Genomic DNA, 144,179 nt, shown 5'->3' with positions numbered 1-144,179 from the left:
GACCAATCTGCTGAGGTGTAAGGCAGGGCTGCATGTTCTCACCTGACATATTTACTGTATATAGTGAAATAATTCTATGAAATATTGACCATGACAACATCACTAACTTGAGATATGCAGATGATACAGTCCTTATTGCCGACTCTGAAGAAAAACAGCAAAAAATTTTAACAACAGTAACAGATGAAAGCGAAACGAAAAGATTACAGCTCAATGCAAAGAAGAAGGAAGGAATGCATGGTGATCTCGAAGAAAGCTGTTATAACACAATGCAACATTAAACATGTAAGGGAGGCAGAATCGGACAAGTAAACACTTTTAAATATCTTGGTTGTATTATCACCCCGAATGACAAATGTGACACAGAAATCAAAAAGAAAATTGTACAATCTAAGACAACTTTTAAGAACATGAAATGCATTTTTATCAAAAGGAAGATAAGCCTCAAGAAAAAGATACATGTTATGAGAGCCTACGTATGGTCCATTCTTTTATACGGATGCAAATGCTGGACCCTAACCAAGGACTAAAAGCAGTGGAGATGTGGTTCATCCGGAAAATCATGAAAGTCTTATGGACAAAAAAGTAAATAAATGCAGAAGTAATGGACATGGCTGGATACCAGAGATCCCTTCTCAATACCATCAGAGAAACACAGCTAAAATTTTCCGGCTATATAATCAGGGGCTGACGGACTAGAGAAACTGTCATGGCGTGGCAACATATGTAGAAACAAGAGTAGAGGAAGATAATGTACAAATATGATTATATTTCTTTTTAATTTCAGTGTTATGTGACCAGTCAGGTTAAGAGTTTATATTTACATACATCTGCCGTTTTATTTATATAGATATTATTTATATCTATATTCGCTTTGACCATTATCACCCTCATTTATTTCACAATGTTCCAAATCGCTCCGACCATCAAAATACTGAATTTCTTAAGAATGAAAATGGAATATTCCAAAATGCCCAATAAATAATTATTTAAGGTGGACAGGCTGATTTTCATGACAACAATGTTTTTTGATATACAAGATTCAAGCTAGCAAGGACGCACATGCGGTCCACATAGTTTTATAATTATCTAGATAAACAGTTTGGCGAAATACAAACGTAAAAGAACCGATACAAGACATCTAAGGCAATACACAATATAATATATAAAATGAGAAGTGCTTACATTAATACTAAGTAAATAATACATTAAGTTCCCAAATATAAAAAGGGACACATGCTGTCTGGGCTGAAGATAGAGAAATATGCATGAGAAATGAATAAATTTAGTTCACTTATTTTGTGTTATTATTTCTGCGAGTCTATGCAGTTGCGATTAGACATTTGACAAACACAACGTCAGAGTATTTTAAGATCATACAAAGATGGGGAGTTATGGTCGAGGACTTTTCAATATTTGCATGAAAAATAATAAGATTTCATTTTTAAGTCCACAGATCGGTGGGACAAGATAACAGAATCTTATGTTGGAGTTATCTTTCTTTAACGTTACTAAGAAATAAATGGAAGTTAACTCAGATAATTCGGAACCAACACTTAATTTGCCTTCCATGTAAATCAGGTGAAAGTTATGGCAGGAGACCTACTTAAAATTTGGCTACGAATCGCTTTGGCAGCGGCACAGGAAGATAATTACTTTATGCAAGGCAAATTCTTTTACATTTTATATAGAGTGCTCCCTTCAATCTGGACTTCAGTGTATAGTCATTTGAATGTAATCTTGAAATCGAAATGCATGCAAATAAGGTTGACGAAACAGAGACAGGAAAAGATTACAGCGATAGAACGGATTTGAAAATTTAGGGTTAATTATTTTACCAGACGTTTGACATTTCTAGATTCTTTAGCTGAGGATTGGTTATTCGTATTATTTGGATTCATCGGACTACTGTTCTAATATTGAGTGTGATTTTCACAATGTTTCGGTCGATATCAAACTCGGGAATATTTCTGTCAAACTCGAAAATTTGGATGGAATTTCAAAGGGAACCCTTTTATTTACTTCACAGGGTAGCATGCTCTTGTTCCATCAGCCATGGTAGACAGAGATAGAGATCCTAAGTAATTCGCAATTGTATTTTTCGGTCGCCCACACTGAGGATTGAATCTTCAACTTTCAGAAGAATATCATTTTTAAAATTGATTTTTCCAAGTATTCTAACCACACTAACGAAAAGATGAAGGGATGAAAGCCTCTGTTTAGAAGTTTCATTGACTCTCTTCTTGATGGGACTGATTATGGCTAATTTTTAAGGATCATATGTCTGGCCGGGTCGTTGTTATTTACCCGTTATTGTTTTAGTTCTGCCGTTGCGAAAATAACATCCAACGTGAGAATAGTAATTAGAGTAATACAATAGAATAGTAATTAGAGTAATACAGTACAATAACCTGCTTATGTTGTTTGAAGAATTAAGGTATCGAGAAACTTTACCAGTTTATAAATAGATATAAAGCAAGTTGACAAATTAAATGTGCATGGATACTAAACTTTGTTAAGCTATTAAGAGAAGTAATTAAATTGTTACCATGGAGGTGATCTAGTTTAGGTAATAAACATGCGATAGAAATCGGCAATCGAAACTTAAGATACAGGCACAAATAGAGAGTTGTGAGGGCTGTCACATCATGAGAAGTGCTACACAGAGCAATTTATACTGTTTTTACAGAATACAAAAAGGACATCGAAATCTAGTTGAAGAGGGATCTCCTCTCTTCTTTATAGTTGATAGTCTTTCTAGATTCTTGGTGTTTCTGTCGAAGCTGTTCGACTGAGCTCTAATTGTTGGTTATTCTTTTTAAGACATTTAGAGCAGAATTTTGTCTCTGTTTCTCCCTAACATAAAGCAGAATTTCCATTGAAAAATGCTCCTTTGCAAGGAATTCCCCTGTAGAATACATTACTGCAAGATTACTTATCTACTGATTACAACTTGATTGTCTTTACATGTTACGTTTTCATCCATGAATAATCAATAAACTAAACCAAATAAAAATCATACATGCATGCAATTTTTAATACGTGCTGATCTTTTTATTCTCTTCAACAGGGAAATCACCACTAATCAAGCCCGAAAGTCACTCGAGAATAAGAGTTAATGAATGCAAGATGGTAGTGTAGTAATCGTTAATGGTGTAAGTTGGGTATAATTTGATTATTTAAAGGGACGACTCAACCAGAACTGTTTTACATTAGACTTGACGTCGACTGAGAAGCAGGCAAATAGAACAGTGTTCCACAGACAAACAGTTCTAGGAAAGAAACTGTGTTTGTGGAATCTGTGTTTAGATTTAGGCACAGATAGAGAATGGGGGAGACTGAGGATAGTGGTTGTAGATAATCGAGTGTTTTTTGTAAACGTTTGGACAGGGATGTAACTCAGACAAGCACTTGGAATGAAAATAACGATAGAGCTTGAACAGGTTTGCAACGTCTTCTTTGGGAAAGAGGCTGCAGGGAAGAAAAAAGTGCATCACCGACTAAGTTTTGAAGCCACATCCCATATGGCTGTAATCTGCTGGTGGTTCTCGATTATCTCGTCGATTAAAATAAGCTGAATAAATTTCTCCTGCATGAAAGACACAAGGAGACTTTTGCTGAGTTATTTTCAAGGTTTTATTGGAGAGAATGGGCTTAGTAGAGAGAGCCTATATAACCAAAACTATTAACTTATATAAGAAATGAGAGATTGAATGGGTCGTAACTCGAGGAAACATTAAGCTTAGCTTATTTATACACTATTTGGACACGTCCTACTCACCTGTTCCCATCAGAGAAACTCTGAAAACCTTAGTTTTCACTTGTATGAAAACGTGATTCATTAGTCATATTCTCACATCGTTTGACTATACTTGTTCTACAGTGGTTGACCTCCTACCCCTGCTTTGTTATCCATCTATCATTCAACCTTAAAAAAAAGTTCTATCTTACAGATCTGGGTTATCCTAAAAGGAACTTACAGTGACCTTCGTCACGACACTAGCTAACTTAATTACTACATAGTGGCGTAGGGTAACTACCAATGTCAACAAATCCTGATCATAAAGCACCCATCAAGTAATCAAACGTAGTTCATACAATGGTTCAATGTTAATACTCACATTGTGCTCCTCATCTTTTGGCTGACAATTATTCCATCTCATTAACCAGTATCCTCGAGTGAAAGTTGGCCTCGCTAGATTGTGTGCTAATAATAAAACAAATGTCCATTTTGTATTCCAGGTTCTTTGATATTTTTAACATGACCTCTTATTTGGAAAACATAAATAGACGACAATTTCAATCATTAAATACACATTTTTTTTAGGTATGAAGCCACTTGCTGTAAGGAGCCAAAACAAATGCCACTAGCAAATAATAAGTGTTAGATGGATAGATTCCGACTCATAAAACATCACTTCTTCTCCCTTTGTAAGAAACATCGTTCATGGAATGGGAAGACTAAAAGGCAAAATAAGGGAAACAAGAATTACAGAGTTAGGATTCATCGTGGTGCACTATTCATCGTGGTGCACTATTCATCGTGGTGCAATAGAAGCAAGCTTCACATGCCTTCCAACAATGATATAATTCACAGTACATTGTAGTCTACACTGCACTCTAGAGAACCTACTGCTGATTTTATAAAATTATTTTAATATAATGGCTTGAATTAACATTTTAAAATGCAAAAGTCAAGTATCATGGTTCAGTTGTGCTCTAAACAGAAACATTCATTTCGCATGCACCCCTGTCTTATCAAAGAATCTACTGTTGATTTTTATATGCTGGGGCATTCTGTTTGTGCACTGATAAAACTTCTCAGTTGTGATGTTAGGCTGTATACGGGTGTCAACTTTGGTCAAAATCGGCTTGTTCCTTTTTAATCGAATTTTTTCGATTATTGATTTCCGATACTTATCTATGGCATTCCAATACAAAACATCTAAGAAAACTCCAAGGCACATTAAGTATATTTGTGTTAAATTTTAAAAAAATCAGCCCAGCCATTCCGGAGTCCATAGGCAATGAACTCACGCATACAAAGCGTCTTATATATATATATATATATATATATATATATATATATATATATATATATATATATATATATATATATACTAGCGAGGGGTACGCGGCGTTGCCCAGGTGTTTGGAGGTGTGTGTGAAAACTCCGGGGGGAGAGTAAAATAAAAAAAAAATATTTTGGTAGGTAAGTATGAGGATCGAACCCAAACCGTTGAGGCAAAGTTGTAAATTAAAGTGTAAAAAAAAAAAGAGTGTGATGGTTTTAACCATTGGGCCACCGCGAGGTGCTAATGGAAACACGTTTGAATTTATTTAATTACTTGGATTTGGCAGGTACACGTTTTAATGACTTAATGAGGTCAAGTTTGACTGCGGGATAGTATTTCATTTACTGCGGGAACGCTTTTTTTTAATTTTTATTTTCCCAAGATGTTATAGGAAAAAGACTAACTCACATGCGGCGAGTGACAAATGTTGAATATTTATCTTCCCGAAGTCAAGCAAATTAAATAGACGTTGTTAAATCTGAGATATTACGATTTACATGCACTATAAAAAGTTTTAAAAAGTTGTTAGGCGACCGACCGCTTCTCTGAAAAAAGCCTTTCTTGGACATACACAAAAAGCGAGCATACATTTTTGCTTTTATATATATAGATTAGTGGGGGTAGCCGGCGTTGCCCGGATGTTTGTAGGTGTGTGTGGTATTAAATAAAAAAGAACCCGGGGGTAGGATCGAACCCGAAGCCCTGAGGCGAAGTTTGAAAATAAAATCGGACAGCCAGAATGAGTTAGTGAAAGATGTTTGAATTTATTTAAGTAAGAACCAGATTGACAGATGCGCGCCTGGAAGTCGTTGAGCGTTACGACGACGACGACGTCAATGACCAGGTTTATTTGTTATAAGTGAAGTAAAAAAAGAAAACAACGTTAACACTTAAGCGGGAAAAAAACACAAAAAAACTAACATAAGGCAAACGAACGATGAAAACAGAAACACGAACACGTGAAAAATAGCTTAAATAAGCCTGTTTCGATATTAAAATTTAAAAACTCGGTGGGTACTCGGGTGCTTTTGGGTGTGTGGTCGAGGATGAATAAGCGAAGTAACAAAAAAAACAGAAAAACGATCGTTACGTGAAAAATGGCTTAAATAACACTGGTTCAATATTTAAATTTAAAAAATCGAAAAAAAAAAAAAGACATCTCACACTACGATTCGAACCCAAAACGTTTAGATAATGAACCAGCGCGCTAATCAACTGACCTAATGCGACGTACATTAAATTGGTTCAGTTTTTCAACTATTTAAAGTAAATCAGATCATGACGTCATCTGACGCATGCGTAGAACCGGTCGAGAGGGCCGTTTTTGTTGAACCCCCCTGTCGAAAATTGTCGATTTCGGGGTGAACAAATTAATGTTTTTGGCCAATTTTTCGATATTTTTTGAGCAAAGGATGGAGCTTTAATATGATACCGAGTTTGTGAATTTTTGTTGTGTCTGTCGAAAGTTTTTAGCAGACACACAAACATACACATATACATACATACATACATACATACATTTTCACTTGTATATATATATATATATATATATATATATATATATATATATATATATATATATATATAATAGCTGGGTGACCTGATGTTGTCCAGGATTGAATGATAATCAACAAATGTTTCACACTCACATATGTTTATTGTCATCAAAATAAATTTTCCAATCAAATCGATTGCTTGCTCTCATTGGAGACCTATCGTGATACACCTGTTAGAAACTTCACGTGCCTCTCCCACTAACTAGGTTTACAATATGTTGTAGTCTACATTGCCCTGTAGAGAAACTACTGTTGATTTCATAAAAATATTTTATATATAAGGGCTTGCATGAAAGTATAAAATGCAAAAGTCAAGTATCATGCTTCAATTGTGCTCTAAACAGAAAAATTCATTTCGCACATGCCTTTGTCATATCAAAGACCCTACTATTGAATTTATATGCCTGGCATTACTGATTGTGTGGTGATAATAGCTTGAATTTAAGTTGAAGATGAAAAAAATTAAGTATCATTTTGAAATTGTGCTTTAAGCAAAAATATTCATTTCGAACGCATTCTTACCATACTAAAGAATTTACTGCTGATTATAAATGTTAGGCCTTTCAGCTTGTAGGGTAATATAACCTCTCAAATGCTCTTGTGATGTTAGGCTGTATAAGAAGGTAACTTTGGTCAAATCGCATGTTCCTTCTTTCATTGGATTATTTTGATTATCTATTATCGATATTTATTAATGACATTCCTACACAAAACCTATAAAAATCGACCCAGCCGTTTCCGAGTCCATACGGAGCGAACTCACAAACACACAGACAGTCTTCCTTTTATATAATAGTACATTATATATATATATATATATTTATTTATTTCTGTGGAAATATATTTTTTTATAATATATAATAATATAAATATATATATATATATATATATATGATATATATAATATATATAGATAGAGAGAGAGAGAGAGAGCGCGAGAGAATAGTTTTGTTGATAAAATATGTGTTATAATTTGAACTGACATTCATTGACGATATATTCTTAGGGATTTACTTCTACTTGTCGGAGGGGGGGGATATCATTCAAAGATTAAGAGTTTTCTTTTCCTATGGAACTGACACCGAAATCAGTAAGGGTCATCGATTCTAAACATTATCGATCAAATCCATCAAATTGTTGTATTGAATGTCACATCAATTGACAAAAAAATTCTATTTACTATTTTAAACAACTGAAGAGTTAATCCAACATGAAATGTTAGCAGCCGCATCATCGATCATCTCAAATCGGATGAAACTTAATTCCTTATGACATTTCCACAAGAAATTATATAAGTTATGAGACTGCATATCTCTGCTTGACAACGTAACGATGAATAAAAATCTTATTTGAATATAATATATTCTATAAAGTAGTCCTATTCCACGTAATAACTGAAACACCATTTATATGAAACCTTGCATTGTTTTTACTGCTATCATAGGCATCATACATTGTCTGAATTTCAACCTTGGAAAAACTTTTCAAGGTACTATAAAATGCCAGACTTCATTGGTTAGAGTATGGGCCAAGTAGTTAGTCTCAATGAAAAACTGAACCGTAGTTATTAACAAAAGTATAATTTTTCACCTTTTCAGTAACCTTATACTCAAATTTAATCATTTTTAAGTTAGAATATATTAAGATATTTAGATAGAATGAATGTTTTTGCTTATAGCACAATTTAACCATGATACTTGACTTTTGCATTTTAAACTTTAATTCTAGACATTATATATAAATATAATTTGATAAAATCAACAGTAGGTTGTCGACAGTACAATGTAGACTACAATATATTTTGGATTACATCGCTATGAGGGGCATGTGAAATTTCCTTCTGGTGTACCACGATGGGTCCCCGATAGAGCAGGCAATCAATCGATTTGATTGAAAAATGGGCTATTTCACTAGTTCTGATGACGATCAAAATATGAGAAGTGAAACATTCGCTGATCATCATTCAATCCTGGGCAACAGCGGGTCTCCGTGCTAGTACAAATATAAATTTGTTTGTTTGATAAACTTAGATATTCCATTGGCTGCAGAAAATATAATGAATAATTGTAACAGGGCCGCTCGCGTGCATATACGAGCAGCAGTATGACACATATGCAAATTTCTAAACCGTGGTGTATCATGACGTCACAGCAAAGGGAGAAGAAGGAAAGAAAAGGTGAAGAGATTTCGAACCACGTAAGATGAGGTAGATGTGTAACGCCATGGTGGCTTAAGAGAATAGTAAAGACAGTTCAAAGCGGCAGAGTTTTGTTAACCATATGGCAGACAAAAGGAACTGTAAAATAATAAAAGATGCAGGTGTGGTATGGAAAGTACTATTAATAAATACCTTTTCTTAAAATTGAAAAAAAAAGTCGAGTCAAATTTTTTTCTTTGTTCCTTTGCGACTGTCTCTGGATACAACGTGTTGGATCTGAGTGAAAATGTAACGACAATGTTACATAATAAGTTCTAGGTTGAGTCAGTTTAGAAATGCTGTAACCTATGACGGATTGTGTCTAATGTGTGTGGCTTCCTTCAGTTTTGACAGACTATGGATACCCACTGTAAGGCTACCTATGCATAAAATTTGTGGGGCAAGAGTTGCGCAGTCTCCAACCGCGCCTCTCCTGAGTCAACATCATTGCATGTCAGTGGCAAGTTGAGGGACAGGACGACTGGAAACAATGCCGAGATGAGCAGAGAGCACATACAGCGCCTAGAATTCCCAAATGATCACCCATCTGGTATTAGCCAGGCTCAACGTTACTTAACTTCAGTGATCTGGTGAACCGGTGTGTCAACGTGATTATGCTGTATATATGTATGTAATACTCTTTTAATTATAGTGTTTACAAGCAGCTTTGTGCAAAGAGTAACAGGACTGATGTTAAATTATTTATTAGAATTACAAAATATTGGAAAATTTTAAATACTGTTCATCTAATTAACTTTTGTAAGAGTCATTTTGAATTGCTGTCAGTCATGCTGTTAAAACCCTCTTGGTGGCCTAGTGCCTTCAAAACAACCTCTTTGGTGATTTACTTGGTAAAGAAAAGAAAATGTCACATATAGCAAGATTAAGAGAGCAACGAGGTTATTCTAGTACAGTAGGGTTCTTTTTAATTCATTGCTCGGAATCCATTGTTTGTTTGTTAATGCATGAATAATGTGAAGAACGTCCAAGGATAGCAGGAATGAAAGATTTTTCTGTCTACTTTGATTTCATCCAAACAAGCCATGTTGCCACTGAGGTGACAACAATTAGTGTGGATAAAAGAAAAATTTATAGCAGTGTTCTAAGTGTAGAGTTTTATATCAAGATGTTTGTTCACATTACATTTAAATTTTTGCACATCCGTACACTCAGAAAAACTGAGAGCAGGGACTAAATTTTAAAGGAAATAATTATCAAAACGTAAAGCTTTCTGGGATCTGGAGACCTCTTCAATAAAAAGTAGGATTTTGTTGCTTGTGGAGTTGCTTCACGCTATTTACATGTAAAGGATACAAACGCAGTAAGTTCATTGGAGCATATGCCATGAACGTACTTGTAAAACAAGCACAGCGATGCACCTTTACAGTGATGGAAGCGGGGTTTAAACTTGGTAAACAGTGTGGATCTATTAAGTTAGAAATTCTGTTTCGTACCCTGTTCAAGAGGGAGAGAGTTGAGATTAGTGCACCAGTCCAAATGTGACAACAATACTCAATGCATAGACGATTGTTGGCTATATAGAGATATAGGACACTAGCAGGTGTGAGAAGGAGCCCACCAGCACAACAAACCTGCTAGTGTCAGATTATAATTAGGACTAGGACATATGGCCGAGTGGTCCTAGACGTTGTATCAAAGTTTACAGTTACCCAAAGGTGCTGAGTTCAATCCTGAACGAAGGCAGTGAAAAAGTAACATTCAAAACAGAGAATCAGCAAGTATGTCCCAAAGCCTAGCTGGAGTCCGAACACGGTACCCCCGCAATAATAATAAAAGGTTGGGTTCGAGACTCCTAACAAACAGTTTCCCAGTTCGATACAAAACACCTGACGAAGGCCGGAGGGCAAAACGGGCGAAACGTTGTGACAATAACAATCAAGATGAGGAAGTCAGTCCGACAATCTCAATCAATGAAAACACCTCATCTCAAAAAATACAGACAATTAGATTATATTAAATGATAATAAAATCCGTTTATACCCTTTCGCCCATAGCTCACCTAACACACAGTATGCCAAGTTTTACTATTTTATATACAGACCTTGCAGTTTCCCTCTGTTGTCTGTTTGGTCTTATTCATCATTTGCTATAACACAAGCCTGGTTTCCTGGAAATTTACTTTGATACGTGATTATGCACAGTCGGTACAGGGACAATTAGACAAGAAGCGGGTATGAAGTAATGACCACCGATTTGCTAGTTTGAACTGGGGAGCTCCATTGCCCCTCCATGACTTCATTATATAAGCTTATGCACGAGCGATTTTTAGTCATTTGGGCTGCGTACAGTAGAGTTGAGTTAAGTGTAGTTGAGCTGACAATGAGTAGAATAGAAGCCCCTGACAGCCGGAAAATATGCCTATGTTAAAATACTACCATCAACCTCTTTCTTGCAAGCTGAATACTCGTATCTACAGACTGTTGTGGACAACATAAAAAGAAAATAAAGAATAAAGAAAAAAAAGGCAGATTCACTTAATTGTGTCTGTCATTATCCTACCTATGGAGCTTTACGATATACAAAAATTAAATCCGGAATTATGGGTGGCTGTTTCTCCAGATGAAAGTGCTATCGGTTGCAGATGATGCGACACATGTTGAACTGTGGACTCTGAAGTTATTTAATCTCAACTGCTTATACAATTATCTTTGTACAGAGGTATTAGTACTAAGCGCTATTGGTAGGAGATGATGCAACATCTGTTGAACTGTGGACTCTGAAGTGATTTTGATTTCAACTGCCTGTTCATTTATTTTTGTACAGTGGAATTATATTAGAACTTTGTAGTTATATAGATTCTTTTAATATAATTTGTTATAAAAAAGAAAACCAACGACTGGAGTTTTTACTCATTGCTTCTGCAAGGTTGTTAACACTGCTACCAGACCAGATGATTAACTTGAGTTGTTTTTCCAGAGGACATCTATCGGAAGAGAAGTGCCTACCTCAGCACCAGGAAAAAGCTGTTCCCCACAGATTAGCAAAAACAATCACAACGTGGCGTGTGGCCACACCTATCTCCCTGGATTGGCAGACTTTTCTTATTGAAATAGAATAACCAAAAACCCTCATCAAACCCTGTCTCCGTGTAGACGATCAGAGCCAAATTGTCATGTTGGTAGAGTTGTTCTGGGTAACCGGAATATCTGATGAACTTTTTTTTTTGGCATTCTGTGATCAGAAAGCCTAAAACAAACTCATATATTGGTGTACCTCCCCAAGGTAGGGTGCGCTGTGTTAAACAACCACTGTTAGTAATTTTCCTAACTCTATATTTACGTCTAAAACTAAACGAAATTTCCATGAGCTGAGCTTTTCTCCATTGCTGCTCGTCTGTGAAACACAATATTGCAGAACTGCTTCCTGGCTTACTATAACACGGCCATTTTCAAGTCCACTATAAACAAGTTCTAGTAGAGCCTTCCTCAAAAATAAGTAATTTCTGCCCAATTTCCACCAACTCCGATCATCATGGTGTTATCTCACTTAACACTTTTTAACTCTTATCCTTAAGTGGCCTTTGGGCTTTGATAAGCCGTGACTCTATAGTTCAAAATTATATAAATATTTTGTTATTTCACTTTGGTGTGTTATCTACAATCGACAAAATATCTACACCATACGCACCTCTTTTTTTTCTATATACAAATCTTTGCACCAAGCTGTCTTTTAATTACTTGTATATATGCTATGGTGTTGCGATCACTGAAACATATGTGATCATTTATGGAAAAATTATGTAAATAGAGTTGGTTAAATTAGCACAAACTCTCCAGTCGGAATAAATTTATTGTCGTATACGGAGCCGTTTTGTAATGAAATACAATGACACATAACAACTTTACAAAATATATTTATTTATTCGGACTCCAACATAAAATAGTTTTATGTTTTGATGTTTCTTTCTCTTTGCAAAGTTAGGAAGAGTTAAATGAATGTTATTGGTGGAAGTGTTCCCGTGTGATATGCAATCATATCTGGTGTTTGGTTTTTTCCTTAAATGGAAAAGAGTGTTTTGTATGCGCGTGGGTCTTGGAATTGATGATATGTGTGAATTGTCAACTTGACGTAGCTTAGATTAAGAGAAACTCAGAAGGTCTAAATGCACGTGTAAAGACTGTACTTTTGTAGTTTTATGGTTTAGTGTTTCTTTCGAGTTCCAAGCTTAAGAAGGGTTGAATGAGTATTATTGACAAAAATGTTCCGTATATGTAAGCATGTTTGGTTATTTGTTTTTTGTTTTTGTTTTTTTGTTTTGTTTTGTTTTTTTATTTTTCTTTAAGGGAAAATAGTCTTTTGTGCGCGCGTTGCTCTTGGAATTGAAGACATGAGAGAATTGTTGAATTGACGTAGCACGGAAAGCCAAATTGTACTTTGACGGAAAGCCAAATTGTACTTTGACGGAAAGCCAAATTGTACTTTGACGGAAAGCCAAATTGTACTTTGACGGAAAGCCAAATTGTACTTTGACGGAAAGCCAAATTGTACTTTGACGGAAAGCCAAATTGTACTTTGACGGAAAGCCAAATTGTACGTTGACGGAAAGCCAAATTGTACTTTGACGGAAAGCCAAATTGTACGTTGACGGAAAGCCAAATTGTACTTTGACGGAAAGCCAAATTGTACTTTGACGGAAAGCCAAATTGTACTTTGACAGAAAGCCAAATTGTACTTTGACGGAAAGCCAAATTTGTACTTTGACGGAAAGCCAAATTTGTACTTTGACACCAATGTGACATGGCTTCGTCGGCTCCACTTTTTAACCTTTATTTTCTTTTTCCATTCATGGTCTTTGATTTGATTGGTCGAAAGGAAGTTTTTGTGATTCTTTGTTTTAGATGACTCATTGATTCTGATGAAATCAAGGGACAGGAAGAAAAAATAACAGAGAGAAAAATAAAGAAAGGAGGGGGAGATTACAATCTGGTGAAACAAGAAGAAATATTTCATCCTTTTGCTTTTATTCTAGTAGTAGTACTAGTAGTAGTAGTACTAGTAGTAGTAGTACTAGTAGTAGTACTAGTAGTAGTAGTACTAGTAGTAGTAGTAGTAGTAGTACTAGTAGTAGTAGTAGTAGTAGTACTAGTACTAGTAGTAGTAGTAGTACTAGTAGTAGTAGTACTAGTAGTAGTAGTACTAGTAGTAGTGCTAGTAGTAGTAGTAGCACTAGTAGTAGTAGTACTAGTAGTAGTAGTAGTACTAGTAGTAGTAGTACTAGTAGTACTAGTACTAGTAGTAGTACTAGTATTAGTAGTACTAGTAGTAGTAGTAGTAGTAGTAGTACTAGTAGTAGTAGTACTAGTAGTACTAGTACTAGTAGTAGTAGTAGTACTAGTAGTAGTAGTACTAGTAGTACTAGTAGTAGTAGTACTAGTAGTAGTAGTACTAGTAGTAGTAGTACTAGTAGTAGTAGTAGTACTAGTAGTAGTAGTACTAGTAGTAGTAGTAGTAGTAGTAGTAGTACTAGTACTAGTAGTAGTAGTAGTACTAGTAGTAGTAGTAGTAGTACTAGTACTAGTACTAGTAGTAGTAGTAGTACTAGTAGTAGTAGTAGTAGTAGTGGCGGTGGTAGTATTTCTTATACTTACCTGCCACAAATTATTGAACCTTTAGAGATTTTCATGGAATAATTCGCTGTAAGTGTTTGAATCAGGATTGCAAGCTAGGTAACAGCACATTCTTTTGGAACCAAATAAGGGAAGTGCTTGCGATAGATTAGAAACCAAGATGAGATTTGAACGAATGCTAAAAGACAAATATTTTAATTATTGGAATTCTTTTTGAGATGAGAAATTTGTATATATTTATTTATTTATTTCATAGTTGTTGTTTTTAACGACGTTTCGGCCAACTGCTCCTCTAGCCTTCTTCAGGTTGTTAACCGCAACGGGATAGGAATGCTGAATCTTTAACTGTATCTTCAGTAAATACTGCCTTCCATATAGTTGGTGTCGTCTCACCACGTTTTGGCCAACTAATCCTCTGGCCGGCTTTGACGGAGGCCAGAAGAATAGTTGGCTGAAACGTCGTAAAACAACAACTATAAAGATGAGGATAATAGTCCGCAAAAAAATAAATAAAAATAAAACACAAATAGTTTTAATTGCTTAACCGCTTTCTTTATTCGATTCGTTTCATTACTCTCCATTATTTATTTCCTAAACCTAACAAGTTTTAACATAAAAGTGTTACTTAAAAGTATTTTCAACCAATGGGAATCTTTCCCAGCTTTAGAAAGTAACACATACATGTGAAAGTAATAAGCCAATGTCAACTTATAAATTCATATAAGATCAAGAAAATTAGCTTTCATATTATTTGGATTCTTCACACTACTGTTCTCATCTTGCATGTCAGCTTCACAGCGTTTCTATGTAACCTTACACCTTTCTTAGGTGTGTCTTGTTGAACTCGGAACTTTTACTGTTGAACACGGGAATCTACACGGAATACTGAATGCTCTCATTCCGTCAGTTTGGTTTGGTTGTTTTATTTTACAGCATATCAACCCTTTTCGGGTTATTTAATGCCAAATCCAGTTATTTTGGAAACAGTTTTTATTCTTCAAGTTCTTTATATCTTCAAATATTTATTTGTAGAGTTTGGTTTGGTTTGGTTTGGTTGTTTTGTTTTACGACATATCAACTTTTTTCGGGTTATTTAATGCAGAATCCCGTTATTTTGGAAATAGTATTCATCTTGCATCCAGTTATTTTGTAAAAGGTTTTTATTCTTCAAGCTTTTTGTATCATCAATCGCTAGTTTGTAGTGTTTGGTTTGGTTTGGTTTGGTTTGGTTGTTTTATAGTGGATTTTATCGTTTTCCTTTCCTGCCCTGCAGAACATGAATAAGTTTTGCAATGGAAGAGGGAAAAGGGTTACAGTACTAATGTTTGGAACGTTTTAAGTTAGGAAACTAGTCAGGATATGCGGGAAATAGAAAGAGAAAGGGGAAATGATAAGAAAGAAAAGGAGGAAAAGGTGGGTAATTGTTTTTGGTTTGTTTTTTGCAGAGCATAATCAAGTTTTGCAAAAGGAAGTAGAAACACAAAAACATCAATGTTAGGTACATTAAAACTCAGGAAGCCAATATCTTCAGACATTCCATCAATCACGACTAGATAAAGGCTGACATAATTTGCAGTTGTATTTTTAGTCGCACACACTGAGGAACCTTCAACCTCCAGAAGAGTGCCATGGCATAATGGATACTAAGAATGCAATAAGAGTACTAGACTAAATATACAACTACAAACTACTTAAACCATCTATCTGGTCATGGCTGGCGAAACGAGAGTATGCTATGCCTTTCGATTACATAAAGGATTTTCTTTGAAATTTTGTGCAGATTTGCGACTTTGACAGAAATATTCCTGAGTTCAACAAGAGACATCTGAAGAAGCACGGAGGTTACATCGGTCAAAACGTTGTGTGATTAACACTCAAGATGAAAACAGTATTCCGAATAATCCAAATAATAAAAGTTAATTTCTCTCCCTGGTTTTCTTTGCGACTTTTTCTTTTCTGTTGAACAAATTTATATGTAAAATGATTTGAACAAATTTATATGTAAAATGATTTGAACAAATTTATATGTCAAATATTTGAGACACTGATCGAGCCTGTCTTACCAACAACGACAACAACTGTGCAATAGTTTATACACGCAATGGAAAATCGAAACTTGAATAAGTGTTCACCTTCCATTTGAGGAAATCCGTGTTAATAAAACTGCCTGAATTGATTGATGGTGTTGTTGTTACCATTCCATGTCGGCATAGATTTGGCAATGGTTTAAGAGATTAAATGTCCATTCCAGTGGTGTTGTAATTTGATTATCTTGATTGATAATGTCTAGTATTGTTGGTCTGTGATGATTGTGTCTGACTTCCATATTTGCTTGCGCGGTGAAAAAATTTCTCAGTTGCATCTGTGATGTTAGGCTGTATAAGGGTGTTAACTTTGGTCAAAATCGGACGGTTCCATTTTTAGTCAATGTTTTTCGATTAGCCATTTTTAATACATATCGGAGGCATTCCAATACAAAAGATATCTAAGAACACTCCAAGACACCTAAAGTATATTTGTGTCTAATTTTAAAAAATCGGTCTAGCCATTTCAAAGTTCATAAGCAACGAACTCACACATACACACACACATAATGTCATTAATATATAAGGCATTTTGTGTGTGTGTGTGTGTGTGTGTGTGTGTGTGTTGCCTATGAACTCTGAAATGACTGAACCGAAGAGAGAGAGAGAGAGAGAGAGAGAGAGAGAGAGAGAGAGAGAGAGAAAGAAAGAAAGAAAGAACGAGTAGCTTTGTTGATAAAATATTTTAAAAGTTTAACTGACAATTAATTGATGATGTGCTCTTAGGTATTCTACACTTTGAGGAGAGAAAAATTCTTCGGGTTTTGCAAAAACATGTGTAATTTACATCTACTATATGAGCTTCATTAAATCTGTCCTTCCCTTTATATGTGCGGACAAGGACATGTTGGATACGGAAACCTGGAATTGAATAGGAATATTTAAAAATATCTTTTGATTTTTTCCATTCTATAAGGACTTAAAATAGAAGGCTGCTGGTTCTATGCATATAAACCTTAATGTATGTGTGTATGTGTACGCCATGTTTATGTGTTTCCTATAGAAAGAAAGGTTAGAAAATCTGCATAAAAATCCAAAAGCGAATAAAACTTATCAAGGAAAATAACAGGAGTATTCCAGAATCTCTAAGTGCACACCAAGGGGCCATTACAGCATAGTTTTTTTATATATTATTATGCTTAAAGCCATAACACAGTTAATGATAAGAGTCAACTCAGACACTTTTAAGATTTTATTCAGATAGTTTGTAAGTAGGCAGACAAGGGGGTCTGCTGTTATAAGCTGGTTAGTATGGTGGTAGGAGGTTGCAACCCAAGGGAATGGTATGAGGGGGCTATAGTTCTTATCTAATATCTCCGATTATTTTTTCATTTTTTTTTTATTCCCTATATCTGGCTGGAAGCCTAATTCTTCTTGTTCTTCTTATTCTTTTTCTTCTTGTTCGGTTCATGAATATTGTTGTCGTTTTGTGGTTTGCTTTTGACTGTCATTAAATATGTTTTTATAGTCAAATATGGTTTCAAGTAAAATAGGTTTTCATAGACAAATATGTTTTTATAGTAAAATATGTTTTTATAGTCAAATATGTTTTATACTCAATAATATTTTCATAATCAAATATGTTTTATAGAAAAATTTGTTTTCATAGTCAAATATGTTTATAGTCAAATATGTTTTTATAGTCGAATAAGTTTTCATAGCCAAATATGTCTTCATAGTCAAATACGTTTTCATAATACATTATATTTTTATAGTCAATTATGTTTTTATAGTCAAATATGTTTTATAGAAAATATGTTTTTATAGTCAAATATGTTTCATAGTCAAATATGTTTTTATAATAAAATATGTTTTTATAGTCAAATATGTTTTTTATAGTAAAATATATTTTTATAGTCAAATATATCTTTATAGTCAAATAATTTTTATAGTCAAATATGTTTTATAGTCAAATATGTTTTTATAGTAAAATATGTTTTTATACTAAAATGCGTTTTATAGTCAAATATGTTTTTATAAGAAAATATGTTTTATAGTCAAATATGTTTTATAGTCAAATATGTTTTTATAGTAAAATATGTTTTATACTAAAATATGTTTTATAGTCAAATATGTTTTTATAGTCAAATATGTTTTTATAGTCAAATATGTTTTTATAGTAAAATATGTTTTTCTAGTGAAATATGTTTTTATAGTCAAATATGTTTTTATACTCAAATATGTTTTCATAGTAAAATTCGTTTTCATAATCAAATATGTTTTCATAGTAAAATATGTTTTTATAGTCCAATATGTTTATAGTCAATAATATTTTCATAATCAAATATGTTTTATAGAATAATTCGTTTTCATAGTCCAATATGTTTATAGTCAATTATGTTTTTATAGTCAAATATGTTTTATAGTCAAATATGTTTTATAGTCAAATATGTTTTATAGTCAAATATGTTTTTATAGTCAAATATGTTTCATAGTCAAATATGTTTTTATAGTAAAATATGTTTTTTATAGTCAAATATGTTTTTATAGTAAAATATATTTTTATAGTCAAATATATCTTTATAGTCAAATAAGTTTAATAGTCAAATATATTTTACAGTCAAATATGTTTTTATAGTAAAATATGTTTTTATACTAAAATACGTTCTATAGTCAAATATGTTTTTATAAGAAAATATGTTTTATAGTCAAATATGTTTTATAGTAAAATATGTTTTTATAGTAAAATATGTTTCATAGTCAAATATGTTTTTATAGTAAAATATGTTTTTCTAGTGAAATATGTTTTTATAGTAAAATATGTTTCATAGTCAACTATGTTTTTATAGTAAAATATGTTTTTATGGTCAAATATATTTTCATAGTAAAATATTTTTTATAGTCAAATATGTTTTTATAGTAAAATATGTTTTCATAGTAAAATAAGTTTTATTAGTCAAATATATTTTTATGGTAAAATGTGTTTTCATAGTCAAATATGTTTTTATATTCAAATATGTTTTCATAATCAAATATGTTTTCACAGTAAAATATGTTTTTATCGTCAAATATGTTTTCATAGAAAAATATGTTTTTATAGTAAAATATGTTTTTATAGTCAGATATGTTTTTAAAGTAAAATATGTTTTATAGTCAAATATCTTTTTATAGTGAAATATGTTTTTATAGCCAACTATGTTTTTATAGTCAAATATGTTTTTATAGTAAAATATGTTTTTATCGTCAAATATGTTTACATAGTAAAATATGTTTTCATAGTAAAATATGTTTTCATAGTAAAATATGTTTTTATAGACAAATATGTTTTTATAGTAAAATATGTTTTTATAGTCAAATATGTTTTCATAGTAAAATATGTTTTTATAGTAAAATATGATTTATAGTTCAATATGTTTTCATAGTAAAATATCTTTTTATAGTAAAATATGTGTTATATTCAAATATGTTTTATAGTCAAATATGTTTTCATAGTAAAATATGTTTTTATAGTCAAATATTTTTTTATAATAAAATATGTTTTCATAATCAAATATGTTTGATAGTAAAATATGTTTTTATAGTAAAATATGTTTTCATTATCAAATATGTTTTCATAGTCAAATATGTTTTTATAGTCAAATATGTTTTATGGTCAAATATGTTTTTATAGACAAATATGTTTTTATAGTAAAATATGTTTTATAGTCAAATATGTTTTTATAGTAAAATATGTTTTTGTAGTCAAATATCTTTTCATAGACAAATAATTTTTATAGTCAAATATGTTTTCATAGTAAAATATGTTTTTATAGTAAATATTATGAAAATAATATTCAGAATAAGGACAGCAATCCAAAGAATCCAAATATGTTTTCATAGTAAAATATGTTTTTATAGAAAAATATGTTTTTAAGAAAAATATTCTTTTATTATCAAATATATTTTTATAGTAAAATATGTTTTTATAGTCAAATATCTTTTCATAATCGAATATGTTTTTATAGTCAAAGATGTTTTTATAGTCAACTATGTTTTTATAGTCAAATCCAAAGAATCCAAATATGTTTTCATAGTAAAATATGTTTTTATAGAAAAATATGTTTTCAAAGTAAATATAAATGTTCTTCCTTTATTCTCTTCAAGTGACATCTATTATTTCATAAATAGTTTGGTCCTGTTTATTTGCTTCTCCACGAGAGAAAAATGTTACACAAGGTCGTTTTTAATGTAAGGGTAAAACCAGCTTCGCAAAAATGAGTACGCTGGGAGTAGGAAAAATAAAAAATGCCTTAGTATAGAAGGGTTTCCCCCATATTCACTTAGGGTAGCATCAGAACAGATACTACACTTTGATCATATCCTAAAGGTCATAAATAGTATATTCCCTCTGTTTCGATTTGGTATTGTCAATTTCTTTATTCCACTTTCTCTTCCAATTTCCTTGAAATCTTATATGAACATTGTAGTTCGTTCTCAGATTTTGTAAATTATTTTTGTTTACATTTGTTTACATTTTTATCCGCTTGAGATTTCTTCATTATTTTATTTTTACTTATGTTGGGAGGAGTGCTTCGACATGTTCTTTTCATTAACTGTTGAGCTGAGGGTGGATATTTATTATTTAGATGAGTGGTTTTTAGATCTAGCATTGCTAAGCATGGGACTTGATTACTTTCAAAAGATTTTTTTAGTTTTCTTTCTAATAGTTTGTATATTTATTTCTGCAAATCTGTTTGCTTACAAATAATGCAGACTCATCGCCATTGTCACTAATTACTATCAGTGAAATACCCCAGCTGGCAAAAGTGTATTTTGTTTTGGTAATCATCGAGTGTGATTTGTAATTGTCTACTTTGTGGATATCAAAACATCTAGTTGTGAAGTCTATAACTATTACATGCGTCTTGTTATACAGATTTAATATATTGATGGCTATCTTAGTCCATAGTCTTTCGGTATTTCCAATGGTTGTTAGTTCTAGTGGCTGTTAGTTCCGACGGTCTATCTAATATGTGCCTCTAGATATATTTTCTTTGGTCTGATTCTTTATATTAGTGCCAATATTTATATTAGTGCTAATATTATTTACATTTGCGATGTTTTTATTTTCTGTCCTTAAATGTCCAGTGTAAATTTTTTCATCTTTTTCTTAGGATCACTTTAAGTACTAGTCCTTTCACAACTGAGATTTCATTACGAATAGGCATGTATGGTACATTAAAGGTAGCACATCTTTGTTTTAGGGTCAAGTTGAAGTTACATACTTCATAAGTATCTACAATGTTTGATCATTGTTTATTTCTTCCTTGTATATTTCGAGTTTGTGGTCACTTATGTATCATTCATTCAATATGTGCATGATAGAGTATCTGCGATTACTGACTCATGGTCTGGTATATATGTCACTTCAAAATCGTATTTCTGTATAATTCTGAATTTTGGAGATAAGAATAATTGGTATTAAGAATACAATTTCGAATTGTTTCTACCCAATCATGGCTGATGACAGCAGACTAACGTGATGGATTAAATAAAAATTAAGGCGAGAAGAAAATGAACCTGGAGCTTACTTTCGGCAGCCTTGTAACTTCCGCTTCCCTTATTTTATCCTTTAGTCCTCATATTCTATGAATTATGTTTCTGATAAAGGGAGAAGTATTTCTGTTTTCTAGATCAGAATCTATCAATATGATACATATTGCAGGTTAGTTTTTTTACTTTATTTATTTTAGCTATTTAGATCAACTGGCTTCATGCATTGTCTGGAGCAATTTTCATTTTAAAAAAATGGGGGAATCAATTCTAAATTCGGTGCAGATTCTCAAATTCGACAGAAAGATTCCCGAGTTCACCAAGATACACCTGAAGAACAAAACTATATTTTTGTAAAATCATAACATATATAACAAAACTAAAAATGAACATCATTTATGATATAATGATCTACGTTGAAAATATAACACAGCTATCAAAGGATTCACTAGAGAAAAACAAAATTTAAACTATTAAATTACATTTTTGGAAAAGATGCAAATTTAGTTAACATTAGAGACGTTTGCTTTGTGACTTAAAAAAAAATTATTTGTATCATACACTTCTGGTTGTTTTCGTTTTGCTGCCTCATCATTTTCTTTTTCATCTTTTATGCTAGTTCATGGAGTGCTATTTTAATTGACCTTGTGGAAGTTTTTTTTTTTTTTTTCAGAATTCTTTAGCTTCTTTTCTATTTTAATTGGAAACCTTTGATTATATCCAACATATGTTCAAATCTGAAATCTAGGAATTCTGGGAAAACAAGGAACACTTTCATCACTGACATTTTTATCAGCCCAACAGCAAAATGATCAACCACCGTGGGCTATTACAGAGTAACAGAAAAAGATTGTAGGGTTAAAACAGAGAGTGCCAGTTGTTTTGACTTTCGGTTTCTTTTCCGTGTACCGGTTGATGGTGACAAGCAATATATGGACCTTTAATTAATGATTATCTTCCATTCAAATGATGTGAAATACACCCCTGTTCCCGTGTTAAGCATGGCGTTATTGTTCGTTTTACCATGTCTAATTATCCATCAAAGTAGACAGCAGAAACCAGAAGTTAGAAGAAGACACAATCTTGACTACAACCGATTGGTGAAAGCAACAAGAAAGACAAATAAACTGCTACATATCGAACAGAAATTTTGATTAAAAATTATTACAAATCTGTTTTCGTGCAGCTTGTAGCGTCTATTACAGACAAAAAAAAAATGAAAATTTTTTTTTTTTTTAAATGGCTCCTGATTCTTTTTATATGCTTATGAACTTGTCACCTGATATGCAAATGAGATGATCCTGGGGGCAAATAAAAAGTCAGATCGTTCAGACTCATTCAGTTTTAAGTTGCACGTTTGAGTAGTTAGTATTGGATTTGGACGTTGGAGCATTAAGTATTGGATTTGGAGATGGACGTTGTAGTAGCAGGTATTTGACAGTGGTATTTAAAAAAAATTTCTGAGTGCTTGAACATTTTCCACATTTGGAGCAGTAGAATTTAACTACAGAAATTACTGACGGAAGTAAAAACAAGTAAAAACAAATAACTAATGCATATACATCTACAAGAAATTATTCTTTATTTAAAAATTTTAAATCAACTTAGTTTGGACGATATACATCATCATCACATTGACACACCAATTCACGTTAGATCACCAAAGTTAAGCAATGCTGAGTCTGTTCAGTACCAGATGGGTGACGAATTTGGGAATCCATGACACTGTTTGTAGGTGGACGCTCTTGCAAGAATTGCTAAAAAAAAAACCTATCATCATCATCTTCTCTAATGGGGATATACATGCGACTGAGGACAGCTTGTGAATTTCATATTCCCCTGAAACTTCTTCCTTCAGAAGAATCCTGCCTTGGATTAGTGCTGTAGTTTAGTGCTTTCCTAACCTTTCTGTCATCATATCTCTTAAATCTAGAAAAGCAAAGATTTTACAACCTCCAACAATTTCTTCACTGGTGAATTGAAGTAACTCATTTTTCCACTGTGATCTCAATGTCTTCATCGACTTGACCTTGTTTTGTATTCATTCGCATTTCATAATGCTGACAGTTTAAATTAATGTAGCAATTTCGATGGTACTTAGCTTCAATAGCTACCAGATCTCCTTCTGCAAGCCGTGCTACAATTTGATCTTCTCCCAATGAAATTATATTGTCACGGATGTCATCGTGAGGCAAAGTTCTTGGTATGAATTTTCATCTTTACTCATTGTTTCATTACAGAAGAGAGATAAATTTCGATTAGTTTCCATGCTAGATCTTGAAACTCCTACTTGTGAGACATCGGCTTGGGGTTATTAACTGGTTGGATGACCGTGTCCCTTGTCGAGACGAAGTAAATCTATTTCACAGTCAAATGTCAGACCGGTTTGCTTGATCTGTGTTAGTTAATTGAACTTCTTGTGTGCGGGGCGTTTGCTCATTGGCAGAATGCTTGCCTCAAATGCTAGAGGCTCAGGTTTCAAATCCTGAGTTCGGATGTGTCTAACTGATGAGCCCAAACGAGAGCAAAACTCGAGTCTTCTGGTTCATTGACTGTCATGGTTCTTGTGGGCTGCAACATTGTTTGGCTGTGGGATTTATTATATGTATGCATATATATATATATATATATATATATATTTTTTTGCGATACTTGTTTTAAAATGAATTATATGAAATTGTATTTTAACCTAGATGCGAGATGGGAATAATTTTCTTTTTTACCAATTTGGTACCCCCGAATCGGGAGCGGCATATATATTGTTTTTAAAATATAATTATCCACTGGCACGTGTTTCGTAGTCTATGACTAATCAGAGTGGCTGAATCTAGCAAGATTCGAAATCGGGACCCCATGATAAGAAGTCTCCACCTCTACCACTAGGCTATCTCGCATGACTGCTGGAATGTATCGCGTTTTATGCATTATTTTAAAAATATAATTATCCACTGACGTCGTCTAAATCTCATCAGAGTGGCTGAATCTAGCAAGCTAAGCATAAGGTACTGGCAATAATGGCGAAAAAAGATAGAGGGACATAGTTTTGAAAGTCGGTTTATCATAATTTTTTTGTAGGGGTCCAACTACTTTTTGATTTTATTTGAAAGATTAAAGCCTAAAGTTAATTTCCAAAAGGAAAAAATATTTGTACTCATGAAAAAGAAACGTTATAGTGAAAAATGTTTCCACGGCGACATTTAGAAACTGACAAGTTCAGCTAAATTTTGAAGATTAATAGATTCATCGTAAAAATCCCTTGAAAGATAAATGTCTTCTGCATCTATTTCAAAGATAATTAGCAAAGTAAAATCCTAAGACATTGAATAATAAGAAAAAAAAAACACCTTGTTTGTACAAAAAATAGCTTAATTTACCTCCAAAAGTGAGAGATTCTGTCTTTGCATAAACAAGAACAAACGAAGTTGTCTAAAAATGTGTTCTATAGAAGCCGAAAATGTCAGAAAGTCAAAAGACTGTTTGAAAATGACGCCAGGTAGTTGGAGGGAAGTAGAGATTGCTGGTTTTCTTTTTTTCCCATCTGTACATTCCTATCGTAAACATTTGTATAATCTGGACGATTTTTAAAAATTTAATTATTTTTCTGTGTTCCTGCTTTTAAATTAAATTTTTATTTTTATTTTTCAAGATTATATAAAAATTATGTTACGCTGTAAATTACACGTGCATGCAAGTGAGGAAAATATTAGAATCTTACATATAAAAATTACGCAAAACATGTAATCTAAAAAGAAAGGAAATATTTTTTGAAATTATAATTTTTTTGTTTAAAAATATCAAATGAACAATGCTTAATTCAGTGATAATATCGGTAGTTTGAGAAATTAATTTTTCCTCGAGTTTGCGCGAGCCTTTTCTAGTCTCACACAAAAACACACGTTCACATTTCAAGCTATATTACTTGTCATATACATACGCGCACACAAACATACGCGCCTACGTCCACACATGTACATATATTCACGTTCGCGTACATACACTCACATTCACGTGTATATACACACACGCTAACGTACACACAAGTACTTACATACACACACGCATGGACGACGTCACTTCCCCTTTCAAATGAAATACACACATGCGCAAAAGATCCCCGGAAACAAGTATAAAAGAAAGAGCAATAAGCGGCTTCTTCCTTTTAGGACCAGCTTTCAAGCTGTCCAGTCTACGGATCGACAGCGTGCCTTTTCGGCATGCGTGCGCACGCACGTACCTCACGCCACTTGCTACTATGTAGAACAAAGAGCTAATAGACCGTACGTAAACTTTGCACTCTTTCTCTCTCTATATATATACAACTGGTCCCTGAGAACACCTTTACGTAGCTGACTGCTAACTGATGTCAACTCTCCATACTTTTCTTTGTCTACACGATGGACTGCCATTTCACGTTCGATTACATTACTCACTTCTCTTCCCACGCGCGAACAAACGACAGTGACCCGAACTTGAGATGAACACACATTTCCTTTTTCCTTCTATGATACCAATCCCGCAACAAACGACGGTTACACCTGCACGGATATGAACATGTGTTATATCTAAAACATTCATTCTTTCAACAGTAAATAAACGACACGTTTATCTTATCCATCAATTGAGTTTTTATTTCCTTCAATTCCATTCGTTTCATTATTTTCTTTTGTAACGGGATTAGGATTTACATGTCCTAGTCCTCTACAAGTTATATCAAATTCATTAAGTCGGACTTTAGGGGCTTTTTTTCGTAATGTTCCGGAAAAAATTCTTTTTTTTATTGTGACAATATACGATGCTTTATTTTTCATAAAAGAAAGAGCAGAAATAAGGTATTCATTTTTTTCTTTACTACTGAAAACCATAACTTTAGTAAAGGTATTTTTGTTTAAAAAAAATAATACATTTCCACTAAGATTTAAATAAAAATAATACATTCATTATATTCCATGATTATTGTTTGATAAATTATGAAATTTCATTAAAATTGGTTAATTTCCTGATTTTTGGTGAATTTTTAAGTAAAGAGAAGGCGTCAAAATGTTGGTATTATTTTACTTTAAGGCCCGTTTCATGCCCGTACAGAAATTATTTTTTCTAGATTTCGGTGCACTTAAAAAGAATATGATAACCATTTCCGTCGCAAATTTACCATTTGCATGTGTTACATATAGGGGTTTCATTAAAAGAGAGTCTTAGAGATAAAGAGATGTTGTTGTAAGAGACTTAGAGAGATTGTTCATGTTATGAGAGATTGTTCATGTTATTACGATTCTTATATATTAAATGTTCATTCCTTAGACGTGTAGAAGAAGAAAGCTCTTAGAATGATGAGATAGTGTTCACTGTTCAGACATTGTGTAGACATGAGATGTAGATTCACATTGTGGATATGAGACGTGGAGACGTGTATGTAATGACATTTTATAACACAGATATATAGACATATAATACAATTCAATTTACCTTTTTGTAGAATCATAAGACAAGACGACGTTTTATAAAACACATGATGGGTTTATTTCGTCACGACCAGCCGTGGTTTTCCTCATCAAGAATTCCGATAAAAAGATAAAAAAACAAAACAACAACTAATAAAGATGAGACTAATAGTCCGAAATAAAAATAAAATTAACATAAAAATGCTCATCTCAAAATAAAAAATTCCAATTAAGGAATAATATATATATATACCAATCGGTACGGACCCGACTATGGAAGATCAGATAATAAATAAATGTGGATTTATAAGATCAAAGAATCCAACCTTGATCGCCCTTCGGGGCCCGTGGCGCAGTTGATAGAGACGTTGAATCTCTACGGTTCCAGATGAACATTGTCTGAAGATAGCGGTTTCAATCCCACCCAAAGCGTGCCAGAGGTAATTGGTCAAAAATGTGGTGAGACGACAACAACTACGGATGACAGTGATGGCTGAGAATGCAGTTAGGAGATTCGAAGTTCCTATCCGTCGCGGTTACCACCTGACGAAGGCCAGAGGAAGTTGGCTGAAACGTTGTGAACCAATAAAAAGATAAAAAAACAAAACAACAACTAATAAAGAAAGACTAATAGTCCGAAATAAAAATAAAATTAACATAAAAATGCTCATCTCAAAATAAAAAATTCCAATTAAGGAATAATATATATATATACCAATCGGTACGGACCCGACTATGGAAGATCAGATAATAAATAAATGTGGATTTATAAGATCAAAGAATCCAACCTTGATCGCCCTTCGGGACCCGTGGCGCAGTTGATAGAGACGTTGAATCTCTACGGTTCCAGATGAACATTGTCTGAAGATAGCGGTTTCAATCTCACCCAAAGCGTGCCAGAGGTAATTGGTCAAAAATGTGGTGAGACGACAACAACTACGGATGGCAGTGATGGCTGAGAATGCAGTTAGAAGATTCGAAGTTCCTATCCGTCGCGGTTACCACCTGACGAAGGCCAGAGGAAGTTAGCCGAAACGTTGTGAACCAATAAAAAGATAAAAAAACAAAACAACAACTAATAAAGATGAGACTAATAGTCCGAAATAAAAATAAAATTAACATAAAAATGCTCATCTCAAAATAAAAAATTCCAATTAAGGAATAATATATATATAAGAATTCAAAGCTTCACATTTTAGTTTCAAAGTGATCGTCTCGCTTCCTAGACGTTCTAATTCCCAGACCCTCTCTGAGTTTCTTACTGACTGTCTCTCTAACCAACTAACTCTCACTTCCTATATTGAGAAATCCATGCATGCCCGGCCTCGTGAGCAAAATTCACGTGCCTTCACATGCGCGAGTCGAACGTTTCCAATATTATGATTTCCCAATAACCTATTTTTTCTTTGATATTTTTACAAAGGAATTCAACCTACATATCTAATTTATTTAACCCATATTTTATTATCCACATTCTTTCTAACAATTAAATAGTTTATTTATTATTTATTTCATCAGAATTAACAATTTACTGGACATTCCATTTAAACCTATTGTTCTTTAAAACTTATATCCAAGGTTCGATTTCTGCTTTCTCTCATTTTATTTTCATTTTAAGTAATCTCTCTATTTTTATACTTACATGAAAAGGGGACAGCCCTTATCATGTAACACATGGTATTAAACCTAAACCCTCGGACTATTTTCTGCCATTTAACAGCCTTTGTTTACACTATGTGTGAGTGCGCAGTAGCGTAAACAAAGACTTTTAAGCGCGCACTCACGTACCAAACTGCCTTCTCGCATAGCGCAGTAATCTTTGGTGAATAATTTAAAATTAAATGAAAAACAAATAGTTTTCCAAGCAATGTAATTCTATATGTTATCAATGTTGACCATTTCTGTATGCACAAGCACACGCATGCTGCTGTGAAACCTGACATAGTTATATGGAATAAGTCAGAGAGAGTTGCAACCTTGATTGAAGTGAGTGTTCCTAATGATGGCGGCCTGAACAGAGCTGAAAGAGAGAAACAGACCAAATACCAAGGTCTCATGTACGATGTGAAAAGAAACTTGAATATTAGGGAGATATCAATCATACCAGTTATCATAGGTACTACAGGGCTTATGAAGAAGAACCTGAAGTCCTACCTAACTAATATTCCTGGTGAACCAAGTGCAAAAGAGATCCAGACAATTGCACTTAAGGGAACAGCGAGGATAATAAAAAGAGCTCTCGGTTGGTTTCAATAAAAAGCGGGGCAATGTTGGCAGCTAGTTTGACTGCCCCATACTCAGCATTACAATCTTCAAAGGAAGAAAAAAAGAAAAAGAAAATGGCCACCACTGATAACATATAGAATTACATTGCTTAATAACTGGAAAACTACTTGTTTGCAACAAAAATATTTGCGCACTTGTCTGTATAGAAATGGTCACCACTGATAACATAAGGAAGTACATTGTTTAATATCCAGAAAACTACTTATTTGCAGCGAAAATATGCACGGTTACGCATACATAAATGGTCACTACTGATAACATAAGAAATTACACATATCTGTATACAGATTTTTCTTTATTTTTTTTTTCAATTTCTTTTTTTCAGAAAAAAAACAAAAAACAAAAAACCTTTAATCAATAAACAAACAAAAAATGCTCTTGCACTATGTGGTCAGAAAGTGGGTGCTCATTTTAATTTAAATTTACATGAAATGTGTTCACCACTTTTTGACAAAGTAATTTATTCATATAATGAAAACTATTTCTCTGCGACGGAAACGGTTAACAGTTTCGTTTTTGCACATCGAAATCTACAAAACAATATATTTTTCTATACAAACGTGGGACGAGACGGGCCTTAAAGTAAATTTTTGCCAAAATGTTTATACATTTTAAGCATCTTGCATGTTCCTTCCTGGGCATCATCATCATCATCATTATTATTATTATTATTATTATTATTATTATTATTATTATTATTAATAATAATAATAATAATAATAATAATAATAATAATAATTACTTACTATCTAGAACTTAAGGCTTAATAAAAAAAATATTTATTGTTTAATAAAAAAAATATTCGAAAACAAAAACAACAAACTAAGCAAAATTACAAGTAATTTTACAGAAAACAAGCAAAAACGAAACATGATGATTCAAAGACTTACACTTGTTTATGGTGACAATACGAAAAAATATTAGCATGAGGAAAACGATAAATGTGTCTTAAAAAATACAGTTATTATCCTTTATCTGTGAAATTATATTTTTACTGATATTAAAAAAGTTATATATATAAAAAAAAAAAAAAAAAAAATCCTCTACCACTGCATATGCATCCAGTCATTATCTCCCTTACATTTCAAAACAAACCTTATTATCTCCCTTATATTTTAAAACAAACTTTGTTATCTCCCTTCGATTAAATAAAATTTAAGGGGAACGAACTTAGGTATTTCCTTATATTTACTCCCCTTGGATGTCAGATTGTTTTTTTTTTTTTTTAATCTTGAAATAACATTGAATGCGTTACATCTTATCTATATTTGGCAGAGGCTCTAGATTCTTGTGTTATTTACTCCTTTCCCACTGTAGGAAGATGTGACACAAAGTCAGGAGCACGGAAGAGAGTCCAGCCAGCGCCCCTAAAGGATGAACACTCTGACCTCTTAAAAATTGTCAAATACATCGTAAGGTGAAGTATTATCGCCGCATCTATTGAGGAGCTGCTCAGAGGACCCTTTCTTGCCTTGACAGGTAAAACACCATTTTCAAAATCTAGTGGACGAGGGCATTTTTGACGCCTTTCTTTTTTTCTCAGAAAAGACATTGTAAGTCTATCTCTACTTTGTCATAATTTTCATGGCAAGTGCTCAACTCAATTTTCATCTATGCCACCCCAACCGGCAAAACATTTGCAACAAATACTCAACTAACTGAAACAACTGTCAAAAATTTCTCTTACTCTGATGAAGATGATATTCATCCATCGTTTGCAAAGATAACCATGATCATGCAATTGTTCTGTGGGTTTAAGGATGGCTTGTTATACTATTCAAGCTCTGAAGTATTTCTCGCATGTTGCACACTTGTGGGATGATTCTGTATCAGAGGTGTGGCCTGCTCTGTCTTTTCTAATGTCACGTTTTCTCTTGCATTCGAATTCAGCAATTGTAACCACTTTATGAGTTGCGGCACACCAGAAACATTTGTCTTGGATTAGTTTTTCCCATGAGTTAGAATACAAACTAAACTGTTTGAGGGAGACCTTCAGATTATCCTTGAACCGATTCTGCTGTCCTTCTTTGAACAATTCACTGTAAAGGATCTGTATTGTGATCCTTGAATCAGACATATAGCATATATGACCTGCCCAACGTACCTGGCACTGCTGTAACATGGTATGTACTGACAAAAGGTTTGACTGGGCTAAAACCTCTGTATCTGATATCTTGTCTTGCCACTTGATTTTCAACAATCTATGGAGGCAGTTCATATGGAAATGATTCAGTTTCTTGGCATGTCTGGCATATGCAGTCCAAGTTTCACAAGCCTAGATGAGAATAGTAAGAATCACAGCTCGATAGACTTGGAGTTTGGTCTGCAGCCAAATTCCTGTGTGCTCCCACTATATATGAGTGCCGAAAACTAAAGTAAAATTCCATGAGCAAAGTTTATTTCCTAGAACTGTCCGTCTGTGGAACACACTAACATGACACCGCTTCTCAGCTAATTACAACATGGTCGTTTTGAAATTTAATGTAAATAATTTCTTGTTGAGTCATTCTCTTAAATAATCAAAATCTACTAAAACTCTGTAATTACTGTAACTGTTCTCTCATAGTCTACTCGACATTCATTAACCTTTATTGCCAAGTGGTTCTTTGACCTTGATAAGTGGTCACCCTCTAGTAAAAAAAAAAAATAACTAATGGGGTGCACCAGTGGCACCCAAAATTTCCATCGGAAAACGAAATTTGATGTTTCTTTCCAAATCGTATCCCAGTAGCATATTTAGTGGAAAAAAAAAACAAAAATGTGTTCTCTACAACGCCCACTAAAACTTCACGATGAAAATCCCATCTTTGCCCTAAAATAAAATCATGCACTTGGAGACGATTTTCGTCAAGAAATCAAGTTGGAAAAAAAAATCAGCATATAGTTAACAGGTGAGCAATGTTCCACTTACCTCGCACCCTAGGGGTCGTGCAACTCAGGAGGCTACAATTCATTTTTATCTCACACAGAGATTTAAAGAGAGCTCAACTCCCTTGCATTCACACTCACACACACACACACACACACACACACACACACACACACAGTGTCATATGCTTACACACTTTAATGCAATACTCACACACCTACACAAATGTGTACACTATCGATCGTATATACATACGCAAACTATAGACAGAAAAACACATTTTATTACTTTCCTAACTGAACATTTCATACGAACATTTACTTACATTGTAATTTTGTTTATTTTTTATGTAAATTGCTCCAAACAAAGCATGAAACTACTTGATGTAAGGAGCTAAAAAAGAATTAATTTAAGGTAAAAAATAGTCAATGTATAGTGTTTGATACATATATTCTGACCGAGAAAACATCAATTATTCCCCCTTTATCAGAGACATCGCACATGGAATGGAAGGCCTAAATGATAAAATAAGGAAGTAAATCGTTGAGCTGAGAACAACGTTTTCCTTACTTTACAATTGTGATCTTTAGATCTTCTTCCTTTGTTGAACAGTTATACTTTATTTTTGTTTGTACTTAAATCACTGCCTGGACACGTTCCTGTGTATCATATTTCGCCCAAGAAATTTAGCTGTAATCAGCTTCACTGTGGCTTCACTGTGGCTTTGCATCCGGGGTGTGCCAGATTATGTAGGGTATCAAAACAGCTCTACGATGAGTCATTGAAACAAAGAGTCGAGGTGAATCCATTGAGATGTTACAAATGGTCTCCATATCCAAAGTAGGCATGGACAGGTATGTGAATTTGCAAGATGCAAATTCAAGTGACGACATCCAGACTTAGCTTGTCTAAGGCCATCTGCTGCAAGTCGATATCCAATGGTGGGAACAGAGAATTAATGGGAAAGTGAGACACTGCATTCTACTCACCTGAGATATGTCAGATATCGCTGGTAAACTACAAAATAGAATCCAAGTAGTGAGTTTTGCAGGGAGAATATTTGTCCAGCTTGGAATGCAGTGCATATGTAAGCAGATGGCGATCAGTGTAGATCACAAACTGATGGCCCTCGAGTGAATGTTGGAAGTGTTTCACTGTGAGGTACATCGCCAGGAGTTCAAGGCCAAACATGCTATAACATTGTTCTGCTGGTTTCAGCTGTCGCGAAAAGTATGCGAGAGGTTGTAACTGTTGTTGGTGCTGCTGTTGCAACACTGCAATGACCAGTGAAAACTAGGCATCGGGTACAGCATGTGCAAATAGAGATATAGTTGCTTTCTATACATATATAAAATAGTTGCTGCAAGTCTTCACAATGATGTCACAGCCTAAAGACATCTTGCCTCCACTTATGGAGGCAACCCAAACACTCATTAATATAGCTATTTTAAAAGCCATTGAGAGCCTCACTCACGAGGTTAAAAAAACTTGGCAATCTGGAGCTGCAGTCGTGCAGATGCTGACTCCAGACTAATTCCTTACCTTTACACCACTATTGTCACCACCGCCGCCACTCAACCAAACCAAAACTGTGTTCTTACCACAGTCACTTTGGTGCAGAGGTATGAAAATGTAAAATGCCCTGTTCGTTTTTAATCAGGGAAACTAAATAGTGGAAAGACAAGCACGGTACATTTTCCACAAAACTCACACAACCGTGCTACTTTATTAAAGACTCCCTATCCCAAGCACGTTGCTTGGTTGATACTGGAGCTGCTTGCAGTATCTGGCCACTGAAACTCCTCCGTGAGAAGCCACCAGTGTCGCCAATAACACTGCAAGCGATAAATCACTCTTCCATTCCCACATACAGTCAAATTTCTCATGCTCTGGACTTGGAATTACGGAGGAACTTTACGTGGGTCTTTACCATAGTGGATTTACCCTACCCCATATTAGGCATGGACTTCCTTCACCACTTCAACCTGATAGTGGGTATGTGGAGACGTCAACTGATAGATTTGAATACAGAACTTTCCGTCTCTGGTCTGAAAACAAACACCACCTCTATAAGCATGGTATTCTTCATTGCCACTTCCGATAACCCGTACCAGACCATCTTACACTCCTACCCGCAGTTAACAAACTTAAATTTTGTGGTAAGCAAACGCAAGCACACCACAAAACACCACCTCAAGACCATAGGTGCATCTGTGTTCTCATGCCCTCACTGCCTCCCTTATGGCAGTGAAGGCAGAATTAAACCGTATGCTGCAGCTAGGAATAATACGCCCCTCGTCCAGTCCATGGGCTTCCTTTTTGCATATGGTCCCAAAATGTGATGGAGATTGGCATCCAACTGGGGTCTATCGACAACTCAATGCCATGATACCTGATCATTATCCAATCACATAGGCAGGATTTTGTTTCCTCTCTGCATGGTTGTAAGACCTTCTCCAAACTAAATCTAGTTAAGGCTTACCATCAGATCCCAGTGAATCCAGCCGACATACCCAAAACAGCGGTAACAACTTAATTCAAAGTATTTGGATTTTTAACCATGCCCTTTGGCTTGTGAAACGTGGCTAGTATCTTTCAGCGCTTCATGGACTAAGTAGTGCATGATTTGGACTTCATCAATAACTACATAGACGACATTCTCGTGGCAAGTACATCACCTGAGGAACATGCCACTCACCTCCGTCTACTGTTCGAACTGTTTTAGAAGTTACAGGTGAGAATTAACCCTTGTAAATGTGTTTTCAGGGTTTTGTCACTAGTTTTCTTGGGCCCCATTGTCAACACAGACGTTATATTTCTGTTACCGGAAAAGGTGAAGGCTCTACAAGATCTTCAACCATCCACTTTATCCCACACTGTGCGGATCTTCTAGCTCCTCTTTCCAACCTGTTACATAACAGGAAGAAGAAAAATAAGCAAATCTCACTTAATGAGATTCAGCTTAAAGATTTTAATGAAGTGAAAACAAAACTGGCGACAACATCTCTGCTTGCACATCTTGTGCCCGATGCCCAGTTTTCACTTATCATTAATGCATCAGGCACAGCTATAGGTGCAGTGTTATAACAGCAGCACCAACAACAGTTACAACCTCTCGCATACTTCTCGAAACAGCTGAAACCGGCAGAACAATGTTACAGCATGTTTGGCCGTGAACTCCTGGTGATGTACCTTACAGTGAAACATTCCCAACATTCACTCGAGGGCCGTCAATTTGTGATCTACACTGATCACTGTCTGCTTACATATGCACTGCATTCCAAGCCGGATGAATATTCTCTCTGTGAAACTCACCACTTGGATTTTGTTCCGCAGTTACCAGCAATATTCAATATATCTCAGGTGAGTAGAATTCAGCGGCAGATGCCTTGCCCCACTTATCCTTAATTCTTTGTTCTCACCATCGAATATCGACTTACAGCAGATGGCCTTAGACAAGCCAAGTCTGGACATGTTGAACCAGTCATCACTTGAATTTTCAACTTAGAAATTCGCATACCTACCCGTGCCTACTTTAGACATGCAGATTATTTGTGACACCTCAATGGATTCACTTCGACCATATGTTTCAATGACTCATCAAAGAGCTGTTTTTGACACCCTACACAATCTGGCACATCCCGGATGCGAAGCCACAGTGAAGCTGATTACAGCTAGATTTTTCTGGCCAAATGTGAGGCACGATATCACTGTCTTAACATGTTCTTGTGTATGCTGCCAAAAGTCAAAGGTTCACAAGCATATCCGTGCACCACTTGGAACATTCAGCATCCCAGATGCTCGGTTTAGCCATGTTCACATTGATCTGGTTGGACCATGGCTGGTCAGTTAGGGATTTACTTATCTTCTGACCTGCATATACCATTTCACACAATAGCTGTAAGTGATTCTCCTCACAGATATTTCAGCTGAGTCCGTAGCACGAGCCCTTATATCAGATTGGATATCACGTCACAGAGTTCTCAGCACCATCATCACTGACTGTAGTGTACAGTTTGAATCCCACCTCTTTCAGGAACTTTCTAGGGTTCTAGGGATCCAATGTATTCATACTAGAAGCTATCACACTGGTTCTAATGGGATGATAGAGTGCTTCCATCACCAATTGAAAGCAGCACTACATGCTTATCCCGATCAGCAGCAATGGAGCGAATATGTATCTGTTGTCCTCCTTGGCTATTGTGCTGCTATTAAAGAGGACCTGGGATACTGTCCGGCCGAACTTGTCTGTGAAGTACTTCTATTATTGCCAGCTCAAATACTGACCCTGATAGAGTTACCAACAACCAATTCAACTTTGTATGTTGACAGACTGCGAGCTTATTTTAGTAAGCTCCCACCAACACACATTAGGGAACAGACCATAAGACCATTGGTCCCAAAGGACATTTAATCTTGGACTCACATTTTTCTCAGAAAGGACGCTGTGATACTCCATCTTATATTGGCCCTTATCGCATGCTTATAAACTTTCCACCTTAGATATTAGTGATAAAAGAGAAACTGTCTTTATTGACAAAGTATAAAGAGCCTTTCTGGACACAAAAACACATGAGCCACACATTCCCCCTACTTACACACAGTATTAAAATACACATACACCTGAAGTGTGTACTCCATCCAAAGACAATTATGTAACCACTGCACATAGTGGTCGTAGAGTACATTGGCCAAATAAATTATGTAAGACTCTGTACATATAATATGCCTTTGTTCAATTTCTGCTTGGATTTTTCAAAAAAAAACAAAAAACAAAAAAAAACAGAATTTTTCACAAGAAATACATTTTTCTTCCCCAAAGAAACAACATATTTTTCTTGATCAGCAGGAAAACCAGCTTTTAATAGAAAAGCATGCACATTTTTTCACATAAAAAATTGTAAACTAATTGTACTATTTCTGTTGTTTGCGACGGCTATTTTTCTTCTCTGTCAGTTTTCTGCCTAAGCAGGGGGTGATGTAGCAGTTACAGAGAACTATTTTCTCTAGTGAATCAATGCCGCCCCCCTCCAAGTCTGAGTTCTTTGACCACATACTGACCAATCAGGGGTGCGGTGCATTGATCCTTTCTCTCCCCTAGGGAACTCTGACAGCTTCCGATTTGAAGAGAAAAAAACTCCTCCTTACCAAGAGAGACGCCAACCAGATCGGATCCTTCCTCTTTCTCTCTTCCCCTAATCTGGATCGACGATTCCCACAATGAATAACTACCGTGACAGCACGAGGTGGCCAGAGGCTAGGTTTTATCCAGAACAATATCTCATGGCGGACATTCACCCGTTGCTTGCCAAAATAAACCCTTTTTCTTTGTTTGTATGAAGTTGGTGTGTTCGTTATTTCAGTCGCTTGTGTTAAATTATTCATTTAAAGGCACCAAACTCTAGAAAAAGGATGTGAGTAAAACGTTGAACAAAAACCAAAAATTAGAAAGTTTACATCTTAAGTCGCTTCAGGAGGAAAGAAAAAAGAATTCATAACTGAAAAGTAGGATGAATATCCTGTTTGTAAGGAAAGAACAAAAGAGTTTATATATAAGAATGTTTGTCCGTACACAGGTTTTGAATTAACGCCATGTCTCTGTGTGTAAGTAGGTATGAGTGTGTTGCATTAGGTTTATGTGTGTGTGACTGAAGTAGTCATGTTTAATCCTTGAAGCTTCTTGTAAATGCCAGGATCAGAACAGGGGTCGGAAGGGGGGGGGGTCGCATCTAAAAAAATGAAGTTGGTGGGGGTAAAAACCATGTGGATGAGCCAGCTTGCTGTGTGGTCTACTGGCTGGAAAAAGAAAAAGAAACACTAGCTGGTACTCCCTTTTATCAACTTCCATTGATTACTCAGTTTGCCTGAGAGATTGATTCTAATTTGGTAAGTCAAAATAGAATTTAAATGCTTGTACAAAACAGAGTTGAACTATGAAATTAATCACAGATTCAAAATCGTAATGTTGACTCACTGTAACCATTTTCCTTCTGCTGTTGCTGCTGCTGTTGTGGTGGTTTTTAGTTGCTGTTGTTACTACATCTCTGACTAGTACAATCACCTTCACCAGCTGCGCCAGTCAAGTATTTATTCGATTTCAGCAGTTGTACATCACAGTTTTACTAGATAAGCAACAAAAGTACAACTTAATCCGACCATATTTATAAAATTTAAAATTAATTCAGAATTATCTTAATCTTAAAAATATAGCTAACTAGCATGTTGCCCAGCGTTTCCTGGCTTGCCCGTTTGTGAAATATGCTTAAATATTATATTTTAGTGTATGCAGATTACGTATTTATTATTATTATAGACCCAATTTTCTAATGATTATTATATTGTACCCAGTATATGGTAGTGGCCTGGTCGTAAAATATGCTTAATATAATATTTTAATTCATGCAGATTTCGTATTTATTGATTATTATATTGTACCCAGTAGATGGTAGTTAGAAAAAAATATGACTTGGGTGCCATCAGCTAGAATTAAAATGAAAACATATAGTGTAGCGGAATTGGCAATAACCGAAATGGGGGAAAATAAAGAGCTTACCTCGGATACGTCTGTTGTTGTGTTGCGGGCCGAGCGGAAGAGAGTTCCAAGATGGCGTCCATGGGTTTTTATTGGCGTTGACCTCATGCAATTCTCGCAGAATCGCGTGTGCTCTCGTACGATTATGCAAATACATAATTCCCGACCTCTATAAAGGCAGGACGCTGGGAAGCAGTCAGGGAGTGTTTTGCAGATTGTGTGTAGGTGGTTCTGGTCGTTGGATTGTTCTTTGTGATGAACCATGAATCTTCAAGAAGCGAGTTTTCTTCTGCTTTTTTTCTGTCTTCTTCTTTCTCTACGGTCATTACAGCCAAGGAATCGCTCTCTTCTAGAGGTGGGTGGTGCAGGGCGAAACTGACTATTTCCCATCTTTGTTCCTGATTTTTGCCCACTACATTTTGCTACAAGCTATTTCGGCTTGACTATGGCGAAGGTGCGGATAAGCAGTGATATCATCAAACCATTCTCTGGCAAGGGAGATGGTGTAGCATGGCTGAAAAAAGTGAGACTTGTTGCACAACTTCAGCAGGTGGATGATATAGCGAGTCTGCTACCTTTATATCTGGAAGGTGATGCACTGGCCCTTTACATGGAAATGGAGGAGGACGATAAAAAGAAGATAGACCAGATTGAAGCTCGATTAAAAGAGGCATTTACTGACGACGCGTTTGCAGCATACAGAAAAATAACTATGGTCAGATGGGCTGATGAATGTGTGGATGTTTACACCAACAAAATCAGGCAGTTGGTTGGATTGGCCGGATTCACAGGAGATGGCTTAGAGAGACTCACAAAATTGACTTTCGTCACTGGGTTCCTGACGTCATCTCAATTGCTCTTTAACAGGCACCGAACATCAAACCCCTGACCATGGAGGAGCTAATGTCGAGAACAAGAATTTTGACGACGACTGGGGAACAAAATCAGGACGTGATTGCGCCACACGCTCACCCAACAACAACAGGACCAAGAATATTCCTGTTAGTGTGACCTATTTTAAATGCAATGTTAAAAGCCACCTTGCGAAGGACTGTCGAAAACACGGAACACGGTGTTACCGGTGCAGTGAGTGGACACTGGGCTCGGAACTGCTCAGGAAACGAGCAAGAGGAGGATGCATAAGTGTCAGTCTCCTTCCCCACCAAAATGCGAACACAATGCTCTCGGTGACAGGCATCCATGTTGACGGGACGCAATGTTTGGTGCTTATTGATACAGGATGCTCTAAGACGATTTTACATGCAGACCAGTGCCGGGCTTTGAGAAAAACAAACATGAATGTCGAAACAATTGGTGGAATATCCCATGCGTGCTGTGGTGTTGGAGCTGTACCTACTGATGAAGGTGTGTCTGCTAGAATCGGTGTGTTGGTGGTGTGTGGCAAACTGCTGGGGTTTGACTTATTCTAGGGATCGATGCCATAAAAGCTCTGGGTGGTGTCGTTGTCGAACCTACAGGATCAGTGTGACAGGAAAAATATTAAATGTGCAGCCATTTCTATTAATGAACCAGATTTCACTGCCACCTTTGACCATCAAAGTCGAATATGGACCGCATTGTGGAAGTGGTCTGAGGACCACCCCCCTGAAAGGCTACACAATCGAGTGCCAGAATAGCCAATGCCGGCAGAAATCCATGAAGAATACACGAAGGAGCTCCATACCTTGATAGATAATGGTTGACTCGTGCTGTACCCAGAAGATAAATTGCCCCCCCCCTCAAAGGACTCATTCCCTTGATGGCTGTGATACAGCAGCACAAAGCTGTGATACAGCAGAACAAAGCCAAAGTGCACCCGGTGATGGACTACCAGGAGCTAAATCATTACGTAGACGCATTTACGGCCAACAAAGATGTTTGTGCGGCTAAGCTGCACGAATGGAGACAAAAAGGTGCTAACATATCTCTACTGGACCTCAGGAAATCATACCTACAAGTACGAGTCCATGAAACACTGAGGCCATACCAGACTGTGGAAATCGACAGGAAAAAATACTGTCTGACCTCTTTGGGATTCGGCTTGAATGTGGCTCCCCTGATAATGAGAGCAAGTGTCAGCAAAGTGTTATCCCAGAAAGAAGTTGTAGGCCATGCAGCATCTGCCTACATTGATGACATTTTTTGTCAATGAAAACGTGGTGCCCGTGACCTGTGTAATAGAACACCTAGCGCAGTTCAGGTTGGAGTGCAAGAACCCAGAGCAGTTGAAGGACGGTGCATGGGTGCTGGGATTGGCGGTTGGGATGGAATGCAGTGAACTGCGGTTCAAGCAAGGAAATGCAAGGCCTGAGGAAATTGGTGTGTGGACAACAAAGAGCTGAATGTATGGGTCGATGCTAGCTCCCTAGCAATTGGTGCAGCCTTGGAGATGCATGAAACTGTGTTGGAAGACGCATGTTGGCTGCGACCTGGAGATGACTCTCAACACATCAACTTAGCTGAACTGGATGCCGTATTGAAAGGCATCAATTTGGCTCTTCAGTGGCAAGGCAAGGTGCTACACATAAAGACAGATTCTGTCTGCGTATACCATTGGGTCTCGGACACGCTAACCGGAAAGGCGCAATAACGCACCAAACCAGCAAGCGAGATGCTTATTAGGAGGCAACTAAGCACTCTCAAGGAGCTTGTGAAAGAGTATGGGCTGATAGTGGACGCGACACTGGTTCCATCAGCACGAAACATCGCTGATCGATTGACACAGGTTCCACAGTGGTGGTTTGAGGCGATGAAAAAGAAAAATGGACTTGACTCGGTGATCAGCGCAGTTCACACAGACAAGCTATTCACAAAGGTAGTGGACATCCGGAGGTGCGACACACTACCTACTTTGTCAGGAAAAGTTGCCCAACCACAACAAAAGCAACTGTTAAAACGGTCATATGGAAATGTGAGGAATGTCAGTCCATTGACCCAGCGCTGGTCATGTAGGAAAAGGCAAAGCTAGAAGTGAACAAGAATTGGCAGAGAATTAGAATGGATTTCACGCATTACGGCATCTTCCATTTTTTAACTCTAACAGACTGTGGTATATCGCGTTTCTCCATTTGGAGGAAATTGGCGAGGCAGGACTCGGCAAGCGTGATTCATCAGTTGGAGGCAATGTTCCTTGAAGGTGGCTCGCCGCATGAAATCCTTTTAGACAATGACACGGCTTTCTGCAGCAACGTGTTTCAAGCTTTGTACATAAGTTCACTTGCGAATCCGTTGTGCATATGATCCAGTCAGGAATGGCATAGCGGAGCGATGTCACCATACAGTGAAACGAATAGCGGCTAGAATGCGCTGTCCCATACAGGAGGCTGTCTACTGGTATAACATCACACCGAGAGACGACACATCTCCCTTCACTGCACCTGCCAACAGGATTTATCGATACGAAGTTCGAGTAAAGGAGACCAATCTCGCAACTTTGTCCCCAGATCCCAAGAACAGCTCTTACCAGGTTGGAGATCGCGTGTGGGTCAAAAGACCGCAAAATCGATGAACCACAAGGTTTGGCAAGGGTGAGGTGACTAAGGTAATCAGCCCTCAATCGATTTTGGTGAATGCTGTGCCTCGCCACATGAAGGATCTGTGCCCTCGCCATTATGTTGTTACATCGGAAGAAGAAGAGGAAGACAGTACGTTGTCTTCTGAAAGGACAGAGAGTATGATGCAGGACGACAGAGAGAATTTTGAGCTATATAATGCACACGCTGAAGAAGCACCAGACAAAGATGGATACTGCTCCCCTGCCCTGATTGTGAAACACCGCCTATGGAACCACGAGAGGGGATAATGTAACAGACTAGTGGCAATAACGATGATAATGAGGAAGAGGGCAATGAGGAAGCGCTGCCCCCGATTCTTCGAAGAAGTACCCAACAAAGACGATTGCCCCCCCTGCCCTGTTTGTGATCATGAGATCAGAGGGGAGTGTAGCGGAATTGGCAATAACCAAAATGGGGGAAAATAAAGAGCTTGCCTCGGATACGTCTGTTTTCGTGTTGCGGGCCGAGCGGAAGAGAGTTCCAAGATGGCATCCATAGGTTTTTATTGGCGTTGACCCTATGCAATTCTCGCAGAATCGCATGTGCCCTCGCGCGATTATACAAATAAATAATTCCTGGTCTCTATAGAGGCAGGACGCTGGAAAGCAGTCAGGGAGTGTTTTGCAGATTGTGCGTAGGTGGTTCTGGTGGTTGGATTGTTCTTTGTGACAAATCTGTGAGAAGCAAGTTTTCTTCTGCTTTTTTTTTTCTGTCTCCTTCTTCTTTCTCTATGGTCATTACAGCCAAGGAATCCTAGAAGTGGGTGGTGCAGGGCGAAACTGACTATTTCTTATCTTTGTTCCTGATTTTTGCCTACTACATTTTGCTCTCCAGTTTTATATGTTGTTAAAGATATAAATGTACATTTGTACATGCGTAGAAATAACATGTTTAGTTTACTTATGCCTGTCACGTTCTATTTATTTTTTTCAATACTGATCTCTTTGTAGCTTTTTTACTGCCTAAAAATACAAATTGAATTTATTCATTAGCTTCAAATCACTATATATCAAGTTCCAAGTCTAAAGACTAAAAATTGATAGAGTAGTTTAGTAGCAACATCCCTCACACAGACAGACGAGGTCACTTTTACATATATATATATATATATATATATATATATATATTAGGTGAAAAACCTCAATGTAACAATGAATTAATTCTATTTAACACACAAACATAATTGAGATACGAGAAAATTACTCACACTGTAGATGAAAAATATTCATATTAAAAAAAAATCAAGCTGTAAACTAGAAGATTATGAATTAAATTACAAAGTCCACCCCCTTTCTAGCAATCTCCCTTTTGTAGGGAGATGTTTTGTATATCTTAATTTACTAGACAGTAAGTATCGGTGAATATTTGTATGCTGGGTTGGCTTTTATACTGGTTGTCTTCCTATATTATTTCTTGTTGCTTTATAAAGTCAATGCAGATATTTAAAGATATGTTTCCTACTTGTAAGTGTTCTTTTATTTGATATCAATGTGATGCACTGAATATAACTTCAATTAACCTTAATCAAATCTTCGTTTTTGATGGTCAATTTTTTTGGTTTGAGTTTTCAAATTTTCATAGATGATGTAGATGTTTTATGATTGGTTGCTCAATTTCTAATTTCATTAACTTAGACTTCATTTTTTTTCTACCGCTACCAACCTGTTATTTTGTCTTTTATTTTGATATTATACCTTACGGGAAGAAGATCAAAATTAGTAATCTGTAATAATAAGTTGTGATGAATTGTAGGATAGTTTATCTAAAAAGAATAGGTTCAAGGCTTCTAAAATTCTTCCTAAAAATATCCATGAGGAGCCGTAATGTTAGGCATAAAAGTACTAGGTAAAATTCAGTTCTAGTGAAACTCTTCCATATGAACAATACTAAAAATATAATTGCAAATGTATGAGTGACGGATGGCTGACGAAATAAGAACATATTACCTTTGTGGATTAAATAAAATGTTCTATTTGAAATTTCGTGCAGATTCCTGAGTCTGACAGAAAGATTCCTGAAGTCACCAAGAAGACATTTATCCCTGACAATTGGTCATGAATGCAGCAAAGCAATTTGATATGAATGAATATTTGATTGGAACTATTCATCAATTAAAGAAGTTTAATGGAATTCTGGCAAAACACTTCTATAATAAACTCTCCATCTCATTTAAAGTTTTTATGAAATGGCAAATACAATCAACAGATGCCTGAAAAGAAAGACTATACAAGCATCAGTTGAAATATGCCCAAACAAAAGCAGTTGGTTAATCCACAGCTTGTAAAAACATGATGACCTTGTGTTGCAGGATACCCACGTGGGGAGATGCATACTTCCAAATGAAGCTGCATCGAATTCATAATTTTATCACTGATCAAGATACAATATCTTTGCATTTATCCTTGTTGCTTCTGCGAAGTAGCGTTCCAAACTTGAGGCCATGTGCCACCTGCCTTGAGGGTAGGAAAGTTCACATATACATAAAATTTACATCTAGACGGTTGATTCATTTCACAACTTGGTTTATCACGTTTAGTTTAAACTGTCATTTCCTGTCGTTTTTTTGGCACAAAACAATTTCGCATCTTGATTTCGCTCAGTAATGCAAACTGCAGGCAATTTCTTTCATCTTTGCTGCCACTTTTTGATCGCGTGACTCAAAGTTTCACGAAGGTTTCACCTGCTTACTTGCCATCAAGTGCTGCCATTCAGGAACGTCACAACAGTGCATTCAATAAGTGTAGGCACCGCCAAAACTGGGGGGGGGGGGCAGGTAAGTACTTTTTGACGGACCGTCTTTTTAAAAATCTACCAAAAATCAGATAATTATCCGATCAATACGAAATTTTCAGCGATTATTAAGAGAAGAATGAACTTTATAATAGTGTACTTATTTTTCATAAACGATATTTATATATATATTTTTTTTTACTTATAACCCCCCCCCTTGTTTTGAGGTGGTACAAATATGCTTAAAATAATCATCTGAAACTGAACAAAACATATTATGTTGTTGTAAGGGATGGGATTATAGATTAAAAAAAAAAAAAAATTGTTTGCATACCTTATTTTGACGTCTGAATATCAGAACTTCGATTGTGTTTAATTATCCCGCTTTTGAGTTTTGAAGTGTGAAATTCGGTGAATATGTTAAGTAAAATAATTAATTTAAGTTAAGCAAAACAAAAAAAATTTTTTTTTAATATTTATACGAAAAAAGCCATTTTAAAATCTTTGATAAATAAATTAACAATTTTTTTTTAGCGAGCCGAATAATACATGACCATTATTAAACAGGGCATGCTTTGAAGAATCGATACAAAAAAAAAAAATTCGATAAATATTGTGCCCTTTGTGTTAAAAATAGCATCATTTTTTCGATCCCGTTTGAAAACGTTTGCCGCCTTTCAACTACGGTGAACCAAACGCGCTGAAATAATTTTTTTTTATTCTGCTTTAAATTGCCCCTCCCCCATTTTGGGGAGCCTGGCCCCCACACACATTAAAAACCAAAATCATACAAATGGTCACCAATCTGGTACTGGCCAGCCTCAGTGTTAATAATACATTGAAATTTTCGTCACTGAAAAATAGGTTTTTTTGGCCTGTTTGGTCTTCCATAGTTTGCTTTTTATCGAATACAAACATAAACAGTGTCGATCTAGACTCGAAGTAACTGGTTGCCTATATGAATAAGTGGAATTATTTGAAATCCAGGTACTTATATTATAATATTTTTGCATATTCTCATAGAAAATCATCCTAAATCTTAGTTAGACAACAAATAAATAAATTAATTATTTCAAAAACCTTTTTTAAAAAATATTTATGTACGTTTTTTGTGCAAGACAAAAACTGTCAATTGTTAACTTTTTTGGAAAATTTAACATTTAAAATTTAATTAAAAATAGTAGAAAAAGTTTTACATTATTCTGTTTTCTATATGATAAAATTCAGGGTTTTATCTTTCTGGAAAAAAAAAGTTACTTAGAAATAATGGATTTTGATAAATGTAATTTCGTTTTAAAAACAACAACAACTTGATTTTTCGGCCATTTTTGGCGGTGCCTAAATAAGTGTATTTAGATTCAGAAAGTCATTATCTCCCTTACATCCTATAACAAGACTTATTATCTCCCTTAGATCAATTAATGGGAAGTAACTTTATCATTTATTGACTTCTTTTGTGAACGTGATATTTCAGTTTTTTTATTTTAATTTTTTTACTTTTTTAAAACCCACTGCCGATTTCGCCAGTTTTTATGGATCATTTTTATCCCTTTTTATCTGTGTACAATTTACCTATTAAGTCGCTAGATCATTCCGTTAGGTTGTTTACTTTCTTTTTTTTTTTTTTTTATCCGAAACCTATTTCGGAACTGATTTTCTTTATTATCTCCCCTTGTTTCTTCTGTCACCATTTTTTTTGTACAAGCACAACATTTATTTTTTGTCTTTTAGTTTATGACTATAACATTTTTTTTTTATTGGTATTTTTTTTACTTGCCAATTAAACCTGGTCTGTAGGAGGATAAAGGATAGGATAATGCATGAAGATAAATTATAATATAATAGAGGTGTAATCTGACTCTCTATTCTTTTTAGGTCACTGGAAAAATGGTGGGATCCTTGTATCAATCCAGTAAATATGTCACTGCTGATGCAGTTCTCTACCTATGTAAGAGCCAGGTATGTCCAAGGATGGAGTATTGTTGCCACATCTGGGCAGGAGTTGCTAGAAAGAACTTATCCTGTCTTGACAGAGTTCAAAATAGACTTCGTAGTCTAGTAGGGGATGCTGTTTTCACTTCCCAGCAACCTGTTTCTCACAGAAGAGACGTTGTGAGCCTGTCTCTGCTTTATCGGTATTTTCATGGCAAGTGCTCGTCTGAGCTTCAATGTATGATCCCCTCTCATCAAACTTTCACGAAAAACACTCGTCTAGCAGAAAACACTGTCAATAATTTCCCCCCTTTATCTGTGCCTAAACCTAAAAGTAGATTCCATGAACAAATCTTTTTTCTTAGAACTGCACACCTGTGGAACTGTCTTCCGCTTGCTTGCTTTCCAACTCACTACAATATGGTCGTCTTCAAGTCTAACGTAAACAAGTTCTTGATGAGCCATTTCCCTGAGTACTCCAACTTACCACATTTATACTACTAATGATTCCTATGATATTGTCCCATTGACTATTGTACACTCTTTAACCTTTATCCTTGAGTGGCCTATGGGCCTTGATAAGTGGTGACTCCTATGTAAAACAAAAAAAAGGAACAACAAACAAAGCATGACAAACAAAAGTACAACAAATGGTTCCCCGTTTGTTTTTTTTATGCTTAAAATCCTTAAAAAACGTAAACAATTTTTCTTTTCAGACTTAAGGATAATATTTTAAAAAAGTATAAGTGAATTGAAAAATGAAGGAAAATATTCCCTGAAGTTAAATGAAAAAAAATATTTTTTTTACTTCTGTAAATTCGTAAATGTTCTTTTTTTTTATATTGTTTTTTTTTTTTTTTAAAAGTTAATATTCCCCACCCCTCCGACAAAAAAAAAAAAAAAAATCACAATAAAAAGTAAATTTATCAAAAAATTATTTAATTCCCCCATATCTCAGACAATCAGTCTGAAAAAACAAAAAGAACTTGTTCATTTTTATAAGCAAAAGATTTTTAGTTGAAAAATAATACAATAAATTAAAACAATTACAGTACAGTAGAACCCCGGAATACGGCATCAAAAATTAGTAACAAAATACAGTACAGTGTATAATACACATGCATATAATCAAATAACATTATAAATAACACCGTAAAGTAGGACAAATACCATAACCAGGGTCCAGAAAAACATTGTATTCCATCTTGTAACCCCCAAAAAACGTATCCTAGGGTCACCGTATCGTGGGGTTCTACTTGTATCTCAACCAGTCTAAATTAACATCAGTTGCTTCTCGTTCTTAATCTAAAAATCTCAGGTTGCTCAAATTACATACCAAAATATTACAAAAATAGAGAATCAGCAATAATCATTTGTTGTGCTTTAATTTGTTGTATAAATCCAAATAACACAAAATTAAATCTTCTTCAACACAGAAAGTATTAAACTATTAATAATTTTTCTTTAAGTAATTCTGATTGGTTTTTCAAGGGAAGACTATGTTCCAAAATATTCACGATGAGGATTAATAATTTGTATTATTTGTTTTAAAACATATTTGGTTCTTACATAAATAGAGGATTTCGTTAGGAGTGCGTTACTTTTTTGAGCGGTAAAAGGATGCAAAGCATTTTCCAGTGACCTTGGCAACTAATTTGATGTAAGTTTTCCATTTTAGGTCAGGAGTGGAGAGAAGTCTCAGAAGCTTGTCAAAGCAGGATGCTTCTTCTAGACAGGAGACATTTGTATCAATTATGCCCAAGTAGGAATCAGAGTGTTGGTGGTGAAAATATTAAATAAAATAAATTAACCAGCCACCCTTTGCCCCATTGCACATGCTCAAGGTTGGAGGAGAGAGACTCAGAGTGATCTTGTTTGTTGTTGGCCCTTGAAGTGTTGCCATAGATGGTGGTTTCGTCTACATATATGTCAACGAATGAACTTAGAATATGAATTGGGGGATGATTGATGAAAATAATGATGAGTTGGGCTCAGGATGAATCCTTTGTACTCTCCTCTCACTGGCTCCATCCTCCCCTTACCTGAACCCACTGGACTACTTCATTCAACCATATGTCGACAACATCACCAACATGACCTCCCACAACACCAAAGACAGCCTGATCACCACCATCTGCTAAGTATTCGCCGAGCTCCCACCAGCACTTGTGGAAAAGGCATGCTTCCAGTTCCAGACTTGTATTGAGGTTGTGAATAAGGCTGAAGGTGGCTACATTTAGTAGATGTCAGCTCTACTACATAGTCAAGTTACCTGAATTGACTTTTTCAATAAAAAACAATAAGCAACCAAATACCTGAATGCTACCAAGACTGAGTGTATGCCAATTAATATTCACAACAATCACGAAATTAAAACCCTTACAAATAGCAAACTCAAATGTATTGAAGACTACAAGTATCTAGAATCACACATCAGAAACTCTGAGAAAGATTTTTACATTAGAAAGATCATGGCATGGACTGCTTGTGACAAAATGGATAAGATATGGAAATCAAATCTTGTTCGCAAATTACAAATCCAAGTTTTCCTCATATTTTTTGAGCCAATCTTACTCTATGGATCTGAAACTTGGATTCTTTCAGCAAAACAACAGCGTCGTTTGGATGGATGTTACACACATCTTTTGAGAAGAGTACTCAACCTCTCATATTGAAACCACCCAACTCTAGAAATGACATATGGAGACTTACTGAGAGTATCAACCTCAGTTTGTAAAAGACGTGTGCAGTTTGCTGGCCATTGTGCATGTGCCACAGATGAACTGGTTTCATCATTTGTACTGTGGAGTCACCCATTATCTCACAATCGATCACAAAATTTAACTTTTCCAGAGAGGATACAATGAGATACATTTATCTCCAAGGAAGATCTTTTGGGTGCTATGACAAATAGGGAATACGGGAAGGGTGTAGTGAGTTCAATCTCGGCTGAGGGCGCAAAATGATGATGATTTTCAATAAAAGTTTTTAAAATAAAGCTGTAGTGTTGTTTTTTTTAGGGTGACAATTTTATCGTTCCACCCTTTAGAATCATCTCCTGCACAAAATAATGACATAAACGATTCTATGATGCACTTTGGAGGTCCCTATTTTTCAGACAAATTTTTAACTTGATTTTATTCTTTAAAAGGTAATATTTTTTAATTCTTAGTGTCATCTGCTTCTTTCTCATTCCTCTTTTTGGTGCTTATGCATTTTTGGCACAGTGCCCTTTTTAAATACTTTTTTCAGGTTAAATTCAAGTTTCACGATATCTTTTTTTTTTTAATTAAATTATTATGTGGAAGCATAGAATAGTTACAAAATACCCTATTCTGTTAAGAATGGCTTTCAAAATATTATTATTTCAGCACGGTAATAAAAATGCACAGATACCCTCTTTCATCTATAGCAATACCTGACGGGAGCTGAATTCCCGGAAGTTCGTTTGCGCAGGTGCAAATTTACGTGCTAAAGTAGTTCCCGTTTGAATTTTGGGAGAAAATATGGAATATGAACCCCAACTGACTTTAATGCGAAAAAAACAAACAAAAAAAAGGACACATATCAGTCGACACTTGTTTAGCTTGATCTTGTCACTCACATCACCTCTGTAAACAACAAAAGTGTGTTTTTTTTTTATATTTATACAACTTTAATTAAAGTTTGGATTGATTTTTTTTTTTAATAATAATAAAAAGTATATTATATTATTTATTTGTGACCAAGATTGATTTTTATGTAGAGTGCATTTATATATTTACAAAACGTTTTAATTTTTGAGAATTGATGTTTTTATTAAAAATAATAATAATAAAAATGAGTCATATTATTTATTTGTGACCCAGATTTCTATCTATTTAAAAAAACCTTTAATAAATGTATGTTGTGCAAAGATGGTATCACACAATTTGAAAAAGGTAAAGCCAATAATGATAATAAAAAAATGAGTTATATTATTTACAAAACATTTATATTTAAACAAATTTAATTAAAGTTTCATGAATAAATAATTTGTTATTATTATTATTATTATTCTTTAGAACCCATGACTAGGGCTATGACAACAGTATATTCTTTTCATTGTTTTGACTCTCTTAACCAACCGAGAACCACATCACTCTACATTAAAACATACAAGACATCAATGGATATATACCTGAGAATCAAAACAAGGAAAAGAATATGCTGTTGTCATAGCGCTACTCATGACTTTTGTGGTAATTCCCTTAAATGAAACTTTTGCATTATTTCCCAATTTGAGAAACTTATATGAACTCTTATTGTACCTTTCCATTTTGTGGTGATACATTAAATTGCGAATTTACGTAATTCTTGACCTGGTTCAGTCAGCAAGGATTACTTTAACTGTAATGTTTTTTGCAATGTTGAATTTATTCAAAAATATTCAAGGTAAATGTTTCTGGGTGCTAGTGCACTTATTTATCTGTGCTATTTTTAAAATAGTATTTTCAAGTTTTAATTAAAATTTTTATATCTGTTTTGATTAAATCGTAAGGTTAAAGTACAGAATTGGTACAAAATACCCCCCTCTCCACATGTTAGGAATGGCTTTCTAAATAATAACATTATCATTTCAGCACGGATCAATAAGTGCACTAGTACCTATTTCTGGCTTGCAAATTTCGTGTCTTCCTTCAGACTCTGTAGAAGAAATTTCTACAGGTTTTCAAATCATAAACTGCTTCGTTCATTTCTAGGACTAATTTGGTATTCCCTTTTGATATTCAAGACTGACTATGCAAGTACTGAAATCCTCCAGATACCCATCCTTAAAAATACCACAAAACATGCACGTCCTTCATTAAACCCATTAAATTAGTAGGTACACTGGAATGAGTAATTTATTGATGAAGGAACTGCTAAAATTCAATTTTGCTGCCTGAATGGATTAAAGATGTTAAATAAGTTGTCTTTTTTTTAATCCCGAATTAAAAAAAACAACAAAAAAGAATAAAGAAAAGTTTCATGATGTATGTACTCGTCATGGAACGAAAATGTCAAAATCCAAAAACCATGTAAATTGATGAATTAGGTTTTTGTCTAGACAATCATTTTTTGTTTTGTTTACGATTTTTAGTGATTATATGGTATATCATAGCCATTACAAGGCTGATTTTAAAAGCTCGGTAGTTCGAATTGAATTGTATATTAATTAAATGCGGCGGAACAAAACACATTTCTAAGATTTCATTTCCTTAGTCAAAAGGATGCTAATTGCTCTTACTGATCTGCGCTAATTTTTTAAATCGCATTTCCAAGTTTAATTAAAGTTTTATGATATGTTTTTTTTTTTTTTAATTTTATTGTAAGGTTAAAGTATAGAATAGTTACAAAACACCCTCCCCTCCCCATGTAAAGAACGGCTTTTTAAATAATAACGTTATTATTTCAGCACGGATCTATAAGTGCACTGCACTGCAGTTGCACTAGTACCGCCAAAAGAAACAAACAACTTGATCAATTTAAGTGATTTTTGGAATATGACATTTTTGTTCCACGTTTTGTTTGTAAAGATTTTTGATATGTTTGTTCTTTTAAAGTAAGTCGAATTCCGGACTTGTACACAAAAAGAAAAGGTGCAGAAAACTGTAAGTATTTTTAAAAAAAAAAGAAAGTCATTTATTATTTACAATATCGATCAGATTTCATTTTTTCACGTCGATCCAATAAGCTCTCGTGTAGAGTGCCCGCTTTTTTAGCCTTTTTAAGGAGCGAGGGGTCATCCTTACAGATTTTCAAGTGCCGATCCTGAAAACTTTGGAACTTCTTGACGTAATTGATCTCGGCCTGCTTGACCGACGCCCGTTCCTCGATGGGGACATCAGCCATAGGGTCCTTAGAAAGGTCAGCGCACGATCGGATCGATAGTATTTCGTCGCTACCGGCCTTTTTCCGGTCACACAATATATTACCATCTTCGTCAGACGTGAGGAAACAGCCGTTGGGGCCGGAGAGGGCCATCTGTCCGTCCTGCACGACTGGTTCCCATTGTTCGCGTTCGCCGATCGCCTCGGAGCGACCCAGAAGTTCGCCTGTGGAGCGATCCAGGCTGAGGTATTTTCCGTAGCCGGACTTGAGGGCGATCTTCGTTTCGCTTAGTCTGATGGCAGTCAGGATTTCTGTCGGATCCGGCGGATCTCCCTCGGAGTGAACGGGTCCCAGTTCGAAAAGTCCGTTGTCAAGGGTGTTTATATAGCGTTGAGGCTTCATCTCAATAGCAACCGCACCACCGACCATTTCTTCGTTAGACATCGCTTTCCACCAGCCGCCGTGCTCCTTTGTATCTTCAGAAACCTCTACCAGGTTGACAGTTGACGAGGTTTCTTCGTGTTTTCTTTTTTTACTTTTTTTGTGTTTCTTCTCCTTGTGGCCCTTTAAACGCAATTTGCCACCCTTCGCATAAACATAAGAATCGGCCATTTTCTTTTGTTTAAATCGTGTCAAACTCGTGTTCTAAAATGGTTTGTATTGTTGACTGAAAATTATTAAATACACCACGCTTAAAAAACAGTTACTTATAATTATAAATCCATAAATACCTTTTCTTGTTAAAATAATAATAAATACAGGGAATAAAAAAAGCCAATAAAATAAGACGGTTAGACTAGTTTAAAAATGGTATGGATGCTTATATCATTCATAATTCAAAACAATATAACATGATACAAATTCATTGTCTTATAATTACGTTAATTTTCTTTGAAATAATAAATACAATTAAATAATTTATTTAAACCAGAATATTTTAATAATTATAATTATATACGTTCGTTATTCCATATATACGGCTTATGTATTATTCCGTAATGCTATAAGGGGCCTTAAACTATATACGGTGCTATTTACAAAGTAGTTCTTAACGGAAAAAATATCCGAGTAGTCTGCTTTCCTTTCTGTTTTTTTAAGCTAGATATTGTTTGTCTTTGGAAATTAAAAAAATAAATACTGAAAACATTGTTTAATTATAATATATTTAGCATATAAACTCATTTTTCTACATGATTTTTTAACCCGTAAAGTATTCATCAGTTTCATTTTTTTGTGAGTCATCCATAAGTAACGCTCCTTTTGATTGGTCCAATTGAATTCACCGCATTTTTCAAAGCGGTTGAATTGAAAATATTATTGCCATCATGGATAACGATCCAGTGTAAGTCTTTTAAATTATTTCACAATAGTTATTTTTATTTAGACATGCTGCCAGTTTTATGAAAATTAATATTCAAAAAGTTATTTAGATTTTTTCTACGATAGTGTTCCCTTCGAGAAATATTGTTTTTATTTCTTTAGAGATCCCAAATAAATCCTAATACTTTGGCTAAATGACTACATTTTAGTCATAGAGTACTTTCATATTGACAGTTTAAAGGCTTCAAAATCATGATCGTATTCACCGCTGATTGTAAACAGTAAACGTAGCTGTGTTTGTTTTCAATGTTATATATATATCATCTAACCAGCGTTGTCCGGGAGTGTTTTTAGCTTCCTTTCTTTCATATATTTAAAGCTATGCCATTTGTTGTTTTCATTATGCATTAAAAAAAAAAATAAAAAATATGGGTACATAGTTTGGAAAGTCGGTTTATCATAATTTTTTTTTTGTAGTTTTTCGTCTACGTTTTGATTGTATTTGATAGGTACGTGCAAAATGAATGCCGATGCTTTACTTTTAAAAATTCACAAAAAATCAGGAAATTTACCAATTTTACGATTTATGTATTATTTTACTTTAAGACTCGTCTCATCTTCGTACATACCAACATATTTTTTTTTTGTAGATTTTGGTGTGCTAAACACGAATCTGCAAACCGTTTCCGTCGCAAAAAAAAAAAAAATAGTTGTGCTAGTGCAGAGAGTGATCCGCGCTATTTTTAAAATCGTATTTTCAAGTTTAATTAAAGTTTTGATATGTTCTTTTATTCAATTGTAAGGTTGAAGTATAGAATAGTTACAAAACACCCTCCCTTCCCCATGTTAAGAATGGCTTTTTAAATAATAACGCTATTATTTACGTCCGGATCACTCTCTGCACTAGTACCAAAATAGTTTCCATGATATAAAGAAATTACTTTTTCGGAAAGTGGGTGATCACTCTTCCATATTAATTTAACTTAAAATGAGCACCCACTTTCTGGCCATCTGAGAGAGGGGGCATTTTTTGTGCCTTTATTTGCTAAAAAGTTTTTTTTATTTGATTTCTTTTGCATGGTATTAACCCCTGAACTTGGTACTCTTCCATTTCACAACCTAGCCTTAGTTTATGCTACGCGCGAACATAAACAAAGTCTGTTAAATGTGCACTCGCGTACCAAACTGCATTGTCACAGTGTAGTATTAGGGAAAAATTAAAATTCGACGAAAAACAAGTAGTTTTCCAAATATTAAACCACATAATTCTATGTTATCACGGGTGGCCATTTTGTACGCGCAAGTGCGCGACGCCGCGACACTATAAGACTCTTCCTCTTAAACACTCAGATTGGAATTTGGCCCTCCAAGCCGGCGCCACCACGTAAGCAGTCCTCTTTTTTTATTTTTTATTTTCTCACACACTCCCGACAAAAACGAGAAAAAAAAAAGTAGAAGAGAGAAGAAAAAAAGGCTACATCAAAATGACAACCTCCATACTATTTGATATAAAATAACTTAGTACAATATTATGTTAGCTGTAGTCCACCATTCCTGATATCAATTAAGTAGGCTGCAGACTAGGTCTACCCCGTCGTTTTTTCCGGGGCGCGCATTCTGGGCAATACCACTTTTGCCTGCTGGGAAGTTCTAAATCGATACCGACACATTAGAAATAGTACTAATCATTGCACGAGTCACAGCCAATCATATTCTGATTTTGCTGCGGAGAGTTGCACAGGGGACACAACTAGACCTGCTCCTCAACACTAGGGGGTGAACCCAACGTCTCCCCTCCCTCTGCAACGGGAGGTCCATCAGGAGTTGTAGAAAGCTCCAAGGGGTACAGATGTTTCAGGAAATGTACTTCCTCCAAGCCCTCCCCTTTTTGAACATTTGCTGCTCTAACGACACCATCATGGCCTGGAATCAGTTCAGTAATGGTTCCTAAGACCCAAAACAGTCTGGGTTTCAAGGTACTCTTAATCAGAACTACATCATTCTTCTGGAGGTGGTTTCTTTTACAGAGTCGGGATCGTCCAGGAATTTTCCTTTCCAGCTCTAGCAGGTATTCCTCATACCATAGTTTGTGGAACTCTGTCAAACATTGGTCCCTAAGTTCCAAGGTTTGAATTAGCCTCTCCCTGCTGGATGGCAACAAGATAGTTCTATCCTCTCTATTAAGTCGTATCAATAGCCCGGGACTCTGATTGGGCTTAAGGAACATATTGGGGGTAATTGGAGTCGCATTTTTGTCAGCTGACACCTGGTAAGTAAGAGGCCGGTTATTAACAGATCTCTGAATATCAGATAACACTGTCAGAAGGGTAAAGTAATCCAATTTACTCTTGCCAAGAATCTTTAACAGGCAGTTCTTCATCTTGATACATCGCTCCCATGTTCCTCCATACCAAGGAGAGAACAGGGGGATGGTTTTAAGTTTTAACTTACAAGGACCATATTTTCTTTGATAGTCCTTAAAAAGAGAGAGATGGTCGAAAATCTTTCCACTTCCTATAAACTTTTTTGCGTTGTCAGTAAAAAGGGTTTTTGGAACGCCATATCGGTTAGTAAATCGAACCAGGGCCTGGAAGAAAGATGGCACGCCCATGTCGGAAACTATTTCAATGTGTATTGCTCTGATATTCATGCAGGTGAATAGGAGCAAGTACATTTTTGTATCTCGTTTCATGTTCCTTGCCCAAAAATGACCAGTAAAATCAATCCCAGTGTGTTGAATTGTAACATTTACATCTGACACAAACAGCCAGTACTTTATTCACAGCTCGTCGACCCTGCAGGACCAAATAACCGCTTCACCTCAACTCTGCTAGGGTTGACCCAGTTCCAAGGTGGCAATACCTTTCATGACAATCCAAAATGATGAATCTGGTCACAGAATGATGTTTCCCTATCAGAATAGGGTTTTTAACTTCATAACTAAAGTGGGATGATTGTTTAATTCTTCCCTGAGATCGAATCAAATCGTCAGGGTCTAAGAAAAGATCCAGAGCACAAACCCTAACTGGCACGGGTTTACCACTCGGCTCCTTTAGGCACTCCACTTCTGAAGGAAATTCTTGTCGTTGCACTGTCTTCATAAGGTAGATTGTCGCCTTAGAGTTGTAGTCTCATTGTTGATTAAATAAAATCCAGGACAAGACCACCTGTGCATCCGTGGCTATACACAAATTCACAGGGAAAAATCCTTCACAATTGTCCAGGATTGTGGGGAGACACTTAAAGGCGAGGAAAACGGCCGTTAGTTCCAAAACAGGCAAAGTCTTGCCCTTCATAGGCGCCACCTTAGCTTTCGCAAATAATAAAGATGACCGACCACTCTGCATGATATACATGGCAAACCCATATGCTTCCTTGGATGCATCGCAAAACAGGTACATATCTCCAGGCAACTCTGCCATAAGCGCCTTGTGTAAAAAAAAAAAAGAAGTCACTCAATCCTGAAAGGTCCCTGGCAAGCTCTCTCCAATCGCTCAGGATTGCAGGCTGGAGTGGATCATCCCAACCTGAACCATTCTTACACATGGACCTGATTAACACTCGACTGCGGATAGTAACCGGGAGACATAGAAACAATGGATCGAAAGCTTAGCCAACTCGGAAAGAACACCTCTCTTTGTTGTCACGTTAGGATTCCACTATACAGGAGCCACGTACAACTCCTCCGAATGTGGGGAGTATCGGTATCCTAGTACTCTCTCCCACTCCTCTTCATGGATACTCAGAGTACTATCCTCCTTCCTCCTTCATTCTAGTGCGGAGTGCCTGACTGTTTGGATAACAAAGCCCCCTTCCAGCAAATGCTCTCTAACAAGGGAATACAAAGTAGTGAGCTCACCTGGGTCTGCCACGAATGCCACAAGGTTATCCACATAAAAGCGGTTTTCCATTATTTTGTGGCAAGCATCCTGTGGGTATTTTGCCGTGTGCAATTTTAAGATGCACCCCAACACAAACGGGCTTGAGGTAAATCCGAATATCAAGGTGGTATAGCAGAAGCAGCGCAAACAATCTCCTTGCCTAAGAAAAAAGCAAAACTGGTTCCTGTCTGCCTCCAGCTTAAGCCGAATCATTAGGAATGCTCGGCGAATGTCTGCTAGTAGTACATAATTCTTGACTCTAAATGCCAACAACAACTTTAAGATGTCCCCAGTTAAGTTAACGCCAGAATATGCTGCTTCGTTCAGTGACAATCTGTCTCCTGTCTTCAAACTACAGTTGAACACTGGTCTGATCCTGGTCATTGCCATAGGGTCCGACTTGAAAATTAGTCTATGTGGTATCCACACATATTTGTCGAACTCCTGAGGGGAGACAAAAATCTCTTTGATTATACTGTCCTCCTGTTGCTGATGAAACACCTCCAAATATTCATCGTATATTTTTCTTTTAGTCCAGTTTGTCACCACACAGGAAGTTGCATGATTAGAGGGACTCTGGCTAACCTATCGTGATGCCAGGGGAGCTCCACATAATAGCTTCCATCCTGTAGCTCTACTGTTTCCTCAAATCACTTCATCTGTACTTGATTGTAATCAGAGAAGGCCTCCTGACTGGGTAGCCCCAGAGACTCCAAAGTAAACATTTGTTCTAGACTTCTTTGCACAGTACTGTCAGGAAAGCATTCTGCCATGGGATCCAGATATGTTGATTGTGTTTCAAGGACAAAACATAAATGTGATGCATCGACCTGGGGAGTATGTTCCATCACAGAATTAAACGAGAGGTGAGTAATCTCCTAGGGTGGGGGCTTATCCTCTGAAAAAAAAGTTCGCTGCTCTGAACAGGATCAATCCAGGCTACGTGCGGGAATACCCGGTTGAAGTTGCATTGTTCACATCCACATGAAAAGGAGTAACAGCGTTCCCCCTAACAAACTTTTGAGATGTATTCTGTCTTACTGTTGACGTAATGCAGTGGAGGCACTGCCCTTAATCTGTAATCTCTTTATGTCTTCTCCAGTCAATCTCAATATGGAGGACAAAGGTGGCATCAGTTTATCCGTTAGCACTATTATCTCCCCTTTCAACTCGAGGGGAAATTTCCTAAAGAGAATCTTAGCCATCAGTCTGGCTCCGCCAGAATCGTCCGCAGAAAAGTCACAGGAAAAGGAGTTCGCCAGCTCCTCCAACAGCGATGCCGTCCTGGAAACAAAGTCCCCCAGCTCAAAAAGGGATACACCCTTCTTCGGAGCATAGTCAAGAATATCCTGGAATATTTGGTCAATGATTTCATCCAGGTCCAGATACTTCAATAGAGCCATGGCGCACTGGTAATTGGTGTCGGTGCAAGGCTCTGTCTGAGAGTGAACACTTCCAGAAGTTCAACCTCTCTGTATCATTGGCCATGCCGATCACTCAGTTCTCAAACCTAGTTAAAAAGTTTCTGAAACTCATGCGGTCGGACTCCATTTCCTGTCCACTTAATGTAGATCTCGTGATTTGTATCCGTGGGGGTTTAACAATGAAGGAGGAAGGAACTCTCACTGTAGTTGCAGAAGCCCCTGAAAATTCAAAGGCAGATTCCGAGTAAGGGCTGGTCTCTGGCTGTCGGTATGTTTGATCCAAATCACCCAGGTCCTTATAATAATCCTTCAGTTGAGGCAGCCAACCATCCTCAATCTCGGCAGGTGTTCTCTCATCAAAGGAGCCTAACTCCAGCTGTGTGATACAATGAATTGTTGAATTTCTGTCCATAAGAATGAGTACATTGAGGGCCTAACTCCATCATTGTTGGATTGTGTAGTGGACTTTCGGTCAGCGCCCAAGTTGTGGATAACTTGACAAAGACTAAAGTTACTTCTCATGAAAGAGGAGAACTATTTATGGCACAATGGGAGATTCCATTGTGCACACATGGGCCAGTCTATTCTTGGGATTGTGATTGGCTGAATCACCTGATTGAATATGCTTGTACATAAATACAAGCCCTCAGTCCAGCTCAATCTGGTGTCTGTCTTGTGCATAAGCCGAGTCTTTATCGTCACGTTGGTTTGTTATTTTTTCCTGCGATTGTTTCACATATTGTTATTATTATTGTTATTGCCATGTTAAATTTGTTTTATTTGTTAAAGTTGTTATTGCTGTTATCTTTGAACGGGACTTTTACCCAATTTTTTTTTTTTTTTTTCCCTCTCTAACCCGTCGGCCATGGCGTCCGCCAGCAATGTGCCGTCGGAAGAGGACAAAAGTGTCGAACAAAAGAATGGGTGGGCGAAACCACCCAAAGTTAAAATTGACGTTAACAACTTTTTAACAGAAGCAAGGAAATGTCTGCAATATGTTACAGACACAGGAGTTACTTTGGAAGCACCACGGCTACAGGAATTTGCCAAGAAAACGATTTCACTTTTTGTGATTGATCGCAAGACCAAAAAATTGATTAGGTCAACTAAGGAAACGGTAACCAAATTACTGGCAACGGCAGGAATGCGTGCGGATCGTGTAACGAAATGCAGAGGCTACAATACCTGGGCCGCCCTGTTTAAAACAGAGGAAGAATGCGTCGCGCTAACCAAAAAGGAAATCATTACACAAGACTACATATTAAGAATGGAGTACCTAGGACGGAGGAGAACGACTGTTTCTATTTTCGAAGTTCCAGGGGCGGTCCCAGGTGAATATCTAGCTGCCTACCTCCTGAAATTCGGTGATATCACTGGTATAGAGGTGGACCAGTACAACGGAGTCTGGTCCTTCGATATCCTATTAAACAAAGAAGCTTTCCTCGAAATACCATACTTCCTGGAAGCGGGAGCTGAAAAACTCCCCATTGTGGTCACAGGGAGGAGGTCGACCTGCTGGATTTGTAGTGAAGTAGGTCACTTAACTTACACCTGTCCGAAAAAGATAAAAAGCAATGTGACAAACACAACAAACCCTAAAGAGGTGGTTGTTGGGCACCTCGAACCTGAGGCTAGAACGCCAAATACAAGCAAAACAATTGAAGTGATTAAAGAAATCACAACAGAAGAATTCGAGGAAAAATTCAACTCCGAGATGGAATCGCCCAAAAAGAGAGAATGGACGCTGGTACCGTTTACTAAATCGCCTCGTAAAACGTACGCAGATAAACTGACCAAAGAGCAGATATTAGACATTAGGACCAGTAAAGACCCGGGGGGCAACAAGTTTAAGGCCCTGCTAAAACTAAAGGACTCGCTTGATGAAAAGCGCAAGCAAAGCGAAAAGAAAAAGAAAAAGAAAAAAAGATATTAGATTTCCCCGAATCTCTCTTCCCCGAAAAGCCTGCCCCTCCTCCAAAAGAGAAAAGATCACCCCGTAAAGCGCCACCCCTCTCTCCCGCAAACGTACCAAAAAGAGACCCAAAGTTGACAACCCTTGGCTCCCCATCCAAAAAGACCCCTAAACCGTCCCCTAAACCGTCTCCATTCTGCTCCCCAAACAATACACCCAAAAACTCCCCCCCCCCCCGCTTCCCCTATGAAAATTGACATGCCCCCTCCTCCATCACCTCGCCCTTCTACTTCTGAAAAGAAAAGACAAAGAAGTCCCTCCCTGGAAAAAGACCAAAAAAAGAAAAGACCCCCTTTTTTTTTCAGGGCAAAGACGTGTGTAAGATCACGGCTGATATAGAGGCCATATCAAAAAATCATGGTAGAAAAGACTACCGAAACCTCTACGCGGTGAAGCAGATAAACAAACTGGACATTACAAACCCAGAAAATTTTCCCAATGCCAAAAGGCTTTTAACTGTGGTTAGAAGTCGTGAAGAGGCCAAAGGAGTTTGGACTATGCTGGAAGAAGCAAACTCTGCTTTTAATATCATTCCTCCAGCAGCCTTTTTTAGCGACTCCGACATACTTAAAATGGAGAAACTGTGTGTTGGACGGGTCCCCATAAAAATCCACCCTTCACTTTATAGAGCGATTAAGTTAACATTTCCTCTAGACATCGGTGGTCTGTCCCCTGATGGGGCCATCACTAATGAGATGACCTCTGGATCATTGGGGACAGCTTTCGGTGTCTTGGCACCGTCCATGTTTGTTAAGGATACCCAACCCTAGATAGATCACAATGGCTTTAAGGTTAGCTACTTTGAATGTCCGAGGGTTGAGGGACGCCTCTCGTAAACTTCGAGTTGCACGCGACCTTCAACGCCTCGGGGTGGATATATGCTGTGTACAGGAAACGCACTTCATTCCCAGTGATTATCAGGGTGTACTACTTAGGGACTTTCAACTCTATTCAGCACATTTTGATTCCCACTCGAGGGGTGTTTCCTGGCTAGTTAGATGCGCTCTTGATGCTTCGTGTGACCCAGTCTATGCTGATCCAGAGGGAAGAGTGCACGTGCTGGATGTTACCGTAAAGGATGTGGCATTTCGATTTATTGGGGTTTATGCTCCCAATAGCCATAGCGAGAGGGTTTCCTTTTTCCGGGGGATCGAGCCCTTCATGAATTCGTCTCGGCGGATAGTTTTAGCGGGAGACTGGAACGCGGTCCTGGATCCCGATTTAGATCGCGGGGGTAATACTTCAAGGGCTACTAACCAGAACCGGGATGCTAAGGCGTTTCGAGACTTTATCGACAAGTTTGATCTTGTCGATAAATTTCGAAACGAAAAGCCCGGGGATGTAGTTTGGACTTGGACAGCTAGACGCGGCTCCGATCCGGTGCAACTTTCGAGTTACATCGATCGGTTCTTAGTTAGGAGAGTCGACTTAGGGCTTTTAGACTGTCCAAGTTTTCATAACAGTTTATTCGGACCATAGGTTAGTCCGGGTTCAGGTAAACTTAGATAGCGTTAAACCTAGGATGGTTAGTTACTGGAAGTTCAACACGTCGTTGTTTGACGTGAAGGGCTTCCGGGAACAGCTTTTACTAACAATACAGAGGGAATTGACGGGAGCCATTATCGGGAATAAGTGGTGGGGAAAACTTAAACAAGTAATTAGGTCCTTCGCTGCTGATTTTAGTCATCGACTCAATCTTAGTTCTAGAGCAGCAAAAGCGGCACTAGATGATAGATTAAAAAGGGCGATGGAGGAGGGGGATAGTGATAGTTATACTTTAATTAAGGCTGAACTGGACTCCCTGGATAACAGGAAGGACCAGGGTCTAGTAGTTAGGGCTAGGTTAAAAAGAGTGCCGAACGAGGCAACAAACATGGCCGCGTCAATGCGTGCGGAGGAGCGTCGACGTGCGACTGATCGACACATCGCCAGTGTCACATTGCCGGACGGACGAACCGTAACATCAAATGATGGAATCCTGGAGGGTTTTCGAGCTCATTTGCAGGAGCTTTTTACCATGGAGCCCGGTCTGGAGATTGAACAGTTTGACACGTATTTAGCTGACTTTTCTCGCCTTGAAGCGACCGAAGCGGCTACGTGTGAAGGTAGCATAAAAGAGGAAGAAGTCCTTGAGGCTCTGAAACAAGTCGGGCTAGACAGGACCCCTGGGATTGATGGTCTGCCTTACGAGGTGTACTTGAGGCTGTCGCCCATTTTTATTCCTTTGCTGGCCACACTCTTCAACTCCTGGTTTAGGAACGGGTCTATACCTCAGTACTTTACCAGGGGGATCATTAAATTGCTTCGCAAAGATAAAAATGGAGGGGATGGGATTAGCAATTTCCGGCCCTTAACGATGTTAAACACAGAGTTAAAGATTTTGGCCAAGATCTTAGCAAATCGTCTGCAGGTTGTTTTACATAGTCTCATAAGTCCCGAACAGACGTGTTCTGTTAATAGCCGGACGATTCAAGATAATTTGCATGCGATACGCTTGATCATAGAGAAAGTCGACACAGAAGCCGCGCTGATCAATTTAGATCAGTCCAAAGCATTCGATAGGGTGGACCATCGTTACCTTGGGGCTGTTCTTTGCTCGGCTGGGTTTGGACCCCAGTTTCGCTCATGGATTCGCCTCTTGTATGCTAACCCCGGTGCTATGGTGGAGGTGAATGGGGTGAGATTGGAGCCCTTCAGGTTAACAAGATCTATCCGTCAAGGTTGTCCGTTATCACCCATGCTGTATGTCATCGCGCTTGAGCCCTTTTTGCGCGGGATTACTTTGCCAGGTGGTTCTACCCCAGTAAAGTATACCGCCTATGCCGACGACGTGACTGTGCTTGTAACGAGCAATGCCGAGATTAGAGTCGTCGACATGGAAACAAGATGGTATGCACAGGTAACAGGGGCCATAATCAACCACGTTAAGTCTATTGGCTTACATGTTGGTGCCTGGAGGGGAACGCCCCTTCAGGGGCCCTTTGGCTGGACTGATGGGCCCTGCAAGCTACTCGGCGTCTGGTTTGGCCACGACCTCCAGCTGGAGAAAAATTGGTCGGAAGTGTTGAAAGCGGTCAAGACCACAGCTCATTTGTGGTCTTTGAGAAATCTAACTTTAAAGGGTCGGGCGGAGGTATGCAATACTCATATCTACCCCCTGATCCTATACCGTCTATCAGTGCTTCCACTCCCGGAGTCCTCACTACTTGAACTAGTGCGTGCTCTTTTCGCGTTCTTATGGCGCGGAAAGCAAGCCATGGTTGCTCGGGAGATCTATTGCCTGCATCCGTCTGAAGGCGGTCTGGGTATGCCTAATATCAAAATACGTAGACACACTCTAAGGCTGATATACCTGGACCGAATGTGTACACCTGACTTAGGGAACGGTGTCTTCTAGATGGAAGACACTAAGAAAGCCTTTCCGGCTTTGGAGAGTGTGCATTCGGCTGAGAGGGAGGCACGCAGGAGGCCCCGAAACGAATGCCATTTCTATTACGAGTGTCGACAGGCGTTGAGGTTCCTTCAACGGGTGAATGAAAGCCTCTCTGACACCCGGCTGTTGTCTCGCAAAGCGCTATATAGGGTTTTAGTGAGGGGACCTGTCCGAGACGAAAAGATTGAGGAGTTCGGTTTCACGAATGAGGAGCGTCGCTCGATATGGCTTTGGGCGCCCGGGATGAGCTGTTTCGATAACTACGAGGCATCGCTCACCTGGCTGATAATCCGAGATGCCCTCTGGGTTCACAAAAAACTTTTCATAGCGGGTTTTACAATGACACCTAGTTGTGTCCGATGCGGAGATTGGGAGGAAGACCTAAGCCATGCTTTCTTCCGCTGCGCTATCGTTCGACCGTTATGTGAGTTAGTTGAGAGCTTCACGGTTCGCATACTAAACGGGCGTTTTTTTGTACTGGATGCGGTTTCCCCGTGCTTCAATTGGGCGCCGAGTATGAAGAAAGAGGAACGTTATGCTTTTCTGTGTTTGCTAGCTGTTATGAGAGGTGTGATTTGGTCGACACGACAGAAGGAGGTTTATGGAGATGAGACCTTCACTGCTCCCCAGCTTGTTCTCATGTTCAAGCATCGGTTGAAAATGCGAATTAAGCTGGAGAAGGTGAAACTCACTCCTGTGAATTTCAACGAAAGGTGGGTGAAAGCTTCGCGACTGTGTAGAGTGACTGGAGCTGGCCTTGAATTCGTTTCTGATTTGATTTAGGTCAAAAAGGATTTTGGGTGTCCTGAACTAAGAAGACATCAGTATCGGACCGATTAGTTTAGTATAGGTTAGTTAGGCTTTATTGTTTGATTTTTTAGCTTAGCTAGAGTATGTATGTGTTCATCGTCCCAGTCCCTCTTTTAGTTTGCCCTTGTCCCCCCCCTTTTTTTTTTTTCTTCCCCACCTTAAGTTCGATAATCCCCATTCCCGACCCCAATTAGGTGACGGATGGACTGCTTTGTCAGTGATGCAGGTCGTTTTTGTGGTGTTTATTCAATAAAGTCAGTTTTCGTGTGGACCTGCGTCTTTTCGACTGACAAAGCTTTCTATCTGCCACAATTAGTAGTGGGGGGCTCTTTTACTAACTACTATTTTTTCATTGTAAATATTTCATTCCTTTTTGTATATAAAATTTTTAGCCCCAACCCCCCACATCATGTATATATCATTTTTCGGGTTATAATTAGGATTCCCATAGAGTGATTCTGGTATTCTGGTGAAAGAGTCTAGTTAAGTTAACTTTATGTTAGATAGGTCCACATTACCCCCCCCCCTATTTTTGGCCTTGTGCCACATTTTGTATATATATTTATGAAAATAAATATTGTCTTGTGCATAAGCTGGATCCTTGGTAAGTGTTGCTGCTATTATTATTATTGTTGTTGTTGTTGTGTGTTATTGACTAACATAGTTCTTTTGATTATTCTACATCTCCCCTCTTCCCCCCCCCCCACGAGTAGGCTGGGTTGTATGAGAGGTGTATCTCTCTTTTAGGCCTAGTTTGTTGTGTGGTAGTAACCTAGAAAGAGCTCGGGGAATCCTTGATCGAAAGCGTGTGTGGTTTGTTGTTGGGATTTGCTTGCTGTGTATGTGCTATTACAGGGAGACAATGGGAGATGCAAGAATGTAGTATCGCTTGAGGGAATTGTTGGTCCTAGTGCTGCACTTGGTATTGGGGTTGGTGCAGGCTTGAGTTCGCATTTTCTGAATTGTTGAGGGGTCATTTCGTCCGATGGACTATGGGATTTGATTTTTGAGTTACCAATGCTTCTGTCATCTCTAGCAGCTTGTCTGGGTTGGTGGTGAAGAACTTAGGGTACGTATTTATGATTGCGTTTTGAACGGATTCATCAGCGCAACTGTATAACTGGGTATTGGCCTGAGAAGTTGGCATGTCCGTTATTCTGGTGAATACTTCCCAGTCAATCCGAAATTTTCTGAATTGTTGAGGGGTCATTTCGAGATGAAGTTGGGGAGGCCTGGCAGCTGGTGCCTTAGCATAGGTGGTCTGGGTAGCGGGCTCCTTGGCTTGTCGAAGGATAGACAGAGCTTCTCCCATTGTTGTGATTCCCAATTCTCTTAGCATGGCTCGATCCATTACTTGAAGGTTTTCTTTCCTCAGTTTTTCCTTCACAAAAGTTGCAGCGTAGCTCTTGGCGGAATCGGCAGCAATGCCTGCTTTGAGGAAATAGTCTTCCCAATCTTATGTCTCGAATCCTGTTCGTAGCGCCATGTTGAATTGTGTAGTGGACTTTTGGTCAGCGCCCAAGTTGTGGATAACTTGACAAAGACTAAAGTTAATATTTATTTTATTGTATAAAATAAAATTACACAAATAAAAATGTGGCACAAGGCCGAAAAAGGGGATGGGGGTTAATGTTGACCTAACTAACATAACGTTAACTTAACTAGACTCTTTCACCAAAATACCAGAATCACTCTGTGGACATCCTACTTAAACCTCGAAAGTTACAAATATATATACATGATGTGGGGGGGTTGGGGATAAAAATCTTATTTACAAAATTGGATGAAAAATATACAATGCTAAAAGGTGGTTAGTAAAAAGAACCCCCTCACTACTGATTGTGGCGGATAAAAAGTTTTGCCAGTCGAAAAGATGTGGGTCCCACGAAAACTGACTTTATTCAAACACAACAAAAATGGCCCACATCTCTGGCAAAACAGTTTATCCATCACCTAAGGGGCCGGGATTGGGGGTTATCGAACCAAAAGTGGGTGAAAAAAAAAAAAAAAAAAAAAAAAAAGGGGGGACGCTGGGACAGGGAAAACCAAAAAAGGGGATTGGGGCGATGATAGCATGCATACTCTAGCTAAGTTAAAAATCGAACAAAAATGCCTAACTAGCCTACTCTAGGAGGTCCGATGCATGTCTATGTTTGATCAAGTCACCCAAAATCCTTAAAAAAACCTAAGCCACTCAAAAAGGAAATTCAAGATTAGCTCCATTCACTTTACACAGTCGCGAAACTTTCACCCACCTGTCGTTGAAATTCACAGAAGTGAGTTTCACCTTCTCCAGCTTAATTCGCATTTTCAATCGATATTTGAAAATGAGGACAAGCTGGGGAGCAGTGAAGGTCTCACCTCCATAAACCTCCTTCTGTCGCGTCGTCCAAATCACGCCTCTCATAACTGCTAGTAAACACAGAAAAACATAGCGTTCTTCTTTCTTCATGGTCGGTGCCCAGTTGCAGCACGGGGAAACCGACTCCAGCACAAAAAACCGCTCGCTCAGCATGCGAACCGTGAAGCCTTCAACTAACTCACACAACGGTCGAACAATGGCGCAGTGGAAGAAAGCATGATCAAGGTCTTCCTCCCATTCTCCGCATCGGACACAATTGGGTGTCTCCGTAAAACCCGCTGCGTAAAGTCTTTTGCCGACCCAGAGGGCATTTCGTATTACCAGCCAGGTGAGTGATGCCTCGTAATTATCGAAGCAGCTCGACCCAGGCGCCCAAGGCCATATTAAGCGGCGCTCCTCCTTCGTAAAACCGAACTCCTCAATCTTTTCGTCTCGAACGGATCCCCTCACTAAGGCCCGATATAGCGCCTTGCGAGACAACAGCTGGGTGTCAGAGAGGCTTTCTTGGACCCGTAGAAGAAATCTCAAGGCCTGCCGACACTCGCGATAGAAAGGGCACTCGTTTCGGAACAACTTGTGTGCCTCTCCTCTAGCCGAATGCACACTCTCCAAAGCCGGAAAGGCTTTCTTAGTGTCTTCTATCCAGAAGACACCGTTTCCCTCACTTGGTGTACACATTCGATCCAGGTATATCAGCCTAAGAGTGTGTCTACGTATTAGCACACTAGGCATACCCAGACCGCCTTCAGACGGATGCAGGTAACAGACCTCCCGAGTAACCATGGCTTGCTTTCCGCGCCATAAGAATGCAAAAAGAGCACGCACCAGATCAACTAGTGTGGTTTCCGGGAGTGGAAGTACTGATAGATGGTAAAGGATCAGGGGGTAGATATGAGAATTGCATACCTCCGCCCGACCCTTCAAAGACAGATTTCTCAAGGCCCACAAATGAGATGCGACCTTGACCGCTTCCAATACCTCCGACCAATTTTTCTCCAGCTGGAGACCGGGGCCAAACCAGACGCCGAGTAGCTTGCATGGCCCATCAGTCCAACCAAAGGGTCCCTGAAGGGGCATACCCCTCCAGGCACCGATACGTAAGCCAATAGACTTAACGTAGTTAATTATGGCCCCTGTGACCTTGGCATACCGACTTGTTTCTATGTCAACGACTCTAATCTCGGCACTGCTCGTTACAAGCACAGTCACGTCGTCAGCATAGGCGGTATACTTTACCGGGGTAGAGCCACCTGGCAAAGTAATCCCGCGAAGGACCGGATTCACCCGAAGCTGGCGCAAATATGGCTCAAGCGCCAGCACATATAACATTGGGGATAACGGACAACCTTGACGGATCGATCTTGTTAACATGAAGGGTTTCGACCTCACCCCATTCACTTCTACCATAGCACCAGGGTTGGCATACAAGAGGCAAATCCAAGAGCGAAACTGGGGACCAAACCCAGCCGAGCGAAGAACAGCCTCTAGGTAACGATGGTCTACTCTGTCGAATGCTTTGGACTGATCTAAGTTGATCAGCGCGGCTTCTGTGTCGACTTTTTCTACGATCAAGCGTATCGTGTGCAAATTGTCTTGAATCGTCCGACCCTTAACAGAACAAGTCTGTTCGGGACTTATTAGACGGTGTAAGACAATCTGCAGACGATTTGCTAAGATCTTGGCCAAAATCTTTAACTCTGTGTTTAACATCGTTAAGGGCCGGAAATTACCTATCCCATCCCCTCCATTTTTATCTTTGCGTAACAATTTAATGATCCCCCTGGTAAAGTACTGAGGTATGCACCCGTTCCTAAACCAGGAGTTAAAAAGTACGGTCAGCAAAGGGATAAAAATGGGCGACAGCCTCAAATACACCTCGTAGGGCAGACCATCTATCCCAGGGGTCCTGTCTAGCCCGACCTGTTTCAAGGCCTCAATGACTTCTTCCTCTTTTATGCTACCTTCACACCTAGCTGCTTCGGTCGCCTCCAGGCGAGAAAAGTCGGCTAAATAGGTGTCAAACTGTTCAATAGTCAGACCGGGCTCCTTGGTAAAAAGTTCCTGAAAATGAGTCCGAAAACCCTCCAAGATTCCGTCGTTTGAAGTTACGGTTCGTCCGTCCGGCAATGTGACACTGGCGATGTGTTGATCTGCAGAACGTCGAAACTCCTCCGCACGCAATGACGCGGCCATGTTTGTTGCCTCGTTTGGCGCTCTTTTTAATCTAGCCCTAACTAATACTCCCTGGTCCTCCCTGTTATCCAAGGAGTCCAGTTCAGCCTTAACTACAGTATAGCTAGCACTATCCCCCTCCTCCACCGCCCTTTCTAATCTATCTTCTAGCGCCGCTTTCGCTGCTCTAGAACTACGTTTGAGCCGGCGACTAAAATCAGCAGCGAAGGACCTAATGACTTTTTTAAGGTTGCCCCACCACTTATTCCCGATGATAGCCCCTGTCAATTCCCTCTGTATTGTTAGTAGAAGCTGTTCCCGGAAGTCCTTCACATCGAACAACGACGTGTTGAACTTCCAGTAACTAGCCATCCTAGGTTTAACACTATCTAAGTTTACTCGAACCCGGACAAGCCTGTGGTCCGAATAAACTATACTATGAAAACTTGGACAGTCTAAAAGCCCTAAGTCGACTCTCCTAACTAAGAACTGATCGATGTAACTCGAAAGTTGCACCGAATCGGAGCCGCGTCTACCTGTCCAAGTCCATGCTAAATCCCCGGGTTTTTCGTTCCGAAATTTATCGACAAGATCAAACTTGTCGACAAAGTCTCGAAACGCTTTAGCATCCCGGTTCTGATTAGTATCCCTTCTGGTATTAACCCCGCGATCTAACTCGGGATCCAGGACCGCGTTCCAGTCTCCCGCTAAAACTAACCGTTGAGACGAATTGATGAAAGGCTCGATTCGCCGAAAAAAGGAAACTAGCTCAGCATGGTTATTGGGCGCATAAACCCCAATAAAACGAAATGCCACATCCTTTACGGTAACATCTAGAACGAGCAATCTTCCCTCTGGATCTGCATAAATAGGGTCACACGACGCATCAAGAGTGCGCTTAACTAGCCAGGTAACCCCCCTTACATGGGTATCATAATGTGCTGAATAGAGCTGAAAGTCTCTAAGGAGCACACCCTGATAATCACTAGGAATGAAGTGAGTTTCCTGTATACAACAAATATCCACACCAAGGCGTTGAAGGTCGCGTGCAACTCGAAGTTTACGAGAGGCGTCCCTCAACCCTCGGACATTTAAACTAGCTAATCTTAAGGAAGCCAGTTTGAGTTACTTAGGGTTGAGAAACCTAATCAAACATAGACGGTGTCAAGACACCGACAGTTGTCCCCAATGATCCAGTGGTCATCTCAGTGGTGATAGACCCGTCAGGGGACAGACCGCCGATGTCTAGGGGGAAGGTTAGTTTAACTGCCCTATAAAGTGAAGGATGGAGTTTGATGGGGACCCGTCCAACACATCGTTTTCTAATTTCGATTAATTCGTTGTCGTTGAAATAGGCTGCTGGAGGATAAAGGTTGAAAGCAGAGTTTGCTTCCTCCAGCATAGTCCATAGTCCTTTGGCCTCCTCGCGTTTCCTGACAACTGTTAGTATGTGGTTTGTTTTAAAATTTTCAGGGTTAGTAATGTCTTTTTTTTGGTATGATTTGAAAGCGAGGAGGTTTCTGTATTCTTTCCTGCTATGGGACTTCATTATGGTCTCTACTTCTGCCGTGATTTTGCACACATCCTTCCCATTAAAGAAGGGTTGTTGTTTTTTTTTTCTTGATTCAGTCTCTACAGAGGGGCTTCTATGTCTTTTCTTATCTGAGGGGGGAGGAGGGGGCATGTCTGTTTTCATTGGAGAAGGGGGAGGGGTGTTCTTGGGCGTGTTGTTTGGCGAGCAGAATGGTGACGGTTTGGGGGTCTTTTTGGAGGGAGAACCTAGAGATGTCATTTTGGTGTCTCTATGGGGCAGAGAAGCTTTAGTAAGAGGGGGGGCTTTGCGAGGGATTTGCTTTTCTTTTGAGGTCGGTTTTTCAGGGAAAAGGGATTCAGGGAACTCTTTCTCCTCAGATTTTCTCCTTTTCTCATCAAGAGTTTCTTTTAGTTTCAGTAGGGTTTTGAATTTATTGCCCCCTGGGTCTTTACTTGTCCTAATTTCAATTTTCTCTTCTTTGGAGAGGGACTTAGCATAAGTCTTGGGTGGGGATTTTTTTGAAAGAGGGATGAGTGTCCAGTTGTCCTTCTTTTTGGGGGATTGTTTTTCTGAATTAAAAGTCTTTTCAAACTCCTCAGGTGTGATTTCTTTTTTCTCTTCTGCTGGTGTCTGGGAATTGTCCTTAGGTTCTACATAACCTATTTTCCGTTCATTTGTAGGGATAACTTTTACGGCTGGCTTCCTTTTGGGGCATGTGTAAGTGAGATGGCCGACTTCCCCACATATCCAACATGCTGGTCTTCTGCCTGCGACCACGATTGGCAGCTTCTCTACTCCAGCCTCCAGGTAGTAAGGTATACGTAAAAATGCTTCTGCATTAAGCAGAATGTCAAAAGTCCATACTCCATTATAATGGTCTTCTTCTATTCCGGTTATGTCCCCAAACTTAAGTAAGAAAGCGGCTAGGTATTCCCCGGGGACAGCACCAGGAACTTCAAAAATGGACACTGTAGTTCTTCGCCTTCCTAAGTATTCCATTCTCAGAACGTACTCGTTGGTAATAATTTCTTTTTTTGTCATAGCTACGCATTCGTCTTCCGTCTTAAACAGAGCTGCCCATGTGTTGTATCCTTTACATTTTGTAATCCGCTCAGCTCTTAAACCTGCTGATGCAATTAATTTGGTGACAACATCTTTCGTTGACCTTATTAGTTTTTTTGTTTTGCGGTCTATTACAAATAGAGAAATAGTCCTCTTAGCAAATTCCTGTAGCCGCGGTTGTTCCAACTTTATACCAGTTTCTGTCGTAAATTCCACACATTTCTTTGCGTCTTCGACAAATTTAACTACATCAATTTTTACTTTTGGTGGCTTTGTCCATCCACCTAATGCCTCATCTTCCTTCACCTCAACCGTCGGCACACAGCTGGCAGATGCCATGGCCGGCGTATAACAAGAGGAGAGAAAGATAACAGTCCAAAAAAAAAGAATAATCCGGTAATTGAAAAAGTGGTGCCGGGGGAAGAAGAAGATAAGCAATAACAAATTTAACAAGGTGATAACAAAATATTAACAATATAACGCGCAGAATAACAATATACGAACCAACAAATTTTGAGCGATAAAGACGTAGTCAGACGAAGACTAAAGTTACTTCTCATGAAAGAGGAGAACTATTTATGGCACAATGGGAGATTCCATTGTGCACACATGGGCCAGTCTATTCTTGGGATTGTGATTGGCTGAATCACCTGATTGGATATGCTTGTACATAAAATACAAGCCCTCAGTCCAGCTCAATCTGGTGTCTGTCTTGTGCATAAGCTGGACCCTTGGTAAGTGTTGCTGCTATTATTATTATTTTTGTTGTTGTTGTGTGTTATTGACTAACACAGTTCTTTTGATTATTCTACAATCATGACACATTTTCAGTCGTCCCTGAATCTTCTGAGTCAATGACTCCCTTCTGCGTAGGAGCTGCTCTTTCGTGATGTTCATGATAACAGTTAATCAACGAAAGAGTAAAGTATCAAATCCTTTGCAAGATGTGGAAAAAATTATTCTGAGTGGAAAGGAGATTACCAAGTGATTGTGTAAGCTCCAAGGGGTTGCAAAGGATGCCCTATGCACCCCCCCCCCCTACTGGGGTCGAGTAACAAAGTAAGGTAACACGGAGAGCAACGAGTAACAAAGGTTATGCCAACCGTTCACCAGTACTTCATAAACACAACTGGCCACTAGTCAGAGATCCGTTCCTTTTATAACAAAAGATTCGTGCCTCCCACTACTCCTCTAAGTCTATATAAGACTCTTCCTCTTAAACACTCAGATTGGAATTCTGTCTTCGAAGCCGGCGCCACCACGTAAGCAATCATTTTTTTAAATTTTTTATTTTCTCACAAATGACAGTATCTGTAGATTGAGAAATTAATTTTTCTTCGAGTTATATCGTGTTGAATTCAATACGGACTTTGGGGGGCTTCTTTTTTTTTTTTTTTTTGTAATGTTTCTGAAAAAAATAATTTTTCTTTTGTTTATTGTTACAATTTACGATGCTTTATTTTCATAAAAAAAGCAAAAATAAATACATTCATGTTTTTTTTTTTTTTTGTTTTTTTTTTGCTACTAAAAACGATAACTTAAGTAAAGGTTTTTTTTGTTTAAAAAAAGTATATTTCCACTCAGATGCATATAAAAATAATGGATTCATTATATTTCGTGATCATTATTTGATAAATACTGAAAAAAATTTCATTAAAATGAATTAATTTCCTGATTTTTTTTGGTGAATTTTTAAGTAAAGGGAGAAGTCAAAGTGTTTATACATTTTGAGCGTTGGCATTCATGTTTCACGTACCTACCGTATTCACTGTTAAGATTGTAAACAGTAAACATAGCTGTGTTTGTTTTCAATATTATATATCATCTAACAGCTTTGCTCTGGAGTCTTTTTTTAAAATTTCATTTTTGTTTAGCTTTCTTTTTATATACTTAAAACTATGTTTGTTGTTTTAATTATGCACACACACACACACACACAATTCTATTTTGGTCATTAAATTATTCGCTTTAGTTAAGATTGGCACTACTTGGTTTACAAAGTCATCTGACAGAAGTGACGTTGGACAAATTTTTATGTACGGATGCTCAAAACTGTATATAATTTTTTCATGCAAATATAAAGTAGAAGTTTTATTCGAATAGTCTTTGTTTGAACTTTTATAACAAGATCATAGCATTTATACTAAAAAATATGTTTAGGCACTTGTTTTTTTGTTTTTGATATTTATAACCGGTTTTACTTTTATAATAAAATATATTATGGCCTGGTTTCTAAACATCTGTCGGAAATTTTCTGACACCACAGTTAGAAGGGAGATCAGAGTTGAGTAGGGTGTAAAACTTGTGAAATATTGCTAATACATGACCCCCAACTCTGTTGTTGCAGGACTGACGGGTAGAGATGTCAGTCCCGCACACTCGAAAAAATAAAAATGAAAATAAAGTGTAAAATGAGGTTGAGCAAATCAAACAAAGATGACTGAGGCGGATGAATAAATTTTATACAATGTTTTTTTTTTTTTTCAAAATCGGTAATTAGTGAAAAGAGAAGACAAGGAAGTTTCTTCTTAAGAGTCTCTTCCTGCGACTGAGGTAATAAAATGAAATGAAGTAGAAAAGTAAAACTTCTCAGTTAGAAATAACTAGTCCTTTCTTTTAGGAATAATTAAACGTAAAATTCCATCGCTTACTTCAGCGAAATGAAGGGTAAAAAGTCCATCTCCTTGTGGAGAATTAATTATCAGGCACGCGCGTTTAACCTCCTGTGGACGGAGTCGATGATGATGTCTACAGCATGCTGGTTGAAGGGGGGAGGTCGACTAATTGGTTTTGGCGCAAAAAGCAATATTTATAGATTTCAAGCCGGCTCCACGAACACTATCTGAAAAAATATTTTTGAAATTTGTTTTATTCATGAGATGACTGGATGAAAAAAACCAACATCTTTATGACGTAAGGTGTTTTCCAAGACGTGTGCGTAAAAAGACAGTTTCATTTATATGCCCTCAGAATTTGCATGTGTGTAGAAAGGCGATATGCGCGCAGCCGAAACATACTTTAAACAGCCAAGCGCGCAACTGGGTTTTACAGTTTAAGAGCACACACGCGTTGCGCGCCATTATTCTATTTGAGTAGTCTCGCTGTGAAGGCGGCGAGGCTACAGTGCTGTCATGAGTCAAGTAACATTTGACTAAACGATACAATAAACCAGTCCACATGAACTCTAGTAAAAGTCACAAGTAAAGTTCTAGCAATTTAACCATCGTTAGAACATTATTTAGTCTCCTGGAAAGAAGTGATGCTTTTAAATTACCGGTAACAAAATACATATGCAAATCACTTCCTTCCAGCAGGAGGTATAAAACTAGAACCAAGCACGTGACTAGGTTTCCCAAAGTCAAAAAACTAACCCTCCTCCGATCACCAACCTTCTCATGACATGGAAGTCGTTTAACTTATTTTTCTCACACACTCCTGAGAAACAAAAACAAAAAAAATAAAAGAAAAATAAGGGAAACCATTAATTTAGATTTTCATCGTAATTATGGCAGGGGACAAACAGATGCTAGACCTTGTCATAAGCCGTTTGGAAGCAACAGTGGTGTCCTCATTCTGTCACCTAGGTAAAACTCCACAGTCGGATGTAGTTTGAAGTCTAACCCAAGACCAACAAGTTCATGTGGGAAGTAAGCTGGGCCTACCTCAATACGTTTTTTTTTTTTTTTTTTTTTTTTTCTTCTTTTTTTGAGGTGTATATTCCAAATAGTACCATGTCTGACTCTCAGGTGGAGGCTCATTCATACCCACACAATCAAAGTGGTACCATCCATAGCAGAGATCACAACTAATCATATTTAGATTTCCCTGGGGAGAATTATATGATGGGCAGATCTAAATTTCATCCTCATCTCTGGAGAGCCCAGGCAGATTAGTATAGTCAGTAAGATTCTTAGAAGAAATGAGGAGGAACAATTTCAGTCTCACTCGAGATTAGGTGTGATAGACAATTCCAAAAGATAAAGATGTTTCAGTGAATGAACTGTACCGGACTGTCACCCTGTTTGTTGCAAGCTGATCTGACAACACCATCATCCTCCTTATACAATTCCACACAAGAAAGAAGCAGGTTGGAAAAATTGGGAGGCAGTACTGGTTTTGCATTAAATCTTCTGCATTAGGTGCAGGATGCCAGAGATTTCCTGATGACTTGTCTTCCTTGGGGAATCCAATATCCACTGCATCTCAATTCATTCAGAGTAGATCCAGTACCCAAGTGAGAACACCTTTGGTGGTAGTCACTAATAATCAGTTTTGTAATGTGATGGTTCTTTTCAAGCAGAATAGGGTTTATAACCTCATATTCCAGATGAGGATACGTATTAATTCAGCCGCAGGACCATATCAGCCCATCTTGATCAAGGAACAGGTCGAGATCTTGGACCAAACGTGGTAAAAATTTTCCAATTCTGTAAATATTGAAGCTTTTCCGCAAAGGTCTGGCGCTGCATAACCCTCATTAATTAAACAGAGGTCCTTCTTTCATAATACCTATCAAGACCCTGCACTCGATCAACAAATTTATACACCAGGCTATAACCCTCAACAGACGTGCAAATCTAGAAAATATTTTTAGAGATGATAGAGAGATAGTCTTCCTATAAAACCATAAATGTATTCACGGACTTGTGTACTATTTTGTTGACTGTGACTTCTAAAACAAGGTAAATCTAAAGTTGGCGCAGGTTCTCCCATGCCATGCAACCAAAACTCAAGATTTGTTTTGACTTCCTTAACAATAATCCTCTGGTGATGAGATCCGCGAGGTTTTGGGTGGTATGAATGTACTTAAGGTAAGATGTCAGGCCAAATTTGATCCCCAAATCTTCACTCAGCTGAAGTACATCTCTCTGTTCCTTGCAAAAATATTCTTGTTTGTTGTCGAACGGGAAAGGACCCCGGACAACATCACTTGGGCATCAGTGGTCACATATAATTTGGAGGGTAAGAACTACTGTTGGGACGATTAATCGGTATCGGGGATTGGAAAAATCTTAAATATTTGAGGTAATCGGAATCGAAAAAATTTGTGCTTATTGTCCGATGCCAAAACTATTCTTTTAATTGTCTTTTTTACTTGGTTTTGTTTAAAGCAAAACCTTCTATTGCTGATAATAATGATAAATTAGTAAATATTTATTGACTACAAGTAAAACTAAAATCGAGAAAATATCCCCCACAAGTGTATTTTTACATTTAGGAAAATATCTGCACATTTAACATGTGTTTTTACGGTAACTGGGGGAAAATAACAAATCTAGGGTTAAATATTTAGAGATTTGTAAAGAATCGGAATCGGGAATTTAGTACGGAATCGGTAATTATATCGCAATCGGAGAAAGATATTGGAATAGTCTCATCCGTAGTAAAAACATGCTTGATCATGCCCTCTTGTTCTTGCTGACGAAACACCTCCAAATATTCTTGATAGTTTCAAACCACACAGTTCAAAATATGCAGGGATACTGCATGGTTTGAAAGAACGATCACCAATTTATTTGCATGTCAAAGCAACTGTACATAATACTTACTATCCCTCAGGCCATTGGTTTCCTGAAATTGGGTAATTTTCTCCTAGTCATACTTAGAGAATTTCTTTTGCTCGGGAAGTTCCAAAGATTCTATGCTGAACAACTGTTCAAGTCCCTGCTGAACTTGGTTGTCAAGAAAGAAGTCGGCAAGAGGGTCTATGTATGTGGTTTCTTGTTCTAAAACGAAACACAGGTGTGACGATTTAACCGAGGCAGTATCATTCAGTACAGACTAAAAAGAGAGATGAGCGCCCTCAACAGGTAATGACTGGTCAACAGAATGGAAAGACTTTAGCTCCCCAAATGGATCTATCTCAGCTGAGATTGAAAAGGTCCACCCTTGTAAACAGGGTACTAGCTGCAAAATGCCCAAGCGTCTGGTGAAATCAAATCCAATTATGCCTTTGATCGATACATCTCCAGAACTCTGGTCAAACCTTCCTGCGAGGTAATAATTGGCCTCTCGACATCATCCAATAGAGAACTTAACTGGGGTATTTGGATTGATAAATCTAAAGTTTCATCCACCAAAACTGGGAGAAGTTGCAAATGACTTGTGCCCACGTCAATATACAAAACTACCCCTCTGAATCGCTTGTCACATTCCCCCAGCAGTGTAGACAGTTTTAGGTCACAGTCAAGGCTGAAGGATTCCAAGCATCCTAAAGGTTTTGATACTTCGCCTGACAAATACATATGTGCATTACCAGTATCTAATAGACAATTAGCAGAAACAGTTTTGCAGTTTCTGCCAAAATCACAGATATGATGGGTGGTAGGGTGCACAAAGCCCCCAGATTAGAAGCTACTTAATATGAAGAATCCTTATGAACATAGGTGCTTTTAGATCTTGCAGCAAGGTTCCTGGTTGAACCCTGATTAACATCAACAGTAGGCTGGAGCCCCCCCCCCCCCGCCCCATTTCCCTTGCTAGGTAATCGCTTAATGGTTCGCTGGTATCTTACCGAAGACAATGGAAGTATCCTTCTCCCAGACAGCTGGATGACTTCTTTCTTCTGGGACATAGTTGCTGATTCTCTGTTTTGAATGTTACATTCAAAACAGAGAATCAGCAACTATGTCCCATATGTTACATTCAAAAAAGAGAATCAGCAACTATGTCCCAGAGCCTAGCTGGAGTCCGAACACGGTACCCCCATAATAATAATGAAGGGTTGGGGTCGAGACTTCTAACAAACGGTTCCCCAGTTCGATACAAAACACCTGATGAAGGCCGGAGGGCAAAACGGCCGAAACAATGTGACTATAACAAACAAGATGAGGAAGTCAGTCCGACAATCTCAATCAATGAAAACACCTCATCTCAAAAATACAGACAATTACTAATGGATTGAATATAAATTTAAAAAAAGGAAAAAAAATCCAACCTGGTCATGACTGATAGTAGCAATAGCAGACATCATAACGTTCAGCACTGGAACAGGGCGCACACTGCTACTTAATTTGACACTCATAGTCTTTAAATCAGTAATTAGTACATTTCTCCTACATCCATCAAAATAAAACTTCTATAACTGGATTCACAATAAAATTTACTTGAAAATGGTATTTTAATATTTTTGTTGTGATTTTTATATTCAAGGAAATCGCTATTTAAATCCGACTATTTACGACGAAACATGACTGCATGGCATGTCTGCTGGCGGTAGATCACCTTTTGTAAATAAACGGTCGGGGTGCGTTCACATAAATACTCGACGCGGAAGTTGTACTCGTTGACAACGTTTCTAGTTTTAACTAATCAGGGAAAAGAATCGTCTTTGCTATGAAATTTGAACACAAAACGTGCACCTTTCCAGTAAAAAGTTCAAATATCTCAAAAGTTGAAGCTTTGTAGTACAAAATTAAGTAAAGATAAAAACTGTTTTTAAATGCTATTTAATAGTGGATATATTCATTTCTTTTGTCCTAAAATTTGAGAAGAATTGGATAAAAACTTTTTATGGCCACATCAATAGAAATAGTAACAAATGCATATGATATGAGAATTTTCGTGTGTTGCAATGCGCACAAAAATCTCCTGTAAACAAAATGTTCTTCAACTTACAAACATAAAATATTCATTTTTAAAAAATTTTTGTTATTTAGAAAACATTTTTTGTTTTACGAGTTCTTGCCTGTAACTATTCTGAACTTTATCCCATATTTTCCATAGACAGTTAAATTCAAATTTTATATCTTTTTTATTATTATTAAATTGTTAGGTGAAAATACAGTATAATTACAAAACACTCTCCCTGCCCATTTTATGAATGTATTTCTAAATAATAATATTATTTCAGCACAATAACATAAGTGCATAAGTACCGAAAGTTTCTCTATAAAAATAAATGAAAAACATGGTTAAACAGGATAGGAATGTTTAATAGAACAAATAAGACACCCAAAGATGTTATAATATAAATATGTATAAAAATTATATTCTGTTACTGTTAATTATTAAATACTGAAAATTTCAATAAAATTGGCTGATTTCCTGAATTTTGGTAAATTTGAAAGTGGTTCTTCGGTGTCGCCACTCTAAAACAGTTTCCCAAACTTCTGAAATGCTTTATTTAGAAACCCATTCTTAGCCTGGAGATAAGGTGTTTTGTAACTATTCTGTACTTTCATCTAACAGTTTAATAAAAAATTATAATTGTACTTACGTTATTATTTAGAAACCTATTCTTAACATGGGGAGTGTTTTGTAACGATTCTGTACTTTCACCTAACAATGTATTATAAAAAAAAAAAAAAGATTGTAAAACTTGAATTTAACTTGAAAATAATATTACAAAAATAATGTAATTTTGTTTTATTTCGTTAAAAATTGTTTTTGTTTAATTTTAATTCAAACGTCTTCACTGGACACCACTCGGTTTATTTAAGTAAAAAACACTTAAATGAGTGAAAACACACAAACCACTTATCCAGTTAAGTAAATGAATAACTTAACTTGCCTATGATAACATTTGAGTTTGTTTTACAATCCACAGAAGTATAAAAAAACAGTGGTCAAAAAACAAATATATAACAAATAAATGTTACCAAAGGTAAGATAAGTTACTCTTCTCCCTACCACGATAAATTTTTGGTGTTATAAATGTTTATTCTGTTCGAAAAACAATTAGTGTTGAGCGTTACATCAGAACAAGAAAAAAATGGCCGTGATGTCTCATGAAATCTTTGAAGTCTCGACAATGACTTAAAAATAAAAAAATTATACAAAATAGTGGTAGAAACCCACCCAATAATTTTCACAGAAACTTGAAGCTGTTAAAAAATGAAACTTAATTATCCTAATTAGTTTAATGTACTTGAAAACATAATTCCTGTACAAGATTTCCTTTCATTTGTACATGTAGTTGTATAAATTATGAATATTTTGTGTGTGAACTGTGGCTCTCTGATATTGGAACTCTGAAAAAAGCTGGTAAACTACCTTATCTCCCTTTTCACCTTAACTGACTTGGCTTATCTCCCTTTTCGCCAGCTTCTCTCTTGCTAATGGCTGCCATCCTGTTTCGCCGGTAGCAATGGACGTATTTTTACAAAAAACACAATAGCAGTTCTCCTACTCGATGAATTATCATAATTTTTGGATATATCACTTTTTTTCGATATGACAATCAGGTAGGTAATATTATTTTTGTTTAAAACGACATATTTTAAAATTTGATCTGTCGACTATAGCTTAACAAGCGCCAAAATATGATACCATGTCGGCCACTTTATGGTTTTGTAAGTCAATTTCTCTTTGTTTTCTTTAGAGAAAATTTTAAAATAGGTGTAAATACATAAGGGTTGGATCCTATTTTAATCAGCTAAATTATTGAGGATGAGATTCTATGAAAAACAAGTCGTTGAATTGTATCCAAGAGATGTTAAATCAATACGTATGTGCAGTAACCATCTTGAATGTGAGACCTCTACTTTTGAATTAAAATTATTTATTAGGCGATAACAGTTTATTATTTATTCTAAATAATCTGCATGACTAAAATAGAAATTCTTGCATCAGTAAACTTCAGTCTTTCAGTTATTTTTTGTGTCCTTTAGTCCAATGCTTCTCAACCTTTGGTTTTTCACCAGATTGGTGCACATGTAAAAAATTTTTTAATTCTGCAAGAACCCTTCATTTCTGAACAAATCTGATGCCATTTTTTAATTTCTTGGATAAAAAAAAAAAAATTAAGTTAATTTTCAGTTACATTATGTTCCAAATTGAAAATATTAAAAAAAAAATGTAAATTTTAAAATGTTACCCGAGCAATGTCTCATATTATATCCGCAAATTGGGAAATGCTCTAAATCGAAAACCATTTACAGTTAAATGCTCAAATTTTCAGGATTCCTTTTAAAGTTTTATGATGTCCATCTGTGCTGCAAATTACAAAAAGATTTGGGGACATGGGATTTTGAAATTCTAAATTTCGGGATAATTTGACATGGAATTACCTAATTATAATTATTTGTTATATGATTACGACTGAAAAATAACTTTTTTTATAATAAGGATGTAATTTATTTAGTTGCTGTATGAAAGGGATATTGAATTTTCTCCAAATGTTAGCCGAGAAAGAAGGATGAATAAAGACCCGACCAGAGATAGGTAAGTTTGTAATTTAATTTCTTAAAGCCATCCAATACATGCGAGAATGTAAAATGAACGTTGAACTGAATATGATGATGCTGATAATGAACGCGGATAATTGTCAACAAGTGTCTCTTATTTTCTTTGTTTTTCAGTGATTTTGACATTCACAAGGAATTTGAAAGCTTGAATCAAACACTTTCCTTCTTTGAAGAGAAATTCAGCAAAAATTTGGCCATCGTCTTAAATAGCACAAAATTTTCAGAGATGGAAATTCAAACGAGCAAAGGTATTTCAGATAATTCGCTTTGTTATTTTGATTGTGTACAAATTTCATAGAATCCATGATTTGTATTATTCGGATTCTTTGGACTATTGTTCTCATTGAGTGTTATTTTTACAACCTTTTGGTTGATGTGTTGGATAGGTGACGAGGCGACACCAGAAAATATTAATTGTATGGGCAGATACACATTTACAAGAGCTGGGCAATTCCAGATATCGAATCTGATTGCTGGCAATGATGACCTAATTTGCAAACAAAGTCCGCCGGTTTTACATGTAAACAAAGGAATCGGTTTACATTTCTGATCTATGTTCGCAAAGAAATCAACCTACGCTCCTAATGTCCTAAATAATAACTAGGGCTGTGACAACAGAATATTCTTTTCATTGTTTGACTCTTGAGTATATATCTGTTAATATCATATGTTTTTATATATACTGATGTGGTTCTCGGTTGATTAACTGTAGTTACAGCCATTATTATGGCTGTGACAACAGCATATTCTTTTGCAAAAAATGCAAAAATACACAGAACAATGAAAATTCCGATTGATAGAATGCCAATATACAGGTTGCGAAGAAAGTCCCCGATCTTGTATAAGTGTTAATTTAACAACTTATAAAGGATGAAATCAAATAAAAATCATCACACAATATCGTAAGCAACCCATTTAACATTTTTACTGGATTATTTTTTAATATGGCCACCCCTTGGTTGCAATTATTCGTTCAAGTCTTCTCCTGAAGCTCTTTACTGGGCATGGAGGGTTTCTAGGGAAATTTTGACCCTTTCTCGCTTAAGGGACTTCTTCAGAGCTTCCGTATTATCATGAGCTGTAGTACAGGTATTCTTCTCTAAGATGGACCAGACACAAAAGACCCGAGGGTTTAAAGCTGGAGATGAAGGAGGCCGCATTTTCTTCTTCCAAAAACAGGAAAGTGACTCTCTTACAAATCCTGCATTTTGTTTGCAATGTGAGAGGGCGCACCGTCCTGTTGAAATGTGAAGGGCCTATCCTTGAAATGCTTCCTCGTTTCGACATTTGTGGGAGTCAAAATATCCCTGAAGTACAAGTTTGTGTTATTTTTGCGCCTTCTTTAACAAAAATGAGAGGTGATCTCTAACTCTCAGAGATGGTTGCCCAAACCATTACTGAGGCAGGTTTTTGACGACAGAAAACAGATTTTATGGAATAGGGAATACTATCCACACTCTTTGCCAAAATTCTGTCGTTCTGCAAGTTGAATTTAGCCTCGACAGTGAACATTTTCTCGTCAGGAAAAATGATTTTATCAGCATCTGTGCCATCCTTCATTCGATTCAAGAGAATCACGGCTCTTTCCAACCTCTTTTGGTTCTGCAATGTCATGAGTTGTCTGCTCGTCATCTTCAAGGAGGTCAATTTGAGATCTTCTTTAACAATGTTTCTAATGCTTTTTCCATCAATTTCCAAGCTCCTAGCCATTTCTCTCATGCTTCTCTTGCGGTTTGTCTTATTCCTTATTTGCTCCCTAAGGACCTTAATTTTGAATGATGTACAAGCGGTTCGGAGTCGTCCACATCTAGGCCCGTCATCTGTTGTCCCAAGTTCTTTGTAGCGTTTTACCGCATCCCGAACTGTCGATTTTGGGGTTTTTAAGAGCTTGACAATCTCTGGGTTTGTCTTCATCATTCCCGCACAATGTAGCTGGATAAGACACTCACGTTGACTCATTTCTACAAAACAGAAATTAAATTTAGGAAAATTTGGAGCTGAAACATAAGACATATATGTATCTACAAAGACAAGTTTAGAAAATAAATAATATCTTAATTTAATTTTTGAAAATTAAATAGGGGGCTTTCTCCGCACACTGTAAGTAGACAACAGAGTTAAGAGAGACGACAGCTGGCATTTTAGCAGTCACACACACCATGCAACCAACACTCGTACTAATCACTCCATCACATCGCTGCCATCAAGTCGAGTTCATGTAAATAAAACCTGTATGTTTTGATAACTGGTATCTTGTCATTTTGAACTATATTTTAACCAGTGAGATAGATATATATATATATATAATGCTACCCCTGTGGATTAAATAAAGAGTTCTGTCTGAAATTCTGTTCTTCGGCAGAAAGATTTCTGAGTTTGATATGCGTGAAGAAGGTCGGAGGTTATATCAACCAAGACATTGTGAAAATAACACTGAAGATGAGAACTGCAGTCCAAAGAACTTAAATAATACGATTAATTCATCCTCATCTAAAAAATTCAGAAATGTGAAATCATTATCGTCAACTGTTCAACATTTGTTTCACATGTGAGGCAAAGATATTAGTGTTGCACTGTCATCAGTCGAATGGCTATTAATGCTGGTAGAGAACCAATACATAAAAACACTGCAAGAATGGGTTGTGTTTTATTAAGTCTACATTTTTCTCTGGTCACTTTTAATTTCAAATTTGTAGAGTGTGTATGTACGGCATAATCACGTTGACACACTGGTTCCTGTTAACCATCATCGAAGTTAAGTGACAGTGAGCCCGGTCAGTACTAAAATGGGTGACGATTTGGTAATACCAGGTGATGTATGCGCTCTGACATCTGGAGAAGGATGGGGGCTGCCAAAGTATTCTTGCCTAAGACACACTTTATGAAAAAATGCAGCAGCCTCACAACCCCAGAGGTTTAAGGGACTCATCCATCATCATCATCAGTTTTTAAATAAATGTTCCATTTGCTGATGTCCCTGATCTATGTGATGTGGTCATATGCGTCAAGAGTTATAAGGGCAAATAACTCTCATTTTTTCTTTTATCTCAACTTCTTTTACAAATGGAAAATAGTGCATTAAAGCTAAACAATAAATCTGAATGAATAAATAAGAATGCTTCTATTTCTTTAAAACAGATCACGCACACACACATATATATATATATATATATATATATATATATATATATATAGTAATTTATAAAATATATATGGCGATTAAGCTACACTGAATATTCTGCGTTTCATCCACTATAGGATTCGTCAGGCTTATGCGCGCCATAAGCCTGACGAATCCTATAGTGGATGAAATGCAGAATATTCAGTGTAGCTTAATCGCCATATATATTTTATAAATTATTAACGAGCTCTACTTACGTATTGAGCACTTTTGAAGTAAATACTTAAAGCTTACGCATAAATCTATACTTTCGTATATTAGGTTTCTGTGAGTAAATGAAGTAGTTATATATATATATATATATGAGCAAACAGTTAATAAAACATGTTAAAAAAACACTTTGAAATGAGTTTAAAACATATTTAATCTGAAAAGGAAACACTAGATAAATGGATAGTCCTTAATCCGCAGAGTTTCGAAGAAATACTTTCCTTCTCATCAGAGGGTAGGAATTAGCAAAATGCGGGATCGGATTTTGCATGCAGAAGTATTTGATGAAACAACAAGTAAGTCAAAGATCTTACTTGAAAACAAAAAAAGTGAAGCAGGGGGAATAGGGTGAAGAAAAACGTGATTACACATGAATGGATAGTCTGGTGGAAGATAAAAAATCCAGTGACGGTAAAATCCAAATGTATAACTTCAAGAAAGTTAAAAGAATTTCCATTTGTACAAGTAAAATCCAAGGAAATCCCGTAATTGGAAGAAGATGGTCCATAATAATCCAAAGGCAGAAATCCATGGAATAATTCACAAAAATGTGTACAAGGAAAAAAAAGAAAAGATTCCAATAATATTAATAAAAGAAAAATAAGATATGCTTTTCACTCTACTTCCGAGACATAAATATAAATAAGAAAGATCTTAGTTTGAGAATGAATATATATATATATATATATATATATATATATATACTCATTCTCAAACTGTCTCAATATGGCTCATTCGTATATGTACTTTTTAAAAAGTTTTTATTTAATATTACATAATATATTTTTATAATTTATACTAGCATGGATACACAGCATTGCCTGGGTTAACATGAAGTTCAGTTTGAACACACCTGCTATACTAAGAATATTGTACACTTCCATCGTGGGCATCATCAATATCTCTACAATAATTTAAAAAATAAAAGAACGGATAAAAACACGAAAATGTGATTGCCCAAAAAAAGAAGTATGCGACAATTGCACCACCAGATATTTTGGCAGAAGAGATAAGAAGAGAAGCTAATCTCTGGATATTGAACACTTTTTGTTGCCCATGCGCTGGAACCCCTCCCCCCCCAATAAAAAATAAAATCCAAAAATTAATAGATCATAACTTTTCTCTCAATCAAAATAGCAGGGAGTACCCGTGTGACAAAAAGAAAAAATAATGAACTGCGGTGTCCAGGCTCGAACGTAAAATGCGAAAGAGGGGAAGAAGGCAAAATCTTACAGACAAACAATTTTGCTCATACGCCCATGAATGTTTATGATGTCATGTTGTTGCAAAATAAGCTTTTTAAACATAGTTTTAGTTTAATATGCATGCGTGACGCGAAAAGAGCGATGCAAAAAAGAACCCCCTCCCCTTTCCAAAAAGTGGTCCAGTTGACCGCCACAGAATTAATTTTTTTTCTAATTTTCACATAGTATGCATCCGGGCATTGCTCTTTCAGATGGTACTGAAAATGTCACATGTATGATTACGTGTGGACGAAAATGTCACATGTATGATTACGTGTGGACGAAAATATCACATGTATGATTACGTGTGGACGAAAATGTCACATGTATGATTACATGTGGACAAAAAATATCACATGTATGATTACGTGTGGACGAAAATGTCACATGTATGATTACGTGTGGATGAAAATGTCACATGTATGATCACATGTATTATTACGCGTGGACGAAAATGTCACATGTATGATTACGTGTGGACGAAAATGTCATATGTATGATTACGTATGGACGAAAATGTCACATGTATGATTACGTGTGGACGAAAATGTCACATGTATGATTACGTGTGGACGAAAATGTCACATGTATTATTACGTGTGGACGAAAATGTCACATGTATTATCATGTATGATTATATGTTGATGAAAATGTACAAATGGTCTTCAAAAGGAATCTGTCTGCAGATAAGACAGATAATATTATTGTTTTTTTTCTGGATTACATATGAAAGTCTGAATCATTTTGAATACTTCACATCTGAAAGATGATTCATAAAGAACATTTGATGCTTATTCAATTTTACCTCCATAGTAAAAAAATTGACCTGACAAACAGAAAGAGCAGTGAATCTAATGTAAGATGAAAAACATTTGAAAAAAAATAAAAAGAAGCTGTGGCTACTTTTTTCTACATTTTTTATGACTATTTTTTTTTTTAAAATTAGTCTCTAAGCTCCAGGAAAGATTTAATAACAAATAAAGTTCAAGAGGTGTTCAGTGTTAATTTCTTCACTAGGAAAGAAGTATCCATGAGAATCCATGGGGTGGGGGATTTGTTGACTCGTACGAGTCTTTCACATTGACTTGAATGAAGGTGAAAAATGATTGATGACAAAATTCGAGAATCAAGTTTTTTGTTTCCTTTTTTTACAGCAAAATACTGAATTAATATGCATAATTTTTTGTAGCCTATCCTTTTGTTTTTAAATTTAATACATAAATATAAAATAAGCTTTTTATGCTATTTTTCTTTTTTTTTTTTTACCAACAGATTTAAATATTGCAATAAAACTGGTTGAGTGTCGAGAGTGGTATAATGAGAATTAAGCAACATATATATTATAAATATTGATACAAGAGGACTCTGCATTCAAACGAAACTGCATGTTCATAGTAGGTGTTATGGGGGAATATTTGATTCACAGATGGTTTCCAGCCGCGAGTATATCCACGGAGCAATATTTTCAGAACCACTCCAATATTTGTGAAGATGTCCCAGAGATCAGCTGATCTCTCCACATGGTCCACACATCTACAGTGTTCGCCGCTGGTCCTACCTCCGGTCCACACATCTACAGTGTTCGCCGCTGATCCTACCTCCGGTCCACACATCTACAGTGTTCGCCGCTGGTCCTACCTCCGGTCCACACATCTACAGTGTTCGCCGCTGGTCCTACCTCCGGTCCACACATCTACAGTGTTCGCCGCTGATCCTACCTCCGGTCCACACATCTACAGTGTTCGCCGCTGGTCCTACCTCTGGTCCACACATCTACAGTGTTTGCCGCTGGTCCCACCTCCGGTCCACACATCTACAGTGTTCGCCGCTGGTCCTACCTCCGGTCCACACATCTACAGTGTTCGCCGCTGGTCCTACCTCTGGTCCACACATCTACAGTGTTCGCCGCTGATCCTACCTCCGGTCCACACATCTACAGTGTTCGCCGCTGATCCTACCTCCGGTCCACACATCTACAGTGTTCGCCGCTGGTCTTACCTCCGGTCCACACATCTACAGTGTTCGCCGCTGGTCCTACCTCCGGTCCACACATCTACAGTGTTCGCCGCTGGTCCTACCTCCGGTCCATACATCTACAGTGTTCGCCGCTGGTCCTACCTCCGGTCCACACATCTACAGTGTTCGCCGCTGGTCCTACCTCCGGTCCACACATCTACAGTGTTCGCCGCTGATCCTACCTCCGGTCCACACATCTACAGTGTTCGCCGCTGATCCTACCTCCGGTCCACACATCTACAGTGTTCGCCGCTGGTCCTAGGACTGACTGCCCATAACTATCTTAGTCGCTGCAGACTGTTGTGCATGGTCTGTGTTCGTCCAGGACGCTGTGTGTTCTATGGAAGGAGCCAACTCAATGCATCCTGAATTATGCTGCCAAAAATCAAGTTAAAATACGAGAGGACTAAGAATTAGCATGTTGAAATAATTGCAAATTCATAATGGCAATCTTGAACAATCTATCCCATAATGCAATATGAGAGAAGTCGATTGTTGTCTAGGATTCAACCTAATTAAAAATTCAGAAAATCTTTTATGATGTATCTACCCATCATGGAACAGACGATGTCATATTCCGCAAGTCATATAAATTGATCAAGCAGTTGTTAACTAAGAAAATCAAATTTAATAAATAAACCAAAAAAGAATGTCTCGCATCGCACTCTTGAAAAAAAACATGGGCAGATAACTACACAATAATTCAAACTTGTGAAATCAGCATTGTAATGCTCATCACTTGAAATGGTTAAAAAATGATTTTCTTCATGCAACTCATTTCTTTATTACAACCACTTGATCAATTTACATAATTTTTTAAATATGAGGTTTTGTTTTGTGACGGGTACGTACATCATAAAGATTTTTCTGTATTTTTATTTATTATGTTTACATTGAATTGTGGATTTGCACTGAGAAATCAAGCTGTTTTACAATTTGTTATTGTGCAGAGGGAAACAACTCTCGTTTATTAAGAGATTCGTTCATTTTTTTTCATCTCATAATTTAGGACGCTCGATCTGACAACATTTTTATTAAATCAAAACATTAAAAAAAGAAAGCTACAACAAATTCTTTTAAATGTAACAAAGTTGAAAATAATACAAAATGTCTTTACACAACTCTTAAGAAAATCGTTTCTGTTTTCATATAATTTACGACAATAAAACCAAATCAACAATTTTTTCATTAGATAGAAACTTTTTAAATAAGAAGCTGCGGCAATTTTTTCGTACATTTTTTACGACTACATTTTTTAAATTAAAAAGTAAATACTATGGTAAGGTTTTTAAAAAATTAGTCCTTAAAAAATACAAAGAATAATAATAAAACAAGGATGAAACTTTTAAAGCTGCGGTGGCTTTTTTTTTTTTTTTTTTTTTACTGTAACAAAGCTTATAATATTGATAGCAACAACATCTACTTTTTAACATTACAAAAAATGAAAATGCAGCAATAGTTGTCGAGGAATTGAAATTTTTATTTAAAAAAGAAAAACTGCGATTTATTTATGTAAAAAAATAGATGTTGGTGTTATTTATGCTAAAAAATAGGTGTTGGTGTTATTTATGCTAAAAAATAGATGTTGGTGTTATTTATGCTAAAAAATAGATGTTGGTGTTATTTATGCTAAAAAATAGATGTTGGTGTTATTTATGCTAAAAAATAGATGTTGGTGTTATTACAAGCTTTGTTTAGTAAAAAAAAAAAAAAAAAAAGTCGCCACAGCTTTTTTTTTTTTTTTTTTTTTTTCAAATTTTCATCTTTGTTTTATTAAAAAAGTATAATTTCCTTATGTCGCATTTTCACGATGTTAGAGATTAATTTTTAAAAAACCTTACCATAACTTTTTAATTAAAAAAAAAAAATAGTCATAAAAAATGTAGAAAAAAGTAACCACGGCTTCTTTTTTTTTTAAATGTTTTCATCTAATAAAAATATCTTTGGTTTGTTGGTTTTAGTGTCATAAATTATGATATGAAATTAGAAACGATTCTCTTAATAGTCGCGTAAAGACTACATTTTGTATTATTAATGTTATCAACTTTGTTTACAAATACTCTACAAATATTGTCGCATTTTCATTTTTTGGTAATGTTAAAAACTAGATGTTGGTCTTATTAATATTATAAGCTTTGTTTCAATAAAAAAATGTTGCAGCTTTAAGTTTCACCTTTGTTTTATTAAAGAGTTTCATTCTTGTTATTTTTTACTGTTAAAGACTCATTTTTTAAAAACCTTACAATAATATTTACTTGTTAATTAAAAAAAAAAAAACCATCAGCTTCTTTTTTTAAATGTTTTCATCTAATGTAGGCACCGCCAAAAATGGCCGAAAAATCAAGTTGTTGTTGTTTTTTAAAACGAAATTACATTTATTAAAATTCATTATTTCTGAGTAACTTTTTTTTTTCCAGAAAGATAAAACCCTGAATTTTATCATATAGAAAACAGAATAATGTAAAACTTTTTCTACTATTTTTAATTAAATTTTAAATGTTAAATTTTCCCCAAAAAAGTTTTTGTCTTGCACAAAAAACGTACATAAATATTTTTTAAAAAAGGTTTTTGAAATAATTCATTTATTTATTTGCTGTCTAACTAAGATTTAGGATGATTTTCTATGAGAATATGCAAAAATATTATAATATAAGTACCTGGATTTCAAATAATTCCACTTATTCATATAGGCAACCAGTTACTTTGCGTCGATCTAGAGTCTAGATCGACACTGTTTACGTTTGTATTCAATAAAAAGCAAACTATGGAAGACAAAACAGGCCAAAAAAACTTATTTTTCAGTGACGAAAATTTCAATGTATTATTCTATTAACACTGAGGCTGGCCAGTACCAAATGGGTGACCATTTGTATGAGTTTGGTTTTTAATGTGTATGTGTGTGGGGGCCAGGCTCTCCAGAATGGGGGAGGGGCAATTTAAAGCAGAATAAAAAAAAAATTATTTCAGCGCGTTTGGTCCACCGTAGTCGAAAGGCGGCAAACGTTTTCAAACGGGATCGAAAAAATGATGCTATTTTTAACACAACGGGCACAATATTTATCAATTTTTTTTTTTGTATCGATTCTTCAAAGCATGCCCTGTTTAATAATGGTCATGCATTATTCGGCTCGCTAAAAAATAATTGTTAATTTATTTATCAAAGATTTTAAAATGGCTTTTTTTGTATAAATATTTAAAAAAAAAATTTAGTTGTTTTGCTTAACTTAAATTAATTATTTTACTTAACATATTCACCGAATTTCACACTTCAAAACTCAAAAGCGGGATAATTAAACACAATCGAAGTTCTGATATTCAGACGTCAAAATAAGGTATGCAAACAATTTTTTTTTAATCTATAATTCTGTCCCTTACAACAACACAATATGTTGTGTTCAGTTTCAGATGATTATTTTAAGCATATTTGTACCCCCTCAAAACAAGGGGGCGTTGTAAGCAAAATATATATATATAAATGTCGTTTATGAAAAATAAGTACACTGTTATAAAGTTCATTCTTCTCTTAATAATCGCTGAAAATTTCGTATTGATCGGATAATTACCTGATTTTTGGTAGATTTTTAAAAAGACGGTCCGTCAAAAAGTACTTACCTGCCCCCCCCCCCCAGTTTTGGCTGTGCTTAATCTAATGAAAATATTGTTGGTTTTAGCATTGTAAATTATGATATGAAAACAAACGATTCTTTTAATAGTTTCGTAAAGACATTTTGTATCATTAATGTTATCAACTTTGTTACATAAAAAAAATTTATCGCAGCTTTCTTTTTTAATGTTTTAATTTAATAAAAAAATATTGTCAGATCGAGTGCCCTAAATTATGAAATGAAGAAAATAAACAAATCTCTTAGTAAACGAGAGTTATATCCCTTAGCACAATGACAAATTGTAAAACAGCACCAATACAAACATAGCAAGGGACATAACTTAAGGCACACAAAAGAGTTTATTCTGCCTCTGAGATTTTTACCTTAAAATTATTATTGCCCCTTACTTTAAATTTCAGGGGAAAAGGGCTCATTTTGCAATCAATCTAAGTTCAAAGCTATCCTAAGCAATTAGTTAGGATTCATTTTATACAAATTATATTCAAAGTCGCATCCACTATTCTTCTAAGAATGTGAGATTTTTTTTTCCTTATTCAATTTTTAATTTAATAATTATAAATTTTTATGTCTAATTTATAGTAAACTAAAGAAATATTTTTTTTGGGAGGGGAATGCTAAGATTTTAAACAGTTAACGATTCATCAAAAGTTTGGTCTTCTTATTGCCTCAGCATTTATTGCATTAAATGTTTTTTATATTTTTTATGTGTTCTTGGTTTTCTTTTTGATTGTCATTCTTTTTTTGGTATTTTTTAAAATTTATTTTTCATTTCATTCTTTTTTATATTTTATTCTTTCTTGTTTTTTTCCTCATTTTTCATTCTTTCTTTTTTCTTGCATTTTTCTATACTTCTTTTTTTTCTTTCATCATTTCCTTTTTATTTTCTTTAAAAAATTTTGTCTTTCTTTTGCTCTTTTTTCTTTGTTTTTACTTTTCTTTTTTTTCTTTCCTTTTAATTACTTATTATTTTTTAAATAACAAAAAATAAAAAAAATAAATAATTTCCCCCAATATTTTTTAAACAGAGGAAATTATTAAATTGGAGAAAACCTTGAACAAAAATCAACAAGAGTCAAAGAAAAAGGCAGAGGTTTTGAAAGAACGGACTAACAAGTTACAGGAACTGAAGGCGACATACAATGAAATCAATTCCGAGGTCAATGATATGATTCATAAGAAAGAAACAATGGAGCTAGATCTACAGAAGGTTTTGCAGCAGATTTCCAGCGAGAAAGAGGGTGAGTTGCATTTATATTTACACATTTATGAGCAAGTACACTTGACATTACCTGAGGATAAACCATGTTCAACACTTTCAATATTTTTACTAGTGTTGGGACGATTCCTAAATTTTTCCGATTTCGATTCCAGGAAAATGTTGATTAACGATTCCAATATCAAGTACAATTGCGATTCCCTTGGAATTGTTGTTTTGAAATATACCATTATATAATCAAAAGTTTTTGTGCTATGAAAAAAATTGGTACAGTGAAAAAGTGGAAATACAATTAAGGGAATTTCGAAAACGATTTGATTTTTTTCGTAAAATTTCTTTCATTGAAGATAAAAGTTAAAACAAATATTTTAACCATGAATTAAGCATGCACCATGAAATTAATAACAATCAATTTCAGGAGTTATTTTATGTATAAAAAAATGTAAAGAAAAAGTGGAGACGTACACGAATGCTACCCCTGTAGCGCAATACTCATCAGCTCCGATGTTGTATGTTGTTTTCAAGTTTAATTATGTTCACGGGACTATAAACCATTCATAAAATTTTTTGATCCGCTTACTGGTGTTTGCACCAACAAAGTTTCGTATTAAAAGAAGACTGAAATACCTATCGGGATCAGTAGTAGAAATGAAATGGTCTCATGTCATGTATAGAGAGGTGTATAGAGACGCTTATAGTATGAAAAGTGAAAAAATATTAGATAATATGGAAACATTTTCAGAGCATTAATTTTTATATAAAAATAATAATAAAAATTAACATACAATGCTCATCTCAAAAATAAAAAAATTCCAATAAGGAATACTATATATATATATTTTCAGAGCATGTTCATGAAAAATATGGTAATTTAAAAAAATCCTGATAAGCTTTGGGAGAAAAACATGTTTTGAACAATTGAAATTTTTATTTTTAAATAAAAAAATAATTATTAAAACAAAAACAGTAGTGTTCTCATATTAATTTATTTATTGCGGACTATTATTCTCATCTTTATCAATAAAGATGAGAATAATAGTCCGTAAGAATGTAGCTCTGCTGGGTTGCGTCTATGGTCCTGTGAGCTGGGAGCGACGGACACGGCCAGAAGTACATCACAAGTATGCTCCAGTGAACCAGGATAACGACGGATGCGGCCCGGCCCTCGGACAGACGAGAAGAGAGAGGGTTATACTCTGGAAACATTTAAAAACTATTGAATTATAACTTTTCAAATATTTTTTTGGTAAAGAAGATACCATGCAGAAATAACAATATTATTTAGAAAGCCATTCTTAACATGTTTAACGATTCTGCACTTTCACCTAACAATTTAATAAACAAAACCCATCTTGAATGTAACTTCAAAATGCTGTAAAAAAAAATTGCATGGTACATTCTCTACATAAGCTCCTTTTTTTAATATAAGCATGAGTATTTTAAATATAACTTTGTGTATTTTTTATGAAGCCTTCAGATGTTTTATGATAGTCAGACATACTTTTCAATACATTTATATTTTTTTAGCTAAAATCTTGTTTTTTTTTTTTTTTATAATCATTCTTTTGTTTTGCACGTTAATAAAAGATGACATAAAACTGGAATTTACTTTAATACTATTGGTGAAATAGTTGAAAAGAAGAGGAAGACTTGAACAACAAATAGAAACAACTAGGACTGCTACCCCTTATTTCAATCACACTAAACAGTTCATATACAATGAGAATCCCTAACCTCTAAAACTTCTGTTTTTACTTTCTATTATTTTTCTTACTGACCTTTTTTTTCGTAATTTTATTACTTCATATTGATTTATGCATTTCCTTACTTGCTTTTTTTTAAACTGTGTGCCTGCAGGTTATCGCCCCTAACCAGCACTAATCTCCAGTGAAAGCCAGATTATTTCATTTCTGCCACAGCTGCCAGTGTTCACAATTGTTCGTGGATGACAGTGGCCACCACCAACAACTGTAGTTTACTTTTTTGTGAGAGGGAGAGCTTCCACCAGGCAACACCAGTTAACGAATCCTGCTAGTATATATATATATATATATATACACTTCATTTACTCACATAAATTTAATATACAAAAGTATAGATTTATGCGTAAACTTTAAGTATTTACTTCAAAAGTGCTCAATACGTAGGTAGAGCTAGTTAGTAATTTATAAAATATATATGGCGATTAAGCTACACTGAATATTCTGCGTTTCATCCACTATAGGATTCGTCAGGCTTATGCGCAAATTCTGTGGTTGTTTCTTGTTTTTATATATGTTGAGGATTTTTAGTTAGCCAATCAGCTTTCTAGTATCCACCGCGCCCCTTCCTATCAGCCAATGGGCATGCATTTTATCGAACAAAGGATCTGTTTTAGAACTAGGTTAGTGGTTTAAGGTAGACATTTTCCTTTTTTTTTTTTATATATATATTTTATAAATTACTATATATTTCTATATATATATATATATATAGCACTTTGTCCATGTGTGTCAGTTTGTTCCCTATGGACTCCACAACAGCTAAGCCAAGTTTTTAAACATTTCACATAAATGTTCTTTATGTGTCTGAAAGTGTTCTTGCAAATGATTTTGCATTGGAATGCTTTCAATAAATATTGAAAATCGATAACCCGATAAAATCCTATTAGAGAAGGAACAGTCCGAATTTGACTAAAGCATCCCATGTGCATTTAAGAAGCTTTATTACTTCACAAGAATTGACCAGTGTATAAATTCAACAGCAAGGCAGGGGTGTGTTTGAACTGAGCGTTTCTGTTTAGAGCACAATTGAACCATGATACTTGACTTTTGCATTTTCAACTTTAATTCAAGTCATTTTGTAAACATAATTTTATAAAATCAATAGTAGGTTCTCTACAGTGCAAGATAGACTATAATATATTGTGGACTAAATCTCTTCAGAGAAGCATGTAAAGCTTCCTCTTGGTGCACTATGGTGGATCCCTGACTAGAGCAGGTAATCAACTGATTTGATTGAGAAATAAGCGATTTCACTGATTTTAATGGCAATAAAAGTATTGAAATTGTGGAACATTCATTTATCCTCGTTCAATCCTGGGCAACATCACACGCATACATATATCTATATAGATATACACACAAAATTTTCAAAGTTCAGTTCTTACTATGAATGCCATTTATTTAATTTGACATATTTAATTTTTCAGCAATATCAAAACAAGACAAAAGCATTAAATGGAAACTGGTAGAGTTTGAGAAAGCGAAAAATTGGTTCTATGAAACACTTGGGCTACAATTCAAGAAAACTTCAAGTAAGTCATATTCTGATTAATAAACAAAGCAATGTATTAAAACAGTAACAAAATGTACATACCTGTTAAGTAAAAAAAAAAAAAAATGGCTTTACATCAAAATTTATAAAAAATTCATTCAGTATTTAGTTTTTATGAAATTTTGATTTCTAGCTGATTATGATGCCTTCATGAGATTAAAATTCAGAATTATGTCCCTTGGCTATTGATCTTAATATAAGCAAAAAATGGCAGACAGTACGAGTTTGTGACCTGTGCAGACTGGAAATTTTGATACTTGTACAGTTTAATCAAGACATTAAAAAATGAAAATATTGAAAAAAGCTTATATTGTACGTATCCGTTTTGGACTGAAGATCTCTGAAAAAAAAATTAATTTAATTTGATCGAGTAGTTTTTATTTTACAGCAAAAAAATACGTTTTTATGAAAGCACGTTGAAGTCAGCCATTATGAAATTCGTTGAACACGCCACGGGGAGATAACTCCAGTTAAAGTGCCGACATTCCCTCCCCATCTTTATTACTAGCTTTTCTTCTAAAAATCGAACCTTTTGCTCGGTATCATGACAAATTGTTTTTTTGCTGTAAAATAAAAAAACTACTTGATGAAATTAAGTGAAATTTTTTTTTTTTTTTTGAGAACTTCGTCCCATTATGAATGCGTACAATATAACCTTTTTTTTGATATTTTCATTTTTTAATGTCTTGATTAAACTGTACAAGTATCAAAGTTTTTGACCACCAATGTCTACACCACATCTTTTGGGTTCGCTGACACCAATTCAACCCAAACACCACCCGTTTATGCTGCTGGATATCATCCCTCAAACAGATTCTATTTCTGAGACATCTCCAATAGTTTGGTCACACTTAGCGCCAGCAACCAAATGATTTTATCCATGCTACCATCAATCCAATCCCACTCCAGGATTGGAAGAAACGACACGTAGTCAGCTGAAAACCTGGCTCAGCAGGATGAAGCAAGATGCTGATCTAATCCTGTGTTCTTGCCTCTACGAAGTGCGCTGCTGGAATCGGGAATAGCTGGACCTGATATTGACCACAGCTTCAAACCGACATGCTTGTGTGGCGTCTATTCGAGATGAAGAGAATTCAGTTGGAGGAGTCGGCTCAACCGACCCACATTGAACGCTGACATACAACAACAACAGCAACAACAACAACAAAAAGACATTTTACCGTAAAAATGTTTTGTTTTTTTATATGTTTCTGAATTTTTGAGATGAGGATTAGTTAGTCATATTATTTGGAATCTTCATACTACTGTTCTCATCCTGACTGTCATTTTCATATTTTGGTGTATCTTATCGAAGTCAGGAATTTGGATGGAATTTTGAACGGACCCTTTATTTACTTCACAGGGGTAGCATGCTCTTGTTCCATCAGCCATGACTAGATAGAGATCTAAAGTCATTCGCAATTGTATTTTCAACCTTCAGGAGAATATCACTTTTACACTTGATTTTTCCAAGTACTCTAACCACTGTGCCATGAGTACTTGTGATATTCTCCTGAAGGCTAAAGGTTTAATTCTCAGTATGGGCAACTGAAAAATACCATTGCGAATTACTTAGAACCTCTATCCAGTCATGGCTGACGAAATGAGAGCATGCTACTCGCATGAAAGTAAATAAAGGGTCCGTTTGAAATTCCGTCCAAATTCTCGAATTCTTGAGTTCAACAAGAGACATCTCAAGGAGGTCGGAGGTTACACCGACCGAAACGTAAAAATGATGCCCAAGATGAGAACGCTAGTCTGAAGATTCCAAATAATATGAGTGTTTTTTTTTTTTGTTAAAAAAAATACTTAGTGAATTTGCATAATTTTTATTGTACTGTCTTTTTTAAAACCTAACGTGTCTATAACATTTTTGTACCATTTTCTTTATTTTTTATTTTTACAAGCAGTTTTTAATATTGAGGTAAAACTGGATAAGTGCCTTTTTTTTTTTTTCTGAACTTGATGAGATATTTTGTTTCAAATTGGAATTTAGTTTATTTTGTGTGAATCGCACAAGTAAAATTTATTAAAAATCAAATTCTGATTAGTGCATTCATCAGTAAAGTGATTTTAAAGGTTTTTGTTGTAGTTTTATAAAATTTTTAATATTTAATGTTAACTAGCAGACAGACGCAATGTTGGCCAGGAATGAATGAGGATCAACAAATGTTTCATCCTCCCATAGTTTATTGTAGTCAAAATCGGTAAAATCACCAATTTTTCAATCCTACCCGCTGTTACTTAGTCTACTTAATACATTGTAGTCTACATTGCACTGTAGAGAACCTACTTTTGATTTTATAAAATTATTTTTTATATAATGGCTTGAATTAAAGTTTAAGAGTCAGATATCAAGTATCATGGTTTAATTGTGCTCTGAACAGAAACATTAATTTCAAATGCGCACCTGTTATATCAAAGTGCCTATTACTGATAAGAAACAATTTTTGTACATTAATTTGTAAAAGTTATCTTTGAATATTTAAAATATTCAAAAATATTGTGCAACATGTGGTTAGGATGTGTTCAGCACTTAATGTAAACAAATAAGCGATGTTCTGACTTTTTTTGTTGTTGTTATAAAGTGCAAAAGCATTCCTAAGATTTTATAAAAAAAAAAACACTTATTTATCATAAGATTCAAAAGCACTGAAAATTTAATTAAAATTAAATAATTCCTGACAATATTTCAAACCAACGGCCAAGAAAAAAAGCTGTCAGTTGTGTGTTAGAACAAAAACAGAATGCAAACGAAACTAAATAAGCAAGTGTTATGTGAATACAAAAAAAAAAATTAACATTGGAAGTGGAGGGTGTTTTGTTTTTTGTTTTTTTAATAGTCTGTACTTTCACATAACAATTTAATAAACAATACAAAAAATAAATGTTAGAACAATCAAAAAAGGTACTTATGTAACAAACCTTAGTATTTAGAAAGCCATTCTTAACACGTGGAGGACAGATGTTATTTTAATAGTCTGTACTTTCACATAACAATTTAATAAACAATACAAAAAATAAATGTTAGAACAATAAAAAAAGTACTTCTGTAGCAAACCTTAGTATTTAGAAAGCCATTCTTAACACGTGGGGGACAGATGTTATTTTTTTTTTATTTTAATAGTCTGTATTTTCACCTAACAATTCAATAAACAATACAAAAAATAAGTGTTAAAAAAAACAATAGTACTTATATAGCGAACGTTGGTATTTAGAAACATATTCTTAACTCCTGGAGGAGAGAGGTTTTTTTTAAATAGTCTGTACTTTCATCTAACAATTTAATAAACTATACAAAAAATAAATGTTAGAACAATAAACAAAATAGTACTTATGTAGCGAACGTTAGTATTTAGAAAGCCATTCTTAACACGTGGAGAAGAGCGTTTATTTATATATTTTTTTTTAACTAGTCTGTACTTTCACCTAAGAATTGAAGGTCAATTTGCACTGGTTGTCCAACCCGCAAAGGATGTTTATTCTGAAAGGCTTTCTTAACATGGGGAAGTTGGAAATAAGAAAATGCCTTTCGGAATAAACACTGCAAACTTCCCCATGTTAAGGACAGCTTTCAGAATACCACCCCCCTTACCCCAACCTCGCCATGTTAAGAACGGCTTTCAGAATAAACACTCTTTGCAAGTTGGACAACTAGTGCACATTGACCTAATTTAATAAACAATACAAAAAAGAAATGTTAAAACAATAAAAAAAGAAAGAAAACAATAATACTTATATAGCAAACGTTAGTATTTAGAAAGCCATTCTTAATGTGTGGAAGAGATATTTTTTTTGTTCTTTTTTTAACTAGTATGTACTTTTACCTAAGAATTTAATAAACAATACAAAAAAAAAACAATAGTACTTATGTAGCGAACATTAATATTTAGAAACCCATTCTTAACATGTGGAGGGAGTGTTTTTTTTTGTTTTTGTTTTTTTTAAACTAGTCTGTACTTTCACCTAACAATTTAATAAACAATACAAAGGTAAAATAATTAATAATTTCCACTCATTTTGGTACTTGTGCACTTTTGGTACCATGCTGAAATAACGTTATTTTGAAAGCCATTTTTAACATGGGGAGGGAAGCTGTTTTGTAACTATTCTGTGTTTCCACCTAACAACTTAATAAAAAAAAAGAAAAAAAATATGAAACTTGAATTTAACCTGAAAAAAACTATTTAAAAATATCAAAAGTACATAAGCATCCTTATTTTTAACAGTTTGTCTATTAGATATTGTAATTAGAAAAATTTTATACTGTTATCAAATTTTTTTCATTTACATTTGAAATTTTCTTTTGGGGATATTTTTATTTCAGAATATTGTAATTTCAAAAAATGAAAGGATATTTTTAATTTCACTGGAAAAGGCAGAAGACTATCACTTCCAAAAGTTGACACAAACAAACTCCTACAACTTTTCTATCTCGAAGATGGATTAAAAACCTGGGATGATGTTGTCAAATATGCATCCAATTTTATCAGCATCCAATTTTAATCAGCATCCATCAGTTGAGAATAAAGCACTTAATTGAGGAAACTCATACTGTTTAAACTAATTAAACTTAAATAATTCTGACAGATTCTGGACATTTTTATTTGAAAACTTAAAATTTGTTGGAGAGCATTTGTCATGTGCTGGTATTATCAGAGATTAACTGATTAGTCCAAGTTTGTCAAGACAACCAAAGTAATTGCACTTACAAATGGCCTCATTCTGGACTTAGTTTCCTTACAGAGGAAAGAGGTACTTCCATCATCCTGGATATATCAGGCTGGATGTTTCATTGATAAGCAGTTATTTGGGAAACAAATAAAATTCAGACATTTAGAAATCTGTTAATCTTGGCATCGTAATCCAAATTAGAAGACTTCCTGAAAGCAGATTACCAGTGTCAACCAATCAGTGAGGATGTCGCCACAACCATTGTAAAATCTAGTCCAGTTACACTCAAGGCAGCTATGCCAGCTTGTAAAAAAGAGACTGAGTATTAAACAAAATCTGACTAATGATGATGAAAGCAACCTAGAAAATTCACCATTGCTCTCAGGGTCAAAAACCAATCCGATAATAAAATTAAGGGGAAAAGTGGAAGATATGCAGAAAAAAACTGAAAGAGAAAAAAGAGTCCATGAGAAACATACTCACAGAAAAGATGCAGTCGTTTCATGACCATTTGAAGCAGAAAAGACGAAGAGCTGAGAAAGAATAAAGATTTGTTGTCATTACAACAGCAATATGATGAAAATAAAATTAAACTTGAAAGCACCTTGTCTACTCTGCAGCAGAGAAATCAGGAACTTTCAAAAATTAGACACTCCGCATTTCAAAAACGTTTGAGAAAGAAGGAAAAAAGATTGAATAAGAAAGAAAAGATGGAAAGAGCGGCCAATCAAATAATATTGTCAAAACAAATTTTGAAGTTGAAGCTGCAACTGAAAGAAAAAAATTAAACCCTCCTCTTGAATTTAAAAAAAATTTCACAAGAAAAGCAAAGACGAAAAAAGAATGAGTTGAAAATCGAACAGATGAAAGTTGATTTTCTTAATCAGGGCTGGGAGAAGAATGTTTCTATGAAGGAACATAATAGCAACCGGTATACTAAAAGATGTCATCAAGTGCGTCATTGAACTGATGGGACAAGCGGAAACATTTGGTAAGAATTGTGGAAAGGTAATTGACATTGTAGCAAGACATATTTTATACAGCTAAAGATCCAAAAGACCTACCATCAGAGAGATCATCTCTTAGGTATGCTGACAAAGAGCGGTCCTGGTCAAACAACAAATAGCTGAAACATTACTACAGTCAAGCAACGTAGACTTGCATTCTGATGGCACAACTAGGAATCACCAAAAGATTGTAGGACACCAACTTTCAACAGATAGTGATCAGTTGCTTCCATGTGAATTCTCTTCTGTATTCAAGGAAGATTCAGGTACTTTAGTTGATATGGCCTTTAATATGTTCCAAGAGTTGGCTGATCTGTTCACAAATGATGAAGTGGATGCTCTATTTCGGTCAATGTTACAGAATCTGACTGGCCTTATGAGTGACAGAGCAAGTGTCATGGAGTCATTTGACAAAGCCTTTACTTTACAGAGGATGGATACACTTGGCACTGATGAAAATATGGAGTTTTTCCATTGTAATGCTCACTTTCTTCTTGGCCTCAGTTCTGAATCTGAAAAAGTCTTGTGAAAATGGGAACAAGATACGAATGAGAAAATTGGTTGTGATGGTCTTGAAAAATTCAAAAGATTTCCTTCAAGTTCAGAAAAATGCAGCATATCGCTTTATCAGAACTGCTTGTGATGTGTTGGGACCAAGAGGGGATAAAAAAATGGATGCAAAGCCTCCTGGGAAGCCTACTGTCACCCTCACTCACAAAATTCTACAATTAGAAGTTTTAGACGGAATAGATTTAACAACTTTTTTCAAGCTGCAGCTTCACTCCACTTTCATCAAAATGATATTGTGAAGTTTTTGCAAGATTTCATGGCATCATTGAATTTGAAACAAGAATGTGTACTTCATGATGCTAGGAGTGAGTCAATTGACTGTGTCATGGTTACACTTGGACTGTTATACCACAGATATACTGGACCTTACTTGATCCTACTCAGCAGACAGTCAAATTACTTGAACTTCTTTTGCTATGTTGTGGAAATGAATGCTGCTCTTAGAAGATGAGAACAAGATGCTAAAGAATTGATAGATGTCAACTTTCCACCACTGTTTGGCATTGATTGAAACAGTCTTGTCTTTTCTGCCCTCTATGAAATGCATTCACAAAAGAAGATAACGGTTCAAAGTGTACTGCATCAACTTTGTTCAGCATACAAAGATGTTCTTCAACGTCAGCTGACAGACTTCCTGCCAGGTGGGAGATACAATGACATTAAAGATGAAAAGAAACATCAGCAAATACAGCACAGCCAAATAATTAACATGATAGGAGAAGAATGCTTTGATGACTTGGATTTTAGCATTACAAGAGACTCGTTCATCTTTACACCATCATAGCACCATCAAATTGCTGAAGAAAAACAAAACTTCAATTTGGCTTGATCTCTCTCTCTCTCTCTCTCTCTCTCTCTCTCTCTCTCTCTCTCTCGGGCAGTCCGTCGATTTCGATAATGACGGCTTCAGCAAAAGCACGACCATCATATGCCAATCGCCTGAGTGCAGAGATCACGCTGCGGCTTCCAGTCCATCAAACCTGCCAGTATGTCCTCCCTCCATCGCCACAGGACTTTCACCTCTCTCCCAGCCTTGGCAAAGTAGGAATAAGCAGCTTGCCCAGTACTGCTAGCATCCTCTCTGCTGAAAGCAAAAGTACAGAGGCAAGGACGGGCCAGGACAGTCTGCACACATCTGATGGCTGAGACAGACCCAAGTCGAGTTGTACATCACCCTTGTTGACCGTGTCGGCACTGCGGTGCTGGTTCATCCGCTGGGATTCCTTCCTCATCCGCCAAGAGCATCATTGACCAGGTTTGGATTTTTGTGACCCTAAATAGAGAGGTTAAGGGGTACTACACCTTGCCCAAGGGTGACCCAGCACTGCAACAACTAAGGGGTACTGACATTCTCCCCAAAACTCTGGAGCTCCCGCACCAGGGCCTCGTTGCCAGATGTAGTTTTACATCATGCCCAGGACTAAATTTTGGCTTGATAGTAAATCTGAAAAGAAACAAGTTGCTTGGATTGTGTGGATCCAAATCCAAAGAAATTATAATGAAACACCGGGCATTACAGAAGATGATACTTCAGAAAAGAAAGCAACAGCTGGGGGAAACAAAACAAGAAAAAAGCGATACACACAAGGAAACTAGCCCAGAGGAAAAAATCTCATCATGAAGAGGTTGAAGAGGCATTACTGGCCATGTTTCAGTGAGGAGAATGTCACACAGATGGTACATGTGTTAGGAAGCGGGAATAATAAACTTGAAACCCTAAAAGATGAAATTAGGTTTCAGAAGATAGTTCTTGGCAATGAATTTGAACATTTAAAACTTGATCGGCCCTTAGAGTCGCTGACAAACCACTTGAAAACATTTTTGAATTGCAGACTTAATAAATGACCTTGAAACACTGCCAGACAATGAATCAGAAAGCAGTGAAACAGATGAAGAAAGCACAATTTGGAAATTACAACTTCAGTAAACAAAGACAGTTTATGGCAGTATATGATGACGACTTTTATTTAGGCCAAGTGATTTGTGCCACAAGCAATAAAGGACAGGTGAAGTTTTTAGATAAGTGTAAGGTAAAAGTAAATGCCTTTAGATGGCCTAGGTCAGAAGTAGAAAAAGTTTCTTCTCTGTATGTGTTTGACTAGGACTTGGAGGTAACCATCTCAAATAGACGAACGTGGTCAGTTACCAGCGAAGAATTTAACAGAATCAGAAAGAAATACCAATTGTATAAAGAACTTTGTTGTTGATAACATGCAGCTTTGTTGAACATGTACACTTGCTTATATACATCGCCATGATAAACAAAGTGAAAAAATACTACATAAAATCATTGCATTTTCTTGAGGTTATTATTTAAGAACTACAAGGTGTAAAGAGCTGACATTTGGATATGATATTCTATAATATGTGTTGATTAAGCATGCAAAATTCCACATCTGTATCTTTAATAGTTTTTGTGATTTTGAAATTAGTATATGTTTATGATATTTCATACTTTATTTCTGCTGCTAAAATTGAACAAAAGAGCATTTTTATCTACTTATAATGAAATAAATTGCAGCTAGAATTGTTTGAAGAACGGATAGGCATAATAATAATAGATATATAACGTATAGAATTATATTGCGTGTTCATATTTGCTTTCATTTCATTCAGTTTTATTTGATGATACTTTAAAAATTGCCCATCAGTGCAGTTTTGTTATTATAAATGATGCAATGTTCACTTTTCACACCTCAAAAATGAAGGCCAAAATTGAATTAGATATAATTGTATTTTTACTTCATATTATTTTCTCATACTAGAAATGATGAAGGCATCTTTTGTGACATTTTTACCGGTTATTTTTTTTGTCAGTTGCTTTCAAAGTTGTCATATTGTAATTTAAATATGTTCGTGGCATGTTTGCAAATATTAAAATGGTCATAACCTGAAAACTAAACAGGATATATTCATGATTTTTGTTTTGTTTTTCTTGTATTGCTATGTACTATTCTATAAAAGGATTGAATTTAGTCATAGTTGTTTGTAAAATTTTGGCTACCTGTACCTAATAAAATATAAGAAAAGGACATTATTAAATATTTATTATACAATAAAAATTAACAAAATCATACAGATAAAAATAACACAATTAGTCTCTACTAGTAGTTCAGCCTGGTTTTGTTCGGGCTCTATGTACTGTTCATAACTTATATATACATATATATATATATATATATATATATATATATATATATATATACATTAAAATTTTGACTCCTGTCCAGGTACATTTAAAATTTCAATTGTTTAAACCCAAAATTAGCGGAGGAGTTTGGTAGAGTCTTCAAAGGTCAACTCTTTCAACTTTGACCTCTAGGCAGCCAAATTTTCGCCCAAAAACTGATTAAAAAGCTTGCTGCATGTCTGAATACTCTTTATGTAAAATTTCAAATGTTTAAACCCAAAATTGGCTGAATAGTTTGCTAGAGACGGCAAAGGTTAAATCTTTTGAACTTTGACTCCTTGGCAGCCAAATTTTTGGCCAAAAACAGATTAAAAAGCTTGCCCTATGTCTGAATATGCTTTAGGTAAAGTTTTAAATGTTTGGACCAAAAATGGCTGAGTAATTTGGTAGAGACTGCAGAAGTCAATGTTTTTAAACTTGGATCCCAATTTTGATGCCTTAACATTTATTGTTTTGGGCTCAAACCAAATTAAAAAGTTTGATCCACGTCTAAGTAATATACATCTAAAATTTCAACTGTTTAGACCCAAAATTGGTAGAAGAGTTTGGTAGAGATTTCAAATATCTAATCATAAAACTTTGACTCCTTGACAGACAAATTTCTGGCTGAAAACCAATTAAAAAGATTTTCCCAAATCTCAATACCCCTTATGACAAATCTCGAGTCTGTAGACTGAAAATTGGCAGAATAGTTTGGTAGGGAAATTTACACACAGACAGACAATTTCACTTTTATAGATATATAGATTGGCACTTTTAATAACAAAATAAAAAAAAAAAGAAGTTTTTATTTTATTTCAAATTTTATAAGAAATATATGTTTATGGAATTATAAAAATGAAAGTTTTTTTTAAATTTAAGAAATAAGTTTTTTATTTGAATTTACATAATAGATATATATTTATGATAGCATAAAAATAAAATTATTGAAATGAAAATAACAAGACGAAGGAACTGCTTTGCCTTGTCACCACTTCCAGTAGCGCTACACCGGAAATTCGGAAATACGTTAGCTGACTGTAACTGATAATGTAAAACAGAAAATGCATCCTCGGATCTAAATTGAGATTTTTTAACAGCAACATCTTCTCAACATTGCTATGTAGAAGTGAAACGTGGCATGTCAAAATCAGCCAAGAATGGAAATTAGACACTTTGATTCCTAATGCCGTAGAAAGATTCTACGAATCAAATGGACTGATCGAGCTACCAACCAAAACGTCAGAGACCACTCTAGCTAACAGTTAGTATTGCCAATAATCTGCACATGGTGTCTAAGCTGGCTCGGACATACGCTAAGATTGATCCTTGGAAAGAATTGCCAATCAAGTGCTCCAATGGAATCCTGATGGTAAAAGAAGAGAAGGAAAACCAAAAATCAAAAATGAACTGGAAACGGACAATCGAGAGAGATTTGATCATTGAGAAGAAGCTGGAAGTGCGCTGTGGATCTGACTCCAGACTGGAAACGATCATATACTTGAATTGCCTCAGTATCATAGAATGTGAGTTCATAAGTCTAAATTTCTTTGCTTAATGATGAAATAGTATTCACAGTAGTTGGGTTTAACCGGGTTCCTTCTAAGCAAGAAGTTTCTAGGGAATATCAGATTCATAAGTGGTCCCCAGTTGCATGTATATCTCGGTCAGGGGAAATGGTGACCTTAACTTTTTTCAGTTCTTGTGGGGAGGTATCGTCATCCTATATACAGCACCTAGTATTCCCAAATGGTTACTGATCTGATAAATTCGACTCAATATTGCTTAACTAAATTAATCTAACTAATGTGTCAATGTGATTATGCCAATAACCTCAAGCTATATCAGTTCAAAAGAGGTGTGATTGGTATTATGCAGTCCTTGCTTCACAATAGAATTTGCATGCAAGCACCTGTACAAAAAGAATCAACTGTTTCTTTAAACAGAAAAAAACCTTTAGTAAATAATCTGACATTTGTTTTTTTGTTTTTTTCTTTTTTGCGAAATTATCATTTTTTTTTTTTAAATAGCATTTCCAAAGTTAATTTCATTAATACAGCCTAGTGCTACCAGATCAGGTTGTCTGAAGATACTGTTATTCTGACATAAAATGCACAAAACATTGATGTTATTGTTTTTTCTTGCCCCCTATAAAACTCCATGCTGTTCTGCAAAGTCAGAAACTAAAACAAAAACGTTCCTCTACGAAACACCCAAACCAAACAACGTGAATAAATATTTGAGATATAAAAAACTAGACGCATATATTTTTTTTCTTAAATGACTGAATTCGGCATTAGATATCTGAAAAGGGTTGATATACCATAAATCAAAGCAATCAGCGAAAACACCATGAGTAAATATTTGGAAATATAAAGAACTAAAAGCATAACAACTTTTTTTCCAATATGACTGGGATTTAGCATTAAATAATCCGAAAAAGGTTGATATGCCATAAAGATAACCACCAAAAGCAACACTGAAGATATAAAGAACTTGAAACAAAGCAACAAAATTAAATGAAACCATTAATGCAGCATCGTTTAATCTTTAAATTATTAATTGCACCAGATTGTTATAAAACTATGAGTTTGTTGCTGGAGTGTAAAAAAAAAAAAAAAAAAAAAAAAAAAAGTCGAAACGTAATCATAATGAGAGCAAAGAGAATAAAAGTTCAGAATGTTTAAATAATTTAAAAGCATGATATCAATTATTTTTCTTTTTTTTTTCTTTCTTTTCAGACAACCGAATTCAGATGATCTTCAACTACATTAATCACCGCAAACCACACAAGTTTTATATGTTTTTCATCAAAATCTCGGAAAATGGGACGTACACTGGTAGGTTTTTGCATTTGTTTACCAAAATTGCTCCAACTTTTTGATTCCCCCCCCCCCCCCCGATGTATTCGAGAGGGACCTATGTTTTCAGTGCGGTGCGTGCATCCGTTATTCCAGAGGATTGCCAGATAATCGTCCATTAGTTTTTCCTGAAATTTTGCCACAAATTGTATTTCATTAAATAGATGTGCACAGTGAAAAAATTTTTTTGCAAAAATTTCCGTTGCATCCCCAGGGGCTCAAGAGGTAAAATAAAATACCCTAAATGACTCCATAGCATTTGATCCATCCATTAGATTTTCCTGAAATTTGGCCAAAATGTGGAGGCCATTGTTCCTTTATATAAATTCACTGTGGGTGACCCTGGCAAAATTTTGCTTTGCATCCCTCTGGGACTTTTAGGGCTAAAACAACATGCCTTTTTGGAGCTCTTTTTTCATATTACTCAAAAACTTGATATGTATGTCTATAGTGGTTTTCCATGGCGCTGAATTCAAATATACATGTCTTAAGGCGTGAAACTGCACTGTTTGTCCATTTTTCACTAGGATTTGGCATTTCCAGGAGCTCAAAAGGGGTCACAAATGCCCCAAAATTGCAAAAAAACAACACTTTTCTCCCCATAACTTTTGCCCCATGCATTAGATTTTTCTGAAACTTTGTAAAAATGTGAAGGCAACGTTGGCCCTTCACACTTCTCACATTCATCATTTCTTCACTATTTTTTGTGGCGTCATCTCACATGCAACACCAGAGGGAGACCACACACGCACAGCTTGTTTATTCTAAAAAATTTATTATTTGGATTATTCAGATTAATGTCTTGGATGTTTTTCTCACATAATGTCACCCGATGTAACCTCTGACCTTCTTTAGGTGAATCTTGTTAAACTCTGTGAATATTTGTCCAACTTGAGAATCTGTTCTAACTGAACCCTTTATTTAATCTAAAGAAGTAAATTGTGATTCATGACCTGATATTCTTAATACTGCGTCTACTGAGGATTTAACCATCACCTTTCTGAACACTATAACTTATAACTGATTGCTGTTTAATACTTTATCCATTATGCCAGAAAACAAAAAAATATTTTAGGTGAACTTGCTTCATTTGTGCACCTTTGACAAAAACACTCCTAACCAACACGTTAATCAGAAAAATCACACCTTTATTGTGGAGATGGCCAAATTACGGCATAATCACGTTGACACACTGGTTCCCATTAGATCACCAAAGTTAAGCAATGCTGAACCTGGTCAGTACTAAAGTTGGTGACCATTTGGGAATTCCAGGTGTTGTATGTGTTCTCCGCTTATCTCGGCATTGTTTCCAGTCATCTAGCACTTTTCCTTGCCACTGGACTCAAGCAGTGCCGACTCAGGAGAAGTGTTGTTAGGGATTGCGCAACCCTTGCCTCACGATTATTTACACAGCTACCCTTACAAAGATATCCAATTTCTCTTGAGACTGAATGGAGGCATTGAATCGTCCAAATGTTGGAAGGCTTTCGACTCTAATAGTGTCTAACCTCAAAGTATTAGTCTTTGGAATCTGCTCGATGTTCTCTGTTTCTTTGGCTATGCCAACAACAGAAATTTAAAATGTGATGGAAACAAACAGCTCACTGCACAGCGTCCCACTCAGGGTGCTCCTATAGGTATGAACCTGAATTCACAGCAGCCCCTTACGTCTCAGTAGAAATGTGCTTAGTTTAGTGTGAATATAATTTGTGAAAATAATTAAAACACATCCATCATATAATTCTCATATTATTCCATGCAACACATGTCCTCAACCCTCACTGGCCAAGTTTCACGTTCATATATCATCATATTGTATATACATGATAAACTTTTTGGTGCTTGTCCAGAATTCCTCCAAAATGGAAAAAAAATAAAACAGTCTGTATGAAACAAACCTGTGATGGAAAAATAATATCCTATACCAAAAATTGATCCAGTAGTTTTATTTTTATAATCAAAATCATTTTTAAGTTGATTTGACTTTTTCCAATGCCCATCTCTTCATGTTAAGAGAATTTGGAGTTATCTCCCTTGTTTCTTATAAGTGTGTTTTTAAAATGGCATCACGAGAGAGTTACTCCTCAGTTAACCAAAAAATTTGATTTTCTTTTTTAAGAATAAAATATTTGATCAATTTATTTGATTTTTGGAATACAATCTTTTTTTCATCACGGGTATGTACATCTTTTTTTTTTTTTTTTTTTTTTTTTTTTTTTTTTTTAACTCGTGTTCACCCCTAACAAGGCATATTGCAACTTAGATGTAAAAGGCTACTATTTGGGACCATGCCTAGGAAAGATTAACAAGATGTTGGTTAGCATTACATTTAAAATTCTGCATATCAGTGCAGCCAGGAAAGCAGGTAGCAGAAAGGGAATTCCAAAGTCTAGCTATTCAAGGGAAGAACTTATTAGAATAGAAAGCGTTCAGGCATTTAGGCACCTCAACATTAAAGGAATGAGATTTTGTTGTTAAGCGGGTTTGTTGGGGATATGTACGTCGAGGGGGCACAAGTGCATGCAACAAGTTCATCAGAGCACATTCCATTGAAATATTTGTAAAATAAGCACAGAAATGCGATGATTGGACAGGGGTTGGAGCAAAGTTTACAAAGTTGGACCTATTAGAGTGGAAACTCTTTTTTGGACCCTATCCAAGAGGGAGAGGCTAGTGGTAGATGCATCAGCCCAGATGTGGCAACAATACTCCATGCCTGAGCAAATGGTGGCCTCGTAGAGGCACAGTATACTCTCAGGTGTGAATAGTTTTCTAGCTCGATAGAGGGAACCTACCTTCTTTGCAGCAGCCTTCACAGTGTACTCAATGTATTTGTTCCAGTTAATATTGCCCGTGAATATTAGGCCGAGGAGTTTGAAGGAAGAATTCTCAGGTAGGGTGTTATTGGTCATGGATATTGGTGGTTGGAGAAGCATCTTGTAATTGTTAAAGGAAAGCAGTTTAGTCTTACTAGCATTAAATGTTGCCATCCATTTGTGGGCACATTCCACTACAGTCTGCAGGTCATTTTTTACAATTCTGCCATTGTCTTAGATTTCTGTACATCTGTTCTTCCCTCATGTATGTTATAGATCATTGTATCATCGGCAAATATACTCATCTACGACACAATATTGTCAGGGAATTTGTTTATAAATATCAGGAATAATAATGGTCCAAGGATCAACCTCTAAACCACTCTTGCATTAATGTTTTGCCGTTTGGATGTACGTCCATCAGTGACAACCTGGATGGGCCTATTATCTACATCAAGTTATGACATACAATTTAATTTTCATTAGCAGCCCTATGTACCAAACTTTGGCAACAGCCTTGAATATATCAAGGGCTACAGCCCTGGCTTCACCCACCTTATCCAGTATATGGTATATGCGTTCAGAGATGATTGTTAAAATGTCTGCAGTAGAACAACTTTGCCTAAATCCATACTGTTTGTCAGAGAGATTTGCTTTTGTGAGGTGGTGGATATGCTTGATTAATTAAGGTCTCAAAGATTTTAGCAAGGAAGGAGAGGAGACTGAGGGGGCGATACTTGAGAGGGTCAGTTCTTTCACCAGCCTTCTTGTACCACAGAGGCTATCTTCCAGCTACTAGGGAAGCAAGATTGTAGAGTTTGGAAAGTACAGAAACTAGCTCAGCTGAGTGTTTCTTGATTAGTATAGCAGGGATGAGATCAGGCTCACACGCCTTGTTTAAGTTTTTTATGGTATTGTGGACATGAGAATTTTTACACCATCTAGTGTAGCTTCAGTCCGCATAAGGAAATTTGGGAGGGAGTTGTTTGTTGGCTCTAAGGTTGAGTTGTTGAAAGCAAATTGTCGGGCAAGCAGTTTCCCCTTTTCAATTGCTGTTCCGCTTTCTCGGTTGCCGTGCATGCAACCTTCTGGTTGTTGGATAGTGGAGGAATTACTGATTGCCTTTTATTCACTACACAATTATAGATTTTCCAGAAATCACAAGTTCCTATCTTTTGTGATTCTATGCGTTCCCTGATTATTTCAGCATGCTTTCTTTTGGCAGTTGCTATTTCTCTCTTACAATGATTTCTAGCATCTCTGAATTTTTGCCTATTTGTATTTGATTTATGGCATACAGACTGGAGGAATGCATGCTGTCTTTGTGCAATGGCAGCTGCACAATCTGTAGTGAACGGGGGTGTTTCCATGTGAGAACATGTGCTTCAGTGCCCGCTTTGCACTATTCAGTTATCTCATTGGCACACTATTCAGCATGAAGGGGAGAAAATATCGGTCCGTGGGGCATCTCTGATGTGTTATTAGTCAGCCCTTTTGTAGTACCTTATTTGGTTGAGCAATGGTTCCTCACCTTGAGGTTAGTATTTAAGTGTGATGTCAACTGATACCACTAAGTGGTCTGCATTTCCAAGTGGACTGTGAGCATTAGTCACACAGTCCTCGGGAACCGTGGTGATCAATAGGTCTAGAAGTGAAGCTTGCTGGGGTTCACGATCTGGTAGGCAACTTGAAAACGTTACTGTGTGTGGAAGAATAGGCTATAGAGAAGCTATAAGTAGAGCGTCCAGTGAGAAACCAAACCAATTTTTTATGGTGGATATTAAAGTCACCAAACATGTATTTGGGCGTTATTATCTAAGGAGAGCGTTGCATCTATACTATCAGAAACATGATCGATTAGGTTACAATCCTGACTTGAGGGAGAATGGTAAAGAAAATATAAATGACTAGCAGTGATGAAAGCCTAGTCGAAAGCACATAAAAGCCTGGTCATCTAATTCAAGACGTTGCCCTCTAGTTAAAGGGAGGGTGCTACGAATATAGACTCCAAACCTGTGCATATATCTATCCGAGTCCTTACGGCAGAGACGGGGTGGGTATCCTATCATGTTAATGTAGTTTGAGGGGATTGAGGAGTGTAAGTGTGTTTCACTTAATGCTGCAATATTTGGGGAGTTTACTAAGAGGTAAGACTCTACATCATCTAGATTACTTCCAAGTCCCCGGATATTTGTGAAAGCGAGCCTCAAGGGAGGAGACGCATTGGTTTTGTTTGGGTTGTCATTTCATTACATTTTTGCTTACTTTCAGGTTAGTGGGAGAGTGTTGAGCAGAGTAAGTCAATTTTGCTGCCAAGTATACACACACAGTTGTCCATTAGCTATGTCCTGCCTAGAAAGTTGTGGCCTTGTGAAAGTCAACCAGAGATAGCATCAAGGACCCTTTCCCTTCATGATATGACATTACCACTATCCTGATATGATACAACTGATGATAGAGCTCTTATACTATGTCGGAAACAGTAGCCAAACAAATTGTCAATCAGGTAACCTCAACCTCTCAAACAAGACCGGCCCAGACCAGAGTGAGCACAAGTGACATGCAAGCAAACCCAATTTGCTCAGTTTCTGAAAGACAAAGAGAAAATGGGAATAGGAAATAGGGGAATGGTGTTCAATGTCCTAGTCAGAAAACCAAGTCAATAGTGGCTCTGGTCAGTCCTTGGTATTGTACCTCTGCGCCTGGCTGATAGACAAAGGAGTGTGAAAGCCGATGAAAGATAGAGCCTTTCTACTACTTAAACAACTCAAGTTTGCAAATTGAAGAATTTGTTCAAATCACTAGCTCTAGAAAAGTTGTCGACCATGACTGAGGAAGCCTCCCTTCCCTAGTTTTAATATCAGTTTTCCTTCTAGATGGATGACCTGACAAAATCTACAGGTCCATCACACTGAGAGGGATCGCCTGCTTTCTACACAAGTTATTTCTGCGCCCCTGCATGGATGAAAATATTGAGTATCTTACTTTTTCTCTATTCTAAATAAATAAGTGTTAGATTGGAGATAGTTTTCTTTCTAACATTAAGAAATCATGTATCTATTAAGTATTGTGAGAGAACCAAATCTGTTTTAGTAATTTGTTTTAAAATAAATGAATAGGATATTAATAATAATTACTTGAATATGTAAGAAAATACAAAGAAAAAAAAAAAAAGAAATGGTTGGATTAGATTTACATATTGAGGTTACACATAACATGAATAGATAGATGTACTTAACTTGGTGTCCTTCGAGCGACCCATGTTGGTCTAACTAAGAGACCAATGTCTTCACGTAGAATGAATTAGGGTGCAAAGATTACCATCTATTTGAAAGCAGTAAGAGGGAGGGAGGATCTGCTTTAAAAGCCAAATGTGTGCTTTGGGCAGACAGCCGATAGTTTTAATACTTCTCTTCTTGTATTTAATTGGAATGGTTTAATTTTTGATTTCAATCATACAAGTTTTTCTTTATTTTTGTTTTTATATTCTGGGGAGGGGGCCTCTGAAAAAGCACAAAGTTATCCACTAGTCAACCAATCATTTTATTTACCTTTTTTTTTTTTATTGTGGCATGTAAAAAGTAGTCATAATTTCTGCATAACGCTGGCGCAATTAGCTGATATTCGGGCATTAACGTGACACCTATGCGGTCTTGTTCAGGAATGGGTTTTTTTTTCATATAAACCATAGAGACTAACACAAAGAGTAGGAAATCTGAAAGTTTCAGAGTAGCTCAGCATCTTGCATTTAAGTGTGTTACATCACTTTCAAAACCTCAACAAACCGAAAAAATTGTACAAATATTTTTAAAAAAAAAAATTCTGTCCTATACTTGTAACAAGGAGCTTATGTTTTTCTTTCTTTCTTCCGTATATAATAATTGTGTTTTTGTGTGGCATTCAAATGATTTTCTTTCTTCCGTATATAATAATTGTGTTTTTGTGTGGCATTCAAATGATTTTCTTGTTCCCATATTTCAGTCTCCGACTGTAGTCCAAGTATTCCAAACCTTGACGAATTGGTGACCGAGTTGAATGCTTCCAACAACCTGAGCAACTTCATCCTTGCTGTACGGAAAGAGTTTAGAAACATGTGCCTGCGTTGAAAAGAAGACAACAATTCGCTTGGATGTTCCTTGAAGACAAGGAGATAAAACATGACTATCCTCTCACTGTTCCCATCATTATTTTATTCACTTCTCTTCTGCACGTTTTCTATCCCTCGCTTCTTTTCATAAACATACATGTGTATGTATGCATATGTACATACATACACACAAATATGTGTGTGTATGTATATATATATATATGTTTGTTTGTGTATAATAAACATACTATATACCAGCTCTATCCTCCATTGAGCACTCTTTAATAATCACATGGGTTTCAGTTGATCTGCATCTAGGAAACCAATCTATACAACCATCATACATGTATATATATATATATATATATGTATATGTATGTATATATGTATGTATATGTGTGTGTGTAATATATATATATATATATATATATATATATTTGTATTATATAAATATTCAACACATTTATTTTAATTTGTGGCTGCGTTTTGTTACTTTAAAATATTCACATTGTACCCATATTCTTTCCACTTCTTCGTTGCTTATTTTTCTTTATCATTTCTTTGGTCTGCTCATTCTCCCTCTTTCTTTTCAAAATTTTTCTCTCTTTCTCTGTAAATGTTATCTCTCTCTCTCTCTCTCTCTCTCTCGCTTTCGTGAGTTTTTTCTTCTTGTGTTGTTTTCCTCTCTTCTAATTTCTTCCACTGACAGTTTCTTTCCTCTTTGTCCTTTTCTGTTTTCTCTTACAACCTCTCTCTCTATATCACCTTCTAATACTTTTTGTATATCTATTCCTTTCTTTCATAGCTTATTTATCAATTACTCTATTTTTACATCAATTTCTTTTAAACTTTCACTTTTTTTAAAAAATTCTTTTCACACCGGTTTTTAACCGAAGTCCAAATTTTAAAGCTTCATCATTTCATTAAAAAGTGCTCAAACCAAAGGAACTGAAATTATATTCCTTTCCACAACAAAACCTTTTAAAACTTTCTTGAGCTTTGGTGAATAATGTCATCAAAAACTTTTAATCATTTGATCAAAGATTGATGATTTCTTTCTTGTACATTATTTTTTTTATAAATCCAACATTATGCGAAGCTTTTTTTTTTTTTTTTTTCTATAAATATCTTTCAATAAATTTGAATATTAAAAAAAAAAAATTACCATCGAGCTTTAGAAAAATGAATCTTTTGATTGTGGCCATTCTCTTGAATATGTGGATTAACTCCCTTGGCTTTCAGGCTGACATCAAAGTATAGGATGGAATATTGTTGTCACATCTGCTAGAAAGGACTTGTCCTGCCTTGATAGAGTTCAAAATAGACTTCGTAGCCTCGTAGGAGATGTCCTTTTCTCTTCCTTGCAACCTCTATCTCACAGAAGAGGTGTTGCGAGTTTGTCTCTGATGTATCGTTATTTTCATAGAAGGTGTTCAGCTGAGCTTCAATCTATGGTCCCCCCTCGCCAAACTTTCACAAGATACACTCGTCTAGCTGTACACACTATCAATAATTCCCCCCACTCTTTATCTGTGCCTAAACCTAAACGTAGATTCCATGAACAAAGCTTCTTTCTTAGAACTGCACGCCTGTGGAATTGTCTTCCGTTTTCCTGCTTTCCGGCTGACTACAATATGGTTGTGTTCAAGTCTAACGTAAATAAGTTCTTGATGAGCCGTTCTATATAAGTTATCAAATTTACCAAATTTTCATTACTAATGATTACTATATTGTCCAATTTCTACTGTACACTCTTTAACCCTTATCCTTGAGTGGCCTCTTGGCCTTGATAAGTGGTGATGCCTATGTATAAAATAAGCATCTGTATGGTTCTCAGTCGGCAAAGTGATCCTGTGTCTAACTTTTGCTCGTAGGGAGAAGCAAGTAAATACAGATTCCAAAGTATTGAAGTGTTTTTGTTTTTGTTAAGCGATTATTTATTTATTTATTTTATTATCAAAGCCGTTTAATCGTCTAATGCAGCATTTCACACTCTTTTCATTTTGCATAACCATCCCAGGGAACCTCTGTGCAGAAATAAAATTATATATCACATTTATCTCATTTTATGAGAGATGTACCAAAAATGCCTCCTATTTTTTATTCCATCCAAATGGATCAGACAGGATTACAAATTGCATCATTATGATGACTGAACTTGTGCATTCATTACCTGAGAATTTCATCTATCTATTGCAAATAATGACAGTGTGAGACTCTAAGAAAGCAACTCCTGTTATGGACGTGTGTCAGAAACAGATGTGTCATCGAATTCCTGGCAAAAAATGTGTTGACAATGGTGATGACTAATTATAAAAATAAATTCTGGAGCACAAAAGAATGGTTGTTTTAATGGTACCACTCCCGTTTTCATAGCTCTTCAATTTATTGAATTTAAAAAATAGGAGGCTTTATTTTTTTAAATGATCATCATATTTTCATTGCAGTTCACATATGCTATATATTTTTCAATAACTAGCTCCAGGGAAAAGTTATATTTTTGTTACATTGTTTAGTGCGTGTGCATTATAATTGGATATCTAAAAAAAAATGAATTTCAAGTAAAAATGCTATTATATAATTAGTGTTATATACAAAATTAGTAAAAATTCCCAAAATAGTAAAAAATGATCAAATAGAAGATTTGTTAGAACTATTTTTTACAAAAAAAGAAAAGATTGTTATTTTTAGTCACCTATTTTCTAATTTAAAATAGTGAAAGGTAAGTAAAACAAGGGAGATAAGTCAGTTTGTCATACAGAATTAGTTGCAATAGACTAAACAGATAAAATTGATCATTCGATAAATTTTACTTTTTTTTTTTTTTTGTGATTATTTTTCTACTTGCTAATCGTGTAATTTTGGAATTTTTTTTTATTAATTTTGACTTTACACATAAGTATGTTTGTACTTAAAATGATATATGTACGGTACAATCACGTTGACACACCGGTTCTCGCCAGATCACCGAAGTTAAGCAATGTTGAGCTTGGCCAGTACCAGATAGGTGACTATTTGGGAAGGCTAGGTGCTGTATGTATCTTCTGGGAAGGTTAGGTGTGGGGCCAGCACCCTCACCCTGTAAAAAAGAACTCCTCGCTACAAAAACATCTACAAAAAGATGTAGATGGCCTATGCCCCTCCAGGGGCTCAAGGGCTAGGTTAAAATGACATTCAAGGACCTATTTTTTGGAAATGCTACTTCATCAAGGAACTTTTATTTACATTTCAAATATATCCTAAACTCAAATATAAAAAAATAAATATGAGTAATGAATATCATAAGCGTCATCATTATCATCTCTTTAACCTCTGTTTTACATTCTGGCATCTGTTGGAAAACTTTTAGAAATCGATTTCCAAACTAAAGGAAGTAAACATTATGATTTAAAAGTGTTTACTTCAACAGTGCTTAATATGTGAGTTTTTTTTTTTTTTTTTTTTTTTTTTTTGGTGGGGTGGGGGAGTAAAAAAGGAATCTTCGCTTATCAAGGCCCAGAGGCCACTCGAGGATAAAGATTACTAAGTGTACAGTGGTCAATGGGACAATGACGTAGTAATTGTTAGTAGTGGAAATTTGGTAAATTGAATTACTTAAGGGGAACGGCTCATCAAGAACTTGTTTATGTTGGACTTGAAGATGACCATATAATAGTCAGCCAAGAAGCATGCAAATGGAAGAGAGTTCCGCAGATGTGCAGTTCTAAGAAAAAAGCTTTGTTCATGGAATCTACGTTTAGGTTTAGGCACGGATAAAGAGTGGGAGAAATTATTGATGGTGTTTGAGCTAGATGACTGTTTCTCGAGAAAGTTTGGTGACGGGGGGGGGGCATAGATTGGAGCTCAGACGAACACTTATCATGAAAATAACGGTAAAACAGGGACAGGCTCACAACGTCTCTTCTGTAAGAAAGAGGTTGCAGGGAAGAGAAAAGGGCATCCTCCGCTAGGCTGCAAATTCTATTTTGAACTCTGTCAAGGCAGGATAAAGCTTTCTAGCAGCTCCTGCCCAGATGTGGCAGCAGTATTCTATCCTTGAACGTACCTGGCTCTTATATAGTTAGAGAATTGCATCAGCAGTGAGATATCTACTGGATCGATAAAAGGATCCAACCATTTCCCCAACGACCTTGGCAACAGATTTGATGTACATGTTCCATTTCATATCAGGAGTAATGGTCAAGCTCAGGAGCTTGTCAAAACATGGAGCCTCCCTAAGACGAGAGCCATTCATTTCAATTGATGCCAGATGGGGATCAGTGTTGATGTAAAGACAAAAGCTTGGTTTTAGATTCATTAAAAGTAACCAGCCACCTCTTTCCCCATTGTACCACATTCTCAAGATCAGAAGAAAGAGAATCAGAGAAAACTTCGTCATTTACAGTCTTTGATGAACTGCCATAGATGGTAGTGTCGTCAGCGTAAATATCTACAAATGAACTAAGGATATGATTTGGAAGATCATTGATGTAGATTAGGAAGAGAGTTGGGCCCAGGATGGAACCCTGAGAACTCTAGCATTAATACTGTGAGCTTCTGATTTCTGCCCATCAACCACTACTCTTATGAACCTATCAGAGAGAAATGATTTAATAATTGAGAAGACATTTCCAGCTATACCGTAACTGGAGATCTTGTGAAGTAGACCTTTATGCCATACTCTATCAAAGGCCTTTGATATGTCAAGAGCAACTGCTCTAGAAAGGAAACCTCTGTCAAGAGATTCACTAATCCTATGAGATATAACCGTTAGCAAATCTGCTGTAGATCTAGCAGAACGGAAACCATATTGTATTTCACTAAGAAGTTTATTTTTGCTGAGGTGGTTGACTACTCCTCTATTTAACACAGATTCCAGCAACTTACTCATGACACACAGGAGACCTATAGGTCTATACTGAGAGGGGATGACCGAGTAGAGCTTAATAGTAGTATTAAAGTATATTCATGGCAAGTTAGCTATATAGATTCTTCATGTTTCAGTTTTGTTTCTGTGTAGCTTACATGCGATAAATATACCTCCATACTACTAATATATATATATATATATATATATATATATATATATATATATATATATATATATATATATATGTGTGTGTGTGTGTATAAGAGGGAAAGTTATTTTGATTGAAGCATTGCTGGTAAATAAATTGGATTGATCTGGAAAATAAATGGATATATAAAGATAAAATACAATACCTTCTTTCATTTATCCATAAGACATCATTTAAACACCTAATTCCTTGCATTGCTATAGCCTTATACTCTTCCACATGCACACACACACACACATATATATATATATATATATATACTAGCAGGGAGACGTGACGTTACTCAGGATTGAATGATGATCAACGAATATTTCACACTCCTCTATTTTTATTGTCATCGAAATCTGTGAAATCTCCCGAGAGGAAGCTTCACATGCCTCTATGCATTAACTTAATCCAAAATATGTTATTCTACATTGCATTCTAGAGAACCTACTGTTTCTTTTATAAAATTATCTCATATAAACTTCGTTCCAGTTAACGAAAAACAAAAAAAAAATTTACGTGCGGTTTCAAACTTACAGACCACGTCATGCAAAAAAAAACAAAAAAAACAAACAAATTTTTAAGTCTTATAAAATTCTTTACAGTTAATGAAAAAAGAATTAAGAAATTTATATTCGGAGTTTAAATCTACAGACGATGTCATGCAAAAAAAACGAAACATACTATTAACTTACAGTAAAATTTGCACGGCCCGTTGTTCTATCATTGTTGCTAAGCGATGACATAGAAAAAATGGCTTTACCGATGATAGATAAATTAAAATAACGTTTTGATTATCTGTAATTATCGGAGGTATTCTGCGACAAAACTTAACTAAGATCACTCCCAAATTTATTCACTAAAGTTCTGTTAATTTTAAAGAAAATCTGTTCAGTTGTTTTGCAGTCCATAAGGAATAAACTAACATACACAGAGATAAAGTTGTATTTATATAATTGTAGAAATATAATGTGGTACTAGTGCACATTGCAAACCGAATTCTCAAATTTCCAGTAGAGCTGGACTGGAAACTTATGCAAACTGCCAGAGTATGACAACTCTGGTCAAATTTATTAGCCAATAAAAATGCGGCAACAAACGCAATTGGAAGACAGTTTTTGATGAAATGGAAGAAAAAGAGAAAAAATAGTTTTTCTAGTTATTAATAATGGAGCAGCACATCGCAATTAATCTAACTAAGTTGGACAAGTTAGTACAGACGCAGATGCAAGTCGTAGAGTACTTTTTAGCTAAGTGGAGTTGCCAAGTAGAAGGTCAATTAACACTCTCTGACAAAAAGTAGATCAGTTCCCCAAGATGTATAGATGAAAGAATCTTCAAGACATTTCGAAGAGTATGAAACATCTGGCAAGAAATAGCAACTATGGAACCAAGAAGTGGACACATAATAAGGAAGAAATCGAAGACGAGAACGGCCATAATTAACTTTTGATTAGCATAAATATTTCCCTAACAAAGGGAACTACTAAGAAATTAGCAATTAACTCATGAAAGATTTGGATGCGTTCAATACAATTGATAGATTATTCTGGAGAAGGGAGTAAGTTTGATCCAACCTGATTATTTCATTGATTAACGCTCAAGAGGCAAACAGCTCCCCTTTTTACTGCCTCTCAAATCCTAGCGATCGCTATAATACCTGAACAGGATAAACAGAAAGAGAGAGAAAAGAATTAGCTCGTATGACCTCAGTTTGTTGAAGTACAGTGCATTAGCATATTCGTTTTTTTTTTCCTTTTCTTTCTTATTTATTTATTTATTTTATCCATTTTTTCTGTCACTGACTTAAACTGTGCTGTTTACAATGTTTTCAAATATATAATTTAGAAAATCCAAACAAAAGCCTGTGTCACTGACTTGTCGCCTCTATTTCTATTATAATTTATTTGCTTCCCCATGAAAGCAAAATGTGACACAAGGTCATTTTTAATTTGAGAGTAAACCAGCTCCTCAAAAAGGGGCACTGTGGAAGAAGACAAAAATAAAAATTGCCTTAGTATAGAAGGGTTTCCCCTACATTAACTAAGGGCAAATATACTTGAGTGTACCATCAGCACAGATACTACACTTGGATCTTAACCCGAAGGTCACATACTACTTTTTCTCACTGTTGCAGTTAGAAGCAAGAGAATACAACTATCAGTTTGTTTTATTCTTTTTCGTTTCCTTGCACTAACACTATCGTTATTTTCATGACAAGTGTTCGTCTGAACTCCAATCTATTGTCCTCCCTTGCCAAACTTTCACAAAAAAATACTCGTCTAGCTGAAACCACTATCAATAATTTCCCCTATTCTTTATCTGTGCCTAAACCTAAATGTAGGTTCCATGAACAAACCTTCTTTCTTTGAATTGCACGGCTGTGGAACTCTCTTCCGTTTCTCTGCTTTCCAGCTGATTACAATATGGTCGTCTTTAAATCCAACGTTAACAAATTCTTGAGTAATCCAATTTAAGTAATCCAATTTATGAAATTTCCACTACTAACGAGTACTATTATATTATCCGATTGACTACTGTACACTCATTAACCCTTTTTTTTTTTTTTTTTTTTTTTTTTTTTTTACACAGTGATCACCACTTATCAAGGCCCGGAAGCCACTCAGGGATAAGGGTTATTGTGAGTACATCACGTTAGTGAGGAGATTTTATGAAGTGTTTAATTAGGGGGGCAGTTCATTAGGAATTTGTTAACATTAGACTTGAAGACATCCAAGTTGTAGTCCGGAGGGAAGCAGGCAGACGGAACAGAGTTCCACAGGCGTGCAGTTCTAAGAAAGAAGCTTTGTTCATGAAATCCGCGTTTTGATTTAGGCACAGATATAGAGTGGGGGAAATTTTTCACAGTGGATTCAGCTAGACGGGTGTTTTTCGTGAAAGATTGGCGAGGGGGGACCAGGGATTGGAGTTCAGACGAGCACCTGCCATGAAAATAACGATAAAACAAGGATAGGCTCGCAACGTCTCTTCTGTGGGAGAGGGGTTGCAGGGTAGAGAAAAGGGCATCCCCCACTAAACCACGAAGTCTATTTTGTACTCTGTCAAGGCATGATAGGCTGTTTTTGGCAGCTCCTGCCCAGATATGGCAACAGTATTCCATCCTTGGCCGTACTTGGCTTTTATAGAGATAGAGAATTGCATCAGTAGTGAGATATCTTCTGGAGCGGTAGAAGGATCCCACCATCTTTCCTGCGACCTTGGCAACAGACTTGATGTACGTATTCCATTTCAAATCAGGAGTAAAGGTCAAGCCCAGAAGCTTGTCAAAACACGGGGCCTCACCCAGATGAGAGCCATCCATCACAATTGATGCCAGCTGGGGATCAGAGCGTTGATGATGTAAGGATAGGAGTTTGGTTTTGGATGCATTAAAGGTAACTAGCCACATCTTCCCCCACTGAACCACGCGCTCGAGATCAGAGGAGAGAGAATCCGAGAGAACTTCGTCATTTACAGCCTTTGATGTGTTGCCGTAGATGGTCGTGTCATCAGCATAGATGTCAACGAATGATTTAAGTATGTGTTTAGGGAGGTCATTGATGTAGATCAGGAAGAGAGTTGGGCCCAGGATTGACCCCTGAGGGACTCCAGCATTTATATTGCAGGCCTCCGATGTTTGTCCATCTACCACTACTCTTATGAGCCTATCAGAGAGAAATGATTTAATGATTGAGAAAACATTTCCAGTTATACCGTAGCTGGAAATCTTGTGAAGTAGACCCTTATGCCATACTTTGTCAAAGGCCTTTGATATGTCGAGAGCAATTGCCCTAGAAAGGAAGCCTTTGTCAAGAGATTCACTAATCCTGTGGGATATAACTGTCAGCACATCTGCGGTAGATCTTGCAGAGCGGAAACCATATTGTGTGTCACTAAGAAGGTTATTCCTGCTGAGGTGGTTGACTATTTCTCTATTTAATATTGATTCCAGTAACTTACTCATAACACAGAGAAGACTTATTGGTCTGTATTGAGAGGGAGATGATTTATCACCTGAATTCTTAAATACAGGGCAAACTGAGGAGGTCTTCCAGGGGGTCGGAAAGCACTTCTCCTTAAGGCAGCGCTTAAATAGTTTCGTAAGTATGGGAGCAAGTTCTGGTTGAAGCTTTTTTAACACTATAATTGGGATGCCATCAGGGCCAGTTGCTTTACTGGAATCTAGGTTTTTTATTAGCTTGGCGACCTCATGCACGGATATCCTCGAGTGGCCTCTGGTAACTCTTTGTAAAAAAAAACAAGACATCAACATGTTACGTGAAGATCTCCTATAGTTAATGGTAACATTGGTCGGGCACAAATCTGAATCACCCAGAATTGTCCAGGTATGTACAATGGTCATATTGCATTTTACAACATAGAGTTTGAAGAACACTAGAACCTTTGTAACTGGCGTGTTGGAACTTTTGTAACTGAGTGTCTGCGTGTACCCTATTGTCAATAAAGACAAATAATTACATTTTGGACCAATCAGAAAACTTTCTGAATTTATTTGAAATCGTGTTTCTGGGAGGAACTTTGATCACTTAAAATGCCAGATTTTTTTCTTCAATAAACAAGTTGAGCCAAAATCCATGCACCATTATCCTTGGTGCCCCTCCCTTGGACTTTGAGCCTACTAACATGTCAACACGCATACTCACACTTACCAAAGGCAACACACATGCTCAAACTGCTTGAATCCCTTCATTGTTGTCTGCTCATTTAAAACAACTTAATCACCAAAATATTTCAAAACTTGCTGAACTAAGCCAAGCTTTTATCTTTATATCATCAACGCTCTAATCCCCATCTGGCATCAATTGTAATGAATACCTCTTGTCTTGGGGGGGGGCTCATGTTTTGACAAGCTTCTGGGCTGGACCTTTACTCCTGATCTGAAATGGAACACATACATTAAATCCGTTGCCAAGGCCGCTGGGAAAATGGTTGGATCCCTCTATCGATCCAGTAGATATCTCACTGCTGATGCAATATATAAGAGCCAGGTACGTCCAAGGATGGAGTACTGTTGCCACATCTGGGCAGGAGCTGCTAGAAAGGACTTATCCTGCCTTAATATAGTTTAAAATAGACTTTGCAGCCTCGTAGAGGATGTCCTTTTCAATTGCCTGCAACCTCTTTCTCACCGAAGAGATGTTGCGAGTTTGTCTCTGCTTTATCGTTATTTTCATAGCAAGTGCTCGACTGAGCTTCAATCTATGGTCCCCCCTCGCCAAACTTTCACAAGAAACACCCGTCCAGCTCAAACACTATCAATAATTTCCCCCACATTTTTTCTGTGCCTAAACCTAAACGTAGATTCTATGAACAAAGCTTCTTTCTTAGAACTGCACGACTGGAATTGTCTTTCATTTTCCTGCTTTCCAGCTGACTTACAATATGGTTGTCTTCAAGTCTTACATAAACAAGTTTTTGATGAGCCGTTCCATATAAGTTAACAAATTTACCGAATCGCCATTACTGACGGTTGCTATATTGTCCAATTGTCTACTGTACACTCTTTAACCCTTATCCTCGAGTGGCCTCTTGGCCTTGATAAGTGGTAATGCCTATGTAAAAAAAAACCCAAAAAAACCCCTTAATTTCTAATATAAAAACCAATGAACATTGACTCTCATTCATAACTTTTAATGAAATATAATTATATTTAACTGAGCGGAGAAGCTTTATGATTTTCTGATCTGTAATGGATGGCGACTCTGACTTCTTTGATGTCCTGACTAATGAATCCCACTTGATTATACAAGAACTCTAAAAATATTTATGAACATTCTGTATATTTCCTATATCTGCAAGTTCCCATTTTAAACATACATAATATATATCTTTTGTGAATATGTTCCTTCTTAACTCATTGTTTTGTTTTGTTTACCATATAACATGTCTCATATTTAATGATAAACCTAAAAGCCTTTTTCACTGAAAATATTTCTCTAAAACCAGCTCATCCCAAAAATACAAAACACCTAAATTAATACCCCAAAGGTGTAAGGCCGATCACCTCAGGTGACCTGCCCCTTATGAGAATACAGCATTTGAGTAAATATTTTACACAAAAGTGAATATTATTTTGTTCTTTTGTAAAGACAATACATGCATAGCCATTTTTGTTTTGGTAATATCAAGCCTTATCCGGATCTTTTCCAAACTTCAAAATAAACATTTAAACTCACTGAAAACCTTATGTAAACCCTTCTTTCTTATTTAAAATACTGATATATTTACCAGTATAGGAATTTTTGCTTTTTTTATGATAATAAAGCATCATAAATTAAAACAATTAAAAAAACATTATTTAATTTTTACAGGAACATTACGAAAAAAGCCACTAAAGTCCGTATTAATGAATTCGATATAACTCAAAGAAAAATTAATTTCTCGATCTACTGATGTTATCATTGAATTAAGCAATCTTTTGTAATATTTTCACACAAAAAAATTATAATTGCAAAATATCTTTCTTTTTATTTTTTAAATTACAGGTTTAAAATAATTTTTATATGTAAGATTCTAATATTTTCCTTGCTTGCATGAATGAAAAACTTTCGGCATAATATAATTTTTATATAATCTTGAAAAATATTTTTTTTTTAAATATTTAATTTTAAAAAAGCAGGGACATAAAAACATAAATGATAAAATGGTAAAAATCCTACAAACGTTCATGATAGGAATGTACAGATGCACGGCTGGAAAAAGAAAGAAAACCAGCACCCCCTTCCCCCTCATTAACTAGCTGACGTCATTTTTAAACAGCCTTTCGACTGTCTGAGATTTTGGGCTTCCATTTAATACATCTTTAGAGCCTTCAGTTTTGTTGACATTCTGCCAAGCAAGAATCTCTGTCTTTTGGGAGCTAATTAAGCTACTTTTTTGTACAAACAAGGTGCTTTTTGTTTTATTTAATTCAATATCTTAGGACTAATTATCATTGAAATAGACACAGAAAACTAATATTTATCTTTTAAAGGAATTTTACAATTAATTTATTTAACTTTAATTAACAAAATTTTGCTATAAATTGATTAACTCGCCGTGAAAACATTTTTCATAACTTTTTTTTTTCACGTGTACAAATATTTTTTTTTACTTTTGTAAATTTACTTTAGTCTTTAATCTCTCAAATCCAATGAAAAAGTAGTCGGAAACCTTAAAAAAATTATGATAAATCGGCTTTCATAACGATGTCCCGCTTATCTTTATTCCACCATTTTTTCCCGTACCTACCAACATCCTAAGTGAAAGTGATTTTTGTGAAACGAACTGGACCCTCATTTTGAACATTTAAATAAACAGTCAGTCAACAACGTGACCACCCTCACCTCCCAGAAAATCAATGAATAACATTTATCTAAAAACAAAGAATTGATTTCTGCGACGATCACCTTATTGACTCGTTTAAAAATCTAATAGATCGGAATATTCAAGGGAGATAATTAAAATGACATTATCTATATGAATTATCTCCCCTAATATCGTTTCAGTGATTTATTTTTTCTAAGGGAAGCAATTCAGCAAGGGACGTAAATATTATTTTTGATACTACATTTCATAAAAACATCCACAAATAATCCTATTAAATGATGTCAATAAATATAATCAGAATTTTTCTTGTAAAAATTATTCAATGCAATATGAAAAAACGGAAAAGGATGTACATTTTATGATAATTCACTAAATCAGTAATAACACTTTTGTAAAAAAAGACAGAAAAAATTATGTTTTAACTAGGTACGGACAAAATGAATTGCCGCCCCTCAAAATGTATAAACATTTTGACCCCTCCCTTTACTTAAAAATTCACCAAAAATCAGGAACCAATTTTAATGACATTTTCAGTATTTATCAAATAATGATCACGGAATATAATGAACTCATTATTTTTATTTACATCTGAGTGGAAATGTATTATTTTGTTTAAACAAAAAATACCTTTACTAAAGTTATGGTTTTCAGGAGTAAATAAAAAACGCAAGAATTTATTTTTGCTTTTTTTATATAAATAAAGCATCGTAATTTGTAACAATAAAATAAAAATAAAATAATTTTTACAGGAACATTACGAAATAAAAAGCCCTTGAAGTTCGTATTAATGAATTCGATATAACTCAAAGAAAAATTTATTTCTCGAACTACCAATATTATCATTGAATTAAGCATTGTTTTTTTAATATTTTCACACAAAAAAAAATTATTTCTACTTTTTTTTACGCTTATATTTTTAATGTAATCTTTACATGTAAGATTCTAATATTTCCATTGCACGCAAGAACGTATAATTATCAACGTAAAATAATGTTCATATAATGGTGGAAAATAAAGTAAAAATTAAATTAAATTGAAAAACAAGAACAGAAAAATAATTTAATTAAAAAATGGCAAAAATAATACGAATGTTCCATGTCAGTAAGTACGGATGTACAGAGTTGAAAAGAAAACCAGTCTGTTTTGTCCACCCTCCTCTTTTCTGTTTGTGTTTATCAACTTTAAATTTCACGTAAACATTATGATAAATTTTAACGTAAGTGTGTATTTTTTTCAGTGTGTAATTTTTTCAATGATTATAATTTTTTTACTTAACCAATTGTAATTCTGCATTAATATTAATAAATAATGATGCTAACTTTTTTTTTCAAAGAATAAATTGGCAGTAGTATAATTAATGAATTTAATTAACTTTTATGCTTTTTTAAATGAAGGAAAGAGGGCCTGCGACTCAAGAAAAAAAAAAGAAAGGAAAGTCGCTCTGTATGCCGAAATAATGTTAAATAAAGACATAAATTATGTTTAATTTGCCCTTCCATACATATTTGAATTTTGCCGCCAGAGGTTTTATGGATACGATAAACAATGCTTGTTCCTACCAGTGATACATTTTTGGATAATTATTACTTTATTTAGCACAAAGTTAAGTAAATTTATTGTATTAATTCATTATCTTAAGACTTTAACTTAATACTTAACTTAGGAATAATTCCCGAAAACTTACATTTTTCTGGCAAGAAAAATGTAAACGCGATTTTTGTCATGATGAATTTTTACGTGAAATCTGGGTTTTTTCAGATTTGAGATAAAATTATTCCATGTATTTTTTATTTCACACTTTTTTTCTTTGAGAAATAAACTTTAAACTATAATCTTTCACATACAATAAAAAAGTACTCGAAAATTTTAAAAATTATTACGATTAACTGGCATTAAAAACCATGCCACCTCCTACCAAAGCACCCATCAATTGCCCGTACCTAGTTTTAACACTGTTTGCACTAATATAAAGTGTGCGTTGTCTTTCAAAATTTATTTCATGCAGTGAGGGTTATTGACTTGCTTGAACTTCACCTCACCACTTAAAATTACTTCATATGGGAGTAAGAAAAAGGCATATGTTTTACTTGATGGATGATGGAATTGATTTATATGTGTTTATATAAAAAATAAAACACATTTGTCTGTATTAAAAAGTGTAGGATGAACTTTTTAAACTAAAGCAAGAATTGTATGTACAATGAGAACAGATTTCTTCCTCCCTCTCTCTGTCTATATATATATAATAATTATTGTATATATATATATATATATATATATATATATATATATATATACAATAATTATTCTTTATACCTACAGACACTAGTGTTTCATGCTTCCATAATAATCAGTGAAGAGGGTGATAATTCTTGCCGGTCATGAAATTCGAACCCAGCTAAAAAGCCACTTTTTGTTCCATTTCCCAAGCTTTTATCTCAGGGCTACCAAAGAATTGCCACAGGAATGAAAGGAATTAAGAACTATTAAATGCCGAATTCAGGTGAATAAATTTGACGATCTAGAGTGTTCGAACCAGCAGAAGTCATGAACATTGCATAAACGCTAGTTGACTGCCTTTTAGTTTTTATTCCGGATACAGTGCCCATCCTAAAGTATTCTTAAAGGGGATTGATAATTATAATTAAATAATAATTATTCTTTATAACAACACTATACTAGTGTTTTATGCTTACACAATCATCAGTGGATATATATATATATATATATATATATATATATATATATACTAGACTACCCATGACCCGTTGGGTCAGTATATTATATTTGTTTGGGAATTCATGTATGAGTGTGACACTTATGACGTAAAGAAAATTGTTTTTTTTTTACATAACAGAAACATGTCTATGAAAGTATATTAAAATGAAAAAAGAATATAGATAGATTTCTATGAGTCGTTCTTTTTATTATAATCGATTATTTTTGAAAAAAAATTTTTACAGTTACTGAATTATAAGTGGTTGGCCATACTTATAGGTAAATGTGCACTGAAAAGATACCATAATACTTATAGTTAAATTCAAATTTTGATATATCTGCTTTTTTTTTTTTTTTACATCGTTCATTTCTGTATTACGTTTAAGTTATTTTAAACCCCACTCTTCCCATGTTAAATAATAATTTCGAAATAATAATGTTAATATTTCAGTGCACAGGTCAAAATCTGCAAAAGAAGCGATTTGTGTTTATTTGTGTACGTTGTTATGGGTGAATGTTTATGTGCGCATGCGCAACTGGATGTCATAAACTAGAAAGTGGGTTACATACATCGTTACAAGGTCATTTGAGTTTTATAATTATATAGATATACATATTTCAGAATGTAAGAGAGAGCCATGACAGCCAACAAACCGGAAGTCCAAGACTCGAGTTTCGCCCTCATTTGGGCGCATCAGTTAGACATTCAAACTCGGGATTTGAAACCCGAGCTCTTGCATGCTAGGGAAGCACACTACCAACTCATAATTATTATTATAGCATATAATAATAAGTGGAAAAATTAATCCTAAAAATGGTAAGACTGCATCTTGGCGAGAGTCTAAAAAAACAAATTGCAGGATTAAAACAGTCCAAAATGATTTACAAGCAGATTTTTGATATTCTAAACAAGAAAATGGGAAAACATCTCTTTGTGCAGTAAAGCACATTGGTCAAAGGTTCGAAGTCGAATGCCCGGTAAAATGGAAATCTTGATCTGGTCGCCCTAGAGCATCCACTTTGAAGGACGATCACAAGTTGAAATTAACTGTTTTGAAGGATCAAAAGAAAACTTATGTTGACCATAGCAAAGAATTCAAATCAGGGGCTGGAAATTCTCTGTTTAGATATACAATATTTAGATAAATGAAAGAAATGGGATTTTCTTCTAAAAGGTGTGCAAAGAAGCCATTTTTATCTAAGAAGAACTTCGATGATAAAAGAGATTTTTCTCGTGTTATGGCAAGAAAGATACAGACTGGTTCAGGAATGTTTTCTAGTCAGATAAATCGAGATTTTGTCTTGTTAATGATGCTTCCGAATGGTGCATTTGAAGAACTGGAGAAAGATTTTCATTAAGTTGCATCAAAATGAAAGTTAAACATGGGAATGGAGGGATAATGGTATGCGAAACTTTTACTGAAGCAGGAGTTGGAGAACTTATTAGATGTGAGAAGTCATTCAATACAAAGGAATACATTCTCGAATGTTAGAAAGAGGACTGTTACCAAGTATCCAGAAGCTGGGAATATCCCAGAACATTATCTTTCAACGTGATAATTACCCTGCATACACTGGTTAAGTCACAAAAAATGGTTTTCTGATAATTCAATTAATATGATGTTTTGGCCAGTTCAAAGCCCCAATTTAAACCCAATCGAGAATATTTGGTCAATTATATCTCGTGCATTGGCTGGAAGAACCTTTTCGAACGATGACAAACTGTGGGAAGCTGTGCAAAGCGAATAGAATAGCATCTCCTCTTCACAGTGTTCCGCTTTGGTTGAGAGCATGTCTAAAAGAATTGATCTTTTAAAGAAATCAAAAGGGAATTCGATTCCATCCTAAGAATTTATTAAAGTAAATGTCTTGTTCTGTTATTAGTCTCGTTTAAGTTTCCATGTTTTTTTTTTTTTGTTTTTTTTTACATAGGCATCACCATATTATCAAGGCCCAGAGGCCACTCGAGGATAAGGGTTAAAGAGTGTACAGTAGACAATTGGACAATATAGTAATCATTAGTAATGAAAATTTGGTAAATTTGATAACTTATATGGAACGGCTCATCAAGAACTTATTTACTTTAGACTTGAACACAACCATATTTTAGTCAGCCGGAAAGCAGGAAAACGGAAGACAATTCCACAGGCGTGCAGTTCTAAGAAAGAAGCTTTGTTCATGGAATCTACGTTTAGGTTTAGGCACAGATAAAGAGTGGGGGGAATTATTGATAGTGTTTACAGCTAGACGAGTGTTTCTTGTGAAAGTTTGGCGAAAATAACGATACATCAGAGACAAACTCGCAACATCTCTTCTGTGAGATAGAGGTTGCAAGGAGGAGAAAAGGACATCTCTTACGAGGCTAGGAAGTCTATTTTGAACTCTATCAAGGCAGGACGTCCTTTCTAGCAGCTCCTGCCCAGATGTGACAACAATATTCCATCCTTGGACGTACCTGGCTCTTATATAGATAGAGAATAGCATCAGCAGTGAGATATTTACCGGATCGATAGAAAGATCCCACCATTTTTCCAGCGGCCTTGGCAACAGATTTGATGTACGTGTTCCATTTAAGATCAGGAGTAATGGTCAAGCCCAGAAGCTTGTCAAAACTTGAGGCCTCCTGAAGACGAGAGCCATTCATTTCAATTGATGCCAAATGTGGATTAGAATGTTGATGATGTAAAGAGAGAAGCTTGGTTTTAGATGCATTAAAAGTAACCAGCAACTCCTTTCCCCATTGTACTACGTGCTCAAGATCAGAGGAGAGAGAATTGGAGAGAACTTGGTCGTTTACTGTCTTAGATGTGCTACCATAAATGGTAGTGTCGTCAGCATAAATGTCTACACATGATGTAAGGGTGTGATTTGGAAGATCATTAATGTAGATCAGGAAAAGAGTTGGGCCCAGGATAGACCCCTGAGGAACACTGGCATTAATACTGTGAGCTTCTGATTTTTGCCCCTCAACTACTACTCTTATGAACCTATCAGAAAGAAATGATTTAATAATTGAGAAGACATTTCCAGCTATATCATAGCTAGCGATCTTATGAAGTAAACCTTTATGCCATACCCTATCAAAGGCTTTAGATATGTCAAAAGCAATTGCCCTAGAAAGATTGCCACCGTCGAGAGATTTGCTAATCCTATGCGATATAACTGTAAGCACATCTGCTGTAGATCTAGCAGAACGGAAACCATATTGAGTGTCACTAAGAAGGTTATTTGTGTTGAGATGGTTGATTACTTCTGTATTTAACGCAGATTCTAGTAACTTACTCATGACGCACAGGAGACTTATTGGCCTGTACTGAGAGGGGGATGAGCGATCACCTGAATTCTTAAATACAGAGCATACTGATGAGATTTTCCAGGGAGATGGGAAACTATTCTCCTTAAGACAACGTTTAAACAGTTTTGTAAGTATGGGCGCTAGTTCAGGTTGAAGTTTTTTGAGTACTATAATTGGAATACCGTCAGGGCCAGTTGCTTTACTGGAATCAAGGTTTTTGATTAGCTTGGCAACATCACGTACAGATATACGTATATCACATAGCGTGTTTTCTGATACAGGAGGAAATATTGGGGGTTGGCGGCCTTGGTCGCGAAGGGTAGAATTAGCTGCAAAGTTCTTGACAAAGAGTTTGGCTTTGTCTGATGCTGACGAGATTACCTCAGGTCCATTGATAATAGTTGGGATGGAGCACACGCTTCTGTTCAGGATTCTGTTTGCTATTTGCCAAAACTGGTGGGAACCAAGCCGCTGCTCAGCTACTTTGGACTTAACAGATTGAGCATACAACTCTCTTGCATTCCTTATTACTTTCTTACAATGGTTGCTGGCAGTCCTGAAAACGGCTTTAGTTTCCATACATCTATTACGTTTGAAGCAGTGGAAAAAGTGATTTCTGTGCGCAATGGAAGCAGCACATTCTGGAGAGAACCATGGCTGGCTGTTAGGTTTTTGCTGAAACGTTTTAGAGGGTATGAAATGGTCAATACCTACAATTAACCATTCAGTCAGGTCTAATACTATAGAGGACACATCCTTTTTAAACATGGAATGCAGAGGTAGATCAGATATAAATGTACGGAAGCTATCCCAGTCAGCCTTAGTGTATCGATATACTGTACGATGGAGAGGTACGTCTGGGGACTTATTACATTTCATTTTTATCTTAATTGATACAACAGAGTGGTCGGAAGATTCAAGAGGCGACAGAACAGAAACTGAACATAGTTCAGGGCAAGTTGTGAGAAAAAGGTCTAGTAGGCTCGCATACTGGCCGTCATTGTTCAATTGTTCTTTGTATAATATAGCTTTTAGTGCAATAAAATGTATAAAATTTGTTTGGTCCATTATTTTTTGCTCACATGTGTATATATCTAATGTTGCCACCATGTAAATTTGTCTATATTAATATAGTGTCATACGCAGACTGTTTTGCTGTATCACAGCTCTTTAGCGTATATATATATATATATATATATATATATATATATATATATATATATATATATATATATATTAATATTTAAATATATATTAATATTTTAATATTTTTATGTGCATAAAACTTAACAAGCTTTGTAGCTCAGTAGTAAACCATGCTGACGATGACTAATAGAAACATGCGTGTTCATGGTTAACTTTTATGTAGTAAAAATATTTAAATATTTAAAAAGAAACTTTAAAAAAATGTCTTGTCAATAAAATGAGTGGCACATTTATATAAAAAAGGAAGTAGAGTGAAAAGCACATCTTATTTTTCTTTTATTAATATTATGTTTGTCAATTATTCCATGGATTTCTGCCTTTGGATTATTATGGACCATCTTCTTCCAATTACGGGAATTCCCTTGAATTTTACTTGTACAAATGGAAATTCTTTTAACTTTCTTGAAGTTTTACATTTGGATTTTACCGTCACTGGATTTTTTATCTTCCACCAGACTATCCATTCATGTGTAATCACCTTTTTCTTTACCGTATTCCCTCTGCTTAACTTATTTTGTTTTCAAGTAAGATCTTTGACTTACTTGTTGTTTCATCAAATACTTCTGCATGCAAAACCCGATCCCGCATTTTGCTAATTCCTACCCTCTGTTGAGAAGGAGAGTATTTCTTCGAAACTCCATGGATTAAGGACTATCCATTTATCTAGTGTTTCCTTTTCAGATTAAATATGTTTTTAACTCATTTCAAAGTGTGTTTAACATATTTTACTAACTGTTTACTCATATATATATATATATATATATATATATATATATATATATATATATATATATATAGTAATGTGATTGGCAATTTAAAATTCAAATTAGAATTAAAAATTTAAAATCTGTTTCATAAAAAGGAACAACAGCAAAGGCAATAATTTGTACGATCGTTTCGGAAAACAATGTTTTTATTGTGATAGACATTAAGCCACGGACAATAATTTTGACATATAGTTTTTTTTAAACAAAGTTTCCTCATCAGCAAAAATATTGGGTGTTTTTTTTGTTTATTTTTTCTTAATATATGTAAAGGACACCATAAATAAACCTAGCATTTTTAAGTAAGGCAGATGTATCTGGAAAAAATTAAAATATAAAGGAAAATATTTACTTGATAAGCAAATTAATATGGGTTGAGGATAAAAAATAAAAATAGAATAAAATTATAAATCTGAATTTGGTTTAAATATAAGGTTATAATAATATATTTTTTAATATGCATATATATATATATATATATATATATATATATATTTATTTATTTACCTTTTAATTCTGTGTTTTGAAAATCGTAATTATCATCAAAGCATTCATTTGGATGTTGATTGTACCTATTTACTATGCCTCCCCACGGGACAGAGTTAGACACCAGGGTCGTTTTTTAACGTGGAGAAAAGGTACAAAAATAAAAATTGTCTCAGTCGTGAAGGATTTCTCCTCCACCGAAAAAGAACAAGAAATAGAAGTGCAGCATCTGAAGAACAGATGGTATTTATTTGCTCCCCCACCGAGCAAATTAGGCACAAGGCCGATTTTTAATGTGAGGAGTGAAGGGAGAGGGAAGGGAAAAAGGGGAACAGCTCCCGAGAGGTGGGAAATGGGAGCTGGTTAATGGTCAGGCATGTGGGGTTACCCCCACATCTGGTCCTTGCTAGTCATAGCTAGTCATAGCTTGCAGCATCTGTCGGAACAAATACTACACTTTGAGATATTAAATCTTTTATTCATGTTAAAAAATACAGAAAAAATCAACGATGAACAAAAAACTTAGGCACATGGCCAACTCAAAAGGGGGGATTTTTGGGGGTCGTTGGTCATCCTTGTCACTCCAGAACTAAACAAAGTCAAAAGTTTCTCCCAGCTAGTATCTTCTTTCACCATAATACCGCATTCACCCTTTCATATTGGGGGACGTCCCAGTAACTCCCAATTTTTAAAACATTTTTTATTGGCGTGTAAAAACAAAAAAGATAACAATAAAATGGTAACAATAATTCATTTGTGTCGAGGGCGGGGGAAGAAAAAACAAAAGGTGATTAGTAGGACCCTCCCAACCCCGTCTAGTTGATAGACTGCCTGTTCCACTAGGTTTGTAAAAGGAACCTCGCTTCTGCGGGTCAGTCTCTAGGTGGGGATGCCCTCTAGATGGGGGTGAATGGAGAAAAGAAAATTTTTGTGGGTAAGGGATGGAGGTTAGTTTGTATTTCTTTTTCTCCAAGATGGGTAAAATTTAGAGGAAGGGGTGAAAACAAAAATTGTAGGTAAGAGGGGATGGGGATCTTGGAGGCTTCCTAATCGGGGAGGAATGGAACACATACTCAGCTAGCTGAGAGACTACTTGTTTAATTTTACTTTACAGAACTGCGCGTTCCACACCTAGGCGGGGAACACGTATTCAAATTTGGCTCCTCTTCGTACACACAGACTTGCCACATGTATCCATCTTCTGTCAAATGCCGCGCGATGCAGCCTTCTTCTATCACATCTGATCTTCACCCGTAGTTGGTGTTTAAAGAACGCGATCAGATCTTGATCAGAAAAAGACAACACCCCCCGGCAACCTTGCAGACGCGACGTCCAAATAACCATTCTCGCCATGGCCAGGATCATAACGTAGACCATTTGTCTTTCCCGGTCCCACGGCGGCCTCACGTTGTCCACAACATTGGATACAGTAATTGGGCGAGGATGCTCAGGATCGATGCGAGCCGTCACTCCGCTGACATACGACCAGTATTGGCGGAGTTCGCGGCAATCGAAGAAAGCGTGATCCGTAGTTTCTACGGCCGTTGTCCCACAACGGGGACAATCAGGCAACTCCAAAAACCTGGAACTGCATTGTATGTTGTTGAGTGGAAGTGCATTTTGGGCCAATCGCCAGGTCAGAGAGAACTCCGAATTGTTCAGATGACTCGAACCTGGCGCCCAGCTCCACGCGGAGCGGATCTCACTCTGCTGCCACCCCAAACGCGCGCATAGCGGGTCGTCAGCGGCCCCCTTCACTAGATCCCTGTGGAGTTCCCTACGGGTAGCAGTCACAAGGTCACTGGACCTTGGTAGTCGTTTTAGCGCGGCTCGGCACTCTTTCATGTAGGCAGATTCTCCCCGTGGCCTGCGGATGCTCTCGATGGAAGGGTCGAGAACGAGGTCGGGCAAGGCGGCAGTAACCATGGGGTGCCATGATTGGTCATCCTGCATATAGTGGCTCAGGAAGGCCAGCCTCTCAGCATCTCGATGACACTTCAAGTCCGGCATTCCCAAGCCTCCCTCACACGGACGTTGAATACAGACCTGTCTGCTCACCCAGTGTCTTCCTCTGTCCCAAAGGAGCGAGGACAAGAGTTCGACAAGAGCTTTTAGGTGTTGTGCAGGCAGGGGAAGTACGGCCAGTCGGTAAAGGATGAGAGGAAAGACGTAAGTGGCGCACGCCTCAGCTCTACCCTTTAAGGAAAGTTTCCTAGGAAGCCACGAATTGACTGCAGCCTCCACCTTTGACCGTACCTCCAACCAATTCTTGTCAAGCTGGAGACCCGGTCCGAACCACATGCCAAGGATCCGGACCGGGCCATCTGTCCAGCTGAAGGGCACAGGGAGGTTTGCGTTGCCACTCCATGCACCCAACCGCAGTCCTACCGACTTGTTGCGGTTTATCTTGGCCCCCGTGATTCTTTCGTACTGTGTGAGTGCCTCCGACACGACCTCAATGTCTCTGAAGCCCGACACGAAGATCGTGACATCATCGGCGAACGCGAATACCTTGGCAGCTGAGCCGCCAGGCAAAGCCATTCCGCGCAGGGCCGAATTTGCCTCCCCATGTCTCAGCTTGCGGAGAAGAGGCTCCAAAGCCAGGACATAAAGCAGGGGCGACAGTGGACAACCCTGACGAACCGACCGAGAGATAACAAAGGGTTTCGAGCGCTTTCCGTTGATTTGCACGACAGCCATGGGCTGTCGATACATTATGGAAATCCACTTGCAAAAGTCCGGTTTAAAACCGGCGGCCTCTAAGACAGATGCCAGGAAACGATGGTCGACCCTATCGAAAGCTTTGGACTGATCTAAGTTTATCAGCGCGGCTTCCGTGTCGTCATCTATTCCCCCCTCTAGGATCGTGCGGATCAGGTGCAAGTTGTTCTGAATCGATCTCCCCTTCACAGTGTAGTTCTGTTCCGGTTCAACCAACTCGTCGATAACAACCTGCAGCCGATTCGACAGGACCTTGGCCAAAATCTTCAACTCTGTGTTTAGCAGAGTTATGGGCCTGTAGTCGTCTAACTCTTCCCCTCCATGCCCGTCACCTTTCTTCAGCAATGTGATCACTCCCTTGGTCACCTGCCCTGGGATGGATCCCTGAGCAAACCAATGGTTGAACATATCCGTCAGAAGAGGCAGAAACATGGGCGACAGCCTCAAGTACAGTTCGTATGGCAGACCATCAAGTCCTGGCGATCTGTCACAGCTGACCTGCTTCAGCGCAGTAAAGACCTCCCGCTCCGTCACCCGGCCCTCGCAACCAGCCGCTCTAGCCGCCTCGAGGCGGGGAGAGTACGCCAAATAGTCGCTAAACTCAAGGACCGGAAGATCGGGCTGCTGCGTAAAACGCTTCTCAAAATGTTCTCGAAACCCCTCGCAGATCTCCCGAGTCGATTCCAGGGTGCGTCCATCCGGATGTTTGACTTTCGCAATATATTTGTCCGAGCCACACCTAGAAACCTCACGGCGCATGTCTGCATCAGAATTGACTGCTTCATTGCCTATCTTTCTAAGCCTAGCTCTAACTACTTGGCCTTCGTAACGCTCGCTCGTCTTGTGTAGAAGGTCCTGCTTAGCTAGTTCCTGACTAACCCTATCACCCTCCCCCGTAGCCTGGGCTAGTTTCTGCTCTAGCTGCTTCTTCGTCTTGGCCTTATCTAGTGCGAGGCGCTGGGCATACTTGACGGAGAAGCTTCTGATCTTGGCTTTGAGACCTAACCACCACTTACTCCCGGTAATCGCCCCCACTAGTGCCTTTTTAATCAATTCTCTTAACTTATCTTGGAAGTCTTGTATCTCCAGAAGGGAGGTGTTTAACTTCCAGTACCCCGCTAACTTAGGCCTATTTCCTAGCTTCAGCCGGGCCATAACTAATTTATGGTCCGTCTGGCCTAGCCAAGTGAACGTGGGACAAGATAAGAAGTCTACTTCGCCTCTCCTAACTAACATCCTGTCCAAATAGGTATTTGGATAGGAGGAAACGCTATTGGTCCACGTCCACATCTCCCGCCCCGGATGCTCGAACCGAAACCTGTCGACCAGACCGCATCTAGCCATCAGATCAGCCAGGCTGGACTCGCACCTCTCCGATCCTCTAGCATCGCCTCCTACCTTATCTATCTCGGGGTCTAAGATGGCGTTCCAATCTCCTATTAGCACTACCCGCTTCCGACAATCTACAAACGCGTCAAGCTGACTGAAGAATGAGACCCTCTCACGAGCGGTGCTGGGCGCATGAACCACGATCACCCGAAACACAGAATCTTTTACATCAACATCAGCCACAACCAGCCTGCCTACCGCATCTCTATGGACAACGTCGACCGTCGCCGACAGGGTACGTTTAACCAGCACGGAAACTCCCTTCCCCCGCGGGCTGCCATATGCTGAGAAAACCTCAAAATCTCTGGCCAGCACCTGACAGTTCACAGAGGAAACGAAATGCGTCTCCTGAATCGCAGCCACATCCACTCCCAGGGACAAGAGGTCGTGCCGGAGGCGAGCCGCCCGGCCCGGTGATCTCAAGCCCCTTGCATTCAAACTAGCCAAATTCAAAGCCATGGTACCTAACTTAGGGTGTGTCACACTCAGCTCCGAAGTCAGCTGGGGAGAGGAATCCGACATTATGTGCCATGCTCAAGGTGGTCAGGTTTTTCATATCCTGACCTTCTCTCGCAATGCCGCCGACGTCCAAAGGATAAATTAATTTTATGGCCCTGTAGAGTGACGGATGGACCAACACGGGGACCCTTCCCTTGCATTGTTTTGACAGTTCATCAAGAGAAGGGTCATTTTTTTTCACCAGTTCAATTCCCGGAAACGCCCCTTCAGCGGCCTGCAGCCTTGTCCACAAGTTGGTCTTGCAGGCCTCTGGAGTTCTGACAAAAGTTATTAGGAGTGGGGCGTCCGGGAAATTTGAGGGGATATTTACATCTTTCCCCTCTATCTGTTTGTAATCGAGCAGAGGTTTTAAGTTTTTCCTCTGCCGATGGGAAATGTCTGTGGCCACAGATAGAGGGTCTACATTACATAGTTCCTCAGGGGCAAGGAACTTTGATCTGCAAGAGGCAGAGGAGTCTCTCCTCTCCCTCGGTTCATTCTTTTCATTTTCTTTTTGGGGTAGTGGCTCAGTTTGCCTTGGTGTGGGGACGGGTGTTTGTGTGGTGCCTGGTGTTGGTGTTGGTGTTGGTGTTGGTGTGGTGTCTGGTGTTGGTGCGGTGTTTGGTGTTGGTGCGGTGTCTGGTGTTGGTGTTGGTGTTGGTGCGGTGTCTGGTGTTGGTGTGGTGTCTGGTGTTGGTGCGGTGTCTGGTGTTGGTGCGGTGTCTGGTGTTGGTGCAGTGTGTGGTTTGGGGGTGGAAGTGGATTTTGTTGTTGGGGGTGGTGTATGTTCACAGGGAGTGGGGACCACCTTTTCTTCCTCTTTTCTTCTTTTGTTTTTCTTTTTCATTCTTTCGAATGAACCGGGGAGAGGTGAGGTTGAGTTCCTCTCCCTCTCACTTGCGGATTCATCCTCAGAGGAGCAGTCTTTTCTCCGCTTGATCCCCGTCTCGATTGGTGTGGGGACCGTTGGTTATGTCTGCTCCTCTATTTGCTGCTGCAGCTGTTTTTGTTGTTGCTGCTCTCGCTGGTGTCGTTGCTGCTGCTGCTTCTGCTGCACTTGCTGATTTTGCTGCTGCAGTAGTTGTTGCTGCAGTTGTTTCCGCGGCATTGGCTGCGGTGGCTGTTGTTGTTGCTGCATTTGCAGAGGCTCCTGCCTCGATTTTTGGGCTGGTGGTGGGACGGTGGCAGAAGGGATTATGTGTTTCCGCTTTTGTCTCACTACCGTGCTCCATTCTTCCCCGTTGGCCTCCTGGGTGGTTTGGGTTTTCCTTGGAGCTGGGGTTGGTGCTGCAGTTGCAGGGGTTGTTGCCGCCTGTTTTGGTGCGGGCGTTGTCTCAGGGGTTGTGACCCTCTTTTGGGTTGTTGGATTAGGGGTTACCCTTTGGGGGCAACTCCTAGCCATGTGGCCCTGCTTTTGGCAGAACCAACAGTGTGGAC

At 36.5% G+C, this 144,179-nt stretch overlaps 2 protein-coding genes and 1 pseudogene across 4 annotated transcripts; 2 read left to right on the top strand and 1 right to left on the bottom strand.

Annotated features, from left to right (window-relative positions):
* Positions 1–52,933: 52,933 nt before the first annotated feature.
* Positions 52,934–53,967, bottom strand: LOC145247338 (protein FRG1-like). Its single transcript, XM_080109000.1, has one exon. It carries the CDS (start codon positions 53,755–53,757, stop codon positions 52,960–52,962), a length of 798 nt encoding a protein of 265 aa, XP_079965126.1. The 5' UTR covers positions 53,758–53,967; the 3' UTR covers positions 52,934–52,959.
* A 367-nt stretch (positions 53,968–54,334) lies between these two features.
* Positions 54,335–118,392, top strand: LOC145247337 (kinetochore protein Spc25-like). 3 transcript variants are annotated; one of them, XM_080108998.1, is made up of 6 exons: positions 54,335–54,487; positions 83,417–83,550; positions 94,605–94,817; positions 97,986–98,090; positions 110,272–110,370; positions 117,189–118,392. In XM_080108998.1, exons 1-6 carry the CDS (start codon positions 54,471–54,473, stop codon positions 117,311–117,313), a joined length of 693 nt encoding a protein of 230 aa, XP_079965124.1. In that variant the 5' UTR covers positions 54,335–54,470; the 3' UTR covers positions 117,314–118,392. The 3 variants fall into 3 exon arrangements, with proteins under 3 accessions (XP_079965124.1, XP_079965125.1, XP_079965123.1); XM_080108999.1 differs by lacking the exon at positions 54,335–54,487 and adding an exon at positions 82,168–82,300; XM_080108997.1 differs by lacking the exon at positions 54,335–54,487 and adding an exon at positions 83,239–83,279.
* LOC145247740 (5S ribosomal RNA) lies at positions 111,558–111,675 on the top strand (annotated as a pseudogene).
* Positions 118,393–144,179: the final 25,787 nt, after the last annotated feature.

This window comes from Euprymna scolopes, chromosome 25, assembly GCF_053919585.1.
Source record: "Euprymna scolopes isolate OS-2025 chromosome 25, ASM5391958v1, whole genome shotgun sequence".
In the NCBI taxonomy this organism is placed as follows: domain Eukaryota; kingdom Metazoa; phylum Mollusca; class Cephalopoda; order Sepiida; family Sepiolidae; genus Euprymna; species Euprymna scolopes.
This window is presented reverse-complemented; position numbering and strand designations above follow the sequence as displayed.

Excerpts from the sequence above, each read along its gene's own strand:
- LOC145247338 (XM_080109000.1), bottom strand. The coding sequence starts at position 53,757 with ATGGCCGATTCTTATGTTTATGCGAAGGGTGGCAAATTGCGTTTAAAG.
- LOC145247337 (XM_080108997.1), top strand. The coding sequence starts at position 83,254 with ATGAATAAAGACCCGACCAGAGATAG. Across the intron at positions 83,280-83,416 it reads AAAGACCCGACCAGAGATAG|TGATTTTGACATTCACAAGG; the intron begins GTAAGTTTGTAA and ends TTTGTTTTTCAG. Across the intron at positions 98,091-110,271 it reads ACAATTCAAGAAAACTTCAA|ACAACCGAATTCAGATGATC; the intron begins GTAAGTCATATT and ends CTTTCTTTTCAG.